This window comes from Balaenoptera acutorostrata, chromosome 21 (genome assembly GCF_949987535.1).
Source record: "Balaenoptera acutorostrata chromosome 21, mBalAcu1.1, whole genome shotgun sequence".
NCBI lineage: Eukaryota > Metazoa > Chordata > Mammalia > Artiodactyla > Balaenopteridae > Balaenoptera > Balaenoptera acutorostrata.
Window position 1 is genome coordinate 6014333 of NC_080084.1, and position 123587 is coordinate 6137919.

The window sequence follows — 123587 nt, forward strand, 5'->3', positions numbered from 1 at the left end:
CTGGGAATTGTTTTACCTGTCATTTTTTGGTGGTTCTTTCCCCAATTAGTTTGTTCTCAAACATGTGCAAATTAATACCCATCCCCAGACCCTGCAGATACCTGGGGTTCTATACATATATATGCACCCTCCCCCTTTCTGGTTCTCTGTCCTGCAAATGTTAGCTACCTTGTTCTCCCTCAGTTGTGATCTTTGTATCCTCAACTCAGCATATTGCTGGGCTCTGGGCTGAGGCCTGGACACTGTCTCAATGCAGTAAGCTGGGGCAAGTAGATGGTTCAACCTGTGTACTTCTCTTGTTTCAGTCATCACTGCCCTACACTGTCTATTGTCCAATGTCTAAAAACTGTTGTTTCATATAGCTTTTTTCAGGTTTTCTAGTCATTTAAGAGGGGAGGATAAATCCAGTCCCCATTACTCAACCACGGTTAGAGCAGAAGTTCTTACTTGGAGAGCTTTTTAAAACACAGTCAAATTCATCTCACTCTCAGAAACTCAGATGCAGTAGGTTTGGCCTGGAATCCTGGAATCTTCACTTATTAAAAAGTACTCAGGTGATTCTGATACACAGGAAGTGTTGGAAACTATATCTTGATACATCAGGCAAAGCCTTGTTCAGACATTCTTCTAATCAGAAGGAAGGACAGACCTTTTCATTTTTAAAACTTTTCCTGGTTCTGAGTATGGTGGGGGTACTTACAGCAGACCAATGATCCAGTGAAAACAATAAGTTAATTCAGTTTCTGATCTATTAAGGTGCTTAGTCCTCCTAAGGGCTCTGCAAAGGAGATAATATTATCTGGATAATATTATCCAGAGTCTCTATAGTTTTAATGTGTGGCATTCTATTAAAAATTACCAGGCAGGCCAAGAGCTAGTTTAAAAAAAAAAAAAAAAAGAGACCAAAAACCAACGGAAAGAAAATGTAATAGAAATAGACCCACAGAAGATCTAGATATTGTAATGATCAGAAAGAGATTTAAAATAGCTGGGACTGATGTTCAAGAAAGTATTGGCAAAAGTGGAGAAAAATAAAAAGATGGAAAATTTCTCCAAATGAATTAAATTTTATTTTTTAAAAATCACATGAACATCTTAGAACTTGAAAATACAATGATCAATATTAAGAACTCAATAAATAGATTTAAGATAAGATTTAAACTGTGCATACAAAATGTACAGACTCATGCACAAAGAGGCAGATGGTAAACAATGAAAAATTATGACATAGGTGTACATGAAATCTTAAAAGGAAAAGAGAGATAAGAAGAGATAGTGACCAAGATTTTTCTAAAACAGAGAAAAGATATCAAGCTACCAATTCAAGGGACTACATGAGTGGCACTCATCCCATGACCCAAGCGGGATGAGTACAAAGAAAACCATATTTAGACACATCACAGGAAAATGGTTGAAAACTAAACAAAAAACAAAAAAACTAAAAGAAACCAGAGGAAAAATCACATTACCTTCCAAAGGAGTAACAAAGGAATGATGGAAACCAGAGGACATCTTCAAAGTGCTGAAAAAAGCTTGCTAAACGAGACTGCTATACCCAGCAAAAATATGAAGGATAAAATGAAGTTTTGAGGCAAACAGAGATGGAGAGAAATTGTCTCCAGCAGACCTGCTCTGAACAGAGGAATTATTCAAACAGAGGGAAAATAATTCCAGTCATAAGCACATAAATGTACATTGGAACAAGAAGCAATATAAAGGGTAAATATGTAGGCGAATATGAGTATTGACTGTACGATGATTATAGAACCTTGTGTGGTTTAAAATATATGCACAATTAAAATCCATGACAACAATAAACACAAAAGGGGAAGGGCTAAGTGGAGGCACAATATTATTCTAAGCTCTTAGTATCTGGGGGAAAGTGGTAAAAGTAATCCTTTATATTAGAGTGTAATAAGTCAATCAGGAATGCGGTAATCTCTAAGACTTCTTTAGAAATGTATAATTAATAAACTGATAGAGGAGGTTAATGGTATACTTAAATATTTAAATTAACTCAAAAGGCAAGAAATAAGAGAATAAGGGATATAAAGTAAATGGGCAAAGGAAATGAATAATAAGATGGCAGGTATAAATCCAAATACAGCAGTAATTATATCAAATGTAAATGGACTAAAAACTCCTGTTGAAACGAGGATAGAGCAGCCTTCCAATTTTAGGCTTAGCTGGACTCTGCATAAACTGTAGTTTATAACAGACACTACTGAAAGGGCAGGGATTCCTAGAGCGAAATGTGGAAGGGGGAAGAACTTTTAGCTGCTAGCCCTGCAGGGTTGAATTCTGAGTAAGCTTGAACCAAAGAGAAGCTGTCCTCTCAGTCCTGTGGATTTTGTTTTTTAACATGCAAAAGATGAAGACCTTAATATGTCTTTGCTGCAAACCTTCCGTTTTGACAGCCTGAATGTGCCACTGAGTTATGCAAATGTAAAGCAAAGAGTCTCTGTAGAAGCTGGTTGAAAAGCTAAACTGTGCTTTGTTGTTGCAAATTGTTTTAAATTCTTGCTACTGTGTGCTTAAACTCCAGTTTGGTCTTTTCACAGGAATGCCTGTGGCTAGTTTCCTTCTAAATTAACCAAAAGCAAACACAACTCATCTCTGTATTATTTTTCTTCTGAAGACCACACACTAGTCTCACGTGAAGAACTCATTTTCTTTCTATTAATATGACTTTATCTGTCCTCTTTGGGAAATAAAAACATTGCTTTATTCTTCGAAAAGAGAATTTCCCCCACTTCTTCCCCCCAGATGTATTTTCATTACAAATATCTCTCATTTTACCTGAGACTGCATCTGTCTGATTCATCTAGGATGGAAAATATTCTAATAGATTATTTTCTATCCCCAAATTTCTCTCCTAATTTGGGGATGGGCTTGGCAGTAGGTGATGAAGGGTGATTCAGTAAATCTCACCACATCACATTGACGTTAGCAGTTGTCAGTGGTAGGATACTGAGTTGAAAATATAAGTTTTTATGTTATTATTGAATGGTCTAGACAGTCTACGGTATAGAACAATAAGGCTAAGGATTAGAGTGGAGAAAAGCTATAGAGACAGGAAAGTATAGGTTGAGGTATAAACAAGGCAGGGCTTGATTTGGGGGGTGGAAATTCAATCTCTTAGTAACTGAAATAATGTTCATTCACTAGCAGCATTTTTTGGAGTCTGTACTGCTTGCACAATTCTATGCCACTAGAGATGCAAAGAGGCATCCTAGAAGAGAATATACCTGGGAATGCATTCATAAAACGTAGATGAGGCCACACAACCGGTGCCACACGAAAAACAGGGCAAGTGGTCAAACTACAAAAGTTCAGAAAAGGAAGCAGACGTTAAGGTAGTGAGCGAGAGGGTGCACTTTAAAAGGTAAAGCTGAGATAAAACGAGGAGGTGTTGGGGAGAACAGTATAGCAGATAAAAAGGTCCAGGGGCAGGAAAACGCTTCCACACAAGATTATCAATTATTTAGTATGTCTTTTCATTTGTCATTTACTGCTCTTCCAGGGAATGCAGGGTAATAAAAAGTATGACTCAGTCTCTGCCTCAGGAGTTTAAACTGGAAGAGAGACCAGACAAAGAAACATCCATGCAGCCAGTAGAGGACAGGCAGGCCATGAAAAGTGCCAGTCCGCAGCTCGGCCATAAATTCGGACAAGAGCAGTGCTGCGTAGGGCACGGGTACAAGACAGACGTCGGCATTAGACAGATGGAGGCTCCAAACTCAGAAGTGTGCTACCAGACAGCTGTGTGACCTGTGCGATCTCACCACCGAGCCTTCGCTGGTCCCTACAAAGATGGCTCTGGCGAGGTCCAACAAGTCTCCCGGGGTAGGGAGGATGAGGTCATTGTGGTGAAAGGGCTCGACACGGCGTCCAACTTTCTACCCTTCCCCTTCTCCTCGCACCTACTGATTTTCCCGCAAAGGGGTGGATGTGTGGGGAGAAGACGCGCGCAGACAGGGAATGATGAAGCGAGGCGGCCTCCTCCCCGCCCTCCGCCCCAGCTTCCGACCCGGTTCCGGGGAGTCGCCGTGGGAGCGGGGCGCGGGCACCGCGGTGCGGAGGGAGGCTCGATGACGGTAAACACAGGCGCCATCAAAGTTCAGATCCTACCGGATTTCCGCGCCGCACCGATGCCTCCCCACCCCGGCGCGGCCCTCCGCTTCCCCAGCTGTGCAATGGGGACGCAGCAGCTCCTCCGGCCCCGGCTATCCGCCCGGCCCAACCGCGATAGAGGGGCGAGCAGGCGCCCCCGGCCGCCGGCCTCTTCCAGTCCTCCTCCCGCTTTGGCTTTGGCCTTTTGTACCGGCCCCACGTGATCCGCCCGGCCGGCTCTTCCCTCCTGCCCCGCCCCGCCCTCCGGCCTTTCCCGGCTCTCGGCCCAGCTCTTCCCGCTCCTCGGCCGTCCCCCTCCCGCGCTGCCCCTTCCTCCCCCTCCCGCTCGCCTCGCTCTTGGGCTGTTCCCGCGCCCTCCCCCAGGCAGCCGTTCCCTCGCGACGCTTCCCCTCCCCCCGCGGCTGTTCCGCCGCCTCGCCTCCCCTCCCCCCGGCCGTAGCTCACTGTCTCCAAGATGGCGGCCGTGTCAGTTTGGGGCATCTCCGCGGTCCGGCCTGGGGCCCCGCTTACCCGGCGCTCTTCCCCCCCGGTAAGTAGTCGAGGGGCCGCCCCCGGCCGCCCCGGCCGTCAAGCCCGAGGCCGAGCCGCTCCGGGACCCGCCCCGCTGCCTCGCGGGGCCGGTGGCCGCTGCAGGCCCCGGCGCGGCCTGCGCCGCCTCCCGCTGCTCTGCGCCAGGCCTCGGGCTGGGGCGCCGCGGCCGCCCCCTCGCGCCCGCCCGGCGCCCGGCTCCCGGCTCCCCCGCCCCGCGGCCCGCGCGCCGCCGCCGCCCCGGGCCGGGCCCGGCTGGGGAGCCGGGGAGCGGGCAGCCGGGAGGGGGCGGCGGCGGTGGCCCAGGCCGCGAAGCCGCGGGCGGGCCGTGCGGGCGGCCGTCTCTCCCTCGGGGCGCGCCCACCGGGCCGGCTCCTGCGCCCGCCGCCCGGCCCGCCCGGCCCCCGGCGCCCGCGCTCCCGGCGCTCGCGCTCGGCTCCTGCGGCCGCGCGGCGAGGGGTGACAGGCGGCCGTGTTGTGGTGCGGAGGGCGCACGTGCGGCGGCGTGTGCGCCGGGCTGTCAGCCCCGGCGCCGGGGGCGGCGGGCGCCTGTCAGCGCGGAGCCGCCAGGCCCGCCCGCGCCCCGCCGCACGGGACCGGCCTCCGGGCGGCCGCGGCTTCGGCGAAGCTGGGAGCGCAGATGTGCGGCTCTCAACTCTTTCACGTGATTTCATTGTTAACTTCGTCCTCGGGTTCCGTTCCCGTCCGGTGGGAGCCGCCGACTCCCCTTCGGCAAGCCGCGGGCTGGTGCCGTTGCAAGTTTCTGAAGTTTCTCGCCCTTTAAAAATAGAGCGCGAAGAGGCGTTCGCGGGGTGGGTGGGGGGATGGAGGCCGGAGAAGGACTGCCAGAGGCGAGCTGCACTTTCTCTCCGGCCGCCGGGGTACTTTCCCGGAGTTAAAGCTCAGGTCTGCAGGCGCTTCGCTTGCTGAAGACCTGGAGACCCGTGCGCAGCCCGGCCCGAGAGACCGCGGGTGACTGTCCTTCGTTCTCTCACCTGCGAGGTTAAGCAGCCAGGACGGGCCCAGCGTCTGCAACTCGGGCTGAAGCCTCTCATTTCATTCTAGCGTTAATGCCTCCGTAATGCACTCACTCCGAGTAATAATACCATGATTTCTGTCCTCTCGAGACTCTCACCACGGTGAAGCTGAGTTCTTCTCTCGGGGGGCTGCTTTTCAGTCAGCTAATTTAAAAAGTCTTGGCTCAGGTTTGCGTGTTTCCTTCAGCCTTTTCTTTCTTATCAGAGTTAGTAGTACTATCAGTTTCTTCGTATCTGTTAGTTTTCCTTTTGATTTTAGAGGCACTCGGAAGAACGATTACTGTGGGAGCCATTTTTCTAGCATGTTTATGTTGTAAGTGCTCCTCAGAGTACGAGGAGTTCTAAAAAACATTTAGGTAAAGGTAAATTTATTTTTGGAAGCAAAGAAGTTATTAGATTCGGAATTCATTATTTTGGTGATTTTCAAAAAGATTTGTATCTGCCAGATTCTTTTGTCTGAAAGAATACTGACTTTGATCCTGGAGAGGCAACGTATGTGTGTGTGTACATACATAGATGTGTGTGTGTATACGTATATGTTGGTGTCTTATTCATTAATGTTCATTTCAAGACAGCAATCTTGAATCTTTACAAGGTCGTCTTCTCTTTAGACTACAAACAGGCAATACATTTTTTCCCTGTGCTGTACATTTGATATGTAGTGTGTACATTTGAACCCAGTGATTCTGGGCCATTCATTTCTAGTTGCTCTGTCTGTAGATTGGTTATGAACATTTTGACAGTTGTTGGACTCTCTCCAGTATATTGAATGTTACTAGGAGAAGCTTATCAGCATGTGGTTCCTAAAATTTGAATGAAATTGGAGTTTTAAAAAATTCTTTGAACACTTTTCGCACTTGACTATTTTCATTGTTCATTTTGTTTCCACTTGGAATGTTGAAAGTAATATCGTACTTAAAATGTGAACTTGGTTTGTGGAAATTGTATTTGTTTCTTTTACTATATGCAATAGTTAAAAATTTCTCAATGGTTTTCTGTCCATCTTATTGTTTTCATCCAGTCTGAATGTCTGGAATTTTGAAAGATGAGAGTTTCACTCTTACTTTAATTGCAGGATCCTTTCTGCTAATCTAGATACTTGTTGAAGTGCTGAATAGTTTCTTGGAGAAAGATGTCAAGGAAGAGTTTCAATTCATAGGCTGGTGAGCAGAGATTGTGGAGGGCAGAATAGCCAGCACCTCTCTGGTTAGTTGTAGCCTAAGGGCATTCACAGTGCATCTCGTCTTGTTTCCTCATTGTATCCTAATTTTTTATCTTTTTTTCCTTTTCTTCATTATCCCCGTGGTTTACATACATGATCGTTTGGAATGTTGATAGAAACATGATCAAACTTCTACAGGTGCTCAGTGAACACTGTTTGAGTGCTTTAAAGACTAGGATGTTTCAGTTCCAGTGTATTTATAAAATGGGCCTTGATAGGAAACTGACCTTGTTTTAATTGTTTTCCAGGCATAAGATGCACATTTTTCTGCTGGGAATGAGATGTTCTTGAGTTCTTACAACTTTATGAACAGACCCATGTGTGGTGCTATTGAGAAGTTTGTTGAGAAGTTTGAAGATATTTCAGATAACAGGTTGTTTTGGTTTCTAAAGTAAAAGTGGGGAGGCACTCTGTTTTGTGAAAGGAGGAAGGACTCAGGCCAGAAAACTTGTATGCTATGGTTAACTGGTTCCCAGCCTCCGGGAATGTTGTTTTCCATGGTGTAAAACTTACTCAGCATCAGGATAAGGGATAACGACTCTATGGATATAAAGAATCCTTCACCATGGTAAAACTCGCAAACCCGCTGTATACGGAGTGGATTTTGGAGGCCATCAAAAAAGTGAAGAAGCAAAAACAGCGTCCTTCAGAAGAAAGGATATGCAATGCAGTGTCTTCATCCCATGGCTTGGATCGTAAAACTGTTTTAGAACAATTGGAGTTGAGTGTCAAAGATGGAACAATTTTGAAAGTCTCAAATAAAGGACTCAATTCCTATAAAGATCCTGATAATCCTGGGCGAATAGCACTTCCTAAACCTCGAAACCATGGAAAAGTGGATAATAAACAAAATGTAGACTGGAATAAACTGATCAAGCGGGCAGTCGAGGGCTTGGCAGAGTCCGGTGGCTCAACTTTGAAAAGCATTGAACGTTTTTTGAAAGGTCAGAAGGATGTGTCTGCATTGTTTGGAGGCGGTGCTGCCTCTGGCTTTCACCAGCAGTTACGATTGGCTATTAAACGCGCCGTTGGCCACGGCAGACTCCTTAAAGATGGACCTCTTTATCGGCTCAACACTAAGGCAACCAATGTGGATGGGAAAGAGAGTTGTGAGTCTCTTTCTTCTTTACCTCCAGTGTCACTCCTTCCACATGAAAAGGATAAGGTAAGAATGGCCTATGCATCAGTGTTCGCAGAGCTGATGATACAGCATGCTACAAAGCCACATTTCTAGGAAGTTCAATAGAAGTTATCGTTGGTGTTTGGGGCCTTTTGTGGAATAATCACCTCCTGTTTTTTATTGGTGAATTCTAGGTGTGAGAACTCAGTAGATGCTAATTGTTCTGATACTTTGACATATTTGATGCCTAAGATTCAGAGTGTAGAGTATTGCTTTGCCTAAAAGAACATATCTAGATTAGAATTAAAAAGTAGCACACAACTTTACACCTGTCACATAAAAGTTCTTATAATACTTTACTGCTGAAGTTGATGAGCAGCCAAATGCTGGAGACTCTAAGAACCTATCTTCTTTCTTTTTTCCGTTTTGTTGCCGATTACTAGACAGGAATGAGACTGATTATCCTGACCATAGTAGTGGCTAAGCAGATTTAGCAGTTCTTATTTCTGCTCTTTGTATTCTAACTTTTGGTCATGCATTATTTTTTGCATACGATGAAGTCCTCAACATTACTATGTACGACAGGTGTAACTGCATGCGTCAGGAATACAGTAGCCTGTGTTCCTAAAGTTCTGGGGAGTCCGGAGTCTTGATACACAAATGGTATACCTTACTGTGCTGTGTGTTTTATGCCATTATTTTGTACTGTTGAAAGTATGTCTTCTTAACAGTCAGTCTCGGCCCTTAAATAGATATTCGAGGATGAGGAGAGTTTTGTTAGTAGCTCCTTTGTACGTTGACCTGGTGTCTTAGCTGTGGATTTATTTCAGGTGTTCTGAATTGTGGTTCTGTGGGGAGTGGCTGTACTTTAATTTTTGCACACCTTAGTGTACACCAGTAACATCATCTTCATTTTGCTTAAGATCATGGAGGCTACTTCTAGGGTGATAAGATTCTAAAGTTAGCATTGAATGTATTTTAAAATATGTGAGATTTGATCTAAATTCATTGCAGTTAGTAACCCACCAGTAGATTTTTGTTTAAATAGCAACTGAAAATGAACAGGTCTTTGTTTTTTTGTTTTTTTTTTTTGGATGAAGGTTTTAGAGATCTATTTTAGGGTTCAATTTTCCCTGTGAACTTTGAAATGGAAGCATTATCTTACTGTTACTACCCTTAAAATGATTCTGATGGAGTCATGAATTAATAGGCAATCCCATTCATAACATGGTTCTGTACCATTGGAGCATTTATTAAGGGTGTAGTATTGAAAATTCAAGGTGGACAAGTAACTGAAATACTTCATTCTGCAGTTCAGTGCTGTAAGGACTCATCTGTAAGAATTGTTTTTTGATTACATGGCTGAAATGAAATATAACGATTCCAACAACTGTTATCAGGTGTCTACAGGTTTAGTGCATGGAAACAGGAAATAATTTGAAGTTTAGAATGAATTCAGTGTCATATCTGTGAATTGGGTATTATAAATTTTTGTTAGAACACCTGGGTGCTTGTGTTTATTATAATTTCCCTTGCTTGAATTAGATATTTTTAAAAATATTAGCCATACATAAAATGTCAGTAGTGCATATTTTTTAAAGGTAGTCAATATAGTACAGTGTAGGACTAAACTGAGTCTTGTCACCCTAGGATTTTACTTTTTTTTTTTTTTAATTTTATTTATTTATTTTTGGCTGCGTTGGCTCTTCGTTGCTGCACGCGGGCTTTCTCTCGTTGTGGCGAGCGGGGGCTACTCTTGGTTGAGGTGCGCGGGCTTCTCACTGCGGTGGCTTCTCTTGTTGAGGAGCACGGGCTCCAGGCATGCGGGCTTCAGTAGTTGTGGCTCACCGGCTCAGTAGTTGTGGCTCGCAGGCTCTAGAGCGCAGGCTCAGCAGTTGTGGCACACAGGCTTAGTTGCTCCGTGGCATGTGGCATCTTCCTGGACCAGGGCTCGAACCCGTGTCCGGGGAGGTCCCGCTAGGATTTTACTTTTGAAAGAGACTTTTAAGAACCATCTAATCCAGCAATCCTTATTTTGCAGCTGAGCCTGAGACCTTTGCATTAAAAAAATGTTTAATCCAGTAGAGATCTGCTGGTTTGCTCTGGTTAGAAACATCTCTTTGGTTTATATAACTTTAATATACAGTATTGTTAACCAAAGTAACTAAACTTGGAAAAATTGTGTTTCTTTGAGTAGACTTTTGTGTATTTGTACTGGTCTGATTGGGAAACAAACTTATGATAGTATCTATAAAATTAGAGTTGATGAGATGTTATATATATTTGAATCGAGTCTTATTTTCAGTGGTTAAGTTTCGTGCATGACTTTCCCCAAAGATATGAAAAGCTCACATTAAAAATCATAATACAGTAAACTCTAGGGCAAGGAATTATTCCTCCTATGAACAGATTATATTTGTTCCTTTTGTTGTATTTAATTACTTTCCTCTTTTTTAAAAAAAAACAACTGTCCGATCATTTCCCATTTGGAATTGATTGATTTGCTGTTATGAAAACCTAGATACTCTTAAAAAAATTATCCAGATTATATTTGACAGGGGTGGAGAAAAGAAAGTGTAGGCTACAGGTAGTTTCACTTTTAGGGCATTAATTAATTCAGCAAATAGTTACTGAGCACTTACTGTGGGCCAGGCGCTCTGCTTGGAGCTGCGGTGGCCTTACCTGCTCTGGAGTGCATGTGTACCTACTGGTCTGCTCAGCTGTGGGTGCGAGATGAAGTTCAGGGACTATGGAGTGGCCTGAGTACGTTCTTCTTTACTTTTTTCTGTACGGTTCTAACTTTTAATTTATTGTGATATAACCTTTGGAAGGAACTGTACGTTAACTTTTCAGCCACTGAGTGGTTTTTGTTTTGCTGTTTTTGGTGAGATAGCTGTACAGAAATATTTTTAAGAGTTTTTGTGAAGACACTTGAACTTAAGTGTGTTTTCACTTGATGGAGAATCTGGAGATACTGTGATTTAAAAGTTTTATCCATGTTATAAGGGAGATTTGCTGTACTAACTTTAGGTTGTCGTAGTTTATGGTGAGTTTATTTATTTAACTTAATGATGTATTTATACTATGTGCCAGACGTTACTTTACAGCCATGCGTATATTAACTCGTTTAATGCTCATACAACTCAATGAGATAGGTACTGTTGTTTTACAGATGGAGAAACTGAGGCATAAAAGAGGTTCAGTAACTTGTCTGAGTCACAAAGATATTAGGTGACAGAGCTAGGTTTTGGACTTGGGCATTCTGGCTCCAGAGTCTTTGTGACAGCGATACCTACTGCCTCTTGGGAGTTGTTGGGTATAACGCCTGTCACCGCATTCAAGTACACAATTGTAAATGTTCTTGGTGTTAACTTCAAGGCACATTCTCTGATTGTAAAAAGACATGTCCAGCCCCCCCCCACCCCGTTTCCATTTCACTGTCTGCATCCCTTTTTTCTCTTTGTCATAGAATGAATTCTAAAATTGACTTTGAACCAGCGCTAAGAACATTTCAGAAACCAGAGATTCTGAATAATCTAGTTTTGCATACCTGAGGTCCATAAATTTAAAAAACAGTTTGGTCTACATGACTTTTTTTTTTTCCTTAAAGATATTTTCTGTGTTTCATTTTCCTTTCAGATGTCACTGAAGTCTTCTGATTTGTAGTTTGGGATTGGTTGCATGGCTGTAATAGTGTGCTTTCATTTGGGACAAAATGTTGCTTTCCCTTGAATTATGAGATATAGGTGAGGGTGATAGTGTGTAACTAGCTTAAATAATAACTTCCTCCTTGCAAATTTCTCTTTTTTTGAAATACAGATATTACTGTAAGATAATTTGTTCATTTACTTCATTTATTCATTATTTATTCAGCAAGCATTTAGGCGTCTACCATGAACAGTGCATTTAGGGTTTAGGTCCTGTTGGGGATTAAGGCATAGAAATGTGAAATAACTTTTTTGCAACCTTTGTTTAGCTTATGAAATATAACTTTTAATTTTTTGCATTCACTATTTTTTTTTTTTTTTTGGTAACAATTAGGTATTGTGAATCTCTGAGAAAGAATGGGATGTTTTTTGTGTGAGGCTAATTATTATTTGAGATTCTAACGGTCATTTAAAAGAATTACTTTGGACACTGAGTCTTGGAAGGATCCATTTCCCTTTCAGGAGTAATTTTCACCTTCATTTCACATTTCTGGGTTCGTTTTACACACAGAATACTTTACTTGAATGTCTACAGCTTGTGTTCCATATTACTAGTACAGAAAACTATATGCTTACGGTAATCAGCCAAGTCAGGAAAGTGTTGTTAGTCTGTGGAGTATTGTGGAACAGACTATAGAATTATATTTTGCTGAAGCTTTCAACTTGGGAAGGGAAGAGAAGATATTGTTAACTAATGTTATTGTTTAGGTTATTACCCATTAGGTTATTAATGTTATTATTTAGGTGACTTGGAGCAGAAAGATCAAATGATAAGTACTAGTCTTCTAATACAGAAAGATCAAATGATAAATACTGGTCTTCTAATATAAGTTATATCACAATTCAGTAAACTTTTAGTACAGTCCAGATTATTTTGTGTTACTGGAACTTGGCATTTTAAATTCATAAAATAAAAGGGGCTTTGACAGGAACTTTGGTATTTGATGTAGAGATGCTGATTAGAATGGAAATACGTTTTCAGGTTACCAGAGTTAAGAATGATAGTTTTGATTTAGCTGTTTGGAAATGGCCTTTATTGTAAAATTGTTTCACATATTATGTGTTAGAACAGTGATATGATAAAATTATTTATAAATGTAAGCTTGGTAATGTCGTTTTCAGATATTTTGTTGCTATCATACTTTATAGTAATTGTCCATGCTATTAAATTCAGGGGTGTGTTGACTGCTTGGCAGAATGATTGTCTACTTAAAAAAAAAACACACGCACACCAAAAAACTGCAAAGCAAAGGTGCTACAAAAGAGTTGAGAAGGGATACGTTAGTAGTAAAAAGTGGGAAAAGTTCTCAATTTAAAAATCCTCATGAGAGCATGCAAGGAAGTGTATTTCGTGGTATAATTATTGGGAAACTCTTTAAGTTGCAAGTTTTAATTCTTACATCATTGGGGAGGGAATGGAGGATAATGCTAACTGTATCAGTCTTTAAGTGAAGAAGGATTATTTTAGGGAAAATTATCCTAACCATGTGTAGTTGACTTTATTTTTCAAGTAATGGCAAGGACACAGCGACATGAATATTGTAGATTTTGTAATTTCACCGAGTTTGCAACTGATTGATCTCAATAATTATATTTTCTTACATTATAATTAATTACATTAATTATAACTACAGTAGTTGTACATTTCTTACATCATTGTTTATACCATTTTTTGGTGACTCTTAAATGTCCTGGGTCCTGAGGAGAAGCTGGCTAGAAATAAAAATTGTTACTAACAAGTCATTGAGGTGGATTAAATATAAATGTCGTGAATATAAACTGACTTCGTCTCAGCAGACTTGTTCTATTTAAAAAAAACAAAACAGAAATTTAAAAATAACTCAGGCAGAGATATGTTTGTAATGCAATATTTATTTAAATACAATCAATTGTACAGATATTTTAAAAAATTTTATTTTTGGCTGTGTTGGGTTTTCATTGCTGCGTGCGGGCTCTAGTTGCAGCGAGCGGGGGCTACTCTTCGTTGTGGTGCGCGGGCTTCTCATTGCGGTGGCTTCTCTTGTTGCAGAGCACGGGCTCTAGGCACGCGGGCTCAGTAGTTGCGGTGTGCGGGCTTCACGCGGGCTTCAGTAGTTGTGGCGCATGGGCTTAGTTGCTCCGCGGCATGTGGGATCTTCCCGGACCAGGGCTCGAACCCATGTCCCCTGCATTGGCAGGCGGATTCTTAACCACTGCGCCACCAAGGAAGCCCCTGTACAGATACTTTTTTGGTCTTCTAGTTAGCCTTTGAACTGTGTGTGCTTTGGTAGTTTTCAGTCCATGACACACCCTGAAAGAAAACTTGAACTACTAAAGCAACCTTTGATTTAGCCATTGCTGATCAAACTTCTGTACCCAGCCAGTGCACACAACGTAAACATTTTTCTTACAGTTACAGTTGCTAACACTTTACTCTTTCTTGGGCTGACTTCTTGTAAATTGATGAAATAAAGGGAAGAAATTAACGAAGACATCAGATAGTACTACAAATTGCTTCTAACCTCTTTCTTTATCCTCTATCAGGAGGCCAAGGGAATGTAAGCAGTTGCTTGTAGAAATCTATTAATAGCTAACATTTGTTAAGGCCTAACAGTGTTTTGGGCACTGTTCTGAGTGCTTCAACATGTACTTTCTTTTTTTTTTTTTTAAAGTTTTACTTGATTTTATTTATTTATTTATTTATTTTTGGCTGTGTTGGGTCTTCGGTTCGTGCGAGGGCTTTCTCCAGTTGCGGCAAGCGGGGGCCACTCTTCATCGCGGTGCGGGGACCGCTCTTCATCGCGGTGCGCGGGCCTTTCTCTATCGCGGCCCCTCCCGTCGCGGGGCACAGGCTCCAGACGCGCAGGCTCAGCAATTGTGGCTCACGGGCCCAGCTGCTCCGTGGCATGTGGGATCTTCCCAGACCAGGGCTCGAACCCGTGTCCCCTGCATTAGCAGGCAGATTCTCAACCACTGCGCCACCAGGGAAGCCCAACATGTACTTTCTTATTGAAGTCTCAAAAGAACTTTACATGGTTAAGTTTTATAGGCATGATATATTTATATAATAGTTATTTAATAATACAAGTTTTCATTACAGCTTCTCATAAAATGCCAAATGGAAAATAAATATATGCAAAATACATTGTCTTTTTATTCTGCCGCCTATTTTTTATTCAGTTCATTCGGACACATGGGCCAGCACTTTTTTACATTGTACTTAACTGTTAATACTATGAAAGCAAATAGATAACAGGAACTGTGCGATGAATCTGGGGAAAAAAATATTGTATCATTCCAGGCCTCTTGAGGTTGTAAGAATCTCCTTCACAGAAATTTCTTCCCTTTCTATTTAGAATATTGGATAAAGTATATTTACACTGACATGTTTCTTAGATATGTGAGAGGACTGAATCTGGGTGCCAAGTTTGCTGGTTAAGCTAGAGTTAAAAAATTTTTTTCTAGTGAACGGGGAAATGTTTTTTAAAATTAAAATACTGAATACTTTTCATGCTCTGATTTGGAATTTTTTTAAAGAACCAAATAAATGTTACATACAGGGATTAATTAAGAGCCTCAGTCTGGTAAAGTTGTTTACCAGTTGGCTACTCAGGGGTGGAGTCAGTTCACAAAGAATCTGCAGCAGATGAATTAAGCCAGTAGCCACTTCACCCTTCTGCTTTTCCCAGCTGGAGTAGGATTAGGACTCATTCAGCTGCAGCTGGTTCCCAGGAAAATCTAGGCTGTTTCTTCTGGTTTTCTCCTTTTGACAGGAAAGTCAAAGTTCCCAACAGATGGCTTTCATCAGCACTGTACATAACTCTGTAAATTCAAGTCAAAAGAATTACTTTCAGCTTTATTAGGGAACAGGTGAAGAAACAGTTCGTAGTATGGCCCTATTTGGTTTAGGGTCGAAATTAAGCATAGAGATTATAGGAGTGTAGCATTTAGATTTGCAGAATGCCGTTCTGGGCCAAAATAGTTTTTAACTGCTAGCAGTTAAAGAAAAAGACCTGCTAAGAAAAAATAAGTCTGGCTGTAGTGTTGAGTAAGGTATATTTTTTGATTACAGTATGTTTTATATATTTATATTTTGTATGTTTTATGTTAATATTTTATATTAAATATACATTTTTAGTAAGGTATGTAATTTTTATTTTGGATTATGCTTACAAAGTGTAGATACATTCTTAGAAAAAATAAAGAGTAGACCCATCTGCATTTTGTAGAACTTGAAGCCAGTAGCAATCTTGGGTAAAAACGATTCTAATCTTATTTCACAAATAGAGAAACTGAGGGCCAGAGAGATTTGAGTGTCTTGCTTAATGCCCCACAGCAAGTTAATTGCGTCTGGGAGAAGTGGCCGAGCCCTCCTCGGTTCTGTGCTTTTTTCATTAGGCTGTAGTACTGTCTTACAGTTTTAGAGAGCAACGAGTATAAAATAACATTGTTAGAAATCTCTTCCTTAATGGAAACCATAGGATGAACCCTGGTGTAGAGAATTTTGGTGGTTTTTCTAAACCACAAATATGTAAATCTGCTTGTTTCGGTGTTTGAAGACTCTAGAAAGTCGAAAGTTTTTTTTTTTTTTTGGAAAAGACTGCTTTCTTATGACCCAAACTAGAGGAATTAGAAAGTTTTCTTCTGTTTTAGCTAAATATTAGGAGAACATGTTAAACTACCCTAATGCTGGGAGATAAAGTACTCCTTGAGTTTTGAAAAAAATGTCCACTTCTAGTTAAGTCTGATTTTCAGAAAGTCTACAACTCAGATGATGTCCACGTGATTTGGGTAATTGGTTTGAACTTAAAATGTTTAAGACGGAGATAGAAAGGTACAAGCCTTTCTATTAATTAATGAAGTAATTCTCATTAAAGGCATTAAATATGGGTGACCTAGGAGTGTACAGTCTATCATTCATTGTTATGTATACATAGTATCTTAGTTCTGGGTGATTTTGTAATACCAGTAAACAAACCTTACAGGGAAGGCAACAGACAACAGGTCATGTTTGTCTTTTTTGGTCTTTATGACTAACCGTTCATCTCTGCATTACTTTTAACTTTTACTTTGTTGTAAAACTTAGCAAATAGACTAGGAAGTGGCAAATAAAGGTTAAGATTGGGGACAGTTACTTATAAAATAATTGGATAGAGTAGTATGGCACTATTTGGTTTAGGGTTAAATTAAGCATAGAGATTATAGGAGTGTAGCATTTATATTTGCAGTAGGTAGTTTTAAGATTATTGTTAAAACTTGTTAAGGAGAAAGTGACTGCTGTAGACAGACAATCAGGCAGACTAAAAAATTTAAAACCTTTGTATATGTGAAAGAAGACAGCTGATTCCTTTACCTTTTGTGCAGAAGAGGTAGAGTCCATGTACGTGAGATTATTATCATGCTTTTACTGTAGGCTGCCTTTTCCTCCAGGGAGTTGTGAACTGTAGTTGACCTAGAGAGCTGTTGTTCAGTGTTGGTTTTCAGTTCTTTCTGCTTAGTAGAGTACAGGTTTGTCTTTTTTCTTAGTCATTGGCTACAGCGAAGCATTTAACTCCTGAGTTTTCTAGAACCTATAACAGAACTCTTGGAAGCATTATTACATTTTTGGGTGTGTGTTGAGTATGACGCTGTGCTTTAATAGTTTCCTAACTTTTCTATTCAGGACATCTTTAAATATCTGACGTAGGGTTTAGATCCTCTTTCACCATTTTCCTGCTTTAGTTATTTCATTTCTTTTCATGCCAGTCTGTTTTCCTTTAATTCTCTAACATAAAGCTAAAGTCCTGTTCTTTCTAAAGCAGTGGTTCTTGACACTAAATCCACTTTGGAATTACCTGAGGAGCCTTAAAAAATAACCACCAAGCTAATTAAATTAGACTCCAACAGTGGGGCCCAGATTTCAGTTTGTTTGTTTGTTGAAGTCTCCATGTGCATCTGATACGCAGCTAGGGTTGAGAACCACTGCTCTAGCGCTTCGAACCAACATGTCCTGTGGTGGGAACTGGCTGAGGGAGTCAGGGGACAGAATTGCCTAGTGATTGAAATTCAAATACAGGAAACAGCACATTTCACACCTACTCTCATGAACGCACTTTGAACCCAGGACAGGGTACCTCTGGAAACCTGAATTTTGTTCTACTCCGTGACCATAACTGCCTTAATTTTCCACTTTTCTCTTTTCACTCTTGCTGCACCTGCTCTTTTATCTCATCAAGGTTTCCCATAGGGTATGTAGTTCAAAGAAGGTTCCCTGTGTGATTCTGATGCCCCTCCCATCCCCCCATGAATGCTTTTCTTCTAATTGCTTGGCCTTAGGGTTTATCATTGCAGTTACTCACTTTACTCCTGCATCTAATTGGCAAACCCCAACCTTGAAATTAAGCCAACCATCCTCTCCCTGATCCTCTATGAGACTCGATCACTTTGAAGAAAATGGCACAAACCCACTGGTAGGGTGCCGCTTGCAAGTTTGTGACCTCTAATCTCAGCTCTGTCCTCTGCTTGGGGATGTATGTCTGTGTCTGTAGTCTGTTTTCTCTGCAGCAGTTCAATATTCCGTCCAACCCTTTTGCCTCTCTCATTTTCAGCAGATACTCCCATATCCTACTTCATAGAGAGAAGAGAATCTCTCTGACCATATGAGCTCATCCAGCTTTACCCTTCCCACACTACCCTAAATACATCTGTACTTATTTTTACCCCCTTTACTAGCGCTTCAGAGGACGTGAAAGAAGCGTCTAGAGGTAATATCTCTGTTTATGTGCAGGATCCTGTTCTTTCCTGCCTTAGGAACCTTGCTCCATTAAGCGTTCCAGTCTTTTCGCTCTTTGCCCCTTAGCATGGAGAAGTCTCTCCCATCCAGTCAGAAGAGAAGCAACACTGCTCCAGATGCTTCTCTCCATCTACACCCTCCTTCCCATCGTTTTGAAACTTATTGGAAAAAAGTCTGTAATTGTTCCAGATCTGTTGCAATCTGGCCTTTGGCCCTAACACTGTCTGAAACAGCTCTTGTGGACAGTTTTCAGTCTTTATCTTACCTGACCTCTCAGCAGCACTTAGCATTTGTTTACTATTCTCTCTTCCCTTGACCTCTGGGATAATTCTTTCCTAGGTCTTCCCCCACTCCTCCCATCTTTCTGGTGATTCATTTTTAGTTTACTGGCTTTTTATCTTTTGCCTGTAGCTTACATGTTGGATTCCCTAAGGTTCTGTTCTTTATCTACTTATTGTTTTAACCTTCCTGAGTTATCTCTAGATGTACCTTCTCTATACTGATGACTCTAAATTCATATCTTAAACCAAACCTCTCTTTTGAGCTCTGGACTTATATATCCCACTGTGTAGTGTAGTGTCTTATCTCAGTCACTTCAAATTCATCATGACCCAGTAGGAGTTTATCACCCTCCTTCAGCTTGCTCTTTTGATTTTTTACTGTGGTGAGAGGCATTGCCATTGACTCGGATTCCTAAAACAGGAACTTTTGTACCGTCTTCTACGCCTCATTTGCACCTCTTTTGGATTCAGTTCTAGTCCATCCCCAGTCTTTTCTCTTCTACTGCTTTAACATCTCTATTAATGAGCCTTTTCTCCATTCTAGCTGCTACTCTCTTGGTGCAGGTCCTCATCGTTTCTCTCCTGACTTAGTGTAGTAGCTTCCTTACTGGTTTTCCTTCCTCCAGTATCATCTCCTTCTAGTTAACATTATTGCCAAGAATGATCTTATCAAGAAGCAGTTAAGAACACAGGCTCAAGAACCAGACTATCCGGGTTTGCATCCCATGTTGGCACTACTAACCTTATGACCTTGGGTAATTTGCTTAATCTTTCTTTGCCACATTTCTTTCTATAGAATGGGGATAATACAGTACCTCTCTCATAATGAAGTTGTGAAGATTTAACGAGTTAATGTAATGTACATCAGTGTTGTCTAATAGAGCTTTGTACGATGATGGAATGTTTTATACCTGTACTCAAAGCAGTAGCCACTAGCCATATGTGGCTCTTGAGCTCATGAAGTATGGCTGGTTGACTGTAGAACTTAAATTAAAATTTTATTTAATTGTAACTTAAGTGAAATAGCCACATATGACTAGCAGCTACTGCACTGAGCTACACATAAGTCTAGTGCTCTGTAAATGTTACGTATTACCATCTTTCTAAAATAAACTCTGCTTAAGATCCTTCAGTGCCAAATTCTGTGGCATCATATATATGATTTTTAACCCCCTACTTTACCTCCCATGTTGCTCCAAATTGTCTACTGCTACTGCTTCATGTGCCCTCTGTGTTTCACTATACCAGTGGTTCTCAAAGTGTGGTCCTAGGACCAGAAGTAGCAGTATTGTCACTGTAAAACTTGTTTGAAGTGCATATTTTTGGGCCATATTCCATGCCTACTGAATCACAAACTGGGGGTGGGGTCCAGCAATTTGTATGTTAATAAGCCCCCCATTGATTCTGATGCGTGCTGAGGTTTGCACATTCCATACTACTTGGAGTTCCTCAGGTCCACCTTGTTTTCTCTTGCTCCTTTGTTTTCGTCTCATCTGGAATCCTTTCTTTCTTCTTTACCAGTTAGCTCTTATTTAACCTTGAAGACTTAGCCTAGGCATATCCTTTATTTCTTCCTTGTCACCCATCCTGCTTCCAGGCTGACTTAGAGAGCTCTCTTCAAGCCCCTGATATCCTGAACACCCCTCCTTCATAGCCCATTTTACACTGTATTGATAGTGAACTTAGAATCCGGTTTTTCATCTTTATACCCTATCTAGCGCAGTGTCTGGTGCTTTGCAAGTATTTATGGAACATCTTCCAGGTGCCAGCACAGTGATTAGGTCCTGAGTGAAGAAGATACAGTCCTGTAATTAACACACACAGTGATAAGTGCTCTGATGGGCTGAAACAGAGTGCTGTGGAAACCCAGAAGAGGGGGTGGGGAAAGTTAGGGAAGCCTTCTCAGAGGAAGTCACATGTGAGAGGTTAGAGAATGGGGAAGCAGATGGGTGGGGTGGGAAAGAGAGTGGTTCCTGCAGAAGGAACAGCATGTACAAAGACTTAGAAGCAAAACATTGTGGGCCCATAATAAATGTTTAATTGAATATGAATAAAAAAGTCACATGTCTAACTTCTAGGTTTTGGTTTTGAAGTCGCTACTCTCCCTAGTAAACTTTAGTTAGCGTTTTATGTTTCTGCATTTTATAAGCAGCTTTTGTATTTGACATCATGCTTTCTTTGAGCTGATGATTAAAGGTATGATAGGGTAACCTCCAAGCCAGCAGGATACATTTATCTTTTTTCTTTCTTCCTTCCTGGTTTTTTTTTTTTTTTTGCCTTTTTATGGTGGAAGAAATAATTTATCTGAAGAATTATCCTACAGGGTGAGTAACATATCAGTGGTAGCAGAGGTAAACAACATTCCTTTCACTGCATAAGAATAGGCCAAGATTTTAAGCAGGCAACTTCAGATTTAGGGCGTTGACAAAGCACATCATGAGGAAGGCTGAAAGGCAGCCAGCATGACAGACATCACTGGTCACTTCTGTAGCCCCGCTCTGTGTTGGCCCTTTTTGCCCTTGTTGCTGCCATCCTTGGCTTCTTGTTGCTCTCATTTACCCTCCATTGTAAGCGCATCAAGGCCTTGGTTAATGTGCTATGTAAGCTCCCTTTTTCATAGCTGTTGAATACCCACTTTATCTATGTACTTTTTTAGTAAAAACTCACCTTTTACTCTCTCTGAATGCTCTGCAGGTGGGTTGGCTCCATCATCTACTAACTTTGAAGAAAGTTAAAAATACACAGTTTTGTTTCTGATAACTTCAGCTACGCGGAGTACTCAACTTCAGCCAAGAAAGCTAGAGAAGGAAAAAGGGAAATAGTCTTTTTCCCCAAAACTTTATATGAGTGGTAATAACATACTCTGAAGTGTTTCACAGATTAAAAAGAATTTTGCTTTCATACATATTTTCTTTTGACATAGTACTTGTAGTAAGGTAGGCAGTCCAAGTGTTATGGTGGCCAGGTTTTGCTTATGCAGAATTGTATGGTTAGTTAAGGGAATAAGTAGAACTAGAACCAGGTCCCTTTCAAGCCCAGTACTCTTTCAGCCACATTAGGCTGCCTCTTGTTCATGAAAATGACAAGCATTAAAAAAAAGTGGGTGCTTCTTCAGCATTTATTACATACATCTGTTAAACCACTTATCAAGTCATACATGTTATTATAAATCCTGTATCCAGGTCTTGACAAATTGTAATATGCTCAGAAAATGTTTGTTGAATGGAAACTGTCAGGTTTAAACTGGAAAGGGGAATGATAGAAATTAGGTTGATTTTTAAATTTTTTAAAAATATTAAGTCTCCTAGTAAACTTAGAAGCTGAACCATTTATCCTCTCAAAATAATATAGATTGAAAGGAGAGAGAGAGTTCAGATGTTTTCTGCAAATGCTTGACACCTCAGCTGAAAAGTACCATCTGCCACTTCCTTTGGGGTAATATTTGTTCTCTGTTACCCCTGTAGTATTTTTAAAAGTGTAAGCAATGGTGTTTTCCCAATAGGTAATACATTCACGGGTACATAACATTTCAAACGTACGGAAGAGTATCCCACGAGAAGTGTTCTTCTGACTCTGGTTCCCTAGCCGACCGGTTCCCTTCCTAGGCAGCGGTCAGTGGCTTTTGTTTCTTTTTTACCTTCCAAGGAGATTCTGTGTGTATGTAAGCAGTCACTTTATATATACATTTTTTCCTCACAGTTGGCAGTGTATCTTAACATACTGTTGTGCACCCTCCTTTTTTCCCTCTCTGCTTAACGACATATCTTAAGTGTGCTCCGCATCAGCACGTAAAGTCTGGTGGTACTCCCTTACGTGGGTGTGCCGTAGTTTATAGAACCAGTCCCTTGCTGGTGGACATTGGTTTCCAGTTTTTCGTGACTACAGATAGCACTCAGTAACCTCCTTTGTGCATTATTTTACTTACAGATTCCTAGAAGTGGAATAATTGGGCAAAGAGTGTGTCTTGGTAATTTTGATATTTCTAAATTTCTCTCCATAGAGATTCACCCACAGTGTATCAGAGTAGTTGTTTCCCTACACCCTTGGCAACACAGTTTTATCAAACCTTTTGATCTTTGTCAGTCTGATAAATGAATAATCATTATCCATTTTTGACTCTATTCTTTCGCTTTCATTGGAGTTAGCTCTTCCAACCTAGTTACCAGAGACAACCTCTGATCTGTATTTGTACTGTTAGACTGTCTTAAGCCTGATTCCTTGAAAATGTACAATTTTTAGGGTCATCGTAAATTTTTTTTAACTGCTGCTTTGTTGCTTTAAGAAGTATCTAGGTCTGTTTGCTGGACCTCCCTTGTAAGCAGCAGCTTATACTGATAGGTTTCTGTCACGTAGAGTCAGCTCCCCCCACACCCCCAAGTAGAAATCTTAGCCTGTCGCTTTTCTACTGATGGCAAGGATGATTTAGTATGACCTTCTTTGTCAATCTTTTTAAGTGCTTGTATTTGAAAACTTATATAATTTTGAATAAATATTATATGCTTGATGTTACATTTAGGTCATAACAACATTTTAAGGAAGACTGTCTATTTTATAGAAGAAACAAGGCTCATAGAGGTCTAGTGATATGCGCAAGGTTGTATAGTTTTAGTATACGTGCCAGAATGTAGAGGCTAGTGGAGTGGTCAAAAGAAAAAAGCACTGTGAATTCAGAGTTGAGATAAACTGAAACTCTGGTAAATTGGTGCAGTGGTTTAAAGTATCCCTGAATTATTACAACATTATTTCTGATTAGTTTAGGGTTTACATTTAAGAGTACATTATCTTGACTTCATCAATTACTTGTTGTTTGATCTTTAAATTACTTTACCCTCCATGAGCTTCAGTTCCTTTTCTGTAGAAGAGAAGTAACCACCCAATGCATGCAGCAACTGCCTACTAAGGATTGTTTTAAGCCTGAGCAGGTCATGGCTCCAGAGATTTTTTTTTTGCCTTCACTTTCAAAAATAAACAGCAGGAAATAGTGCTGATTTTCCTCTCCTTTCTCCGGTAAAACACCAAACACAAAACCAAACAAATCAATTTGTTAACCCACAAAATCTTGCCATCATACTTTAAAGACTGAAGTTTTCATGAACACATGTCAATTTTAACAGGACATAGAAGCAGACATATAAATAGGTTAAAAAGCATTTTTCACATATCTGTAATCCATTTAAGTTAGGATGGATGTTCTCTGGTCATGTTCTTTTGGAATAGGCAAAATATTTGACAGTCCCTCATTTGGTCCTGTTTTTTAAGTAATAGTAGCTCTCTCTTCCCCGAGTAAAACCAACAACCCTCACCACCCCCTCCCCCCAGAGTACCCCCTTTGTTAAAGTTGTTAATATAAGTCTGTATTTTGTATCTTGAAGTTCAAGATTAGAGTAAGGATGAAGCCTTAGAGCTGTTGTTTCTCCCCATGCAAAGCAACCTGGCCCATATCGGAAATCAAACTAAGGACTTTAATATAATTAAGCACCATGTTTTATTTTTATAGCACTGCTTCTCAAATTTTCATCTGGGAATCTTGTTAAAATGCAGTTTTACATCTTTGCTGAAGCCTGAGATTTTGCATTTCTAACAAGCTCCCAACAATTCCGCTGCTGCACAGAACACACTTTGAGCAGCAAGTTTCTGTAGGACTGAATCTCTCCTTTACTTTTTAAAAAAAATTAATTAATTAATTAATTTTTGGCTGTGTTGGGTCTTCGTTGCTGCACGCAGGCTTTCTCTAGTTGCGGCGAGCGGGGGCTACTCTTCGTTGCGGCGCGCGGGCTTCTCATTGCGGTGGCTTCTCTTGTTGCGGAGCACAGGCTCTAGGCGTGTGGGCTTCAGTAGTTGTGGCACGCGGGCTCAGTAGTTGTGGCTCACGGGCCCTAGAGCGCAGGCTCAATAGTTGCGGCGCACGGGCTTAGTTGCTCTGTGGCATGTGGGATCTTCCCGGACCAGGGCTCGAACCTGTGTCCCCTGCATTGGCAGGCAGATTCTAAACCACTGCGCCACCAGGTAAACCCCTTTACTCTTGACTGATTATCTTAAATCATATGGTTATTTTCAGGTATTCATTTAGATTTCCACTGAATGTCTATGTCCCAGGCACTGTGCTAGGACTGGGATTATAATGGGGATGCTGGATAGGTACTCTGCTCTCAGTCAGGGGAAAGCCAAGGAAATCATAACAACCAAGTATATGAAATTGTGATAAGTCCAGGGAGGTCTGAAAATCTAAGTACAAAACTACTGTTTAAACAGGTTTATGAAGATAGTGAAGCTAGGTTGTCTGGTATATTGACATCTAAGTTCCCAGTAGGCATAAAGTGGAACTCTGATCAAAGTGTCAGTCTAAAACAGATGATGGCAAACTTTTTTGTAAAGGGCCAGATAGTACATATTTTAGGCTTTGTAGGCTCTATAGCCTCTGACCTAACTACTCAGCTCTCAGCAAAGTAGCCACGGGCAATACGTAAATGAACACATGTCTTCCCAAAAGACTTTACCTATGAAACAGATGGTGGGCTGGATTTGGTCTGAAGGCCATAGTTTGCCCACCCTGCTCTGGAACAGCGGTATATATTACACTCAGTTGTAAGATGTGTTGAAAATAATTTAAAATAAAGTAATGATTTATTTAAAAAATTGAGGTGGTTACCTCTATAATAACATTACTGATTTGTTTGCATTCAAATATGCTATCTTGGAACATGAGTTGTTCATATACCTAGGGATACCCCTGAGAATATATCATGCGTGTGATTGTCATTTGTCATGTGTATCATCGGGAAAAGAAGGGTAAAGAATTATAGTTAGTACTCCTAAAGACTAGAAGAAATACTTATTTCCTCCTTTTCTTATATGGGGAAAGAAGCTGTGACAGGTTAGAGGGGTTAGGGAATTTCAGTACAGCTATATAATGAAACCTTGCCGTAAGTTACTTTTTCTGGCCAGTATTGAAAAACATGTAATTTCTGGACCAGAAGAGGATGACATTCTTGGGCACTCAAATAAGTTATCATTTAGGGTGATGAATAGAATTTGGGCTCAGGAGTTTGCTTTCTGGTTTCACCACTTAACTAGTTGTGTCATCTTGGGCAAAGAATTTAACCTCTTTGCCCCTCAATTTCTTAATGGGATCATGATACAGAATACAGTTTTTGGAGATGATAAGAAACACTATTTGATAGCACTGGTAAACAGTAGGCCCTCAGTAGGTGTTGCTTCCCCTCCCTTCTGACCTGTCTGAGGAAAATTAAGAAAAAACGTTTCTGTCATATAAGAATGTTAAAATTTTCTTGGAGGTAAAAAAGTAAAAGAGCATGTTCAGAATAACATGCGAACAAGTGTAAGGCCTCTTAATAGAGAGGTAAGTGGGTAAGAAATTATCATTCAGTTGTGGAGCTAAAAGTCTTAGGAATTCTTTCACTTCAGATCCATATTTTTACAGATGAGAAGAGATTAAACGACTTCCCCTAAGTGTCTCTGTGTTATTTTTGTAAATAGGTAGGGAAGGACACTCGAACGTTCACCCATCAACTGCATGTTACTGGCTCTTGGTTAGGAATTTCTTTATGTTTAAGCTAAATTCATCTTGTTTCATTTTAAGCACCTAATAGCTTTCTTTGCTTATTTTGAAACCTTGGTAAGTGTTGACTCAAATAATTTTCTAACTTCAAGAGAGATGAAGAGTAACTATAGTCCTGACTATAAATTAAATAATCTTGATTTGTTTAATGTTGCCACTAGGAACAATTTTTAAATGACATTTTTGTAGCTCTTTTAACTTGGATTTTTTTGCAGACCTAAGAATTTATAATACTGTGAGTCTTTTTGAATTGCATTAGTAGAAGGGAAAGGAGATATTGAATACTGACAAGCCAAAAAAAAATTATACATATATATAAAATAATTGCTGTTTAGCAGCTTTAGTCATGCTCCTATATCTGTCTCCTGTTGCCTTAACTCAGTTCTTTTCTATCTTGGTTTATTGCAGTTGTCTTTCAGCTGGCTTTCCTTCACTTTTTCAGTAAATGATACCTGATGATAAATGCTGCGGATTGAGCAGCGAACCGAATGGATAAAAATCCCTGCCCTCATGGGCTTATATTATCTTGCAGACTCCAGTCTAGACTTTTGGAGCTCACATCTATACTGTCTGATTATTCTCTCTAAAATATCTTGTCTTCCCCTTGTTTAGAATCCTCAAGCCTGTTGGCTTTCTGTTAATGTCTGGATAAAATTCAGGCTCCTGAGCCTTTATGCAGCTTCATCTGTTGCCACACTCTTTTAACCTACTGTCTTTCGACATATTGCAGTTCCCTGTAGGCACCACATTCTCTAGCTAATAAGCCTCCTTGACCTACCCACTACCATTACTGATTTGATGAGATTCCTTTCTTCCTGTATGGCCATAGCAGACATATTCTCATGGTATGTTAGGCATGCTGATTTTTCTCCCCGTATTGTGATAGTCTGTTTAGCTGCCTCTGCTACTGGAATTAAAGGCAGAGTTGCTTTTTATTCTTTATTTTTCAGTGTCTGTCAAGGGGCCTGGCTCATAGTTTGAAATTTTTATTGAACAGTGAATGAAATGCCTGTGAAATGAAACCTCTACTATCTCAGCGCTATCAAGATGACTAAAGAGTGTTGGGGGTTCATTCAGTAAACCTTTGAATTTGTGGAGTGCTTACTATGTGTTAGATAATAGATAAGTAGATAACCTGCTCTCAGATGAGTCAATTATAAGGCTGACAACTTCCTTTTATAACAGGCTATCTTTTTTATTATTATGCACACACATACACACACACACACGTGCGTGCACACACATGTAAATAATAAATAGTCTCTACTATCAAGTATCCAAACAGTGTTGATGTTACCTTTTTAGTAAAGCAGTGTTTTAAACTATTGAATAGAGACTGATGAAAATTTGGGGATCCACACACCATTTTAGGGTCATATGAGGAAGGAATATGAGTCCTGGTTTGTCAGAAAACCTTCTGTGGACACCTTCTGGTAAGATTAAGAAAGTGTCAGCATCCAAACTTGGAGAATGGGTCAGTAGCTTGGAAGAAAATTCTGGAGACCACAGTGAAATAGTCTTTAAGAATTACTGTATCACTGACACCTGCATGGTTCAAAGAGTGATACTGTAAACAAACAAACAAACCACCAACAAAAAATGAGCACTGACAACTCTGAATAGAAGAGTGTTCCAAAAGAGATGAACTCTGAATTCAAAAAAAGGTTTAAGGATACTTAATTAATTTTGCTTTTACATTTTTCCTTCTTGATTGCACAAGATTAATAAAGATAAAAATATGTCTAAATAAGAGCACTTTCAATAAGTTTACATTAAAAATTTAATAAGAGTTTGGAAAAAACTGGGGAAATGGAAGTATAGAAGTATATAAAATGCCAATATTTTTTGCACCCCTCAGAGATCCAAAGTCATTTGCATAGTTTAGTAGCATACAAAATATATTTTAAACAACTGTGTTTGCTCATTAAATCATTGTATTTATTATCTTTAAAAATGTGAAGGCTTGTAAATGTTTTCTTCCTCCAAATAAGGATAAAGTTTTGACCTTAAATGACCTTTGTAGTAGAGCTGTCTACTTGCATATCTCATATTTCACCAATATCCCTCCTTTTTTAAATAGTAGATTAGTTATTTTCATTTTGCAGTTCTCTGTGACTCTTATTTTACACTTTGACTTTTGTGTTTTGTAACCATTAATCTCTCAATCTGTTGTTGTATATTTTTAGAGATGTTAAAAGTGTTTTGTATGCTCATGCTGGTGTTTTCAATTCAGGGATATGCATATGTAAATCTGCTGTTTTGAAAAGGATTGTAAATATACACACACAGTGTGTGTATATTTGTTATAAGGAAAAGGTTTAATTAATCTTTGACTGATGAGCCTTGATATTAATTTTTATTGCTCACTTTTAATACTAATTTTAAAACAATAAGCAGAAGAGAGTTGTGTTTCCCAAATTGCTTCCTTGGTATACCAGTTCCTGAATTCGTGTTCGGAGAACAGAGGAATCCCGGTCAACAGTAAGTTTAGGAACAGTGCATATTCATAGTTTACATAAGCATATTAAAAGCATTGTGGAATCTCCACCCCTACACCTTTTACACTATGCTTAACTAAACCTATTTGGATAAGGGGAGACAACTCCCTCCTTTCCCACCTCTTACTGCCCTTGAGACCTGTTTAGGAACCACGGCTATCATGCTTTTTCTGGGGCTCTAATATTCTTTCAGAACCTGGCCTTTTGATTGTTAATGGCAGTTGGAGTCTTTGCTCTTGCCTGCTTTTGCAGTAAAATATCTAGGGGAGTTACTTAAAGGGGGGAAAAGGAACCAGCCTTTTTCGGTTGGAAAAACCTGTGGCTAGGGCATCTGTGTATGTCCACAAGCAAACTTCTTTGCTGTCTTTTAGTTCTTATATGAACATCAGACTTGTTGGCTGTTTGGATTATTGGAGCAGGAATAAACTGACGTTCAACTCAGTTTTTCATGGCACTGGAAGGGACAAAAAGATGTTTAAAACAAAATTGTGATTAAATCAATGCCTTTTTCTTTTTTTAAAGAAAAACTTTCAAATGAAGAAAAATACCCTTGAACATAACTGTTTGGCTCAGGCTTTTTAATTACCTGTTTTTCTGTTGAGAAGATAGGATAATACATATTCCAGGAATTGAAATGTGTCTAGAAAACTTACAGGAAATTGTGAACTGGCATTGCAGGCTTTTTAGATTTACTAATCTGTAAGCGCCTTGAAGATAAAGTGTTCATCTTTATGTTGCTCACGGACAAATATTGTTTTATGCGCCACAGTAATTTGTGTCCTCATTTAAGGCAAGAAGGGCTTTGTGTTCAGTTATCAAGTGCCTCCTGTGTGTCTCGACATTGTTCATCACCTGGGATGGCCACTAAATGTGATTGTGATATCTGGAAAGTTGTTTGTGTAGTTGCCTCCTGATTCATCTGCCCTCCTTGCTTCCCAGCTCTGCTTTCCCCCAGCTCTGCTTTCCCCCAGCTCACAGGGGCTCAAGGGATCTGGCTGTAGATTGTAGTCCTGCTTACTGTAACACAGGCCTGTCAGCTTGAGTCAGGATTCTCTTCAGTACAGAAGGGACACAGGCATGGCCCTGACCTCAGTGGACAGATGATTTGTGGGTTTTGATGTCAGTGGTATATCAGGAGGTTTTGGTATGTCTTTGTGGATGACATTGGTGGAGCATCTCTAACTGTGACTTGACATTTTCTAGCCTACTCTATTCTCATTGCCTTAGTGTCTCCCCTCATGCAGTGGTTCAACCATTTGAAAGAGTCTCTTGAGGCTTCAGGCTGAGGAGTAGTTGAATAATTATGAACAGTGTTTCCTCAGCTAATTAAAGAGACCTGAACCTATAATCTAACCTAACCTAATGTAATCCTGAACCTGTAGCTAAAATTAATCATTGAATATACCAAAGTTTGTTATTCTGCTTCAGTTTCTGTCTCCCTTGTACGTGAAGTTGCTCATTCTAACTGAGTAACAGATCTCTGAATTTCTTTGTGTGTGTAGAGTTGGCCAAAAAGTTCGTTTGGTTTTAAGTAAAAATAAGACATTTTTCATTTTCACCAAGAACTTTATTGAAAAACGGATTCATTAACCGAACGAACTTTTTGGCCAACCCAATATATATGCATGCTAATCTGCTGTCCTCCCTGCCTCACTTAATCCTTTTTTTTCTTACTTTGCTTCTCTTTTGTCTTCCTACCTATCCTTGTCTTATTGCTGTGATTTCTGCCCCACCCCAAAATAAAAACAGAAACAAAAACTGATCATGCTATGGATTGAAGGGCTATTTGTTGATTTAATTTTATATATTAAAAAAAAACAGACCCTGGTAGCTTGAGACTTCTCTGTGTGTGTGTTTTAAGAAAGAGCATAGCCCCTATATCTTAAGCCAAATATGTGGCTGTTTTTGCTGGTATATTTGCCTTCAGTTGATTTTTCTATGAGATTTGGCCCTGGATAGCTATACCATGGGCACAGTGACTGTGAACGGCCTATAGTAGCTGATTACAGGGATTAAAAAGTTCTTACAGAAGTGCACTTGCTTTGTATTGTGTATGGGGCAGTTCGGTAGGAGTACTAACTATAGCAGAGAGACTGGTAGTGTGTCTGGCAGCTTTTTCTCACATGTCACCTGCAGTCCAGTAGCAAACCCTTCTGGCTCTGCCCTCAGCAGGGGTTGGTGATTTACGGCCCCAGCCAAATCTGGCCCCCACCTCTTTTTGTACAGCCTATGAGCTAAGAATGTTTTTAAAAACATTTTTAAATGGTTGAAAGGGTCCAAGGAAGAATAGTGTTTCATACGTGTGAAAAGTATATGTAATTCAAATTTCACGTCTTTATAAGAGTTTTATTAGAGCACAGCTACACTTGTTCGTGGCTTCTTCCACGCTTTACAACAGAGTTGAGTAGTTGCAGCTAATGTGGCCTGCAGAGGCTAAAATATTTACTTCCTGGCCCTTTACAGAAAGAGTCTGCCAAGCCCTGCTTTAGAGCAGGGGTCCCCATCCCCCTCCCACCGGGCCGCACAGCAGGAGGTGAGTGGCGGGCCAGCAAGAGAAGCTTCATCTGCCGCTCCCCTTCTTTCCCCATCACTGGCATTACTGCCTGAACCAACCCTCCAACCTCCCCCATGGTCCATGGAAAAATTGTCTTCCATGAAACTGGTCCCTGGTGCCAAAAGGTTGGGGACCGCTGCTCTAGAGTACACAGCAAGACCATCCACTTCTCACTTCCTCCTCTGCTACTATCTGGGTCAAACTTTTTTTTTTCTAAGATTTTTTTTTTTTGATGTGGACCATTTTTAAAGTCTATATTGAATTTTGTTACAGTATTGCTTATGTTTTATGCTTTGGTCTTTTGGCAGTGAGGCATGTGCGATCTCAGCTCCCCGACCAGGGATCAAACCTGCACACACACCCCTGCATTGGAAGGCGAAGTCCTAACCACTGGACTGCCAGGGAAGTCCCTGGGTCAAACTTTCTGACTAGACCATTGCTGTTGCTTCCTAATTATCTCCTTGCTTTTGTCCTTGTTCCCCTACATCTGCACGGCCAGAGGACTTTTTTTTTTTAAGTAAACCAGATTTTGTGACTGCTTTGCTTAAAACCATTTAATAGTTTACTATCTTGCTCAGAGTAAGTGTGAAAAGTGTGTGAAGTTTCTCTGATTGTAATGGAAAAGCAAACATAACAGTATGAAAACAGATGGACATGGCTGAGTTCCAATAAAACTTTATTTGCAGAAACAGGTGGTAAGTTAGATTTGTCCTGTGGGTTTTAGTGTTCTGACTTCTGCTCTAGATACTATGAAATCCTCCCAAACCCTTTCCTTCCACATAACACACACTTCCTGGTTTTACTTCCTGCTATTCTCCTCCCCTGCTGTCCACCAGCCACATGGACTTTCTTTTTGTCCCCAGGTACATCCCTGCCTAAGCACATTTTGCATTTGCTGATCCGTCTACTTGGAACTCTCCCCGCCCAGTCAGTATGTATTGTGTACCTGCTATGTACCAGGTATTGCCCTCAACTCTTGGGATTTATCTGTGAGCAAAACCTGAAATCTGTCACCTTATGTAGCTCACATTGGGGTGTGTGTGTGTGTGTGTAGACAATAAAAATAATAGCAAATATAAAAAGTAAAGGATACAGTTTGTCGTAAGACACATGCAATGGGAAAAAATAGACCGTGCTAAGAGAGGCCTTGTGGATAAAGTGATGTATGCAAAGATCTCTGGGAGTGGCAGTGCGGGGAGGGGGGAGTGGTCTCCAAAATAAATATTTGCGTGGCTTGTGTACCTCACCTTCTTCCCTGACTGCCCTATAGAAAATTGCAGTCTCTCCACCACACTGGGGATTCATTAGTGCCATTTTTGTGTTGTTTTTGTATATAGTACTTACTGCCATTTGACATACTCTGTATTTTATTTTTGTCTCCTCCTACTAGAATTAGAATGTAAGCTCCAAAAGAGCTTTCTTTTTGATTCCTGCTTTTTCCTTAGTGTCTGGCACATAGTGGGTGTTCAGTAAGTATTTCTGAAATGAATCAGTCTAGGTGAACTGTTAATCCCTAGACTTATTCTTTACCAGTGGTATTTATAGCATGCTTATCACTGCATGTATTTACTGCTTTTTAGTAAGAAATAGGTTATTGGGTGATAAATTTGGAAGCAAAGGAGGAAGTTCAGCACCACTAAGTACTCTTCAAGATGATTTTGTTTCTTTTCAGATCAAATGGCTACATATGTATAGTGGAAAGATAGCCATTTTAAAAAAGTGATGTTGGATGGTGATGGAAGGGAGGGAAAAAAAACAAGACTGTGCTTAGTGATACATCTAGATAGGCAGTGACCTGAATGTCCTACTTCTAAATAGGAATGCCCATAAGGAAGTCTACGTAAATGTTCCTCCCCTTGTCCATCATTCTTCTCTTTCCTAATTCAAAATAGCCTCAAAACAATTGATTTAGAGCAGGGATCAGCAAACTAGACCCAGCCTGTGGGCCAAATCCTGTCCAAGACCTATTTTTATATGGCCCTTCAGCCAATTTTATATTTTTAAGGGTTATTTAAAAAAGAGAGACTATACTCTGGATGACACAGACTTTGCCTGGCCTGCAAAACCTAAAAACACTTACCTTCTGATCTTCTACAGAAACAGTTTGCCAACCTTTGACTTACAGGTAGGCACCTTCTTGGTTGCTTCCAGGGTAGAAAGATACTTCTCTACTGTGGTCTTCATAAATAATAGAACTTTAGAATTGGAACATGTACTCCGTCTCACTTGTTTTAAAGGTTGTGTCGAGACCTAGAAAGCTACGTTAACTTTTTGGGGTAACACAGCTTTCTAGGTATGGATCCTGAGTCTCTAGCCCATTATTTTTTATGTACTTTTTTTCGTATCAGTAAGGAGTGGTATTCCCGCTTCTGTGATATCTTAGGCAAACTGTCTTCTTCTAATTTTTATCATCTGTAAAACTGAGAAATTGATACTATAGGCGTTCTGTAATAATTAAATGAAATAACGTTATAAGGTACTAGTGTATAGTTAAAAGTGCTCAACAGATCATGGCTATTATATTTTGTCACGTTGTAGTTAACAGATTTCTGGTGCCTAGAAGTCACACCCTCTCCCTCCCCCCACACATTTTTTACGGGATAGGGCCAAGGAGGGAAGGTGTTTCTGTCATCTAGAGCTTTAATTCACACCTCCTTTGTGTATTGAAAAGTAGTTAGAGATCTAACTGTTTCAGTAATATTGTATTTCATGAGTTTTGCGGGGCTTAATCAACTTTTAGAACACTGTTAAAAATGGGACATTTTGTTCCAAGTTGTAAACACTGATTTACAAACAGACTTTTTGAAGTTGAATTGCTGATTGAAGATTACTTTTCTAAAAAGTTTAGGCAGAAGGGATTTTGGGGGGAGCTGAAAGGAAAAGAATGAGGGAAGGGAGAGCAAGAAATAGAGCACCTGTGGGAATTGAGGACTATGGTTTTACAGGCCAGGCTTATTTCTAGTGTGTGGTGATAGAAATGCTGGGAGGCTGTAAAATGCTCAGAATGTCATTTATGCATGGATTAGTGCTGTTCCAGAGTTTACCTAGTCTGTGAGGGGTATATTATGAGATCAGAAGGCCATCACGTTGTTCACCTATCTCCTCTCCTACTATACCCTCTGCCTAGATGAAATAGGGTTAGTAAATTAATATCAAGGACAGTTTTGAAAGAAAGTCATAAAAGGACTAGCAACCTTGGTTAAGATAGGAGCAGGGAATCACATATTTGGTGTTTAAATGTTTATTGAATAAAAAAGTGATTTTACATGTGTGCCTGTGAACTTTCTTTTAAAGTAGTAAATGGCGGAGCTCTTGTAACTCCTTCCTTCCCTCCCTCCCTCCCTCCCTCCCTTTATGTACAGTGATGTATTATTTTTGGTGTATAGTTTTGACAAGTGCGTCGGGTTGTGTAACCACCACCACAATTAAGATACAGAAAAATTCCATCATCTTCTCCAAAAACCTTTCTCTGTGCTACCCTTTTGCAGTCAAACCCTGCTACCCTCTGACCAGACACACTACTGAGCTGCTATTCTCCGTATAGTTTTGTATTTTCCAGACTATCGTATAAATGAAATCATAGCCTTTTGAGTCTGGTTTCTTTCATTTAACATAAAGCATTTGCGACTCATCCGTGTTGTTGTGTATGTCAGTATTTTGTTCTTTTTTATTGCTGAGTAGCATTCCATTGTATGGATGTACTGTAGTTTTTCTTTTCCTTTACTGAGGGTTGTTTGGGTTGGTTTCAGTTTTTAGCAGTTATGAATAAGGCTGTTATAAACGTTCATATTCAGGTTTTTGTGTGGACATAGATGGCTTGGTTTCCTGTGGCTACTGTAACACATTGCCAAACTGGGTGCCTTAAAGACCATGGAAGTTTATTCCTGCACAGTCCTGGAGGCCAGAGTCTGAAATGGTATTTCAAGGCCAGAATCAAGGTGTTGGCAGGAACACACTCACTCTACAGGCTGTTCCAGCTCCTGGTGCTCCTGACATTCCTGGGCTTATGGCCGCATCGCTTCAGGCTCTGCCTCCATCTTCACATCAGCGTCCGCCCTCTGTGTGTCCAGTCTTCCTCTGTCCCTCTCTTATAAGGGTAAATATGATGGCTCACATGGTAATCCGGGATAATTTCCAATATCAAGATCCTAATTTAATCACATTTGCAGAGATCCTTTTCCAAATAAATGAACATTTACAGGTTCCTAGGGTTAAGACCTGATATCTTCCGGGACAGTCATTCAGCTTACTGTAGTAGGTTTTCATTTCACTTAGGTAAACACCTAGGAGGGGGACTGCGGGGTTGAATGGTAAAGGTATGTTTAACTTTATAACAAACTGCCAGGGTGTTTCCACAGTGGCACTACTGTTTCGCAATTTTTTTTTTTTTTTGTCTGCATTGGATCTTTGTTGCTGCGCACGGGCTTTCTCTAGTTGCGGCGAGCAGGGGCTACTCTTCGTTGCGGTGCGCGGGCTTCTCATTGCGGTGGCTTCTGTTGTGGAGCACGGGCTCGGAGCGCGAGCTTCAGTAGTTGCAGCGCACGGGCTCAGTTGCTCCGCGGCACGTGGGATCTTCCTGGACCAGGGATCGAACCCGTGTCCCTAGCACTGGCAGGCGGATTATTAACCACTGTGCCTCCAGGGGAGTCCCTGTTTCACATTTTTACCAGCAATGTTTGAGTTTCATTTGCTCTGCATTCTCACTAGCACTTGGTATTGTCATTTAAAAAACTTATTCTAATAGGTTTATCATTGTGATTTAATTTGCATTTCCATAGTGATTAGTCATGTTGAGCATCTTTTCATGTGCTTATTTATTTATTTATATCTTCTTTGGTGAAGTGTTCATATATTTTACCATTTTAAAGATTGGGTTATTTTCTCAGTTGCGTTTGTTCCTTTTTTAACAACTCTGTTCTCCCCAAGTTAGTCCTGGGTCCCAGGGAATTAGGAAGCTGTTGGTGCTTTTGTAATCCTTGATGTTTCTTACATTTCCTTGCTTCAAACTTTCCTTTTTGAGTTTCTAAAGCTAAATAAATTAGATTTGAGTCCTTTTCTAGCTCCTAATAGATTTACTATGTAAAAGAAATGAAGCTAAATTACCATGTGGTGGGTGTGTTAGTCAGGTCTGGGGTTGTAAAGAGAGTGATTTATTAGTGCATATGAACAAACTGCAAGGAAAGATAGAGATGGAGCTGGCTTTAGGGACCACTGGTCCAAGGACTCGATGATTGTGAATTCTCTCTTCCCTACTCTGCTTCTCTCTTTGAATTGGTTACATTGTCCCCTATCTCAGACAGGTTTTCTCTCACTGGTCGCAGTTCTCTTAGGACTCAGATCCTTCCACCTTAGTGACCCTAGAGGGAAAAAAAGATCTTCTTTGCAGACTTTGTTCAGAAAACCCCTGGGGTTTTCAGCATGAAGGCACATGCAGATCAGTAAAGCAGTCACTCTGACCTACTTGAACATCTTAACTCAAATTTAATGGGAATAAAATAAACTCTTGTTTTCTTCTGTCTCTTTTTTCCCCCATAGTTTTCTTTCTATCAGTAAATCTACCCCTTATCAAAGCCAGAGAATAAGGAGTCCTCCTTGATTTCCTGTAAGGAATAGCCCTCTTCTTCCATATGCAGACCATCTCCCTTGCTTGCTGCTCTGTAACCACACTGCTATTTCCCCAGTTTCTCCATGTGCCAAGCTCTTCTCTTCTTGAGACCTTTGCACATGTTGTTTGTTCCTTCTGCATGCAGTGACTTACCCCTCTAGGGGTATAGCTTCTTCTCTACCATTAGACCTCTGGTTAAGTGTCACCACCTCAGAGAGCTTCTCTTTCTAAGGAGTGTAGCTCCTTCTTCATTCCCATCTCTTTCCAAACTCCTTATTTATTTGCTTCATAGTACTACTTATAACAGCTGAGAGTCATTTGATCCATCTCTTTGCTTGGATTTTGTCTTTTTACCACTAGACTCTAAATTGCTTGAATTTAGGGACTATCTTGTTTACCTTTGTATCACCAATTCTAGTGTGGTGAGGAGCATATGGTAGGATGTAAAGGTTTTTGAATGAATGAACCAGAATGCCTTTTTACAGTTGGCCCAACCTGGGTTTAGTGCCCGTTTAGGGTGGGGGTTGGTGGGTAGACAGAAACACAGTAGCCACCACATAGGCTCCACGTTAACCTATGATGAGATGCCACACTTCTTTTAGTTTTTTTTAGAAAAATAGTAGTGGTTAATTCTGGTATTAGTCATTGTATTTACTAGTATTATTATTTGAATAGAAATAATCTCTAAGAGTTATCTGCAGGCAGTGGTCTAAACTAAGTTTAAAATCTTGATTTAAAACAATAGCCAGTAGAGTCTGATTAGCACTTTTTTTCTGGTACTTAGTGTGGTGTGGCCATGTTATGGGCCAACGAGATGTTTTAAAGCATCAGTAATGACATTCACCTTCATGTTGCTCCATTGTGCTTACCCTAGGAGGCTTCTGTTGAGCTGCTTGTATTGTCCCTTTCTGTCACTTTCCTTTTGACTGTCCATTTATTTGCTGCTCTCTTAACCAGTGCTGGGAAGTTCAAGACAGAGAAGGTTCTGGTCAAGAATGTTTGGACATGCACTAGAGCACAAAAAGATTATAACCTGTCTGGGAATGACTGTTGAGTTAGTGAGGGTTAAGGTGATTATACAGTTTGTCATTCAAACGAGGTGGTTTCTGAGCTGAAAGGGAGTGCTGGGAAAACAGGTGTAAACCTGGACTGTCTCGCAAATCCCAGTGATGGGGAGGTGATAATCAGTTGTTGCAGGATAGGGTGCTCTGAGCCTGAGAGCTTTGAATGGGAAAGCAGCTTGCCTAAAAGTGTGTTAGAGGAACCCAGGCAGAGCTCTGGGCTTTCTTGAATCTTTTTGAGGACTGAATGTAAACAGCGAGCCAAGGGTTCTGTCCCATTTAGTAGATGTAATTGCCTTATGGATAAGGTTGAAATCCTAGAATCTGAACCAAATTCTCTTTTTGTTTCCCATAGGAAACTAGTATTGTGTTTTGCTGTAATACTGACTCAGAGAATACATGGGTTGTCTGATCTGCAAGCGTCTGGCCCACTGTCAGTAGAAGATTACTGCGTGTCTTTTGCACTAGTGTGTGAAGGATTTTCCCTTCACAGCGTCTTGCCAGTTTGTCCTATTGATAGTTGTAGTGCACATTTGAGAGTAGGTTGGAAAGATGGGCTTTAAGAGTAGTTTTTAAGTCTTATTTATATGAAGCAAACTTGAACTCTTAAATTAGAGGGAGGGCAGAATTTTATAGCCAAGTATGTACCATAGAATTTTGTCTTCGCTTGTTAGATTCCAATCTGGGATTGTTAATAGGAGCATGGTAATTGAGATTAATAGCTATGACAGTATGTAGCATGATGGATTCTATAAAGGTAAACTTATCACTCAAGAATTGGGTTTATCGTCTTAAATTAGGTAAAGGTGTGCTTTTTCTTTAATAAGATTTTTGTGCTTTTGACAAAGGATGCTAATATCAAATGTTTTGTGGGAAAACAGAAAAAAACATTAAAAGTTTTGTGAGGAACGTAAAATACATACACACACACAGTTGACTTAGGGCCACCTCATATGTAACTTTTTCAATGAAGACACTTTTGTTATGCTTTTTCTTATAGCTTTTTAAAAAAAAAACTCCCTTGTTAAGTTATATGTACCTAGATAGAGTAAATAGTACTGTATATGGTTTTTCAGTGAGAATCACAGTTACTATGAAGTTTCTTGAGATAACAGCATTAAAAATAGTATTTAAAATTTTATTCCTATATAAAGTAGTGGCAATGCCTTTTTATGTTTAATTCAGAGTACTTAATGGTTTCCATTTTATTTCATTTAATCAAGTCAGACAGAGCTAGTTACTGTTATCTCCATTTTATGGGGGATGAAAGAGAACCAGTATAGGTAGCTAGCTATATTTTCAGCAGCCGACTAAACTAAACCGTCAGAGCATTATATTAAAGGTGAAGGATGACACATGATGTGAAGCACTTGGTATTAAAAAGTGGTCTTGCGCAGGGTGCTGTGCATGTAGTCATACAATGGTGAGTTTGTCAAAAATTGTTTTTCAGGGTAAAACATTGCTGTGTAGACATTGCTGTATTCACTTTTTATAATTGCTTTATGCATCAACTTCAAAACTTTATCAGTTTTAAAATGTGATTTCCCTCTATATGGATTTTCTAGAATGGCACCCATACAGATGCCATTAGCCACATGTGGCTATTTCAATTTAAATTAATTAAAGTTAAAAAAATTCATGTAGCCACATTTCAGGTACCTACTAGCCCACACGTGGCTAGTGGTTGCCATATTGGATAGCACAGATCTAGAACATTTTCATCGTCACAGCAAGTTCAGTTAAGAACAGTATTAAAGAAAGTATCATGGGAGGACAGGGTTTGCTTTTGTTTATTAAGCTTTAGGGTTTTTTGGAGTTAAAAATGTGAACTTTGAATTATTTATCCTAATGAGATGAGCTTTGTGATTTACTATCTGTGGATCAAGCTTGTCATGTTCACACTCGCCCTAATCTTTTTTTAGTCTCTCTGGCTCTGTATAAATTAGTCATACTAGGCTGAGGGTATTTTGGGCTAAGTAATAAAAAATTTACAAATGTGTTTTATGTTGTGAATGTTTAGTATCTTTTAAGCCTTAACGCTTAATATCTTTTTCCTTATCAATAGAGGTAATGAGAGAATGGCTACATGGAATTTGAATTAATTGATTGGGGTTATGAAGTTAACAGTTTGAATCCCGATGAACCTCCTGGTCCCAGCAGAACTCTTTGCTCTATTTTGAAATTATCTCAGCCTCAGCTTTCCTTCAGCCTCTAAAACCCTTACTTAACGTCAGGACTCTCAGCTCAGTGCCTCGCTGAACCGTCTCACACTTGTGTCACTCCTCTGGACCACTCGCTGTCTTACATTATTTGCTAATTCATTTATGATTACCCAATACGATTACCCTTAACTAGATTATGAGCTCCTTGAAAGTAGGAAACCCTATTTTGTATTTAACCTGTAATTTTAGAAATTAAGAACTGAAAGAGGCTTTAGAGATAATCGTGTCAAATATTTTCATTTTACAAATGAAGAACATGACAGGCTAAGTTGCCCATTATTGGAGAACTAGGACTAGAGAACTTGGATAGCGTCCTGTCAAGCTGTCTCCTTAATTAGCTGATTTTAAAATTTAAACTGAAGCAAGTCCTAAGCACAACTGTTGGTTGAATCTATTTTGTGTATAAACTATGTCAGTGTACAACAGAGTTATTTATAACTACTGATTTCAACACACGATATTTCCTGTTTGTTTCTTATGACACATTCTTAGGGGCAGATTGTATTCTATTTTTGGAGATACAGCATTTGATCTTGAAAAGGCATTTTTGGTTTTAGACTGAAATAGATTGGTTTCTCAGGTTAAATAAATACTCAGGGTTTTTATTTTCATATTGCGTTTGGTAGTAGTGACTCATGTAATATGTCATGGGGTTGGAGTATCCATTTATTGAAACTAATAGTGTTGAGTTTCTATGAGCTATGAATTCTGATCTCTACTTTCATATTCCAGTTCCAGTTTCAGTTTCAATATTATTGTGCACACACACATGCATGCCGGCACATACACACACTCACAGGAATACTACGAACAGCAAACAAACTTCCCTACATATAGACAAGACTTTCTAGGGTATCTGAACTGTTCCTTGAAATTCATTTTTATTCTCTGTAGTCATTGGCAAAGTGTGCATTAGGTATTTATAAGGTAATTGTTATTAGACAGGATACTATTGCTTCTCAGAAGTATTACTGGTTTATTTCTGTGGTAGCATATGCTTGTAGTGGGCATGGACCAGACCAGCTGAGGCTTTTTTGCGGACTGCGTTGTTTCCCCACAGGGTCAGGATACTTCCCCTCCTCCTTCCTTCTTCCAAGAACTGACATCAGTTTCAGAAAGGAGTCATTGCTTGTGAATCAAGACTTTAAGTATAGGCTTTCTTCTTTCCACAGGCAGCTCTGTCCTCTGCAGTTGCTCTTGGGTGGAGTGCGCGTGTGTGTGCGTGCGCGCGTGCGTGTGCACGGTGTGTTTGCTTGCAGCATTTGGATCTGTGCAGTGGCGGCACACTGGCTTTCTACACATCCTTTGTAGAGTGACAGCATGTGTGGAGGGGCTGGCAGCCTGTGAAACAGTTTTTTTTGTCTTCCTCCTCCTCTCAACCTCACTCCCTCCCTAGATCTGGTGACATTACAGAGATAAATATGCTGGCTAGGAAAACAGCGGAAGGAATTGACTGTCTGCCAAAAATGTGCAGCATGAAGCCAAGCTGGCTGCTCAGGCTTGCTTCCCTGATCTCTTATTGTGTGTGCAGTCTGTGAGCCCAGGGCTTTCCTTGTGGAGCATTACGTCACTGTGTTCTCCACCCTCAGGACACTGCCTTTTCTTTTGACAAGCTACTGTCCTCAGGCTTCAAACTTGTTAAACACTTAAGGCTTTATTTACACTGTTATGGAGGTAATATTGAAGATGAAATATATTAGTGTCTGAAAGAGTTTATTTTTTTTAACATCTTTATTGGAGTATAATTGCTTTACAATTGTGTGTTAGTTTCTGCTGTATAACAAAGTGAATCAGCGATATGTATACATATATCCCCATATCCCCTCCCTCTTGTGTCTCCCTTCCACCCTCCCTATCCCACCCCTCTAGGTGGTCACAAAGCACTGAGCTGATCTCCCTGTGCTATGCGGCTGCTTCCCACTAGCTATCTATTTTACATTTGGTAGTGTACATATGTCCATACCACTCTCTCACTTCGTCCCAACTTACCCTTCCCCCTCCCCGTGTCCTTAAGTCCATTCTCTACGTCTGCGTCTTTATTCCTGTTCTGCTCCTAGGTTCTTCAGAACCTTTTTTTTTTTTTTTTAGATTCCATATATATGTGTTAGCATATGGTATTTGTTTTTCTGTTTCTGACTAACTTCACTCTGTATGACAGACTCTAGGTCCATCCACCTCACTACAAATAACTCAATTTCGTTTCTTTTTATGGCTGAGGAATATTCCATTGTATATATGTGCCACATCTTCTTTATCCATTCATCCGATGATGGACACTTAGGTTGCTTCCATGTCCTGGCTATTGTAAATAGAGCTGCAGTGAACATTGTGGTACATGACTCTTCTTGAATTATGGTTGAAAGAGAGATTTTAATTCGATGTAATATCCACTTGGGCATGTGTGGGCATGCGCTCATGTGTTCTGGACAACCTTAGGGTGGTGTAGAGAAGTAAGGTCCTGGTAACTACTTACCATTATTACATCGCTTTAAAAAATCTATTCTTCAGGAAGAGGGATATCGTCTCAAATGACTTCGAAGACAGTTTAGAGACGTACTGATTTTTAACTGTTGATCTTCATTGCAGATAGACATTTCTAGGACAAGTGATTTCATTTACTCACTGTGTTGAATTAAAGAAGATAATATGAGATCTGGAAGTTTGGGGTTCTTATTTTCAAGACTGCTAATGAAATTGAGAATCTAGACTGTGTAAAATGTGTCAGTGATTTTAGAGAAAAAAATTAGCTTTTTGTTCTTTTCCATAGTTTGGTGAGACTGTTTAAATCCATGTCTAAAGAAAATGGTTTTAGCTATTAATTAAAGATTTATATAGTCCTTTAAAAAAATAAGATGAGGTTCTACTTTTTATCGTTTTAGGAAAGCATTATTTTAAATAGGTTCATTTGGGTGCCTTTAACCATAGTATTTTCATTGTATTTGTTCCTTATCATGTGTTACCCTGTATTGTAATGTATTTTTAATGTGTATGTTCTGTTTTTACAACTAGATTGTGAGACCCAGAAGCAGGGAACTAGTTTTGTTACACCTTGTTTCTCCAGCATTGAATTTGGTGTTCTTATGCATAATAGATGGTATGGACAATAGTATGTAGAGGTAACATTGAAGATGAGAATTGCGTGAGGTGATTTTACTAGCTGACTGTCTAAGTCAGCTAAGGCTTCCGTTGCAGAATACCGTAGACTGGGTGGCTTAAAAAATAGAAATTTCTTTTCTCACAGTTCTGGAGGCTGAAGTCTGAGATCAAGGTGCCAGCAGGGTTGGTTTCTCCTGAGGCCTCTCTCCCTGGCTTGCAGATGACCACCTTCTTGCTGTGTCTCACATGGCCTTTCCTCTGGGCACACCCCCCTGGTGTCTCTTCCTGCTCTTACAACACACCAGACCTCTAGGATTAGGGACCCACTCTTGTAACCTCACTTAACTTTACCTCCTTAAGAGTCCTATCTCCAGATACAGGTGTCCCATTGAGGGTTAGAGTTTAACATACGAATCCTGGAGGGATACAGTTCAGTCCAGAACACTGGCCTGAAGATAGATATGCCAAGTTATTAAGGTTTGAGATAACATGCTTTGCTGTACACCTGTAACTAACACATCATTGTTAGTCAACTATACTCCAATATAAAATAAAAACTAAAAAAAAAAGGTATGAGATAACATACCAGTCAAGATGTAGTCAGGAAAACAGAAACCTTGAGAGAATGCAGGATAGGGCATTGATAAAGCAGATGTTGGAGAGCTGAAAAGCACAGTGGGAACACTGAAGATGGTAACTTCCATAAGCAGCTACCACTCCTAGGGCTGGGACAACAGAAGGAGGAGATTTGGATTATTAGAACCTAGAAGTGTGGAGGAGGGGCCCCATGGAGCTGGGGTTCAGACCTATGAGGAGGGCCCACTGCCTGGTTGCTTTTAAAAGCTTGGAGAGGGCTTCCCTGGAGGCGCAGTGGTTAAGAATCCGCCTGCCAATGCAGGAGACACGGGTTCGAGCCCTGGTCCGGGAAGATCCGCCATGCCTCGGAGCAGCTAAGCCTGTGCTCCACAACTACTGAGCCTGTGCTCTAGAGCCCACGAGCCACAACTACTAAAGCCTGCGCACCTAGTCCCCTGCAACAAGAGAAGCCACCACAATGAGAAGCCCACGCACCACAACAAAGAGTAGCCCCCGCTTGCCCCAACTAGAGAAAGCCCGCGCAGAGCAACGAAGACCCAACACAGCCAAAAATAAATAAATACAATAAATTTATAAAAAATAAAAGCTTGGAGAGGTGCCCCACAGAGTTGGGGTGTGGACCTCCCAAGAGGATGGAGGATACATTGTCCTGCTGCTGATGAGGCTGATTCTGAGAGAGCTGGAAGAAGCTGAAGACGGCAGATGACTGTTGCTGCTGGGAAAGGACCAGTGCTAGGATGGCATTGGCAGGAACAGGAGACAGACCAGAAGGAGCAAGCCCACTCTTTTATCTTTACCTTCTGGTCTCCCTCTAGCACCCCGACTGGTGGAGCCTAATGGGAAGGCAGCTGAGCAAGGAGAAACGAAGTGTGCATTCTGAGCCCAGCATCACAAAGCAGCCTAAGGGCGAGATTGGAATTGAGAGACAACAGCTTTCTAGCTGGCACAGGTACTACTGGTGGGAGTCAGCCTCTCTCAGATTCAGTTGGCAGCGTGTATCAGAAATCTTAGAAACGTGCACCCCTTTGACCCAGCAATTCCAGTTCAAGAAATATATCCTAGGGAAGTAATCCCAAAAGTGAGCAAAGATGTATGTACAAGGATGTTTGATTACAGTATTGGATATAATAAAATATTAGAAGCATTAAATGTTCATCTATATGGGATTGGTTAAATTATCTTAAAACAGGTAATGAATGTTATATAGCATTAAAAAGATGATGTTGATTTAGATTTATTGTGGGAATAAATTTAACAAAAAGCAGATTATACGTCATATGTAATATGAGCCTATTTATGTCTTTTGTTTAAAAAAAAAAAAACTGTATCTATAGGGAAAGCTGAGAACAATGTACATGAAAAGAGGCAGCACAGTGCCAGGTTGAAGAGTGTGGGCCCTGAAGCCAGTATGCCTGGGGTTTGTATAATATCTGGGCTCTGCCCCTTTTTATGACCGAGGATACGTTAATCTTTCTAGGGATCTGTTTTCTCATCTGGAAAATGGTGATAATAGTACCTACCCCATAGGGTGGTTGTTAGGTCTAAAAGTGTTAATACCTGTAAAGTATATATGACAGTGTTTCGGATGCTCAGCAAATGGTAGGTATTGTAGGGGAGGAAGAGAAAGACTAGGGAGAATTTAACTGTCTTTTCTCTCTTTCTTATCTAATTTTTTAAATGAGAATATAATGATTTTATTATTAGGGTAAACAACAAAGTTTTCTATTAAAACTAAAAACGAGGAAGCTGACAAAGATATAATAAGTATTCTTGCTTACTTCTGGAAGTCCTAGAACTCCAGGGTGCTTTGTAGGTAGAAGAGCATTTCCCACTGCAGCCTCGATGCTGAGGCTGGTCTCCTAACAGCCTCCTTCCTCCTGTGGGGCAGGTTTACTCAGATACCCAGGGACAAGCTTCTGACTGGGCTCCTTGAGTGGGCCCTCTTCCCTCTGCCCTGCTCTGTGAAGAACCAAACTGAAGTTCCCTCAATTTTTTTTTTTTTAATTACTGAAAAATCGCTCACTTGTTTTTCATGTGGAGTGCAAGTTTCAGCATTTTTATTGTAGCATGGAAACAGTCTTAGAACTGAGTGTTATACAGTTCTTCAAAGTCCTTTTACCGGCCACCTCTTTATCCACATTACAACCTTCCTCCGCATTTCTTGACCCTCTCTCAATACCCTCTCTTGGTTTCTTAGGCAGACAGTTTGCCTTCCTTGTTTACCAAGACCCTAATGTGCTGTGCTGAAACAGAAGGGCTCTTCACCGTTTTAGTTACATTTAGGAACCTGCCGTGGCTTCTACGTTTTTGCTTTCCTTACCACCCCCCCTTAATCATTCCCTGAGAGTAGGAAAAAGGGGTAAAAGATTGATTTCTTTTCTTTTTTTTTTTAATCTTAGTTATTTTTGGCCACACCAGGTGGTTTGCGGGATCTTAGTTCCCCGACCAGGGATTGAACGCAGGCCCACGGCAGTGAAAGCGCCGTGTCTTAACCAGTGTACTGCCAGGGAATTCCCAAAGATTGATTTCTTATTGCTGCGAATAATGCTCCTCTTTGAAGAAGGCAGGAGAGGATGACTGGTCAGCTTTAGTTTTAAGTATGTAAGTTTAAATCCTGCCACACCATATTATTAGTGAGTGGTATCACTGTTTACCAATAATGGAAACTCAACCTTTCCCATCTGTAAGGTATTTCTTTCTTTTAAAAAATTATTTTATCTTTAGGTTGTTTACTTGAGTGACTGAGTTGAAGCTGTTGACTAGAGTTAATACTCTAATTACTAGATTCAGACTATCTACCTGACTGAATAACTTTAATTACTTTACTAGTCATGTATAGCCTTTGACAATGTTTTTTATCTTTGGTAAAATTAGTATATAATGTTTTTTGAAGATCCCTTCCAATTCTAAACACCGTGATTCTGGTAGTAGCAGAACACTACCTGTTCTGTCAGGTATGTGTCAGTTATTATTTTTGGTAGGACTTGAGGAAATGATGCTTTTTGCCAGTTTGTTTAAGTGCTACTTGTTTTAAACCTTAGTTTGGCCAGAATAAATGCCTATAATTGCAGTCTCTTAAAAATGTAAGGGAACACAAAAGTCTTGTTGAACATCTTGCTTCGTGTAAACCATCGCTTTTGTATATTTTTAGCATAGAAAATATTCTTTTGCTAATACTCTTATACTCAGGTACCACTAAAGTTTTTTTTTTTTTTAAGTGGTAAATGTGTGTGTGCAGAATGACTTAAAAACTTAATGCAGTCTTGCAAATAAATACCATATATAGAAAATCTATAAGTCCATGGAAAATTTTAATCACCATGCCTTTTTGGGGGTGTCAAAACAAAACAAATATTTGCCCTGACTTAAAAAGTGGTGGTCATTTAACAAAGGTAAACTTTGAAGGATAGATACAGTTTTGAAAAGGAATATAAGAAGTCAGAGTTTTTAGGTGCTTCTTATGTTTGAGTTACACACCCAATAACTTTATCTCATTTAATCTTCGTGATAACTTGAAAGGTAGGTATGTTGTACCGTTTTACACCAAAATGTTAAGTAACTTGGCCAAAGTGATGCCGTAGTAGGAGCCCAGTCTGTCCCTAAGCTCTACTGAGTTGATTCTTAGAGGCAGAGATACAAAGGACTTTGAGGGACGGGGTAAAATAACCTGGAGAAAGAGCATTAAGTATGATCTTTGAAGACAAGTGAGTAATTGGAAGTAGAGGAAGATAGTGTGAGGAAGGTAGTTTGGTGTATGGTGGAGGGAATGGAATACCAGCCAGCAGGAGTTGGTATGTGGGGATGTGTTGTGTAAGTTTTGAGCCAGGCAAGTAACTGGATTAAAAAAAAGTATTTTAGGGGGATTAATCTGGTAGTAGTGTGCAGAAAGAAAGAGTAGAGAGAGTCAGTCCGTGTAGAAGATTGTATATGGTGATATGACTGTGAATTAGGGGAGAGCCATAGGTATAGAAAAGAAACTGAAATAAGAAGGAAAGGCCCACAAAGGAAAGGAGAGGCAGTAATAACTTAGCAGTATCATATTTGGATGAATGAGGAAATTGGTACATAGTGATGTATCTGACAAACTGAAAGTGGAGCTTTCAAATAACTGATGAATATGTGAAAGAAAGACAACTCTTTACAGTTTCTTAGCATAGAATTTAAATCCAGCAAATATGCATATTATCATTTTTGATGTCACCTCTGATTAACAAGTAGAAAATTGTTATAGTATCTTGACAGATGATTGCTTTCTCATCTAAGTGTACAGTAATCTGTATACATAGTAAAAGTGTAAATTGAAATTGATCGTTACTGATCTAATTATATCATTAACGTATTTTCTTTCACCAATGATCTTGTTACTGTATCTAATTGTAGAAGATATTGAATGAACTCATCATAATAAAAGAACTCAATTTAGTACCGCTATTAAAGCTTTGTAATGGCTAATGGGTTATGTTGGAACTGATTAAAATTATGCAAGGTTACCTTATTGTAGACTGTAAATAATAGAAAATGGACTCTCTTCCAGGCCATTCATGTTGTTTTATTATTATATATCTTTTACAACTGTATGCTTTTGAGGAAAAGATTATCCTAAAAGAATGTTTAATAAGCAGCCACAGAGTACTTAATAGCGTATGTGGTGCTGAAGAATTTAAAGAGATTAAATCCTACCCAAGTTGTGTCTCCCCTGAAGGTTATTGATTCTTGGAGGAAGGGCTTTGAGGAAGTAGCTAATAAACCTATTTGGAGCTAAGCATGATTTTGTTGTATTTTAATTTCAGCAAGTGCTTAGTACATACTGTGTACAGGCACTTAACGAGATGAATTGAGAGGTCTAGGGGTGATTTCTGCTTACCTAGGGTTGTCTTTCTGGAAAAGATGAAAGCAGATTGGATTCAAAGCTGTTGGAAAGGATTTGGAAGGAGCATGAGTTCACCCAAGGCCGTTGGTAGTGAAGGAATGAAGAACTGGGTGAAACCGAGAGGAGGACTTGCCTGACTGGAAGAGGGACAGTGTATGTTAGAATGCCCAGCTTTTTCAACAGAGTATAAACGCCTTCCAAGAACGCATTCGTTTCCTAAAGTGAACTGTTATGGGCCAGTTTGCTTCCCTTCTAATATTGGAAAAAACGAATCGTGCAAACATCCTCTCAAAAGGCTTGCTTTTGAATTTTTGTGTGTGTGTAAGTGGTTAATGTGAAAAGTGAAACCAATTTAATTGGTTTCTAATTATTTTGTGTGGATTTTGTTTTGTATTTACTGACATTTATAAGTGCTTTAAAAATGTGAGTCCTGATTCTTTTTTTGTCTTCTCACATTTTTATGTTACATGACAATGCTTACCAAACAGTAGTATTTACCAGACTTCTTATGCTTTGGATAGTATTTTGAAAAGGTAGCAATATTTGCTTTCCGTGTGCTCTCAGTCACTGAGCAACATTTTGGTTTCCTTCACTATACCATACCTAAGAATAGTTCAGTTGTCGTCTTTTCTAAGCTAAGACTTACCTCCTCTTTATCCTTTGGGTACTTATTATATATAATAGAGCCATTCTTTTATCTTTATTATATGTAACAGTACTTCAGCAGTTGATATTATCAACTAATAAATGATATCTCTGCTGAAAATTATTTAAATTTCAAGTTGTGTGAAATAAATATCCATTGAAGAAAGTTAATTTGCAGTTAAATTTACTTTACTTGATTATAATTGTAGTAGAAGAAACAAGATAAACAAATAGATCTGAACCACTAGAAGAATTCAAAGAGGTAGGTGAGGCCTGTAGTTTGAGGAAAAGTTAAATGTAAGGAAGAGAAGTTCAGTGGGTAGATTTGAGAGGAGCTTATGGTGGTTCAGAAACTGGCTGGGTCACACAGTGGTCAGAAAGAGGTTTCAGCTTGAGACTGGTGCTTGATTGATAGACTTTTATTCTTAGACTTGTTTTGCAAGAAAATTGTTAAGGCATAAGGGTGAGCTATTTTTATGTAATTGGATTAAAAGGTAACCAGCTTCGGTGTAGGTACAGTGAGAATAAAATGCCTAATGGTTAAATTTAATAACCATAATTTGTTATTAGTAATTAAAAATGTTTTCATTTTGGGGAGAGTTAAAACTATATTTCTAAGTCTGAATTACTGCACTCAAAGTTAACATAATAAGGGGTTCCACAGGAGAACAGTTAAAAGATACAGGTTTTCAAGATAAGGACAAATTATAGTAGTTGCTTCTCACCTTTATCAATTTTGACCTTATTACTTCAATCATCTGACTTGTGAGAATATGAAAAATCATAGCACTTAATTTTTTTGTTCATTTTTTTATTGTAAAATTTACATAAAATTTATTTTAAACATTTTTTAGTGTACAATTCAGTGACATTGAGTATATTAACAGTGTTTTATTTTTAAAAATATTTGTTTATTTATTTATTTATGGCTGCACTGGGTCTGTGTTGCTGCGCATGGGCTTTCTTTAGTTGCAGCGAGCAGGGGCTGCTCTTTGTTGCGGCGCGTGGGCTTCTCATTGCGGTGGCTTCTCTTGTTGTGGAGCACGGGCTTTAGGCGCGTGGGCTTCAGTAGTTGTGGCATGCGGGCTCAGTAGTTGTGGTGCACGGGCTTAGTTGCTCTGCGGCATGCGGGATCTTCCCGGACCAGGGATTGAACCCGTGTCCCCTGCATTGGCAGGTGGATTCTTAACCACTGCGCCACCAGGGAATTCCCTTCACAGTGTTTTAAAGCCATCACCACTATCCATTTCCAGAACTTTTTCATCGTCTTAAGTCTGTACTCATTAAACAGTGACTCCCCATTCTCCCCTTCTTCCCAGCTTCTGGTAACCTCTATTCTACTTTCTGTCTGTATGAATTTAGCCACTCTAGGTACCCCATATAAGTAGAATCATACAATATTATTCCTTTTTGTGGTTTGCCACTTGATTTTTTAAAAAATGAGTTGCAATAATTATAGTTGAACATAAAGTTTTTTATATAATTTTTTATAGTGCTTTGTAGATATTTCGTATTTAAGTCTAAGAACGATATGACCATTATTATTGCTTAGTGCATGTTTGAGTATTATAGGGAGTCTTATATGAATTACGTACTTCTTTCATACTCTTAACATTGGCTCTGCTAACTCGTCTCAGTCATTTCTAGTGGTCATAAAACGAGAATTTGTAGCTTTTAAGAAGTCACAAATCTTCATTGCCTGAGAGCCTGTGACAGGATCTCTTAGAGGTTTCTGAAGTCATAAGTCTAAGCGCAGGTTTTTTTTCCTTGAAAACTCTGGTGGTCACAATTCCAGAATTTATCATTCAGGTCAGTCTAGAAAGAAATAATTGCAACAAAACAGATTCTTGATTATCCTTTATGTCAGTGTTTAAGAACAGAGACAACATAAAGGTGGATTTGAGGTCCTCAGGAGATATTAGAAAACGAAGACAGTGACAGGTATATAGTGGATTAAAAAATTAACATCAAGTCTGGGAAAAATTAAAATTGGACTTTAATAAAGATGGGAATATCTCAGATGATGTATCTCAGTATTTAGAAAATGTCGTTATATTTAAGATTGTCTAAATGATTGTGTTCAAAATTTATTTTCTTTCATGGCGTAACCTCATGTAATAGAGATCATTGGGCAAAATTTTTGCTGTCCTTTTTTTAATCAAAGTTATTTCCAAAAACTCAAGTCAGAATGCTACTCAACCATGTGTCTACTAATGGGAGCATCTACTGTGTATTTGCCTCAGTGCTGCCATCCGGTGATTATTGTGGAGATCTCAACGTGGTGCTTAAGGCAGCCTAGGGCAACCCATGACACAGGGTACAATTTAAGTGCCTCCTGCCACAAATCTCCCCCTACTTTTGAGAAATTGAATGGCAGTAGGTTGCTGTGACAGAAATCTTAACTTAGTTATTGAGGCCGTGAAATCACTTGGTGAGATTACTTGGAAACAGTAGAGCATTTTTATATTATTAAAATTATTATTGAGCTGTGTATAGCTTTATCAGGCTCATAACCAACTCATTGTTCTTTCTAAGATACTGTTTTTCTTATTATTACCAGTTTTTCAAGGTACTTTGATTAATGTATTGAACAACACTTCTCAAATGCATATTACATACTAGGCGCTGTTCTTAGTACTAGGAATACAGTCCTCAACAAACAGAAATCAGAGCCTTCATGGAGTTTACATTTAGTGGGGGACAAATGATAAGATACACATACACACACAATATTTTAATTAGTGAAAAGGGTTAAGGAGAAAATATAAAGCAAGGCAGGGATTATGAATTATTGTAGCTGGTGAGTTGCTTTGAAGTGTTGGAGGACACAGAAAGCCTTACTGAGAAGGTGACTTTTGCGTAGAGATCGGAAGGATCTAGGGAAGAGCTTTCCAGATAGAAGGAAAGCAAATGCAAAGGCCTGGAACAATTGACTTGTAAAGAAAGAGCAAGCAAGGAGGCTGGAGTAGAAAGTGAGAGGGAGAGAGCAATAGGAGATTAGGTCAGAGAGGCCACTGTGGGCTTGTGTGTGGGGGGGTACAGGTCACGTGGGGCCTTTAAGCTGGAAGTGCTTGGGCTGGATGGAGAGTTTGGGGCACCAAGCGACTGCTCTGATTTACCTTCTAAGAGGCTCACTCTGTGTTTAACGGTGTGTAAAGTCATTTGCTACAATTTTTTTTCTTGTTTTATTAGCTGTAGGAGTAAGTTTACTTTATATAGATATGAGAACAATCAGAAATAAGGACTACGTTTGGACAGTTCTGGGAACAGTGATTATATTGCATATCGTGTATCTCTATACATATTTTAAAAAACTTTACTCGTGGATTATCAATTGTTCTTATTTTATCTTTGTGATACAGGATAATTGAAATCAGCTGGTAGAGTTTTACTTGGAAAATGTTACAAATATCACTACCCCAGTACATTTCAGGTTCAAATCTTACAGTGAACACAATGTAGTGTTAGCTTTTCTCACTGATTTTCATGCTCAGTGATATTTTGGGAATGAGAATGATCTGGAGTTGTAATTTTTTTTTTTTTTTTTTTATTTTATAGCTACTTTATTTATTTCTTTTTATTTTTGGCTCTGTTGGGTCTTCGGTTCGTGCGAGGGCTTTCTCTAGTTACGGCAAGTGGGGGCCACTCTTCATCGCGGTGCAGGGACCGCTCTTCATCGCGGTGCGCGGGCCTCTCACTATCGCGGCCCCTCCTGTTGCGGGGCACAGGCTCCAGACGCGCAGGCTCAGTAGTTGTGGCTCACGGGCCCAGCTGCTCCGTGGCATGTGGGATCTTCCCAGACCAGGGCTCGAACCCGTGTCCCCTGCATTAGCAGGCAGACTCTCAACCACTGCGCCACCAGGGAAGCCCGGAGTTGTAATTTTTTACACACGTCACGATATGGTTAGGCATATGCTAAAACAAATCACAAAGTTAACTGATTAGCAGTTCTATTTGATCAACACAGAAAACCTCAGATTTATTTTGTAACCTAGATGATTTATTTAAACCACTTTTTTGCTTCTAGTTCATCAGCTAAAATGACTCATCCTCAAAGTACTGTTACTCTTTCCCAAATTGCACTTAAAAAAATGCCCTGAAAATAATTTTTTTAAAAACACCTGAAATTATCAATTAGTTAAAATATCACGATCACTGTTGGTAATAGTATTTCTTTATGGATTCAATTTTGTTTTGGTAGCTAAAATATTTATTATTTTTATGCTTGGTCCTGTGACGTCAAAGAATAAACATCTTCAGTGTACAGTGTTTAGTTCAAGGAAATTATGGCTGTACTGCCATGTGTTACTGAAAAGTATCTGTCTGTATAAAATTTGAGTCTGTTTGGACCAGTGTCTTTAATTGACTTAACAAATTGCTTTCCAGCCTGTCTTATTTTCACACTGTAAATACCAATACTGTTTAAACTTTTTATTGCTGATAATAATCAAATTGTTTTGTGTAGGGAGTAGGCAAGGTCTAAGACTGTGGTCGTTTGATAAGTACCAGAATAACTGAGTTACACTGCCTGCACAGCTCCAAGTTAACCATGCAGCCAGTATGTCTAAATCACTGCCCACCCCTTTCCTCCAACTTTAATGAAAGACTTGCATGAACTCAGTTATTTTGTTTGAGGCAGACAAAATCTAGTAATATGGAGCAGTGATCATATATGAAAAATATTAACGGCAGTAATATTACAGGGAACATACAGGAACATATGGGGATAGTTTCGGTAAAGATTTCTTAGGTATGATTTTAAATAACATTTCTGCCATTAAGAACTTTATTGTCTGGTTCTAGATGACAAAGATATATGCTTGAAGACACAGATTACTGCATAGTTTTACTTTTTTAAGACTACATTTCCTATACTGAAGAATAACAATTTGTTTTTCAGACTTCCTCTTTTCTTCATCCTTGCATGTTTGCTTCCTTAAGTATGATCTAATCTATCCCTCAGAAGTAGCAGCAGATTAACTTAATATCTGTTAATTACGGTAACTAAATTTGAATTATGATACTATTCCTGCTCTGCCCTGTAGCTTCTTATTGTAACATAGGTTTCTCCAGCTCCAAGACTGCAGGTTATACAGGATTCTTTATCTGAACCCAGCTTTGTTTCTTTTTTAGCCAGACTGCTGAAATGATACACTGCACTTTATGTGAAAGTGGAACCACTAGTCTACCAGTAGCAGATCCTTACATTGGACTGTGTCCATATCTTCCTAGTGGAGCTACTTTTCCATACTCTTATCCCTATTTTAAAAAGAGGGTGGGTGGGGAGAGACCCAAGAAGACAAGTTGATACACAGTCCTTGATCTTTACCACTTCTCAGATGATTGTTGTTCTCTTATTGAACAAGTTCTGACATGAAGTTCTTCCCACCATGAGCTCTGATTGTGTGTGTGTGCAGGCGGGTGGCGGGGAGAGCTGTCATTTACCAATATTCTTTTCTCTAAAACTTAAAAAAGTTTTTGCAAAACTTTCCTATCTTGGGCACAGTCATCATTTTTGCTGAGTTGAACACATGTAAATGATTCTTCTAAGATCATGCTTTCCCAGCTTTTTGACTTCTTTCATTGTCTTCAATTTTACTTTCTTCTGCTTTCAACTGGAATGTAAAACTCTTTGAAAGTGGGAGCTTTGTCTTTCTCACCGTTGTACCCTCAATTGTCTAGAATAGTGTTTACTAAATGTTAAAGAATTCATGCACATTTGCTATTTGGGGTTTTCTTTATTAGCAAGAACTTCATACGTAGGAAATCAGAAACTCTAACACTCCTCTGCTAACCACGATCTTTAGTCTTTCTACTTTTCTGTTTCTTTTACTTTCTACTGGACCTTTATTTCCATTTGATCAGGATTCCTATGGGTCCTTAACTCAGACTTTCAGTTTGTCAAGCCCTGTTCTGCTTGTGATGTCCAGCCTTAACTTTGTGGCCCACTATTGTAGAAATATTTGCATTTGCATTCTGGGGAATTCCCACCCTTTAGCTTATCTAGTCAATCTACAGTTCTCTGATTTTGTGAGTCCAAGGCTTCCCAGGTGTTAAGGAAAGTTGTACAGCTGTCTTGATTGGAAATACTACAAATTGATTCTCTCCTATCTTAGCTTTGTGGTTAGGGCTGATTGACAGTTTTATTTTCTATCACAAAGTGATTCCCTATCACTTTCCACGCAGATTTTCAGACTTTTCTGCTCTCTGTAAATGCCCAAACCCATACCTATCTACTTCTCTTTAAGCAAAAACATAGCCTTCTATTTTAGTGAAAATATAGAGGCCACTTTGCAGGGATTCCATCAGCTTTTCTCTTCTGTATTTCAAATTTATTCTATGTTAATACATACTTTGCTGATTCTGTCTTGCCTGAGGAATGTGTGTCCATTTCCATTTTGATAGGAGGTTTTTCTGTTGTTGTTGTTACCTCTGTTCTTAAACCCAGCCAGTCTCACCTCTCAGTTTTCTCTGTCAGTTATCACTTTCTCATGGTCTGTCTAGCCAATCCCTGTCCCACTTGTAGCAGGTGATTTTATTTCCTATTTTCCAGAAATAATGAGGCTGTTGGAAGTGAGCATCCTCGACTTTTCCCTGTTCCCACCATCCCACCTACAAGCAGTATGCATCTACACCATTCTGTCTGTGAAGGCCAGTCCCTTTACCTATGCTTACAAATCCATTCTCTTTTCTAAGCCAGTATTTTCCAGTAGAACTTTGTGTAATGATGAAATAGTTCTATATTTTTGCTGTCCAAAACTGTAGTCAGTAGCCACATGTGACTCCTGGGCAATTTAAATGTAGCTAGTATGACTGAGGGATTAAATTAGTTTTATTTTAAATTTAAATAGGCACATATTGTAGTGCCTGCCATATTGAACAGTGTAGCTCTAATCCTTACTACATAATATGTTCCTGTTATTTCTTGTTTCTTGAATCTCTTTGACCATGTGTGTCTTCTCTTCCACATTTAAATAGGTTTAGTCTTTCTCATTTGAAATAACTAGAACACATCAAAACCCTTTGTCATTTCCTTTTAGCTGTCTCCTGTCTACTCTCTGTCCCTGCATGGCAGCTTGTTGGTTCCTGTGACTTCAGTTCTTATCCTGTCACTGAAAAGGGCTCTGTCTTAGTGAGGTCTCCAGCTATTTCTCAGTTGTAGAATCCAGTAGTTACTTTATCTTCCCAACATTGATTTTTGATTACTCTCTGCTTCTTGAAATTCTTGTGTCATCACTTCTCTTGGTTCTGTTTTGTCTTGGTCCTTTCTGGCCTGCTTTTCCTCTGATGCTTCTAAATGTTGCTGCTCTTCTATCCCGACTTTGTCTCACTTCTCCACTCCCCTCCCTTTACTCTCTACCCCTTCCACCCACTCCACTTACCTCCACCCTCTCACTGGGCATTGTCAGTTATCACTTGCATGCTCATGTTTTTTAAATCTATCTCTAGCCTCTTTTCTAAGTTCCAAACTTCACTGTCTAAATCACCATCGGTATTTCTTTCAGAATATTCCAGAGTATATTGAGTACCACAGCCAATACACTCAATAGATGTTCATAATTAAATTTAACTTTCTAATTAAAATATATATTCAGAAAAGTACACAGATTGTAAGTGTATGCCTTAATTCCTAATTAAGATCCATGAAACCATCATCCAGGTCAAGAAAAGTAACATTATTTATACCTCAGAAGTCCCTCTCCAATTCATTACCTCTTTCTTTCTCCCTAAAGGTAATCACTATCCTGACTTATAATAATATAGAGCTATTTTTGAACTTTATATAAATAAAATGATATATTATGTATTCTTCTGGGTCTATTCTTTGGCTGTTGTTTGTGATATGTTGTTGACTGTAACTTGTTTATTTTCATTACTGTTTAATGTTCTACTGTATGGATATAGCATAATTTATTTGTGTAACCATTCATTGATAGTTATTTGGGTAGTTTTTATTTGAGTAGATTTTGGTGTTATGAATAATGCTGCTCTGCTCATTTTTTGTGTATGCTTTATTATATATTGTGTGTATGTACTTCGTTTGGGTATATAGCCAGGAGTGGAAGTGCAGGATCATATGGTATGCTGTGTTTATTTTTAGTAGTTTTCAGAGTGGTTTTGTCAATTTATATTCCTATCAGCAGTGTAAGAGAGTTTCTTTTGTTCCACTTTCTTACCAATACTTACTATTGCCAGTCTTCATAATTTTAGCCTTCCTTGAAGATCTGCTTCCTTGATGGCTAGTGAGGTTGAGCATCTTTTCTTATGTTTATTGGCCACTTGTATATTACATATGTATTTTCTGTTGTAAAGTACCTGTTGAAGTCTTCTGTCTGTCTTTTCCTTATTGACATGTAAGAGTTCTTTGTATATACAGTACTGGATATGAACATTTGTTGGTTAAATGTGAGTTAATATCTTCCATTCTGTGGCTTGCCTCTTTACTTCTTTAATGGTGTCTTTCTAGTCTTGCGTCCTTCTTACTGTGTTCCCTACCCCAAATCAATTAGCCAGCAGTTCCTGCCAGTTACACCTTTAAATACCTCTTTTGTCTCTTCTCCAGTCCTTTCATCAGTGCCTTAATGCAGGCCCTTGTTACTCAGGGCCTGGATCATAGATCATATCCCTTCCCGTCCATTTCCAACCACGTACAGAGTGACTTTTCTAAACTTCAAATCTTACTCATATCATTCCTCTGTTAAAATCTTCTTGTGGTACTTAGAGGCTACAGCATAAAGCTTAAGCCTCTTGACCTTGCTTCTGCCTTCTTTAGAGGTTACTTCAAGTTTCTACTCTTGGATGAAGTCTTTCCCGACTTTATTCCTTGGTTCCTTTTCATATTTCTTTTTAAAGAAAGGATGTGGTTGTCTTTACCACAGGCACAGTTGTTAAGACAGCTTCCTACTGTTCATCTCTCATTTTATCTCTTGGCTGAGCAGTACTGTTAGTTTGCTTGTGTTGGACATTTTTACGTTGATGTACCATCCAACTCTCTGATTAGTCTATTTCCTTTTCAGGCTTTTTCCTCTGCCAGTCCCTTAAATATTGATGTTCTGACCTTGGCTTTCTTCTTGCCACCTGCTCTCCATGGGAGAACTCATCAACTCTGATGGCCTTACTGCCATTTTGTATGTGCAGTCAGCCCTCAAGGTATCTGCAGGGTCCGGGTTCCACATTCAGCTGACTGAGATCCACGGTTGGTTGAATTCAAGGATGTGGAACCTGCGGATATGGAGGGCTGACTGTCTATGACTTCCAGATTTTTATTTCCAGACCACCTTTTCTCTTGAACTCCAGATCCATGGGCATTGCCCCTTTGATGGTTCTTAGGCATTTTAAGCTCATTAAGTCCCAAACTAAGCTCATACCTCCCAACTCCCAAATCCAATTCTGTATGATTCTGTATTTTCTTTGAACATCCCCTTCAGGTATGCCTGCCTGTCAGATACCTCTGTGAAGCCTTTCCCTGATACCACTTTTCCCTACTTGATCACTTCTTCCTTTGTTTCCCTATCATGGTACCTGCAAACATCTGTTCTCCCCTGTAGACTAAAAGCATCTTGAGGGGTTTGTATCGCTGTCCTGCACAATGCTTAGCATAAGTAGTTGAGAGGTGACTGAGAGTACCTCCAACTAAACACACCTGAAATCAGATTCATCATCCCTTTGCTTTCCTCCTGGTTTTCTTCTTTAAAATGACTCACCTTTCACAGTTAATGACATCACCATCTTTTCAGTTAAGTTAGTCATGTTTAATTCCTTTTCTGTCACTTCCACAACTAGCTGGTTTCTGAGTCCATAGCTATGTTTTCCTATTCCATTCCCTTAGCTTTGGTTCAGGTTCTTACCTTGTCTTCACCAGACTATTGCAATCCCTGTTTAAATGTTCTACCTATCTTTAGGTTTTCCCCAGTTTGTCTTTGTTATTGCTACTGGAATTATTTTTGTCAAATACAGTTGATCGTCTCTTGGTTCAGTAACCTGTTCGTCTTTTCTTGAGGATAAAGTCCAACTTCTTTATAAGACATTCAGTGGCAGTCTTAAAGAACTGGTCTAGTCTTCCTCCCTCCGCTTATCACGGAAGCCATATCCTTTAAGCACTAGCCTTGGCAGACTGCAAACCGAAGTTCACCTTGTTTATACTACCTGTATTGCCTTTCTCTCCATCCAGTGCTGTGGAGGAACCTAGAGACCTAGCTTTAAACCTGCTTTTAACAATTAGTATCTGTTGTCCTTGGACAAGCTTCTCAAGATACCATAACACACACGTATTAAGTACTGGCACTTAGTATGTGTTACCTTCCTCGTTCAACCCTTCTCTTCCAAACCACAGTTGGAATTTATCCTTCCCATTTGTACAGAGCTCTTACTGTTACCTTTCATTATGCTTATTAAACATCTTATTTTTCTCCTACATCACATGCCTTTTAAGGGCTGATACTATGATTTCTTGTGCTTAATTCAGTTGAATTTTTCATTCTTAGGTAATGGATTTGCTTTGCCTAATCCACACTGTATCATTTAGTTTCTAAGTGACCAACATGATTGGGATATGATTTTTTGGACCAAACTTGTCACTACGGGGACCGTTTGTAAAGGCCCAGCCAAAGCAGCTTGGTAAAAACTCACCTACTTTGTTGGAAATTTAGGAGGGGGATACATTTGTCCCAAAGTCATATGTAACTCTCGAAGGAATTTACAACTGTAATTGTAATGTCTTTATATTTATACTAAAAAAAAGCCCCAGTACCTGAGTGAATTGTGTTTTTCTTTACAGCCAGTTGCTGAACCAATCCCCATCTGTAGTTTCTGTCTTGGTACAAAAGACCAAAACCGAGAAAAGAAGCCAGAGGAACTCATCTCCTGTGCAGACTGCGGCAACAGTGGTATGTAGCCCTTGTGTCCTTGTGACAGGTGCCCTCAGGCGAGAGGATGTTTGACTGGAGTTTGTACCCTTGGTCCTTAAGAAAGGAACATTTTAATTTGATTCTGGTTTTAGGTACCTGAGATGAGCTTCTAGATGAGGGAGGGATTTAAATGTATAGTTGAAATGTTTTATTCAGTTAAGTTAAATCAGGCCTCAGCTGTTATTGTTGTTTTTATAAAAAGCTTTCCATAGACTTATTTTTTTCTGTTGGTCTTTATATTTCACTGTCAAACATCTGTTCGAATCACAGCAATCAGTTAGAAGTTATTGCTGGTTTCTTTAATAATCACTACTTACCTTTCTTGATTTATGCCTCAGGCTTCATGAATAGAACCAGGATGATAACAGATTTGTTTTTCTTGATAGAAACTTACATATGTCACATTGGGAAATAGAGCGTTGACACTGCAATTTAGTGAGCTGTGTGAAACTCTGGGCTCTAAAAAAGGTTTTGCAAAGAGTCTCCTAATTTGTCAATTCCAGAGATAGTCTTGGTCTGCATTTTAAGAACGTACTCGGCTTTGCAGTATCTTTAATCACTGGCTTAATAGTCAGTGTTTTATACCAGTGACAAATAGGATTTAGTCCCGAAAGCAGAAAACACACTACATACTTCAAGGGGAGAGGAATTTAATACTAGAATCAGGTTTTTGTGAGATCGTTGGAAGGGCTGAAGAGGCACGCTCTGGACTGGGCCTCAAGGACTGATTCCTGGGACGTTGCAGGACTGGCCCACCAGGGAGCCACTGCGTCTGCCTCCATCTGGAAGAGGTGGAAGTGGGAAGTACTGCAGAACCGTTGAGTTCTGTAGCTGGTGCTGAAATGCTGAATTTGGCCGTTGTCACAACTGCTTCTGGATAGCCATGAAGGTGGAGAGTTATGAAACTGGCGTTTTCATAACTTTTCATTAGAAAACAGTATCAGGAAGAAGATGGTCTTTGCTTCATTACTACCTTTCAGAAATCACCCAAACACATCCCATTGGTAGAATTTAATTCGTATCTAGAGCCTAACTGCAAGAGAGTCTGGGAAGTATAGTCTTCAGCTTTTCGGTTTTTATGTATAGAAGGCATTAGAAGGAGGTGGGAAGAGATCGAGTAGTGGTGACCATATTCAGCATAATACCACAAACCAAAATGAATTCTGGGTGGGTTTCACAGTTAAATATAAACCATAAAATCCTAAAAGGTTAGACAAAAATATAGTGACATGTCATACAATACAGTGATTTCCAAACTATTTTAGTAATGGAACCCTTAAGAAATCTTATGAGAACTCAAATATATAAAACAGGTAAAAATGAATCTGGTTTAGGTGAGGTAGGAATGAAATGGGAGCAGGGAGAGGGTTGTGTTATAGCCCTGCCTTCTGAGAAGCATGATATTTGAGGTGGTCTCTGAGTTTCTGTAAGATAGGGACGAGCGTACTTTGAAAATCTTACTGTAGAGGGGACTTTTAAAGAACTAGTAAGATAAATAACTATTAGTTACCCTTGCTATAGAAATAAATTACTACAGAACTTAGCAGCTAAAAGCAACAACAAACATTGTTTATTTCATGTTGTTTCTTTGGGTCAGGAATTAGGGAGTGGCTTATCTGGGTGGTTTTGATTTGGGATCTTTCATGAGGTTGCAATTAAGATTGCAGGTCCTGTGCTTGTGTCATCTGAAGGCTTTCATGGTGACTCATTTACCTGGCTGGCAAGTTAATGCTGCCTGTTGACAGGAAGCCTCAGCTCTTTGCCCTGTGGACCTTCCCATAGGGCTGCATGAGTGTCCACAGGTGGCGGCTGATTCCCCCAAGCAGGTATCTGAGAGAAAGAGGAAGGTGGAATTGGCAGCATCTCTTATACTTACCTTAGAAGTCACGCTGTCATTTCAGCAGTATCCTGTTTGGTGTGGGAGAGAACTACACAAGGGCGTGAACTGGTGTTGTTACCAGGAGGGCTGCTTGGAGCTTGGCTATCAGAATAACCAAGGAAGAAAGTATGGACATGGTCAAGTATACGAAATTTGGTACTTTTCAAATTGAGAACTAAAATACCCCAAATTTTAAAAAGCAAGAATTGTTTGAGAAAAATAATTGCATTAAATATGGCAAGGGGCCAAAAGCTCTAAAGTATAGAGCGTGTGCTTACATTTCTAAACGTGAAGTCTGGGGGCAGAGCCTATGAATAGGCAGTTCACACGAGAGAAAGTTAAGAGTTGAGCGTGTGCTTTCATTTCTAAACGTGAAGTCTGGGGGCAGAGCCTATGAATAGGCAGTTCACACGAGAGAAAGTTAAGAGTTGAGCGTGTGAAAAACGTTCTACCCAAATAATAATAGGAGCGCACACCAAAGCAGCAGCGAAGTGTTATTTTATAGCTTTTATAGAGCTCGAAAGATAAGAGAGCCCAAACTGGAGCTGATAAAATTGCAGTAAAATATTTGTGCTTTGCTGGTGGCACTGGGTATTATATCATAGGATTTGAAGCATGTTTTGGCAGTGCAAGTCTACCTCTCAAGCTATAACAATGTTTATTTCATCTCACTCACCAACTCCTCTTTCAGGAATTTATTCTCAGGAATTAACTTAAAAGAAGGAAAGAATCTATCATCATGAAATAATTCACTTTAGTGATCTAATAACTGTTACGGGTAATTGTCTAAATATTTGCAACAGAGAAATGGTCAGGTAGGTTATAGTGTGTCAAGTCAGTGGAATATAATCAGTTTAAGGAATGTAAATATAAAGTTTGCTTGAATAAAATAATGGAGAAAAGCAAAACAAAGCCGTATATATTCTATAATTAAAACCATGCAAGGGCTTTAGTTACTTTTCAAAGGAAGAGTAGGACACGAAAGTGGCTGTTCTAGGATGATGAGATTATGGGTGAGGCTTTTACACCTCTTCCATTTTCCTTGGATGTTAGTGATGTTTTGATGATAAATTTCTTATCATCTCTTAAAAGAGAAAATTATTTAGGGATAGAAGAGAGAGGAGAGAAGATAATTTAACCAACCCTTTCTCTCACTGAAGAAAAATAAACATAACGAATTTTTAGAGGAAAGGGATAAATCTTTTCAGAGTTGAGAGCAAATTGGCTACCCTAAGTTTTTGAGAATCAAACTGATACTGACTTTTGGGAGAGGAAACATTTTTTTGTGTTACTATTAATTTTGATCACAGTAGAAATATTGCTTAGGTTTTAGTTTTAGCTTGAGTGCCTTAAATCATGAGCACATAACTCACTTTTAAATGGTGGGATTTTTAAAATATATTTTTTAGTTATAAAAGTAACACATGTTATTGTTTTAAAAATGAGAGCACAGAAGGGTATAAAGTAAAATGTAAAATCCTTTTCCTGCAAAATATTTATAGCTCTATATCCTAGGATGTTACAGTTGTAAACAGTTTTTGTGTTATTCTTCCAGAAGTGGCCCAGGCATGTTTTGTATTCGTATGCGTGGGAGCATGTGTACACACATAGTGCTTTAATTAATGCAGGCTTAATAAAAGTTTGGAGTTTGTCAAGTTTTTTATAATCAAATTGGGGAGGGTGATGTATTTAGCACGCATAAACCTGAATTGAGTGCCCAGTCCTGATGAGGCGTGTGTGGCAAGCTTCCAGGGGCTTCTTGTTTTCCTTGATGTTTTGATTTAAGAAAATTGCCTTTTTCTACCTCATTCCTTTAATACAGTTACAAAATGATTCTTGATTGTTTCGTTTGCGAACTTTCCCCTTATTAGGTCATCCATCGTGTTTAAAGTTTTCCCCCGAGCTAACGGTTAGAGTGAAGGCCTTACGGTGGCAGTGCATCGAGTGTAAAACGTGCAGCTCCTGTCGCGATCAAGGCAAAAATGCAGTGAGTATCTTCGTCTTCCAACGTGAATGTTTCATTTAGAAGTAGAATGTACAACTGGCATTTTCCTCGAAGCATGGTTGGTTATTTTCAGTCACTTGGTCCAGCAGAATTTAGAACAGTAGCTCCTTCAAGTTACACATCATTAGTGTAGAATACTTGCTCATTGACACTTGGATGATTTCTAGGTAGTTTCTGAAGCACCTTAATTGTATGTTTGCAGAGAGACTAGCTACGTTAAAGAAATACTCGTGAAATTTGTTTGAGTAATATGGAGGTATTCGTTTAGGGATGGTCAGTTATATTAATTACAGTCATCCGTTTCTCTTCTTTTATTAAAACAGACTAAAGTTAGCTTGTATCTGGCTACTGGATAAACTTAAAAGTAATGAAACTTTAGTTTTTATTAAAGATGGATGAAGCAAAACTTTTTGCTAACTCAGGCTGTCCGTTTACTCAACTAATAAAAATTAAGGGAACTTTTATTATTATGGTAACTCATCTTCTTTATGGAAAGGAGCTTCCTAGGTTTCATGAAGTCGTGATCCTGACATGTTTCACAAGGTTGAACCAAACTGTTCTTTCTCTCCTTTAGGATAACATGCTCTTTTGTGATTCCTGTGACCGAGGTTTTCACATGGAGTGTTGTGATCCGCCACTCACCCGGATGCCAAAAGGTAAGAAATACTTTCTGAAATCAGTCTGGCAATATAAAGGGGCAGGTTAGTGAAAGCGCTTTTTAATCTGCTTTGTTAAGATGAGAGAATAATTTGCATCTTCCTATTTGGTGTTGTGTAAGTAGAAAGAGAGCGAGCAGTCACCCTAAAGGTGGGGATAGTCTTTCTGTTTAGGCATCCTAACATTCTTATGTGGTGTGGATTTATTATTAGTTTCCTCTGTTTTCATTATTTAAGTATCCATGGAGGGTGAAGGTGTTCATTTATAATTTTTTGCCAACTCTCTATAGCTAGAGGGCAAAATACTTGCCTTATGTAATAGTTTGAAATATCTGTTTCTTGAAAGGAAGAAGTGAAGTTGTATTAGGTCATGTTGATTATATCACAGCTCATCACTTTTGAGGGGCCTAAAGCTATCAGGGCCTCTGATTTATCGAAAACCTTAAAAATTTTATAACATTTTGCAAACAAACAGGTGCCCAAATCAGAAGAATACAGCTTAATAATGTTATTCTATTCTTTTGACTCCTGTTCCTTGAAAGGTATTTAGTTGGGATACAGTTGCCTGTTGGTTGGATTTTCATCTTATCATATGCTTATAAGTTTCTTAAAAAAAAAAATCATTAGTCTTCTCTGCTTTGTCTTACCATAAATTCCATTTTCAACTCGGATTTTGTGATTTATAGGTTTCTTAAGTAAAATGCTTATGGGATACTTGATGTGTCTGTTTGAAGAAATTTTTCCTGTTGATGGAAAGGGACTCAACCTTAGTTATAGCCAAGTTATTCCACTTTAGGATTTTACTTGAGTTCCTCTGTGCCACTATTGATTGTCACCTTTTGAAGAGCCTACATTTATATGTATTGGAAGAATAAGTATCCCCCATTTCCTACCTCTTCCATTTACTTGAAATGTGGACAAAAGGCCTTCTGAGAATCCTTCAAGATAGTAAAGATTTTCTTAGGACTTCATTCCTGTGTATTTAATGCCTACAAAGGAAGTTTTTGGAAGCTTAAAGCAGGCAATATTTTATTTGAAATAATTTCAGATTTACAGAAACGTAGTACAAATAGTACAGAGAGTTCTCATTGTACCCTTTACTCAGCTTCCCCTAAAGTTAACATCTTACAGTTAATGAAACCAGGAAACTAACATTGATCTGATGTGATTAATCTACAGACCTTATTTGAATTTCTGGTCCTGAGAATCCAATCCAGGATGTCACATTACATTTAGTTGTCATATTTCCTTACTCTCTTCCAGTCAGTTCCTCAGATTTTGTCTTTCCTGACCTTGACAGTTTTGAAGAATACTGGCCAAGTATTTTGTAGAAAGTCCTTCATTTTGGGTTTGTCTCTTGCTTTATCGTGATTAGACTGAGGCTATGCAGTTTGACAAGAATACTAGAGAAGTGATGTTGTGCCCTCTTAGTGTATCATAACAGGGGTATATTATACTGGTCTTATTAATATTGGTGTTAACTTGGACCACTTGATTATAGTGGAGAAACTTGACAGACACCTTAAAGTTACTCTTTTTCTGCTTTGTATCTCCTTTAGCATCAGTCATTGATTCGTGCATGCACCACTTTTTACTGTGGTGTTTGTCTACATAGTGATGATTTTTCTATTTCCATCATTTCTTCTACATTTACTAACTGTAATTCTGCTATAAGAAAGAGTGATCCCCAGCTGTGAGATGATCTGAGGTGATGCCTGTTTGGCAAACTTTGGTTTTTGCTGTCAGAGCTCCCATCCTGGCTTCTGAAGCCGATATGGTTGCCCTGGGGTGGGCACCCCCTGGCTCCCACGGGCTCCCAGGTTTGACTCTATCCATTTGGAGTGGTTTGGGGACCCCAAAGCCTTTGCTTCTGTTGGTTTGTCCCTGACAACAGACAAAGCCTTGTGCTGCCCTCAGTTTTCCCCCTTTATTTCTTTTGAAGAACCAATTTTTCACGGTACTTGTCCTGATTGTTTTCAGAGTGTTCAAATCTGTATTTTTGTATGTAGGGGGAAATAATTTTCTCAACACTAATCGTTAATAAATACTGTATTAAATTGTCATGAAGGAGTTCTTGTTTAATAAATGGACATGTAAAAACAACAAAAAAAACACACCAAAAAAAAAAAAAAGAAAGAGTGATCCCTTTCTCCCACTTATTTATTTATTCAGCTCTTCAAATCATTATGGACTCATGGATATTTATTTTATGCTATGGCTTATAGTCCATTGCTGTGATTATTCCTTTTTTTCTGGATTGACCCAGATCTGGCTGTTGGGAGTTCCTTCACGTTGGGTTCTGGGTCCTTCTCACACGCCTTCATCATCTGTTGGGCGCTTCTTTCTCTGGGTCCTTCTCACACGCCTTCATCATCTGTTGGGCGCTTCTTTCTCTGGGTCCTTCTCACACGCCTTCATCATCTGTTGGGCGCTTCTTTCTTTCCTGGCACCACAGGCTGTTCCAGGTTATCTTGTATTTTCCCAGCTCCAGTCCTGGACTCAGCCATTCCTCTATGGGAACCTGGCTTCTTTTCTTGCAGAACAGTAATTAGAAGCCCGTATGTGGGTTCTGGGTATAAAGTGAGGATCAGTGGACTTCAGCCATGTGTGGCCTTCAGGATATTTGTGAGTCTCTTCCAGTTGTTTGTAGAATTTTGTGTGTGTATGTTTTCATGTTTATTTTTCTGGGGGGCTTTTATCAGATTTTCAAATGAGAGTCCTTGACCTGAAACAGGTTAAGAACTCCTGGCTTAGAGTATCTGAACTCTTTCAGTGTGTTTATGTCCATTGTGCTTTTATGTGGAATTTTCTTTCTTTATAGGCATGTGGATATGTCAGATATGTCGACCTAGGAAAAAAGGACGAAAACTTCTACAGAAAAAGGCGGCACAGATAAAACGGCGCTATGCTAATCCAATAGGACGCCCAAAAAACAGGTTAAAGAAACAAAACACGGTGTAAGTTGTACTTGTGGCAAGGTGAGGGGAGAAGAGCATAGGGTCTTCTCTGTAGCACAGGGTTCACTTGTTTGCTCTGCGAAAAGACACGCAGTTGTCATAGCTGCCACTTTTATGTAATAATAATGGCTAACTCTTACTGAGCCCTTAATAAAGTGCCAAGGCACTCACTGTTCTAAGTGCTTGACTTGTGTTAAATCATTTAATTCTCCCACCAGCCCAGTGAAGTAGGTACTGTTGGTACTCTCCTTTTTCAAAGGAGGAAACTACAGTCTAGAACGATTAACTTGCATAGTTTATAGTAAGTGTTCAACTGAGATGAAAACCCCAATAGGCTGGCCCCAAGGTCTGGCTCTAAACCGTTACCTTAGATTGCTTCTTTTACCTAAAAAACAAGGAAGAAAAAATGACATTATTGAAGCATTTCACAGATTCTTCTCTTGATGTAATCTCAGTAGTTTATTTCTGTTATATGTACAGATTGCTGGATAGCTTCTCCTGTTGAGGTCATAGCTAAGTTCCATTTCTGTGTCCTGAAGTAAAATAACGTGAATTTTCATCTGTTAACAGAAATCAGGGATATAATTATCTCTTGTGGACTAGAAAACTGGGCTAGGTCTGGAGGAGGTGGGGCAAGATTAAGTAGCTAATTTTCTCTTTTCTTTGGAGTATCTCTACAGTAATTCACCTTTGATGATATGTAAACTATCTTTAGGCCTGTCAGCCTCTCACAAAATTTACCCACCCTTTGTACACTTAAGACGAAGGTGGTATAGCTGAAATGAGTGGGCATTAGCGGCTTGAAATACATAGAACCAGTATTGTAGTTCATATTTTAAATCTTAAATCAAGCTTTAACTTTCCTGTAAAAAGATCTTTTGATTCCTGACTTGCAGAGACATAACATCCTTATGTTTAGAGGTAAGAGTATAACTCTGAGTTGGTGCAGAGATCCTTGGACTTCGTACCTGGAAAGGTCTTAGTTTTTCTCTGGTACAACTTTCATTGTATAGATGAAGACACTGTTGTTTAAAGAGAATGTAATTTGTCCAAGATATGCAGCTAGTAAGTGGCAGAATTATGACTCAGATATGCCCTCTGACTCCTGGCCTAGGATTCTTTTCACTATAAAATGAATAGTCTTCCCAGAAATAGATGTTTCTAATAACATTACTTTTTAGTCATATAATATTTACAGTTTATGGAATATTCTTAACGATACAGATTTTTAAAATATAGTTGTAGGTTATTTACTGTGTGTTATATATTAAATAGAAACCATATAAAGATTTCTTTTTAATAGTTTCCCTTTTCCCTGTTTGATTCTTTAGGTCAAAAGGTCCCTTCAGCAAAGTTCGAACAGGCCCTGGAAGGGGTCGGAAGCGTAAAATCACTCTCTCCAGCCAGTCAGCATCGTCATCAGAAGACGGATATCTAGAGCAAATAGATGGCTTGGACTTCTGCAGAGATGGCAGCGTCCCCTTGAAGTTCAATAAGAAAACCAAAGGGCTCATCGATGGCCTTACCAAATTCTTTACCCCTTCCCCTGACGGGCGGAAACCTCGAGGGGAAGTGGTGGACTACTCTGAGCAATATAGAGTCAGGAAAAAGGGCAACAGAAAATCAAGCACTTCAGATTGGCCCACAGGTGAAAGTTTGTTCACTTAGAAACAAAAAGTATTCCAAAGTGTGTTATTTGGAATAACAATAGTTATCTGGAGTAGATTTATATTTGATTATTAAGAATTGGTCTTGGACTATAAGAATGTGCTGAAGATATGTATGTAGGTGATGCTCAAGTGATAACTATGGCAGGAACTTAGAGGCTAGAGGTGAAGTTGGAGAATGGACAGGTAGGAGTTTTAGAGAAAAGAAGATGCTTTTTGGGTAGAACCACAAAGAATCTGTCTACAGAAATTTAGTGTATAACCTTGACTCAAGGATAACTTTATGTAATATTTCATAAATTACAAAATAAATTATGTGATGAACATCAAGATGCTTACTTTATTCCTGGAAGGGTATTGCAGAGTATAGGTAAATATTGGGTTGGCCCAGAAGTTCATTTGGGTTTTTCCAAGCCTGAATGAAGTTTTGGGCCAACCCAATAAAATGCTGTTGATCTGAGCATAAGTGAAAGACCAAACTATATGCAAATATGATGAGGTCATTGATTTTTCTACTTCAGATCTTGGCAAATACAGTTGTAATTTTTCATGGATTATACATAAAAAGAAAGAGAAAGAGAACCACAGCTTCAGACCATTTGCTTATGTGTCAGGCTCAGGTCCCTAGTTTTCAAAGTAGAAAACATCTGTGGAGAAGAGTTAAAAGTATAGCAGATAATTCAAGTCAGAGGAGAACATTTTGATGAGCTGTCCAGATAATTAGAGCTGGTCTCATCGCTGTTGAGTTGCAAGAGCCTAACCGTGTGAAGAAAGTTAGAAAGGGCTCTGAGGAAAGCAGAAGAACAAGAATGGGCTCTTGGATCACAGGGCTGAGTCTGTAGTGTCTCATGTGCTGCAAGGACTTCCTTAACTTTTATTTCCTTCCCCACAGTGTCCCATTGGTGATTGTATTCACCGCTTCATCATTCCTGCTTATATCAATGATTGATTGGTCCACTGCAGGAGAGAAAAGTCCTCATCCTTGTCAGGTCCCCCCTTTTATGCTGTATTGATTGGCTTTTCACCTGAGTGGCAATCAACTAACTACAGTTTAAGCATTTAAGTACTTTTCATGTCTTTATCAGCCATGTAGACTGTAGATAAGCTCCACTCTGAGTACATTTATCTAAGAAAATACGCAAGCCATTTAGGTTGGATTTAGGAAGGAATCTCTTAAAGCAGATCGTGATAAAAGGCATTTTTGAATTAACCATTTCACTGGCGGTGGATTATTAGAAGAATCTACTGGAAAGTGTTAGAAATTATTAGAGCAAATGTATAAAGTATATGGAGAACCAATATTGAGCTTTAGGCATTGGTATGAGCTTTTGCTTTAATTGGCTCTGTCATTTTCTTTATGAATTGTAGAGTTTAAGAAGCAATCTGCACCATCTGATACAATGCTGCGGAATACTGTGCTAGATCTGTGCCTGCATCCGTCTGTGTCATGCACTAGGGGGCATTAAAGGCACAGAATATCTTCAGATTATATATGTATTTTTCAGTTTAGGAATATTGTCAAGAGTGAGTCCTTGTCCTTCCTCTTACACTAAATGAGTAACTGTATGTGCAATTGATTTTTAAAAGAGAACTGTCTGTCACTAATGGGTTTTTTTCAGCCATACTCATACAGAGAGGAAGTGAGACCAAATCAGTGTCATCTTCAAATGCAGAGGATAGTGATCTACTTAATCCCCCAATGCTCCTTTCACTCATTTCTTTACCCATTTGAGGAAGGTGCATCATTTAGTGTATGCTTATAATAATTTGTCATACTTACCCAGAGGATTACCATCTGTGATACTCAGGCTTTGGAGTTTGTGCTTTAAAAGGGTACCCAGAATGTGAGGGGAGTTGGTAGTACTTGGCATCAGTTAAAGTAGCTATTTGAAATACATCTTTTTGTTGAGATAAGAATGTATTGGCCTTATGAAGATTGCAGAATCATTGAGAATTTTAAAAGGAGCAAAATTTCCTTGTTTTGCTCTGAAGTGATGAAAATTATATCTTGCTATAACATAAACTTCTTCCATACTACCAAAGAATGAAGAAGCAATATTTGCATGTTGACATGTTAAACTCATATTAAAAGTTTTATATTCATGTTATTTCAAAATAGACTTCATACTTCTTAGACCTTTTTCCTGTTCTACTTTTATATGTATGTATGTATATACTGAAGTATCTCTTTTAATGAAGTTTAAATTTAGTTATTTAGTTAATATTTTTAAGCAGCTTTAAGTCAATTCAGGGTTTTCATTATAAGGCAGATATAATATGTACATATTGTTTATTGACTAGTATCTTTCTGGGAGTCAATTTAATGTTATCCTCTTCTCTTTTATATAAATAATATTAAGACTTTTGAAATTTGTTCTAGTTCATGTGCTAAACTGAAGGTAGCATTAATAACGTGAGCCCTTTCTTAACGTGCAGACAATCAGGATGGCTGGGACGGCAAACAAGAAAGTGAGGAACGGCTTTTCGGGAGCCAGGAAATCATGACTGAGAAAGATATGGAATTATTTCGTGATATCCAAGAACAAGCACTGCAGGTAAAGTTGAATATTCAGATGGGACAAGCAGTTTGTTCATGGATGAGAAACAGAGGATTAATTATTTTGTGGGTAAAGCAGTAATAGCAATTTATTTATCCATCTGATCTGCGAATAGGTGTGGTTTGTGCGTGTGCATAGTTTGCTGGTTAAGGTGTTCTTTTCAAACCCATGATAACTGCTTTGGTTTTGCAGATAAACACATTGCTTTGACTACCAGTATCAAATGAGCTTGGTTTATTTATCAATATTTTCTGTCTTATGTATGAAGAAGAGTTTAGGATTTTACCAACAAACAAAAACCAAGCCTCTCTCAAGTGATAAAACACATACTCATTAATTCAGGAAATATTTATTAAATGCTTCTGCCTTAATCCTTTGTTAACACGTAGCAAGATAATAAATGTACAGACACAGAACCTACTTATGTGCCAGATGCTAGAGATGCCAAGGTAAATAAAATAACAGGATTCATTCTCTAGCCAGGAGAGACTTGTAAATAGATAATTTCCTTAATGTGAAAGTTTAATTATAGAATACATGGAATTTGGGGAGTATGGGAGGCAAGTATGTACTTCTGTCTGGGGAGGTCAGAGAAGGATTCATTGAGGGGAAATACTACTTGAGGTGGTCTTAAGAATGTATAAGAGTTTATCAGGATGACAAGGAATGGGGTCCCATATAATTAGAAGGAACAGAAGTGCAAAGATTGGAAAATGGGGGAAAATGTGAAAAACGTAGGGTGTAGATAATGGCAGGCGAACAGATTGGAAGAGTGCAGGGGTAAATCATAAAGGCTCTTTTGGATTGTGTTTATCTTTTGTTTTTTCCTTCTTTGCCACCAACTCAGTGTGTAAGCCAAGTTGAGTTCTGTCTCTTTTCTTGAAATTAAGAATTTATAAGGCTGATGCTGGGGATTCCTGTTGCGTAGGTGAAACTCTTTGGATTAAGAGACCCATTAGTGAATAGATTGTTATGTAGAGTATTTTTGAAAAATAAAGACAACAGTATAAATATTCAGCAAACATTTACTCGGCATTTCACCGTCTTATGATTTAACCAGGTATTGGCTTTGAGTCAGGTAGATCTGAGGTCAAACCTTGGTCTTTCATTTACTAACGTCTACTTCAGACAAGTTGCTTAACCTCTGAAGGCATATTCTTTTCCGGACAATAAGTAAAAAAAAAAAAAAAGTGTTATAGGTACTGTAGTAGAAAGTTACGTGATGTTCAGTGGGAATTCAAAGGAGTTCTTCACTTTTTAAGGACCATTTTTTTTTCCTGAATAAGTTGCAGACATATGCTAATGCTTTTTATTCCTGCTAATTTGTGTGTATTTCCTAAAAACAAGGACGTTCTTATACGTGACCACAGTACAGTCATCGCATCAGGAATTTAACACCAGTGAAGCATGGTACCTAATCTGGAGATTTTAATCAAATTTCACCAGCTGTACCACTGATGTTCTTTATAGCAAAAGGAAAAAAAAGCCTTGTCCTGGTCCACTGTCCAGTCTAGGATCATCGTTTACTTGTTGTGTCTCCTTAGTCTCCTTTAACCTGGAACACTTTCTCAGTCTTTATCTTTCACGCCCTCGACATTTTTGACATGTGCAGGTCATTTATTTTGTAGAATGTCTACAGAGGTGACGTGTCCTCGTCAGCGTGTCATACCAGGAGGCACGTAGTAGGTGTTCGTCTTGTTACAAGTGATGTTAACTTGATCACTTGGTTACAATGGTATCGTGCCTCGTTTCTTCTCTGAAATCATTTGCCCTCTGTAATTATTGATACGTATCTTGTGGGAATACACTTTATGTAAATATCCTATTTCTTATCAAATTTTACCTGCTAGACTTTGCTGGTTGCTTTAGATGGAATTAGATGATTTTCTAATTCCATCATTTATTTTATGTTTATTAATTGGCGTACTGCTGTAAGGAAGAGCCTTTCCTTCTTCCTGTCAGTCTGTCTATCCATCCATCCATCCATCCCTCCCTCTATCCATATGTCTGTCTATCTGTGACTTGTAGATTCTTATTTTATGAGTTATCTTATCATTTGTTGCTATTGATATTTATTTTGATGGTCAGATTGTTCCAGATTTGGGCAGGGGGAACTTCAAGCCGGCCCCTGCATCATTCCGACGTGTCTCTCATTTCCTGCCCCCCACAGATTGAGAACATGTATTGTGATTTTAATCTCTACCTCACCCTTAACTTTGGTTTTTTTGTGTGTGTTACTTTCTCCAATTTATTCTATTCATTTGGTGATTTTTAAAATTGAGGTATAATTGACATATAACATTGTATTAATTTCAGGTGTACAACAAAATGATTCAATATTTGTATAGTCCATATTCATATTTACTTTTGGCCACAGCAGTATATCCTACGCTCTTGTTGTTCTAGCTGTAGATTCAGCCATTTCTCTAAGAATCCCTGGTTCCTTTTATTGGAGAATAGGAGTCAGTGGTAGTTCTGTTCTTTTACTTGCTCAGGCCCAAAGAGGTGTCATCCTTGATTTTTTTTCTGTCTCATGCTCTGTACGTATTCAGTTCATCAGCAAATCCTGTTGGTTCTACCTTCACAATATATCCAGAATATGACTACTACTTTTCCCTTCCACCTCTGTCTTAGCCTAAGCTGCCATCACCTCTTGCTTGGGCTGTTGTAATGTCTCCAGACTCATCTGCTTGCTTCCACTCCTGTTCCTCACCCCAATCTTTAGTCTATATTCTTTATACAGGGCCCGGAGTAAATGTTTTGAAACATACCACTCCTCTGCTCAGAAGCCCTCCAGTGTCTTTCAGTCTTGCTTAGAATGTTTAAAAAGGCCCACCGTGACCTCTTGCCTGCCCCCCTCTTCCACGTTGTCCTCCCACTCTTGTCCTTCTTTGCTCTGCTCCAGCCACAGGCCTCCTTCTCTTCCTCAGACACACCAGGCACCCTTCTGCCTTGGAGCCTTTGCACTTACTGCTCCCCGTCTGGATTGCCCTTCCTCTGGCCCAGACGTCTAGTTGGCTCACTCTGTTTAGGTCTCTGCTCCTGTCACCCATGAGAGAGGCCCTTCCTAAATCCCAAACTGAAATAGCATACATTTATCCCCACTGTATCACTCTGTGTCCCCCTACCTCCTTGCTTGTCCTATATAGTTCTTATCACTTCCTGAATGTAAATATTTATTTCTAGAATGTAAGTGCCTTGAGAACAGGCACTTTCTTTTTGGTCACTGCTCTTTATACCAAGTACCTGGAATATAGTAAAGGCTCAGTAAATATTTGTTTAATGAATGAATGTTTAAATGAAATTTTCTGCTGGGAGGAATGGGCCAGGAGTTGGAATAATAAGAGTGTGAAGAGAAAGATTACTAGGGAGAGTTAAAAGGGGTGCTGAGCCTTGCTGAGACCCAGTGGAGACAATATAAATTTGTATTGACAATAATCTGGCTAATTGTGTGTTTCTTCCAGCATTTTATTAAACTTGTGATTGTCCATGTATGTATCTGGCACCAAAGAAATAACTAGATATTTGAATTCTAATCTGTGCTAATTTTCATTGGCAGTGCACTGAAATTCTGATGATGGTGGTATTTCTGCATGAGGTTCATTCATTTGGAATTCATGTGCCCGGCATGGAACTAGAGCTATAGGCTGAACAAAAAGTCATAGCTTCTGCCTTCATGAAACTTTGCCTCATGAGTGAGACAGATAGTAAACAATCATACAAATAAATCTGTTATTACAAACTGATAAGTAATAGGAAGAAAATAAGAATGCAATGAGAAGTTATAGTAGACACTTCCTGGTCCAGGTGTCTGGGATTCCTCTTTTAGGGTGGTGATAATTTACACAGGGACCTAAAGATTGAGTGGAAAGTCAGCAAGGCACAGAACTACTAAGAAGAATGTTCCAGACATAGGGGCTGCCTGTGTAAACGTCTTGAGGCATAAAGAAGCTTGGTAAATTTGAGAAACTGAAAGAAGGCCAGTATAACTAGAGTACAGTGAATAAAAGTCACAAAAGATGAAGCTGAAGAGATAAGCTAAGGACATAAGTTAGGATTGGGGTTTTTATTGTAATTGTAGTGGGAAACCATTGAATGATTTTTTTAGAATATTCTTTTCCATTATGGTTTATTATAAGATATTGAATATAGTTTCCTGTGCTATACAGTAGGTCCTTGTTGTTTATCTCTTTTGTATATAGTAGTGTGTATCTGTTATCCCAAACTCCTAATTTATCCCTCCCTGTCCCTTTCCCCTTTGGTAACCATTAGTTCGTTTTCTATGTTTGTGAGTCTATTTCTGTTTTTTAAATAAGTTTCATTTGTATCATTTTTTTTAGATTCTACATATAAGTGATGTCATATGATATTCGTCTTTCTTTGACTTACTTCACTTAGTATGATAATCTCTAGGTCCATCCATGTTGCTACAAATGGCATTATTTCATTCTTTTTTATGGCTGAGTAGTATTCCATTGTATATATCTACCACATCTTCTTTAATCATTGAATGGTTTTAGCAAGGAAATAGAAAGATCAGATTTGCATTAATTTTTTTTTTTTTTTTTTTGGCCACTCTATGAGGAATGGATTGGAATTAGGCAAGAGTCAAAGCCGGGAAACCAATTTAGAGGCTTTTTCAGTGATCCAGATGGAAGAAGATGGTGACTTAGACTAGAGAGGTGGCAGTGGAAATGGGAGAAAAGTGGATGGATTTAGAGTGCATTTCAGAGACAGAGTCAGCAGAACTTGGTGGTAGATTCAATGTGCAGTGTAAAGGAGCGGGAGGTTGTCAAGGACAGCTCCCAGGCTCTCTGACCTAATGAAACAGAGAAAGTGGGTTGAAGCCAGTGGGGAGAGTCACTATTGATTAGATTAGATGCTTTTAAATAATAAAAGCATTCATAAACATAACATACAAAGTCATTTTTGAGAGCCTAGATATTCTTTAGTAGAAACTGCTTCAACCTTTGTTCCACAAATTTTGCAGGAAGATTTTATTACAGGGTCTTATGCAGTCTTCATAAGAGATAAATTATAAAGGAGTTAATACAGGAATCCATCCAACCAAAAACCCATCATTTATTAAGTACCTACTTTGTTCTAGAAACTATGCTAGGTGCAGGCGCTATGAATGAGACATTGTTTTTATTTTCATAGAGCTTTTACCGTTTAGTAGGAAACGTACTCACAAAAGCAAATCCAATAGTGATGGCTCATAGTGATGATCTTGAACAATTAAATTTTGTGTGATACATTATCTAATTAAGTTGAGCATTATTGAAATGTTTAGCAAGTGCCCCCCCCAAAAAGAGTCACCTATTAATTGGTTTTGTTTTGTTTTTGTTTTTTTTTGTTTTTTGTTTTTTAATTTCAGGAGAAGGATATAGTTTGCCTGGTACTATGTTCCATCATTATTAGCTAGTCAGTGAACACTTCATGAAAAAGAGCCACCTCTAAAAAGAAAAACAGAAGCATAAGAAATTAGTAGTATAGGCTTTTGTTTGGAATTATATTTCAACAGTGATCTTGTGAGCTTGGAAGAAATGGTTTTTCTTAAAAGATGCATCACCAGAAAGAAGCATTTGTATTCAACTCATTACACTGAAGAGCATAACAGCCTCCTCGAAATATATAGAATGATTTTTACATAAAATATCACCAAATAGCACATTATATTTTGATAGTAATTTTAGTGCTTTCTAATTTTGAAGGATTTGATTGTTTTTTTTTTTTGTGGTTCTAGAAAGTTAACAGCATTTTTGAAATCTGTGTGGGCTACTAAAATAATTTTCTTCTTTGCATAAAGAATTGAACAGTTAATTAGAAATGGAATAAACTAGGTTCAACAACTCTCTTCACCCTATGAGGTAAGGATTGTTATCCCTATTTAATTTAATTAAGTAATTAATTTTTTTCCTAGAAAAATGTTTATCTTAGAATTAACAAAACATGCGTGTAAAAGCATTAACGTTATATGCCCAATGTCGCAACTACCTAAACAGTCATTCTCAGGCCAGGATGTACTTCAAAACCATCTTAACCTGCCTAGGCTCTGTTCAGGTATTCAGAAACTCCAGGGACTGGGGAGAAGCCGCCCAGGCACAGTATTTAGGAAACACTTTCCAGATGATCTTGTAATTGGGAACTGCTCTAAGATATATGAGCCTGTTAGCTACAACTAGAATAGGAAAGTCAAGGTGCGAAGGCGGTTCTATAACTTTAAGCAGTTAGTTCTCATCCACATTAATTGTCTGAGATTTTTAAAGTGGTGACAGGTACATAGGTAACCGATGTATAGAGATTGTTTGGCGAATCTTCATCTTCGTTACGTTTTCTGGACAACTGCACACAGATACGTTATGGGACATTCCTTATTCCTTTGGCCCAGCAGCTTTGTTGAGCCTGGTGTCAACCCGCACATCTGGAGTTCCCATCTCCTTCATGGCAAATTTCCGGATTTCTTTGAGTGCCCGAAGGGCATGCTTCTTGAAACCCACTCCATTTTACACAAGGAAACCGAGACTTTTAGTTGAGTGACTTTCCTGAAGTTATGTAACTAGTAATGGTAGAGGTGGATTAGAGCTGGAGCCTGTGTGACTTCCATTTTTGTGCCCCTGATCACAGTAACATCCTGCATTACCCTGTGAAAGATGTTACACAGGCATCAAAATCATAAAGCCTATACTGAATGCAAGTAGGAAAAGGTAAGATAAACAGCAAACAGTGGCACAGAGTACCAATTGATGTAATTTGTTGCTGTATTAAATGATATGGACTGTTCCATATGTTCACAGTATATACTAGGATTAGTAAGAGTTGGTATGATCTGAGATGGTCACAGAAGAAGCAGGATTTAGGTAAATGAAGAGAATGAGGGCTTACCAGGTAGAGTAAACAACATTAACTTCAGCTTTGAGGAATACAGTGTATATATTGTATTAATACAAGAGACATTGTGATTATTGGTCCATCAGGTCAACAAATATTTGAGGGCCTACTATGTGCAGGTCATACTGTGGCGATGATGTAGAAACACAATAGCTGCCTGTGAAGGTGTTATAACACGGGCAGTCCTTGCTTTGCATGGCGCTGTGCTGATGGGGACACATGCATATCAGAATTGTGTTCGTGCTTCATGCACTCTGTAGCGACTGAAATTGGATCTCAGTTTTGATATGCATAAATTTCAGTTAACATGGTAGCATGCAAAGCAAGGACTGCCTGTAGTTTAGTCTGAGAGGTAAAACTGCATGGAACATTGTTGGGTAATGGTAAAAAATATATTGAATTACTGGTATAGGGCTGGATTTTAGAGGGCTTTGAAAGCTAGTAAGAGGATGTTAGTTTTAGCGTGCTGGGGTTTTAACGTATCTCCATGACTGCTTTTTTGTTGCTGGAGTGGACTCCTTGGTACTGCTGAAATTAGGGATGGGAGCAGAGGGCTGTTTTAGTGTCTTAAGGCATTTACCCATTATGAGTCACATATTAAAGGCTGTTTAGATGTATTTTGAGTTCATTCATTTGATGATTTAGCAAAATTTTATTGAGTATTTATTAAGATAGTGGTTAAGAGCCTAGGTATTAGAGACAGCCTGCACAAGTTCAAATCCTGTCTCTGCTGAGTGACCTTGGTCAACCAAGTTACTTAATAGGTTTCTTGAAAGGATTAAATGAATTGATATTTGCAAAGCGCTTAGTGTGTCATTCATGTCATTCGGGGCATTGGCCTTAGGTAGGAGCCTAGACCATTCAGCCATAGCCTTAAGGAAGGGCAGGGTGTATGGCCACAAGGGTAGACATACAGACGTGCCTTGGAAAGCTGCGGAAGCTCTCTTTTGATTGCTTCTTAGAAAGCAAAGGCATTGCTTGATTGTGAAGATGGGGTACAAGGTATTGGAGGCTTGAGGAGAGACAGGAGAAAGTAATGAAATAATCTAGAAGAACAGGAGAGTGAATGGAGTAGGGAAGCATCAAGGGCCCATTGAGGTTAGTGGGTATGAATTATAAATTGAGACTAGTGAGCATGGTTCTGTGTTTTTCTCTAATAGTGTTCAGATATGAGGGTAATAACTTGGATTGTGTTAGAATATTGAATTTAACCAGAGTTGGGGTTTCGGTGAATCAGGAGAAAAGCAAGGAAGTTAAGGATGTATATAAAGATGAGGTAGTAGAAGACCTTGGAATCTAAGCTGGATAAGGAGAAAAGGAAAGTCTAAGTCCCCATTTCTCCCTCCCCCAGCCCCTGGCAACCACCATTCTACTTTCTGTCTACGAATTTAACTACTCTAGGCAGACCTCACATGAGTGCAATTGTAAAATATTTGTCCTTTTGTGTTGGCCTTATTTTACTTAGCATAATGTCTTCAAGGTTCATCCATGTTGTAATATGTGTCAGAATTTTCTTCCCTCTTAAAGGCTAAATAGTATTCCATTGTGTGTTTGTACCACATCTTTTTTATCCCTTTATCCGTCAGTGGACACTTGTGTTGCTTCCGCCTTTCAACTTATGAATAATGCTGCTATGAACATGGTGTACAAATAATTGTTTGAGTCCTGGCTTTCATTTCTTTTGGCTGTATTTCCAGAAGTGCAGTTGCTGGTTCATATGATAATTCTGTGTTTAATTTTTTGAGGAACTGCCATACTGTTTTTTTCCGCAGTGGCTGTACCATTTTACGTTCCCACCAGCAATGCTCAAGGGTTCCAATTTCTCCAGATGCTCGCCAACACTTGTTATTTTCTGGTGTTTTGTTTTGTTTTTTATAGTAGCAATCCTAATGGGTGTGAAGTGGTATCTCATTGTGGTTTACCTTTGCATTTCCCTGATGATTAGTGATGTTGAACATCTTTTCATGTACATATTGGCCATCTGTATGTATATCTTCTTTAGAGAATGCAAAAAAATTATAACTCATTTTATAGTAAGATCTTAGTTACCCTAATTCAATTGTTGGCAAAACATGATCTGAACTGAGTTTAGACTATATATATTCTTTACTTACCCCATTTAATGTGACTATTCATATGCTTTGCTAAAGAAATATTAATGTATCTGATTATGGAGCATTGTCCCAAATCCTACTGAGGCTGTTGATTTAAGATACATATAGGTACTGTAGTACTTCTCTAACATGAGAAAAATTCAGTGTTCCAAAGTACATTCTATTCCAAGGGTTTTGGATAAGAGACTGTGGACATGTAGTAGCTTCATTTCTTCGGAAAACTAAGTTCCAGTTCAAAGAAACTTACACACAAACTTTTGGAATTCAGAAATTAATTAGTTGAGGACTGCCCATACTTTCTATCTCACCTTGTACCCGGTTGGTTCTTTTCTGTCTTTGTGCTTCACTCTTGATATTCCTGTCCTGGGGTTCTTTACCTCTTAAATTCTCTGATCCTTGCTTCTCTCCCCTCCCCCCATCTATAAAGCAGGCATGTTGTTTCCTACTTTGAGGAATGGATCGTGGGGAATAAATGAGATGACAGTGCGAGGCGCAGAGACTGCACAGTAGGTGCTGCACACATGCTGAGTCTCTTTACTCCTTAAGGTCATGCTCTCTCCACTTGGCAGCATGTGAACTCATTCTTATGTATCTCTTTCATCAGGTAACTTTTAATCCCTAAGGAACAGAATTATTTTTTATCATAGTTTTTATGGGAAAATGTTCAAATACCAGAAAGACATGTCCTCTCCCCACAGTTCACATTCTCATGCTGATACTAAGGGTACAGTCCTACCCTCCACTCCCACCCCAAAATGTCATTTCCCACAGGGAATGGAAAAGGAAGTTCTGGCAGAGGGAGGGATCAGGGCTGTATCTACATCAGTTGTAATTTTCGTTCTGCACCAGATCTAGACTTGGGGGTCTCTGTGTGCAAGAGTGGTCTCTATATTGGAAAATATATATTAGTCATTTGACAGAAGTGGAGTTTTTGCAGAAGAATACAGTCTTTTCTCATAAATTGCTGGTAATAAAAGTTTTATTTTCTAGAATAGGCATATTTAAAGTTACCTTTTGATTTAGCCCAAGGTTTACTAGTGCATTTAGTGCCCCCCTTACTTTCTTAGATTAAAAAGTCCATTCTGGCCCAGAATATATGTTATGTTTTAAAGATTTTGTCGTATTCAAATGAGAAGGAGGGCACAGAGTGGCAGAACCTGAGTTAAAAGTTTAAAAAAATGTTGTGCCCTTGATTATATTAGATACCTGCTACTTTGAAAGCTGCATGTTTAATGAAATTTTGACTGAAATTTAAAAATAAAATGACTTAGTAAAGATAACCTTGTAATTCAGATTTGACAGTTTGAATTTGGCAAGGACTAGGTTAATGAGTGGTGTAGATGCAGCTGTTACTTCCTCACTGCACAGAGCCTTTGTTAATTTCCAGACCTTGGTAAAGGGAAACACACTGGCTCAGAGGCGTCTTTCCCAAGGGAGCTGGAGGTGGTGGAACCCTGTGGCTGTTTGCATCTCACGGTGCAGGAAGGCGAGGGCTGCGAAGGCAGAGAAGGTCTGCTCTGAGTCTGGTTTTACATAGACCCTCCTCGTGGCGGCGATGTGCCGACAGTTGTCCTGGGCCTGGGTGTCCACTTCTGCGTTGGGCGTCCACCTGGAGGAGCGCCAGGCAGCGGAGGGAGAGCTCTCACACAACAGGCGGTGCTACAGCAGGGGCATGGTCTCACCTTCCGTGCTTCCTCTTTGATCCTTGACTCAGGAAGTTAAATTTGGTTTCTGATATTGGTTATTCTGTTATTTTCTGTACTACTATTCTTGTTGTTTTGAGCTGTGAAGATAGGCTAAAAGATACTACTTTACGAATTAGAATACATGATTCTGGAATGTAGTTTAAAGAACGGTGTGTTTAAACTCTTTTGCAGAGTTCTATTTTGGTTTTCAGAAATGAAAAAAATCTTATTTTAACCCTGTCTTGTGTTTTTCTTTTTGATTTTTGCCTTTGGAAGAGCCTCAGTACTCCTTGGTGTCATAACACAGTTTATCCAACTAATAGATGTTTGTCTTTTGTTTTGAGGTGTCTGAGGAAGAGGTGAGGTTTCACCTGGCTTGTGTTCCAGCATGAAACCTGAGACAAGTCCCTTGGCCTTTTATAAAAGGGACTGGTTAGAAAGACCAGAGAGAGCTCTCAGATGAGTTGTGGTGCAAAGCCTTCTTCCTCAAATGAATTTATACGAAAAGTGAATAAAAACCTCTGTTTTTTTTAGTTTTGTTAGAAGGGGTGTTTGTGTGTGTGTGTGTGTGTGTGTTTGTCACGAGCTCCATCAAGAGACTTTAGTAATCTCGCAGTGGTTTTTAAAGCATGAAGTTGAACGATAATTTTGGTTGCTCGTTTGAAGAGTTATTAATACTCGTGTTTGATTAGGCTAAATTCTAGCTCCTTTTAAAAAAAAAAGTCAGTTAATGTTTATAGAATATCCATAATAAATATATATGCATATATATTATATGTTATATGCATAACACACACGGGGGCATACCTTGTTTTATTGCACTTCACTTTATTGTGCTTCACAGACAGTTAGGTTTTTACAGATTGAAGGCTGTGGCAGCTCTGAGTTGAGCAAGTGTATCAGCACCACTTTTCCAGCAGCATTTGTTCACTTTGTGCCTCTGTCACATTTTGGTAATTTTTGCAATATTTCAGACTTTTTCGTTATTATTATATTTGTTCTCGTGATCTGTTACGGTGACTTGCTGAAGGCTCAGGTAATGGCTAGCGTTTTTTAGCAGTAAAGTATTTTTAAATTAAGGTATGTCCACTGTTTTTTTTAGACATAATGCTATTGCAAACTTAATAGACTAGAGTGTAGTGTAAGTACTTTTATATGCACTGGGAGACCAAAAAATTCGTGTGACTTGCGATATTCACTTTGTTGCTGTGGTCTGGAGCCGAATCCACAGTATCTCCGAGGTATGCCTATATACATGTATACATATATGAATCTGGCTATATTGGGTGCAGGGCAAATCAAATTCCCCTTGGATTTAAGGTGTTAAAACCTGATCCTTGTAGTCATTAGCAGTGGTTTATATTTGAACTGCTGCTGTGGAAGTCCTAAACGCTTTACAAGTTATTCTTTTTTTTAAGATAGTGTAGTTCAGGTTATTGCAGGGATGGGGGTATAGAAATTATTTTAATTATAAACAGAAGATAGATAAAAAGGGATAAAAGTATGTGTTTAACAGAGTATTACTTTCTTTGGTTAAACCTATGAAAGCCACTAAGAAGGGAATTTTAGGGGCAGTGTAAAATGAAGACTCTTACTTGTTTTGTCATATTCCTTAATATCTATTTTCACAAACTGGAGGATGATTCCTTTCTGTTATGTGCTCACGTGTTTAGTAGGTCATTGCTGTTGCTGTCAGTTGGGACACTATACATGTGATCTCGGCCAGTGGGCAGCAAGCACTCCTCCCCACCCCTGACTTTATATCCCCAAGTGCTGGCAGGGTCTCTTTAACAACTAAGTGATTAAGGAGTGAGTTTAGTTGAGGATATTCACAGTATTATTAAATGTGGAAACTGCAATGTCACCAGCTGCATTTGGTTCTAAGAGATTTATTAGCATTTTTATTCTTCATTTGGATGCTCTATTTAAAGAATAGTACAGCTTATTTCAAAACTTATTAGCTTGTTCCTGGCTTTTAAAATTTTCCTGTGGAATCCTGAGAAGGCGACACTTAGATTCAGATGGGTTTTTTTTTGTTTTGTTGGTTTTGTCATCTGTCTGAGCGTATTTAATTTAGCTAACTCACGTAATTAATGTATTTTCTCACCGCACAGAAAGTTGGAGTGACCGGTCCCCCTGATCCGCAAGTCCGCTGTCCCTCTGTTATTGAGTTTGGGAAGTATGAAATCCACACCTGGTACTCTTCTCCATATCCTCAAGAATACTCAAGGTATGTTTTAAGAAACCATTTACCTTCCGTTCTTAGATTCATAGAACTTCAGCACTAGAAGGGATCTTGGAGACATTGTAGTGCAGTTCATGTTTTTACATTTGAAAAAACTGGTTGGTTTTAAATGTCCATAATAGCAGCATACTTTGGCAGCCACTTAATCTCAGTTGGCTTTAGATTTTCTTTGCTGTATTCTGTCCAAAAGCTATTACTTAAGATTGGAAACCTGACACATTGTCAGAATGAAAGGGGAACATTTCTTGTTTATGAGAAATTTGCCTTCATACCTCACACTAAGAATTTTTTTAAAAGGGAGATTCTTATTTTTAACTATAAATAAAGTTTCACTGAGTAGCCTTTTATTTAAATTTTTATAATTTAACAAACTTAGTAAATGATTTGTTTTCCCAGGAATAATTGGACAAATATTACATATAAATGGCTTGGGTTTCTAGATATAAAAACTGGTCAGGGGCTTCCCTGGTGGTGCAGTGGTTGAGAATCTGCCTGCTAATGCAGGGGACACGGGTTCGAGCCCTGGTCTGGGAAGATCCCACATGCCACGGAGCAGCTGGGCCCGTGAGCCACAACTACTGAGCCTGCGCGTCTGGAGCCTGTGCCCCGCAACGGGAGGGGCCGCGATAGTGAAAGGCCCGCGCACCGCGATGAAGAGCGGTCCCCGCACCGCGATGAAGAGTGGCCCCCACTTGCCGCAACTAGAGAAAGCCCTCGCACGAACCGAAGACCCAACACAGCCAAAAATAAATAAATAAATAAATAAAGTAGCTATAAAATTAAAAAAAAAAAAAAAGATCACTAATAATCTCTAAAAAAAAAAAAAAAAAAAAAAAAACTGGTCAGTCACCAGCTTTTTGGGATAAGGCAGCATGCCAGATTTGTTTCATGACTCAACTCTGACATTTATAAGCTACATAACCTTAAGTTACCCAGCTACTTGGTACGTCAGTTTCCTCATCTGTAAAATAGAGATAACAGTAGTTCTTACTTCATGAGGTTTATTATGAACATTAAATGAATTGAAATATGTAAGTCACTTCAAAATGGTGAGTGCCCAGTAATGTCAGTTATTATTACTTTTTTCTTTTAGGGTTGAAATTAAAATAGTTAAAATAAGATTTGGTCAAAAAATTAAATACTGGCCTACCATTTGAAGTACAGCAGTCATATTAATTCTTTCTTTAATCCATAAGCTGCATATGCCTCAGTTTCTCATTTAGCAGAGTGTTGTTAGGAATAATAAATTACGGTGCTCTGTGGGTTAAACACGTATTCAAAGTACTCATTATATAACTTCTTACCTATCTAGTGACATGGTTTGTCTAAAATGTTAGCCAAAATAATTATACTGACAGTGATTTATTTAGTGCTTTATAGTATACACAGTGCTTTAATATGGGTTATTTCTAAGAAGCTGGGAATAGGCCAGTATAATTGTTAAAAAACTAGAACTCAGTATCTTTTTAAACTTTTTCTTTCCATGTAACTTAATAACTTGCTTGTCTGGTTTCCAAGTCTAACAGAAATAGAAAAATAAGAATGAGAATGTTCTTACAGACCTAGACCTCAGTGACCAAAAGAAAAAGAGAGAGAGAGAGAGAGACAAAGCAAAACTCAAGGAAACTAACATAAAGCTCATGAAACACAGCAAACTGAGACCCATTTACTGTCGGGTCAGTTAGCCCCAAACTCTGTGGTAGATCTTTAAGGCAGCATTCTGTTTATTTCATGGAAGAACAACAATCTGAGTTTGTTAAAAAGATTAAATTATATTTATATATTATTTTATGTGTATATGTTAAAAGAGGGAAGGAAATTCCTCAACTACCTACAGAACACAGGTATTCAGTGCAATTTCCTCCTCAGGAGTTCTGGATAGCCAGGATATTGTGTGATCAAGAACAACAAAGTTGAGGAATTAATTCCTTCATTAAAATAAATTATTTTAATAAATTATTATTTAAAGTAATAGTAATTTAAAATAAATTTAAAATAAATTATTGCCTTTTTTAAGTGAGCTGTCCAAATCACAAGAGTGCTCCACTTAGAAAAGAAAGCTTGTTCAACACATGTGTCACCTGTTCCAGGGATTGTAGTGCAGAGATTGGAACCACAGGCACCTTCTTTCTTCCTCTCAAGGGGAGGAGAAGAACTCCATTTACTCAGGAATGGAGATAGAGAGAAGATGAGAATGGACCCAACCATGAGGCTGTTGATTTTAAGATATTAAGCCTCATTAAAAATGTGCTTTTTGTTCTGATGAGGTTGTCACTAGAACGTGACTTCTTAATCAGCTTTGAGGGGATTAGTTATCAGTGAAAGAATGAACAGACATTGCCAGCAGAAAAATAAATAACCAGAAAAGTATAATAGGAATTGTAATAGAAAGCAGCAATAGGGTAAGAACTGTAAAATTCATCAACTTTCTTAAGTAGAATTTTAGACATTTTCTATTCATTTCCTTATCCACCATCGTGGAGGGTTCCCTGAATTTTCCATCAGAAAATATTCTGTAGTTTAATAAGCTCTTTAGTATTGATAATTATGATTTTTTTCTATCTATTCATAATTTTAAGTACATTGTTAGAAAACCACATATATCTATTTAAAATGAGTTTAGGCTTGTTTCACTTCTGAGTTCTTTTAAACTTGAGTTGACTATAATGTCTAGAGATCTTATGTTTTCCAAATAATAAACCTGTATTTTTACTTTGTTAACGACTATTATTCTCTGCTAAATTACTTCAAATTATTTTCTTGTTGTTAAAGGTTTTAAACACTTTTTAAAAAATTCCAAATCCTAAAGCATGCAAAATAGGACAATTGGAGCAAAAACAAAAACGATCACAGGAGGAAAAATCTTTTGGGAAGTGGGATTATGCATTGTCTCCTATAATATTCAGATATTTGTGTGTGTAGTGTATGTTAAGTAATCTTGCATCCATGACTTAAAAAAGAAACAAAACAAAATGAAACAACAACAGTGAAGCAATAATGCTGCTTCATTTGGAGCAGTATGATTAAGTCTCAGATGTTGAAAAATAGAAACCAGAGTCTTAACCCTAGGTTTCTCCAACAGGGCCATGTGATGCACACACATGGAAGACAGGTCCATAGAGGGTCCTGCTCTGCCTTTAAAAACATGACATTGATGGGCTAGAGGCAAGAGGAACTGTGATCATGGGATAGCCTCTACTCCTGAGCTGCTTAGTGCCTAGCTTCTTAATGACCTCTTTGCTGCAAGAGCATATTAAGATCCTAAGAAGGCAGATTCCCATATTATTGAGTAGCTTAGGAACCTTGCTCTACCTTTTTATCCTGTTCCTGACTTGATTTGATGCGTAGATTATGACAGCCCCGGTTACTAAAGAACAGCCTCCTTGAAGTCCTTGAATGACGATTAAATGATGACATAAAATGGATGAAAGAATAAAAATATTCATATTACTAAGTATAAATAATAGCAGCTATAGTTACCATTCACTGAGCTTGCTACTGGACTGAACATCTCTGGAATAATTCTGTGAGGTGGATATTGCTTTCTTCGTTTTACAGCCTAGGACCCAGCAAACATATTCAAGACCGTACAGTTTATAAGCAGCAGAACCAGGATTTAATCCCACTTTTCTCTTACCATATAGCCATAACCTTTAACCTCTGTGCTTCACTACTCCATACAGCATTGATATCTAGATTGATCTTAGATGGCTTGTACCATAGTCTTTGACTTAAGTAGTATTTGATGTAATTTTTATTGTATTAAAATTTTACTACAAGTTGACCTATTATAAAAGTCACACAAACTGCTACTATCTTGGGCAATGTTCAAAAGCCAAGAAGGTATTGTAGGAATTTCTAGGAAGAATATTTGCATCATCCTAGAAGTAAGGGAACCAATAAGCTGCAGCCCAGTCCTGACTTCATAGACTGTGGTGTCCATGTAATGGGTGACTTTAAAATAAATGTCAAGTATGGGGGCTATACCGCATGATGCAGCTAATCACAGTGACCATACACCTACTTGATAGTCAAGGCCGAGGTGCTCTCAGGAAGAAGATGACAGAAAGCAGCACCCAGCAGTATTCTTTAGGGCAGGGAGTATTCATAATCTCAATAACTGCATTTCATTTCACGTGATCTAATGTTTTTCCTATATGATAATATCTTTTCATTGAGAGAACTGCAGCCATTTGTACTATTACTAGAAGACATGTTTTGTTTTTTCCTGGAGTTTTATTGGATGATTCCCTTTAGACTAACAGTGTCATCCCAGTAGACTTGGTTTTAATAAAGTAAGAGGCTTTTAAAATACAAAGGAGCATAAGAGACTATGACAAACAACTGTATGCCAATCAAATGGACAACCTAGAAAAAATGGAAAAATTCCTAGAAATTTACAATCTCCCAAGGCTGAAGCAGGAAGAAATAGAAGATATGAACAGACCAATTCTCAGTAAAGAAATTGAATCAGTAATAAAACAACTTCCAATAAACAAAACCCCAAGACCAGATGGCTTTATAGATGAATTCTACCAAACATTTAGTGAAGAGGTAACACCTGTCCTTCTCAAACTATTCCAAAAAACTGCAGAGGAAAGAATGCTTCTGAACTCATTCTATGAGGCCAGCATCACCCTGATACCAAAACCAGATAAAAATACCACAAGGAAAGAAAATTACAGGCCAGTATCACTGATGAACATAGATACAAAAATCCTCAACAAAATACTAGCAAACCAAATACAACAATACATTAAAATGATCATAAACAATGATCGTAAGCAATAATCAAGTGAGATATATCCCAGGGATTCAGAGGTTTTTCAGTATCTGCAAATCAGTCGGTGTGATATATACCACATTAGCAAATTGAAGGAGAAAAATGATATAATCATCTCAGTAGATGCAGAAAAAGCTTTTGACAAAATTCAACATCCATTTATGGTAAAAACTCTCCAGAAAGTGGGCATAGAGGGAACATACCTCAACATAATAAAGGCCATATATGATAAGCCCACAGCTAATTTCATACTCATTTATGGAAAGCCAAAAGCATTTCCTGTCAGATCAGGAACAAGACAAGGATGCCCACTCACCATTTTATTCAACACAGTGTTGGAAGTCCAAGCTACAGCAATCAGACAAGAAAAAGAAATAAAAGGAATCCCGATTGGAAGGGAATAATTAAAACTGTCACTGTTTGTAGATAACATGCTACTATACATAGAAAATCCTAAAGATGCCGCAAAAAACTTCTAGAGCTCATCAATGAATTTGGTAAAGTTTCAGGATACAAAATTAATATACAGAAATCTGTTGCATTTCTGTACACTAACAGTGAACTATCAGAGAGAGAAATTAAGGAAACAATCCCATTTACAGTTGCATCAAAAAGAATAAAATACCTAGGAATAAACCTACCTAAGGAGGTAAAAGACATGTACTCAGAAAACTATTAAGACATTGATGAAAGAAATTGAAGATGACACAAACAAATGGAAAGATATACTGTGTTCATGGATTAGAAGAATTATTATTGTTAAAAATGACCATATTACGCAAGGCAATCTACCGATTCAGTGCAGTCCCTATCAAATTACTAATGGCATTTTTCATAGAACTAGAACAAAAATTTTAAAATTTGTGTAGAAAACACAAAAGATCCTGAATAGCTAAAACAATCTTGAGAAAGTAAAACAGAGCTGGAGGCATCATGCTCCCTGACTTCAGACTATACTACAAATCTACAGTAATGAAAACAGTATGGTACTGGCACAAAAACAGACACACAGATCAATGGAACAGGATAGAAAGCCCAGAAATAAACCCACGCACTTATGGTCAATTAATCTATGACAAAGAAAGCAAGAATGTACAATGGGGAAAAGACAGTCTCTTCAGTAAATGATGGTGGGATGACTGGACAGCTACATGCAACAGAATGAAACTAGACAATTTTCTTAAACCATGCATAAAAATAAACTCAAAATGGTTTAAAGACCTAAAGATAAGACCTGAAACCATAAAACTTCTAGAAGAAAATATAGGTGGAACACTCTTTGACATAAATCACAGCAGTTTTTTTGAGGATCTGTCTCCTAAAGCAAAGGAAGCAAAAGCAAAAATAAACAAATGGAACCTAATTAAACTTAAAAGCTTTTGCCCAGCAAAGGAAACCACTGACGAAATGAAAAGACAACCTACTGAATGGGAGAAAATACTTGCAAATGATATGACCAATAAGAGGTTAATATCCAAAATATATAAACAGCTCATACAACTCAACATCAAACAAACAAACAAAAAAACCTCAAAACCAAGCTGATTAAAAAATGGGCAGAAGACCTGAATAGATCTTTTTCCAAAGAAGACATGCAGATGGCCAACAGGCATGTGAAAAGATGCTCAACATTGTTAATCATTAGAGAAATGCAAATTAAAACCACAATGAGATATTACCTCATGCCTGTCAGAATGGCTGTCATCAAAAAATCTACAAATAACAAATGTTGGCGAGGATGTGGAGAATAGAGAACCATTGTACACTGTTGGTGGGAATTTAAAGTTATGCAGTTACTGTGCAGAACAGTATGGAGGTTCCTCAGAAAACTAAAAATAGAACTACCATATGATCCAACAATTCCACTTCTGGGTATATATTCAAAGAAAACAAAAACATTAAAGTGAAAAGATATATGCACCTCAATGTTCATAGCAACATTGTTTACAATAGTGAAGACACAGAAGCAACCTAAGTGTCCATCAACAAATGAATGGATAAAGAAGATGTTATGTATATATAACATATTCTTTATGTGTGTGTGTGTGTATATATATATGTACATATGACAAAGGAATACCACTCAGCCATAAAAAAGAATGAAATAATGCCATTTGTAGCAACATGGATGGACTTGGAGGGTATTATGCTTAGTAAATAAGTCAGACCAAAAAAATACTATATGATATCACTTATATGTGGGATCTAAAAAATAAAACAAACTAGTGGATGTAACAAAAAAGAAATAGACACACAGACACAGGGAACAAACTAGTGGTTACCAGTGGGGAGAGGGAAGGGGGAGGGGCAAGACAGTGGTGCAGATGAAGAGGTGCAAACTACTATGTATAAAATAAATAAGCTAAAATGACATATTGTACAGCACAGGGAACATAGCCAATATTTTAATAATAACTATAAATGGAGTATAACTTTTAAAAATTGTGAATAACTATGTTGTACACCTGGGACTTATTGTACATCAGCCATACCTCAATAAAAAAAAAGAAAGAAAAATAAGTAGGAGGCTTTAAAAATGTTTTCAGCAGGAAGTGATCTAGAATAAACTAGATCATATTATGCTTGCTTCTATTTTATTAGTTTTCACATAATAAGGCCCAGTGAAGTTTTTAAAAAAATAATCAGTAAAATGCCATACATCTTGCTATTCCAAGTAAACACCTTGAAGTTGGCATTTGTCATTACTGTAACCTGGAAAAGTCACTGGTTCTTTCTCTCTTCCCTCCCTCTCCCTCCTCTCCCCCCCTTCCCTTCCCCCTCCCCCTCTCTTCTCTTCCCTCCCTCCATCTCTCTGTCCCTTACTTTCTTTCTTATTTCAAAAAGCTCAGAATTTTGTTTAGGTTTTTCAGATTCACATTTGTAGGAAATATTTATTTGTATTATTTAGCTGTCACACTGAACCTATACTCAAGGATTCTTCTATATCTTCATGTTGCAACAAGTTAAAATTGGTCATTGAGAATTTATTTTTTAAAGTGTAGTTGATTTACAATATTGTATTAGTTTCAGGTATACAGCAAAGTGATTCTGTTATATATATTTATATATATTATAAATAATTTGATATATATTAGATTATTTTCCATTATATCAGTAGGTTATTACAAGATAATGAATATAGTTCCCTGTGCTACACAGTAGATTCTTGTTGCTTATCTATTTTATATATAGTTTATATCTGTTAATCCCATACTCCTAATTTATCCCTTCCGCCCTCCCTTTCCCCTTCGGTAACCATAAGTTTGTTTTCTGTGTTTGTGAATCTGTTTCTGTTTTGTATGTAGATTCGTTTGTATTTGTTTTTAGACTCCACATATAAATGATACCATAAAATATTTGTCTTTCCCTGTCTGACTTCACTTAGTATGATATTCTCTAGGTCCATGCATGTTGCTGCAGATGACAATAGTTCGTTCTTCATGGCTGAGTAATATTCCATTGTATGTATATGGGTGTGTATGTATATGTACCACATCCTCTGTTGATGTGCACTTGGGTTGCTTCCATGTCTGGGCTATTGTAAATAGTGCTGCTGTGAACATTGAGGTTCATGTATCTTTTCAGAGAGTTTTTGTCTTTTCTAGATATAACTCATTGAGAATTTAGAACAGGTAAAGAATAGGTAAGTAGTAGAGTAGTTGCAGGGAGGAGGATGCCATTAAGTACATTTATAGGGAGAACCTCATTCCTCCACCTTCCTTTGAAGAAGAAATTGTTCAAAATCCAAGATATTCAGGAAGACAAGGCTGGCAGTTGTGGGTCATCTTTGAGACTCAGTACATTTAGTGCCCACATAACATGATGAAGTATACAACTGGGGCCATTTCATTTTGAGGTTTTTTTAGTTCTGGTGGTAAAGAAGGAAAAAGCTATTTATCCTGCTGTCGTTCCTTCTCTGAGTAGTTTGAGGCAACATGCAAAGGAAATAAGCAGAGTGGCCTAGGAAGCCTTTCTTTTCTATGCTCTTGGCTCCTGCTTCTTTTATTTATAATGTCAGTCATTATTTGTTTCACTCAGTACTTTATTTTGGAATGGCTTTTTTTTGTACTAATGATATAATTTTGGGTTGTTTGAGTTTGACTAACATTAGATATTACTTTTGTGTTACATATTGTAGACATTTAGAAATACTGTATACCACAGCAGTTCCATGGAAGCTTTTAGTGTGCTGAATGGCAGTTTTAAAACTAAGATGTGGGATTGTAGAGAAGGAATTAATACACATTGTGAATCCCCAAGGGAGAAGAAGAAATTAATCACATGCCTTTTCCCACTTTACTTGAGCATGAAACACTTAAGTGTATACAGAACTAGTGTTCCATAATACACCTGGGAAAGGCTTTAGTTGAATGTTAGATGTTTTCAGATAAATATGCTTCAAAAGCTGCTTCTAAAGTAGAACTTGAAAAAATAGTTATGGTCTTCACACGTGAACAAAGCAAACATTTTTGTACATTAATCTACTTTTTCTTTAATTCCAGATTAATCTTTTTAAAGCATAGCTATCTAAATTGATGGCAACTAAATTAATGAGGTTTTTTTTTTTTAATTTCCTTCAGCCTCGGTACTTATTTATATGAGGGAAGATACAGTATTTTATTTGGATTATATTCTTTGTCATCATATCATCCAGTATTTTCACATATGCAGTTTTCATTGTAGGGTCAGATCTTAGCTTACCAAGGCGTGCTTACCGGTTTTGGACACAGTTCAGGATGCACGGAAGCCTCTGTGCTGAGGATACATGGGGTGTATATTTTATAATAGAGAGCCATGGGGGGTCTTCTCAGTTCAGACTGAAATACATATAAAAGCCACTGGTTTTTAGTTTTAGGTTATGTTCCTTCTGTTACTTTATGAACTGATCTCATCACTTTGTTGCCTAGCTCCTCATAAAAGGGACGTTATAAGGAAGAAATCCTGTTAAACTACGGCTAATATAGCAATAATAATAGCTAACAGTCTTGCTAATAGCAATAGCAAGACTAATAGCTAATAGTCTTGCTATTAGCAGTACGGCTAATAGCAAGACTGTTGAATAAATATAAATGATATGACTATAACGGAGAATATGTGAATGAATAAATTGAAATTTTATTTCACCTTGAAAAATAGACTTTTGAGTTGCAGGATTTAATGTGATATTTAACTAGAGAGAAAGCCAGAATTTCACCGGTGGAAAGAAGGAGGTAGTGTAGTATGTCCTAACTTGAAAAAAACATATTATAATTTTATACTTAAAAAGATATACAAAATCTGCTTTTATAATACCTACTATATGTCCATCTTACTCAGCACTCTGTACCTAGTGTACCTAGCACAGGGGCCTGATAGTCAGTATTCAATAAATGTTCATTTTCTGAAATTAATGAGTGAATGATCAAATAAAGGAAGAAAGAATATAGAGCGTAACAAAATCTTCTTCACTTATTGGTGTGTTCTCAAGGTAGACTTTACTTTTTACTTACTGGAGATTATCAAGGAGTAGAGAAGGTGAGATTTTCATGTCTATCCCGTGGGTAACTTAAAAAGACTGCAAAGTAGTAGTCTAATAGGAAGAGCACTGAATTGGGTGAATTGATTCTCACCCCTGCCTTCTTGCCGTTAATTAGTTGGATCCTGTTATTCAACTTAGTTTTATCTTTAGTTTTTGTTTTTCCTCTTTTTCATTTGATTAATGGGGATAACGATACATTCTTTACCTTTTTACCTGGGTAGTAATGAGAATCAAAAAAGAATAGTGATGAAAGTTTAAAGTCTTATAAAATATAAAGCCCTCTTATTTGTGTAATTATTTTTTACAGGCTGCCTAAGTTGTATCTCTGTGAATTCTGTCTAAAATATATGAAAAGTAGAACTATTCTACAGCAGCACATGAAGAAATGTGGTTGGTTCCATCCTCCTGCTAATGAGATTTATAGAAAGAATAACATTTCTGTCTTTGAGGTAAAGTAGAAGATGTTTAGTAGTTGTCTTCCTACCCATTTCAAATACAGTGCCACCTGTACTTTATCTAATTGCACAACTTGATTTTTTTTTGGAAATGTTATTTTACTGTTGTTCATTCACTATTGAGTCAGTAATTCAGCTGTGTGAGGGAGAAGCAGAATTAGGCCAATCTAAGTGGTACGAAGTTCACAAGCTTGATCTCTGAATAAACTATTCTGTATTTCATTGAATCAAAGACATCAGTTGTAATATATCTTATTTTATGTACCACTGAGAAGGTAAAGGTACTGCTAATTATGATATATAAGACTCCATTTGATTATTAAATGCCAACAGATTTTTACTTATGTTTAGATGTGATAAGATTGTGTCTTAGAATCTATGAAATATGGCACTTAAATAAAAAGATTTCTACTGCTCTATTTAAAGGAATATTGTGTAGAGGTATGTGTAATAGCTGTATATTGAATAAATCTTAATATATTTCCTGACTGCATCATGGTTGTATGACTTACGCTACATCTGTGATTCTGTGTTGTTAGTAGTGGTTTTTAATTTCTTGATCTCAGTTCTGTGGTTTAATTGCCAAGTATTAATTGCGTACCTTCCATGTGCTCAGTTCTGTTAATTACTATGATGATAGAATTTCAGATTGCCAGGAACTATTCCATCCCTCACTTTCTTCATCTTCCCAAAGGCTTTATTTTAGGTGAGGAGTAGAGGAGCTCTTGACCTCGTGGGGAGGGAAAGGATGTGGTGTACAATAAATTACGTAAATTGCTAAAGAAATTGTAGTCTTGAAACGTCAGTGTCTTTGGGTCTGATGTAGGCGATCGTTGGCATTTGCATAGAAGAGCTGGCTCCAGCAATGCCAAGAATTACAGGGGTACTGGGAGCATACAGCCCAGTCCTCCTGATCTTGGCCAGCCAGCATCCAGGAAATACCTCACTTGCCAGGTTGCTGCCTAGGGAACCTGCTTGGTGCTTCTGACAATAGATGATAATCCCTTGAGTAGCTTTATTTGGGGGAAATCTCATCATGGCAGTCAGATTACATTGCTTCTAGCTGCTGGCACAGATTAAACTATAGTTTTACCTTGTTTTACTTACATGTATTTTAGAAGAGGTTGCATTTAGATCTTTTGTTGAATTAAATACTTTAAAAAATACATCAGATCAGCTTGCCATCTGAAGGATTCCTGTAGTCAATCTTGTTATAAAAGCAAAAAGTGCTATTTTTAAAACTGGCCATCACCTCCTTGTCTAGACTTTTCATGCTTTGTGGAAGTGCAGTGTTTTATGTATTTAGTTGTCTTAAAATAGCAGGCACTGTACTCTGCCGTTTCAAGGGACAGCTTCCAGGTCCATTTTGTTCTGATAGCTGCCAGCTCCTCTTAGGCTGGACTGTGGGTACTCACAGGTGCTTGTTTCTGATGTGTGTTATTCTAGAACTAAAGAGACACCCTGTTGACCATTTTGTCTATTTTTTTCCTCTAGGTTGATGGGAATGTGAGTACCATTTATTGTCAGAACCTGTGTCTCTTGGCAAAATTGTTTCTTGACCACAAAACGCTCTATTACGACGTGGAGCCATTTCTTTTTTATGTACTAACCCAGAATGATGTCAAGGGCTGCCACCTTGTTGGCTATTTTTCTAAAGTAAGTATATCAGCTTAAAATTTTTTTTGAATTTGTATGGAAATCTGAAACAATCTTTGCTGCTTCTCACTAGGAGACACTACAGGATGCAGCAGCACCTCTGGGTGCCATCTAGCTTTCTGGAAAGGGAAACAGAAGGAACATTGAGAAACTTACCTGGTACCAGCAGGTGCCTAGTGATGTTCAACAGACTGTACTCTGCTGGGAACCTAAACTGCTGCTTACCCAGAGGGAAAGCTTTACTATGACTTATACTCCCATGGTGATGATAGACAGAACTCGTGAAATAAACAGAGTCATTACCTCTCTGAGTTCTTTCTCATTTTAAATCTCTTCCTAATTTGCATTTTAGGCATAGAAGTAAGAATTTCTAGGAAGCCATTTTTATTAAAGGGTATTTTCTCTCCTTCAATTTTTCATTCTCTTGGGGAGAAAAAAAAGTTTCTTTTGTAGTCAAATAATGTAAAAGATATACTTTCGTTTAAGCAAGCCCATGGTAAAATCTAAGTGTATAAAGATAGTTAAGTGAAAAGTCCTAGTTCTGTTATTAGGCTGCTTCAATAGTTAAATATAATTTAAAATATATTGCTTGATTTATAAAAGTGTATTTATACCCACCCTATGTAGCACCAAAAAGGGAAATAAAAGAAACTTTGGTGATGAATCGTCCCACGTCTGGGGTGCCGCACTGACACACCACTTGTAGCTTTGCAGATCTGTTGGGACTCGGATTCCTCTGCTCATCTCAGGCATTGACATACTGTTTTTGAGTTGCGGATGGTGTTGGGTGGCGTCATTTCATTTTATATTTTTATTCTTCTGGTATGGTTGCTTTGTGGGTAATGGCAGTGACTTAACCTTGTCCTCTCTCCTCCCAGAGGGGTGTTTTTTTCTTGATGTGCATTGCTATTCCCAAAGAACCAGGGCTGTGGTTTTGACTATTAGTCTTTGTTTCTTAAAAATTAGCATCAGTGTTTAGTCTTACCAGCCAAAAACTTGGCTTTTGTTTTCTCCACCAGGAAAAGCACTGCCAACAGAAGTACAACGTTTCCTGTATAATGATTCTTCCCCAGTACCAACGCAAGGGCTATGGCAGGTTTCTCATCGATTTCAGTAAGGATTATAGTAACATAATTGCTCATTGTCTCTTCCTGTGGACTCTGTGTGTGTGTGTGTATTTTTAAAGATTTGCAGATGACTTATTGTTTGCTTGTATCTTTTGTCATACTGCTGAGTGGAACATTAAAGCCTAAGGCCATGAACATGTTTTTCTTTTGGTTGCATGTGAATATTTCAAAAATAGCTAATATTGGATATGAGCTTCTGTGTGATCTATAGCAAATAGTTTTAATTTGCAACTATTAATTTACAACAGAACTTAGTTCTATTTTATGCAGTTAATTCTATCTCACGACAATATTAAAAACACTGTAGAACTACTTAAATTAGTACTAATAAAGAAGTGCAGCACCTGCCCTATTTTTATTACCTAGTTATCTGAGAAAATGTGTGTGTGCATCGTTTTTTTAGTTACAGGCTCTACCTAGTGGTTAAAAATATGCTATGCACCTTTAAAAATTTTAGAAGTGAATGATACAATAAAAAATTTAATTTGAGTTAAAATTGAAAGCTAACAGTTCTAAAAAAAGGTTATTGTGGAACTTGCAATTTGTTGTTGTTTTTTGATAAATTTATTTATTTTTGGCTGTGTTGGGTCTTTGTTGCTGCGTGCAGGCTTTCTCCTAGTTGCAGTGAGCGGGGGCTACTCTTTGTTGCGGTGTGCGGGCTTCTCATTGCGGTGGCCTCTCTTGTTGCGGAGCATGGGCTCTAGGCGCGTGGGCTTCACTAGTTGTGGCAGGCGGGCTCCGTAGTTGTGGCTCACGGGCTCTAGAGCACAGGCTCAGTAGTTGTGGCGCACGGGCTTAGTTGCTCCGTGGCATGTGGGATCTTCCCGGACCAGGGCTCGAACCTGTGTCCCCTGCATTGGCAGGTGGATTCTTAAAATTTATTTATTTAGTTTATTTATTTTTGGCTGCGTTGGGTCTTTGTTGCTGTATGCAGACTTTCTCCAGTTGCGGCGAGCGGGGGCCACTCGTCGTTGCAGTGCGCGGGCTTCTCATTGTGGTGGCCCCTCCTGTTGCGGAGCACGGGCTCTAGTGCTCACGAGCTTCAGTAGTCGTGCCACACGGGCTCAGTAGTTGTGGCTCACGGGCCCAGTTGCTCCGCGGCATGTGGGATCTTCCCGGACCAGGGCTCAAACCCGTGTCCCCTGCATTGGCAGGTGGATTCTTAACCACTGCGCCACCAGGGAAGCCCCCGGCAGGTGGATTCTTAACCACTGTGCCACCACGGAAGCCCTGCATGCATTTTGTTTTATAAATTGATAATCTTGCTTAGAAAGTAAATGTATGTTTGAGGTAAATTTTATATTGATTATAAAATAGTGGTATTTGAGGGCATATTTTTCCTCAGATAATTGCTAAAAATAATATTTAAAGGAATACATTCAGAAGTAATGGTTAAACTAAGGATTTTGATACAGGCAGTTCTTCTAAATATCAGATGATTATATCACTAGTATTAATCCTCATGCAGACCAATGAAGCTTATTCTACTTGGCCTTAGACTGTACTCCTGACTATATTTTATTGGAAATATGTGCCATTGGTTATTTTTTACATTTTCCTGGTGGTTTTTTTTTCCGACTAATAGTAGAGGGTAAAACTCAGATTATTTCCTTTAATATCAGTATGTTGTTTTGAAATAGGACTCATCATTGGACATGTATGCCATTAAGTAGCAAAGTTAGGGGAAAATATTTTACTATGCATTTATTAGTCATTTTTTTGAGATATACAAATAATTGTATGATTACAGTATTTGTTTTTATTTTAAAACATTATTTTAATGTAATGTATTTTCCCACATTACCATTCTTAGACTGATTTCCCTTAGAATTTATGCCTTTCTTTTCCTGTTCTTGAGACCCAACGCACTGGACAAGAGGACAAAGTAATACCACCACACACAGTGACACTCACACACTGACATTCTTGCTCACCAGGAATTAGGGTGATAGGTAATTGTGAGGAGAGCTTTGGTTGAAGTGAGAAATCGTCATCTAAATCACTCACAGAAGAACTGCAGTCTTCAGAGATAGGGTTTTGTAAAAACTAAAGGCATTCTTTTGTATTGTGCAATTCGTGTAGGTCTGTTGCCATCTAGCGGTCGAAATAAAACATGCAAGGGTGGTTTCCCCTCCTTGTATATTGAATAAAAAGCATTCTTGCCTATTAATGTGAAGTCCTGATTTTTAACAGTTCGAATATTCTAACGGTGTGATTTATATTAACTATAGACAAAGTAATACTAACTTAATGTTCGGTGTATACAAATTATGTAATCTTCCTGCAAATTTGTTTTCAAGTGATTTTGTAATTTTGTTCTTTTCCTTGAAGGAATTTACCTTTGAAATGATAGCCTATGATACTTGGATTGATTGTGGAAGAGGGGCTTGTTATTTTTGTAAACTGCCCTCTTTTAGGCTCTCTGACATATTTGTGATTTGGGGGTTTCTTTAGGTTATTTGTTATCAAAGCGTGAAGGCCAAGCAGGGTCTCCAGAGAAACCGTTATCCGATCTAGGTCGTCTTTCCTACATGGCTTATTGGAAAAGTGTAATATTGGAGTGCCTTTATCACCAAAACGACAAGCAAATCAGCATTAAGAAGTTAAGTAAGTTGACTGGAATCTGCCCTCAAGACATTACTTCCACACTCCACCACCTGCGAATGCTGGACTTCCGGAGTGACCAGTGAGTATCACATCCCTTTGTATAACCTTTGAAAGATAATTAGGTAGAAGGTTTTGGATTGGACAGCCAAATTATCAGTTAAAGGACATAAACTAATATAAATGGTGTACTTGCTGATACTGAGACATCATTTTCCTTTCTATATTTTATACTATTGACCATATTTTTTTTTTAACTTTTTTTCTGGTCTTCCTTCTAACTTTTGGACCTAAGCTACTGAATCTTTTATTTTATTTATCGGGAGCTCCTTCACAATACAAGAAGTAACAACTGGAGAAGTAGTGTCAAATAAAATACACCCTTGATTAATTTCCATACAAATGGGACAAAAGAAATACAGGTCAAAGGAAAGACAGCTTACCCTTTTCTAGTGTGGTTGAGAAAAGGTCACAAAGAAAGGAGGCATTTGGGCTAGAAAGATGGAGAGTAAAAGATAGAGGACAGGAGGGTCGCAGAAGTTTCAGAGGTGGGAAGCGTGAGATGGGAAGTGGCTGAAACAACCTCATCCCTTGCTCTAGTTGCGTGTGAAGTCTTTGTCCAGTTCATATTCTGAGCCATCTCAGTGGTGGTGTCTTCCCAGGCAGGCTTTTTGTGAAGCATTTATCTCCAGGGCTTTCTGAGGGTGTAGCTCCATATTCATTGTGTGGTACTCCTTGTGCATCGTTGATTGCTATAAACTTTTCTCTGGTTTCAGATTTGTGATTATCCGCCGGGAAAAACTTATCCAAGATCACATGGCAAAGCTTCAGCTGAATCTGCGGCCTGTGGATGTAGATCCAGAGTGTTTGCGCTGGACTCCTGTCATAGTCTCCAATTCCGTCGTCTCGGAGGAGGAGGAGGAGGAGGAAGAGGAGGAGGAGGAGGAGGAGGAGGAGGAGGAGGAGGAGGAAGGAGAACAGGAAGAGCCTCAGAGCCAGGAAAGAGAATCAGAGCCGAGTGTAAGGGCACGAATGGTCCCTGTTGTTGATGATAGAAGAGCATAGTTTGGTTTTCATGAGTGTTTGTGATGTACCTATAATGGTATCTTAAACGAACACCATGAATTCACATTAGAATTTCTGAGTTTATTTCAGTGATAGAAATTTCAGGAAGACTGGGTTTTGTTTACTTCTTTCTATATTTTTAAGCCTTGTATCATTAGGAAACCTTCAAATTTGTTACAGTATGTTACTTATGAGTAAATATTTCTTTGATCAGAGTGCCAATAAGCAGCTAAATTTGAAGCTGTATAGAAATTGAGGAATCTGAATTGAATCTAAATCTGACCATTGTTTAAAATAAAATGAAGATACATTTTCCTTAAAACATTAAGGAAATAAACAGATGCATGTTTTCTAATAGAGCACCAAATAGTTCAGTGTCTCTAGCCATTAAAGGGTTAATGAGGGACTGTACTACATCATTTTCAATATTTTTCTTCATGTGATGTGTTCTTTTTTTTAAAGCAGTGCTTTCACCCTTTAAAAATCTATGTCCTCCTTTGATAAACATAAAGTTTCATGCCCGTTTATAGTGTAATTTTCAAAATAAAATGAAATATTCAGAACAAAATAAGTCAAAATAATTACAGAAATTTTCTTTCATTTTTTGAGCATCCTCTTTCTCTTGCCCATGCCCCAGAGTCTGTCTCCTCTGTTTATAAATTTCTGTTTCTAAGAAATTTCATAAACTATCTCATTTAACATTTACTAGATTATAAGAATAATAATATTCACTTTGTTTATGGAATATGGTATTGTATAGCAGTTAAGAGCACTGGCTCTTGGGTCAGACTGTCTGGGTTTGTATCCCAGCTTCTTCATTTGCCATTGCATGACCCGGGGCAAGTTACTTACATTTTTTGTGCCTCAGTTACCTCATTTGTAAAATGGGGATATAATAATAATAATATTTCATGTAATTGGTGTGAATTATACCCATATAGCATTTAAAACAGTGCCTAACACATAAGAGATATTTATGTTAGCCATTAAATAATTAATAACTTTCTCTTTAAAGCTCTGTTTTCTTTTTTTATCTCAGTATTTAAAAGGTCAGAATAGGAGATACAACTAAATAAGACTGAAAATTAACCAGCATGGTTTTATTCTCTAAAATCAGGTGGGGAAGTCTGCATCTCATGAGAACAAAGAACAAGATTCTTATTCTTTAGTAGAAAGTGAAAAGAAACCAGAAGTTACGGCGCCAGCCAGTTCTACGCGTTTGAACAAACAGGTCCTTCCCCGTGACAGTCTTCCTGCCAATAATCAGCCATCTCGGAGAGGCCGCTGGAGGAGGAAGAACAGAAAAGCCCAGGAGCGCTTTGCTGATGAGGATTCGAAACTGCTTTTGGAAGAGACATCAGCTCCTCCGGAGCAGTATGGAGACCGTGAGGAAAAATCAGAAACCTGCCAAGAACAGTACATGGGAAGCCAGGAGCAGTCGGCAGCCTCGCAGGAGCAGCCGAGCCAGGACGGGAAGCCAGACGGTCCCAAAAGAAGACCGAGTGAGGTGCTTGAGCTCTGGCGAGGACCGCTCAAGAAAAGTCCCGAGCCTCTGAAGTGTGGGCTGCCAGAAAGCCACGACAGGCTGCCCCGTCGCTACAGTGAAGGTCGCTACAGCGATGGGGACAGGACCCTCCTGCGGGGCTGCAGCGAGAGCAGTGAGGAGGAGGGGGAGCCCGAGAGCCCGCGGTCCAGCTCGCCCCCAGTCCTCACCAAGCCCACGCTGAAGCGGAAGGTGGGGCCTTCTCTGTGCTGTCCTGGAGTTAATCCACAGTGTGTTAGCCTTTCAGCTTCAAGCCTCAGTATGTTGTAGCATATGATGTTCCCAGGGAACATTTGAAATGTGCACATGACTTCTTTGGTTCATGGGAGTTCACTTACAAGTCATAAACTTATTTAAGGGCTGACAAACTGTTTTCAGCTTGCTGGTTTGATTTCAAAGTATGACTTTTCAGGGATTTAAAAAAAACATACAGGGACTTCCCTGGTGGTCCAGTGGTTAAGACGCTGCACTTCCACCGCAGGGGGCACGGGTTTGATCCATGGTTGGGGAACTAAGATCCCGCATGCCACGTAGTGTGGCCAAACACAAACAAACACAACGTACAGATTAGAAATGTTTCTATTAGAAAAGGAGAGGAAACCACTACACAGTTCGATGGAAAGTGGGCGTAACGGTGCCCTGTGTTGCGATGCTCAGAGTGAAGCCATTCTTCTCACCCCAGGTGGTACTGTCTCCCCTGTCCTCTGTCCTCCCTTCTCGCTCTCCTCTCCACCCCTCCAGTGTTTTGACTTAACTTTGTTTTAAAAGTATTTTCTAAACTATATTTCATCATCTTGCAAAGGTTGAACGATAGCCAGATTGTTAGTAAACGCTGTATGATGATGACAATGAATTCTGTTAATCTGTATACCAGAAATCTCCCAGGCTGTGGAGTGAACTTTAAACATTGCTGCAGACCAGCCAGACTGAAGTGTGTCAGCTCTCTGGATGAGCCATTCTGTGCTAGTGAGGTGACAGCTTTCATCCAGAGCAATAAAATCATTCTTTTCCTTAGCAGAACCTTAAAAAAAAAAAGATAGGGCTGTTTATTAAAGAATGAGCTTTCCATTTTAGAACAGTTTTAGATTTACAAATTTATTGCAAAGAAAGTACAAAGAGTTCCTATATTCCCCACACCCAGTTTCCCCTATTATTAACCTTTTACCTTGGTATGGTACATTTGTCACAAATAGTGAACCAGTACTGATGCATTTTTAGCTAGAGTCCAAACTTCATTCAGCTTTCCTCTGTTTTCCCTAATGTCTTCTCCTGCCCCAGCACACCACCTTACGTTTAGTTGTCATGTCTCTTTAGGCCCCCTTGTTGGTGACAGTTTCTCAGACTACTTGTTTTTGAAGGCCTTGCCAGGTTTGAGGAGTACTGGCTAGATTTTGTAGAATGCCCCTTATGATAGTAAAATGGGGTGATGTGTTTTGGGGAAGAAGGCCCCAGAGGTAAAGTGCCATTCTCATCACGTCATTTAAGGGCATCTGCCGTGAGTCTGTACCGATTACGAAATACAAGGGTATTTGCTGTCAGTGTGACTTCTCACTGTTCACGTTCACGTTAACCCCAGTCGTCTGGCTCCAGGTATCAGGTTTGTCAGGTTTCTCTACTGTAAAGTTACTCCTTTTTTCAAACTCTTTTCAAACTATATTCTTTGGAAGGAAGTTACTGCCTACAGCCCGCACTTAAGATACAGGGAGTTATGCTCTACTCCCTAAGAGCAGAATATCGTGTTAATTATTTGGAATTCTGCTTGGGAGATTAATCCATTTTTCCCCGTCTATTTCTTTTTTTTTTTTTCCACACACACACACTGTATTTTATTTTTACAAGAGATAGATAGACTGACACCAAGCATTGTACATGGATGACCACAACAAAAGCAACAATGATTGCAATTACCAAACATGAAACACACTTATACTATGTCATAATATTGACATTCAGTCCAGTAATCCTCCACTGTAACAGCTCCTTTACTTTGCAGTGAAAATTGATTTGTATATTCTTTTCCTCTGAGTCCTTGTGGGATTTTTTTTTTTAATTCAGACAGAAAGTCACAAAAATTATACTCATCCTCATCAGTTCACTCAGTCCCATGTAATTAATTTCTTTTTTTTCATCTTGATCTTTTGTTAGCACTTTTATGAGTTCATCAGTTTTTCATTAGAGTTCTGAAAATGCTTATTCATTCAGTTCAGCAGTACAGTCAGTTACCAGAAACCTGTACTTATCAGAGTCTTTTCCATGAATTTCTTGAAGATGAAACTCTTTTATAGGAACATATTTGCAAAATCATCAGAGTACACCCAGAACTGTCTGTAAATGACAAAAGACTTAAAAATGACCATGGTTAAAGATTTGATGAAAGTTCATAATAATGCAGTTGACAAGAAAATTAGTTATTTCTGAGATATACATTTTAAAGTAATAACTAGGATTATTACTTATAACATTATACCAGAACATATAAGATTTTTAGACGTTTCCTGTAATGTCTGAAACATTTATATTAACATATTTCCATACATATTTCCATACAAATACAAATATAAGATTTTTAGAAATTTCATGTAATGTCTGAAACATTTATATTAACATATTTCCATACATATTTCCATACAAATACAAATATAAGATTTTTAGAAATTTCATGTAATGTCTGAAACATTTATATTAACATATTTCCATACATATTTCCATACAAATACAAATATAAGATTTTTAGAAATTTCATGTAATGTCTGAAACATTTATATTAACATATTTCCATATATATTTCCATACAAATACAAATATAAGATTTTTAGAAATTTCATGTAATGTCTGAAACATTTATATTAACATATTTCCATACATATTTCCATACAAATACAAATATAAGATTTTTAGAAATTTCATGTAATGTCTGAAACATTTATATTAACATATTTCCATACAAATAACCCAATGAAAGTTTAGTATTAGTTGTTTTGTTTGTTTTTTTATACTGCAGGTTCTTATTAGGCATCAGTTTTATACACATCAGTGTATACATGTCAATCCCAATCGCCCAATTCAGCACATCACCATCCCCACCTCATCGCAGTTTTCCCCCCTTGGTGTCCATATGTCCATTCTCTACATCTGTGTCTCAACTTCTGCCCTGCAAACTGGCTCATCTGTACCATTTTTCTACGTTCCACATACATGCATTAACATACGATATTTGTTTTTCTCTTTCTGACTTACTTCACTCTGTATGACAGTCTCTAGATCCATCCACTTCTCAACAAATGACTCAATTTCGTTCCTTTTTATGGCTGAATAATATTCCATCGTATATATGTACCACAACTTCTTTATCCATTCGTCTGTTGATGGGCATTTAGGTTGCTTCCATGACCTGGCTATTGTAAATAGTGCTGCAATGAACATTTGGGTGCACGTGTCTTTTTGAATTACGGTTTTCTCTGGGTATATGCCCAGTAGTGGGATTGCTGGGTCATATGGTAATTCTATTTTTAGTTTTTTAAGGAACCTCCATATTGTTCTCCATAGTGGCTGTATCAATTTACATTCCCACCAACAGTGCAAGAGGGTTCCCTTTTCTCCACACCCTCTCCAGCATTTGTTGTTTGTAGATTTTCTGATGATGCCCATTCTAACAGGAGTGAGGTGATACCTCATTGTAGTTTTGATTTGCATTTCTCTAATAATTAGTGATGTTGAGCATCTTTTCATGTGCTTCGTGGCCGTCTGTATGTCTTCTTTGGAGAAATGTCTATTTAGGTCTTCTGCCCATTTTTGGATTGGGGTGTTTGTTTCTTTGATATTGAGCTGAATGAGCTGTTTATATATTTTGGAGATTAATCCTTTGTCCGTTGATTCATTTGCAAATATTTTCTCCCATTCTGAGGGTTGTCTTTTCGTCTTGTTTATGGTTTCCTTTGCTGTGCAAAAGCTCTGAAGTTTCATTAGGTCCCACTTGTTTATTTTTGTTTTTATTTCCATTACTCTAGGAGGTGGATCGAAAAAGATCTTGCTGTGATTTATGTCAAAGAGTGTTCTTCCTATGTTTTCCTCTAAGAGTTTTATAGTGGCCAGTCTTATATTTAGGTCTCTAATCCATTTTGAGTTTATTTTTGTGTATGGTGTTAGGGAGTATTCTAATTTCATTCTTTTACATGTGGCTGTCCAGTTTTCCCAGCACCACTTATTGAAGAGACTGTCTTTTCTCCATTGTATATCTTTGCCTCCTTTGTCATAGATTAGTTGACCATAGGTGCGTGGGTTAATCTCTGGGCTTTCTATCTTGTTCCATTGATCTATGTTTCTGTTTTTGTGCCAGTACCATATTGTCTTGATTACTGTAGCTTTGTAGTATAGTCTGAAGTCAGGGAGTCTGATTCCTCCAGCTCCATTTTTTTGCCTCAAGACTGCTTTGGCTATTCGGGGTCTTTTGTGTCTCCATACAAATTTTAAGATGATTTGTTCTAGCTCCGTAAAAAATGCCATTGGTAATTTGATAGGGATTGCATTGAATCTGTAGATTGCTTTGGGTAGTATACTCATTTTCACAATGTTGATTCTTCCAATCCAAGAACATGGTATATCTCTCCATCTGTTGGTATCATCTTTAATTTCTTTCATCAGTGTCTTATAGTTTTCTGCATACAGGTCTTTTGTCTCCCTAGGTAGGTTTATTCCTAGGTATTTTATTCTTTTTGTTGCAATGGTAAATGGGAGTGTTTCCATAATTTCTCTTTCAGATTTTTCATCATTAGTGTATAGGAATGCAAGAGATTTCTGTGCATTAATTTTGTAACCTGCAACTTTACCATATTCATTAATTAGCTCTAGCAGTTTTCTGGTGGCAGTTTTAGGATTCTCTATGTATAGTATCATGTCATCCGCAAACAGTGACAGTTTTACTTCTTCTTTTCCAATTTGTATTCCTTTTATTTCTTTTTCTTCTCTGATTGCCGTGGCTAGGACTTCCAGAACTATGTTGAATAATAGTGGTGAGAGTGGACATCCTTGTCTCGTTCCTGATCTTAGAGGAAATGCTTTCAGTTTTTCACCATTGAGAATGATGTTTGCTGTGGGTTTGTCATATATGGCCTTTATTATGTTGAGGTAGGTTCCCTCTATGCCCACTTTCTGGAGAGTTTTTATCATAAATGGGTGTTGAATTTTGTCAAAAGCTTTTTCTGCATCTATTGAGATGATCATATGGTTTTTATTCTTCAATTTGTTAATATGGTGTATCACATTGATTGATTTGCGTATGTTGAAGAATCCTTGCATCCCTGGGATAAATCCCACTTGATCGTGGTGTATGATCCTTTTAATGTGTTGTTGGATTCTGTTTGCTAGTATTTTGTTGAGGATTTTTGCATCTATATTCATCAGTGATATTGGTCTGTAATTTTCTTTTTTTGTAGTGTCTTTGTCTGGTTTTGGTATCAGGGTGATGGTGGCCTCATAGAATGAGTTTGGGAGAGTTCCTTCCTCTGCAATTTTTTGGAAGAGTTTGAGAAGGATGGGTGTTAGCTCTTCTCTAAATGTTTGATAGAATTCACCTGTGAAGCCATCTGGTCCTGGACATTTGTTTGTTGGAAGATTTTTAATCACAGTTTCAATTTCATTACTTGTGATTGGTCTGTTGATATTTTCTGTTTCTTCCTGATTCAGTCTTGGAAGGTTATACCTTTCTAAGAATTTGTCCATTTCTTCCAGGTTGTCCATTTTATTGGCATACAGTTGCTTGTAGTAGTCTCTTAGGATGTTTTGTATTTCTGCGGTGTCTGTTGTAACTTCTCCTTTTTCATTTCTGATTTTATTGATTTGAGTCCTCTCCCTCTTTTTCTTGATGAGTCTGGCTAATGGCTTATCAATTTTGTTTATCTTCTCAAAGAACCAACTTTTAGTTTTATTGATCTTTGCTATTGTTTTCTTTGTTTCTATTTCATTTATTTCTGCTCTGATCTTTATGATTTCTTTCCTTCTGCTAACTTTGGGTTTTGTTTGTTCTTCTTTCTCTAGTTTCTTTAGGTGTAAAGTTAGATTGTTTACTTGAGATTTTTCTTGTTTCTTTAGGTAGGCTTGTATAGCTATAAACTTCCCTCTTAGAACCGCTTTTGCTGCATCCCATAGGTTTTGGGTCGTCGTGTTTTCATTGTCATTTGTCTCTAGGTATTTTTTTATTTCCTGTTTGATTTCTTCAGTGATCTCTTGGTTATTTAGTAACGTATTGTTTAGCCTCCATGTGTTTGTCTTTTTTACGTTTTTTTCCCTGTAATTCATTTCTAATCTCATAGCGTTGTGGTCAGAAAAGATGCTTGATATGATTTCAATTTTCTTAAATTTACTGAGGCTTGATTTGTGACCCAAGATGTGATCTATCCTGGAGAATGTTCCGTGTGCACTTGAGAAGAACGTGTAATCTGCCGTTTTTGGATGGAATGTCCTATATATATCAATTAAATCTATCTGGTCTATTGTGTCATTTAAAGCTTCTGTTTCCTTATTTATTTTCATTTTGGATGATCTGTCCATTGGTGTAAGTGAGGTGTTAAAGTCCCCCACTATTATTGTGTTACTGTCGATTTCCTCTTTTATAGCTGTTAGCAGTTGCCTTATGTATTGAGGTGCTCCTATGTTGGGTGCATATATATTTATAATTGTTATATCTTCTTCTTGGATTGATCCCTGGATCATTATGTAGTGTCCTTCCTTGTCTCTTGTAACATTCTTTATTTTAAAGTCTATTTTATCTGATATGAGTATAGCTACTCCAGCTTTCTTTTGATTTCCATTTGCATGGAATATCTTTTTCCATCCCCTCACTTTCAGTCTGTATGTGTCCCTAGGTCTGAAGTGGGTCTCTTGTAGACAGCATATATATGGGTCTTGTTTTTGTATCCATTCAGCCAGTCTATGTCTTTTGGTTGGGGCATTTAATCCATTCACGTTTAAGGTAATTATCGATATGTATGTTCCTATGACCATTTTCTTAATTGTTTTGGGTTTGTTTTTGTAGGTCCTTTTCTTCTCTTGTGTTTCCCACTTAGAGAAGTTCCTTTAGCATTTGTTGTAGAGCTGGTTTGGTGGTGCTGAATTCTCTTAGCTTTTGCTTGTCTGTAAAGCTTTTGATTTCTCCATCAAATCTAAATGAGATCCTTGCTGGGTAGAGTAATCTTGGTTGTAGGTTCTTCCCTTTCATCACTTTAAGTATTTCATGCCACTCCCTTCTGGCTTGCAGAGTTTCTGCTGAGAAATCAGCTGTTAACCTTATGGGGGTTCCCTTGTATGTTATTTGTCGTTTTTCCCTTGCTGCTTTCAATAATTTTTCTTTGTCTTTAATTTTTGCCACTTTGATTACTATGTGTCTCGGCGTGTTTCTCCTTGGGTTTATTCTGTATGGGACTCTCTGCGCTTCCTGGACTTGGGTGGCTATTTCCTTTCCCATGTTAGGGAAGTTTTCGATTATAATCTCTTCAAATATTTTCTCTGGTCCTTTCTCTCTCTCTTCTCCTTCTGGGACCCCTATAATGCGAATGTTGTTGCGTTTAATGTTGTCCCAGAGGTCTCTTAGGCTGTCTTCATTTCTTTTTATTCTTTTTTCTTTAGTCTGTTCCGCAGCAGTGAATTCCACCATTCTGTCTTCCAGGTCACTTATCCGTTCTTCTGCCTCAGTTATTCTGCTATTGATTCCTTCTAGTGTAGTTTTCATTTCAGTTATTGTATTGGTCATCTCTGTTTGTTTGTTCTTTAATTCTTCTAGGTCTTTGTTAATCATTTCTTGCATCTTCTCAATCTTTGCCTCCATTCTTATTCCGAGGTCCTGGATCATCTTCACTATCATTATTCTGAATTCTTTTTCTGGAAGGTTGCCTATCTCCACTTCATTTAGTTGTTTTTCTGGGGTTTTTTCTTGTTCCTTCATCTGGTACATAGCCCTCTGCCTTTTCATCTTCTCTGTCTTTCTGTAACTGTGGTTTTTGGTCCACAGGCTGCAGGATTGTAGTTTTTCTTGCTTCTGTTGTCTGCCCTCTGGTGGTTGAGGCTATCTAAGAGGCTTGATGGGAGGCTCTGGTGGTGGGTAGAGATGACTGTTGCTGTGGCGGTCAGAGCTCAGTAAAACCTTAATCCACTTGACTGTTGATGGGTGGGGCTGGGTTCCCTCCCTGTTGCTGTGGCGATCAGAGCCCAGTAAAACCTTAATCCACTTGACTGTTGATGGGTGGGGCTGGGTTCCCTCCCTGTTGGTTGTTTTGCCTGAGGCAACCCAACACTGGAGCCTACCCGTGCTCTTTGGTGGGGTTAATGGCAGACTCTGGGAGGGCTCACGCCAAGGAGAACTTCCCAGGACCTCTGCTGCCAGTGTCCTTATCCCCACGGTGAAACAGAGCCACCACTCGCCTCTGCAGGAGACCCCCCAACACCAGCAGGTACGTCTGGTTCAGTCTCCCCCAGGGTCACTGCTCCTTCCCCTGGGTCCCGATGCACACATTACTTTGTGTGTGCCCTCCAAGAGTGGGGTCTCTGTTTCCCCCAGTCCTGTCACAGTCCTGCAATCAATTCCCACTAGACTTCAAAGTCTGATTCTCTAGGAATTCTTCCTCCCTTTGCCGGACCCCCAGGTTGGGAAGCCTGACGTGGGACTCAGAACCTTCACTCCAGTGGGTGGACTTCTGTGGTATAAGTGCTCGCCAGTCTGTGAGTCACCCACCCAGCAGTTATGGGATTTGATTTTACTCTGATTGCGCCCCTCCTACCGTCTCACTGTGGCTTCTCCTCTGTCCTTGGACGTGGGGTGTCCTCCTTGGTGAAGTCCAGGGTCTTTCTGTCAATGATTGTCCAGCAGCCAGTTGTGATTCTGGTGCTCTCGCAAGAGGGAGTGAGAGCACGTCCTTCTACTCCGCCATCTTGGTTAATCTCCCCCCGTCTATTTCTTGATTCAAGCATTTATTTATATCAGTATGGACTCATAGATATTTACTTTATACTTCGAGTTATAATCCAGTTCTACCACCTTATTAATTTGTTGCTCAGATTGTTCCAGCCTTGGCCATGAGGAACTCTTTCAGTTTTGCTCCTGTGTCTCTTCAACATACATACCCTCAACATTGTGAAGTTTTTTTGGTTTGTTTTGAGCACTTCCTTACATTCTGGTTCTACAAAATGTTCCAGGTTCATCTTGTATATTTCATGCCCCAGTCCTAGGATCAGCCATTTCTCCTCGGAGCAAGTCCATGTTTTGTTTTGTTTTGTTTTGTTTTAATTTATTTGTTTATTTATTTTTGAATGTGTTGGGTCTTCGTTTCTGTGCGAGGGCTTTCTCTAGTTGCGGCGAGCGGGGGCTGCTCTTCATCGCGGTGCGCGGGCCTCTCACTTTCGTGCGGCCTCTCTTGTTGCAGAGCACAGGCTCCAGACGCGCAGGCTCAGTAATTGTGGCTCACGGGCCTAGTTGCTCCGCGGCATGTGGGATCTTCCCAGACCAGGGTTCGAACCCGTGTCCCCTGCATTGGCAGGCAGATTCTCAACCGCTGAGCCACCAGGGAAGCCCGCAAGTCCATGTTTAACCTAGTTTGAAAATTGTGTTCTCAACTAGAAAACTAGTAAATTTGAAGTGGAGAAAAAATGATTAACCTGCTGTTCGTTACGTGATCATGAAGAATATATCTTTGCCATCCTAGGCTTACATTGCCTTTTTATAAAATAAAAGTGTGCTATTTCCCTGTGTAAAAAGAGAATATTATAACAGGCAGTGAGATCATGTACAGGATGCTTTTGAAATTTTTGAAGAGATTCACTTGACTAGGAGTCAGAAACTGTTTTACAGCCATTTCTGTACTGACTGGATATGACCTTAAAGCAAGTCCTGTAACTTCTCTGGCCTCTCTAGAACGAGGGGATTGAATTAGATCCATTTTGGTGATACAGTATTATTTTGTGACGTCTTTCATGTGATTCAAGGTGTTAGATCAACCCTAGTACAAAATTGTGCCTAATGTACCAGGTCCCAATAACAGTTATTTTACTTCTGAATGCTCACGGACACCAAGGAGACCTGTACCAATTCCCAGGCTCCACTGTACCTCTTTGTGGATAGCCTATGAAAAGGGTGTACAGCCTTCCTCATGGTTCTGCTGACCTGCACAGTGGAGCTGTGAGACGAGGAGTGTTTTATTTCTCTTTTTCTTTTGAGGAAAAGAGAAGTTAAGGGACTAGCCACTGTGTCATTCCTGAAATAGGCAGCTTCCCTAGGGTGCTAAATTTAACTGAACTGTTAGTAAGGGAATGATAATATCTACTCTCTAGGTGTGCCTGTCTATTCTTTTACAAAGTTGTATTCAGTGATACTTTGTATCTGTGACACTTTATGTATGTATAGTATCTTACTATAGTATTTTTTTTTCTTTTACTATAGTATTTTGAAATAATATTCAAGATGTCTTTTGGCAAACGGCCTACTCATTTTGTATGTGCTAATTCTAGCAGGTTTAAAAACTATTAATCATGTTACTAATGGAAATGATAGCATTCATTGCTGTAAATAAAATGCTCCTTTCTCTTTTAAATAGAAACCAATTCTTCACCGAAGAAGGCGAGTCCGAAAACGCAAACACCACAATAGCAGTGTGGTCACAGAAACCATTTCTGAGACCACAGAGGTCTTAGACGAGCCTTTTGAAGACTCTGACTCCGAGAGGCCGATGCCCAGATTAGAACCCACGTTTGAGATTGACCAGGAGGAAGAGGAAGAGGATGAGAACGAGCTCTTCTCTCAAGGGTACTTCCGTCACTTGTCCTCACAGGACATTCTCAGGTGTCGACCCGCTTCTAAGAGGAAGTCTAAAGATGGAGACGAAGATGAAGATTCAGACGATGCTGACGGTATGTTTCGCAGAGCTGTTGCTTACTGTGGTTTTCTTGTTGTGAAAGATACAGCAGTGATAGTGGCAGACCTCCAACAGAGAGGGCTGAAAGGCAGACACGGCCCACTGGGCAAGTGCAGAATGACTTGCAGCCTCTGAAGAGTTGTACCAAGTGTACTCATGCTCGTTTTCTCACTTAGTTTTCTGTCCTTTTATAAAAGTGCTTTTTCGTAGTTCCCCCTTCGACTCAAGACCTACTTTTGCCTCTGCAGAAAATATCTTGCTGTTAGGAAATTGTTCTTTTTGCCTACTCCTTTCTCGGCCATTATCTGAATCTTTAGTCATTGGGTAGATTAGACTTAGCATCAGGAAGATATTTAATTAATAACCCTTTACTGGAATGTGCAATCTATAGACCTGGCCTGTTTTGCTAATTGTGTATGCTGAGTGCTTAAAATAGGCACTCAGTAAATATTGTTAAATGACTAAGTGCTTAGACGTGGTTCTCAAATAAGGTCAGATTCATGTAAATTGGACTTGCTTCAGATCTGTTCCCGAATCATATCTCTAATATGTCTTACTCAACAAGTAGTAAATTTCTAATAAAAATGGTAACAGTACCTCAAAATAAGTTAAATTTTATGGCATAACTAAAAATCCACTGATTAGACTTGTTGTCATTTCCTTTGTAGAGATGAAAAAAATGGGCGTATATATGACTTGGGTCCCAAACTAGTTGTTCACGTCTAGCCTAAAGTTTCTGCCCGTGTGTAGTGCTGCTTCTGTCTGCAGGGCTTGCCTTGCTGGGGTCAGATTGAGCTGCTTTGCTTTGCTGGGCGAATTTGAAGGAATCTTGTTGTCCACACTTGGTACATAAATCTATAGCTTTTATGTACTAACCAGTTGGGCTTTTATTCTCCTTTTAAAAATAAATTCACTCAATTTCAAATCTAGTAGACAACTTGCATTTTCTTCAGTCTCGTATTTTTGTATAATAAATACTTTTAATATGGTAATAAGATGACTAAGTTTTTTGCTTTATCGTGCATGATTTTCCAGAATTTTATTATGTTATATTTTGAGATGTATAACTAGGAAGCTAAAAATTTATTTTGTAAAATGTGGCACTTTAGTAAAATTCTATCTTGGATCATCATAGATTAAAATAGTATCCTATAAGTTCCTGTTGGCCAAATTTTTCTCTAATGTAGACATTTCCTTTGTTTATTTTCAGGTTGTTACTGCTAACTGTACCTTTTCAGTCCCACCAGTGCCCCTCCCCCTCAATCCTATTGAAAAATAGGATTTGCTGGTCTTCTCTTTAAAAATTAATGGGAAATGTGGATGTACTTAATACCACACCAAACTGTACACCTAAAAATGTTAAAATGGTAAATTTTATGCTGTGCCTATTTATAGTTTTTAGAAATAGAAAAAATCATTGGGGAGAAAATAATGTTAATAATCAAATTTATTTCTAATAAACCATTGTCATTGGTACATTAACTTTTGCTTCAGGTCAGTATTTGTCCGGGACTACATGCCTTGCAGCTCTTCCTATACAAACACAACATTGGCTGGGAACTGTTGGTGTAGGGTTGCTCAAACATGGCCTGGAGTAATTGGCTCGATATTACCTGAAGTAATGATTTTGTAGAAACTAAGAAAACCAGAGCAATAATATAAATTGCAAACAGGAGTCGGGGGAAAGAAGGGGAAATGAGCTGATGTGTAATTTACACAATAAAGACAGCTTGTCTAAAGTAGCTGTAGGAACTACTTCGTATTTGCATCCTTATAAAGCTTATTTCCATTTTAAAGATGGTGAAACTGAATACTAAGAGTAACTCTCCAAAGCTATGTGGTTGGTGATGATAAACTTGAACCTAGTGGGTGGACCAGGGTCCTCTCGTTGCTCCGCCAGTTCACTGTGTGACTTCAGAGGATAGCATGAAATGGGTGTCTCCTTTAGATTCTTAACTGGAAAATGAAGACAGTCAGGAGTTCAGGATGATTATTAAAATCATTTCTGTTGTACGTGTGGTCTCAGAAAGAGGCACTAAAAAATACAAGATCCTGTAATCTGTTTTTATTTTTTATCCCTCCTGTGCAGACACTCCTATCCTAAAGCCAGTATCTCTTTTGAGAAAATGTGATGTGAAGGATTCTCCACTTGAGCCAGATACGTCCACGCCCATGAAAAAGAAGAAGGGATGGCCCAAGGGCAAGAGCCGCAAACCAGTCCACTGGAAGAAAAGACCTGGTCGCAAGCCGGGACTTAAGCTGAATCGGGAGCTGGTGGCTGTTTCTACTCGAGAATGCGTTGTTGAGCCCGTTGTCCCCCTTCCTGAGCCTGGACGTGAACCCCAAGTTCAAGAGAACCAGGAAGCTGTTGAATCACGAGAAGACTTGCCTTTAAGGGAGGAAAGGAAGGAAGGGGAGGAGCTGCCCCTGGAAGCGGAGGAGGGGGAGGAGGGAGAGGAGGAAGAGGACACCACCAGCAGTGACGTCAGGGCGGCCTCTCCGGCGGACAGTTGCAGCCCCGAGACCGGAGCCAAGGAGCCCGAGGTGGGCGAGGAGGGGGAGGAGGAGGAGGAGCCCCGCGTCCCTGCGGGGCAGCAGCCGTCGGAGGAGGGGCCACAGGAGCTGGCACAGCGTGCCCGCGAGGAGGAGGAGGAGGAGGAGGAGGACGCTGCTGCGGAGGCCCACCAGAGCGAAGACCATGACGCGGACGACGAGGACGACGGCCACCTGGAGCCCACAGAGAAGAAGGGGCCGGAGGAGCAGCCGGCTGGGGGCGACAGCAAGGAGGAGCACGGTGGCCAGGAGTCTTTTTTAGATCCTGATGTGCACAGCAGTCGGGAGCACGCAAAGGACAAGGAGGAGACAGAGCCAGATTCTGAAGAGGAGCAGACTTCCCACGACGCGTCCGTGGTCTCGGAGCACATGCCGGGCTCTGAGGACGACCACGAGGAGGACTCCCACTCTAAAGAAGAGCTGCTGCAGCTGAAAGAGGAGGCGGAGATCCCTCACAGTGACCTGGATCTGGAGACCGTGCAGGCCGTGCAGTCTCTGACTCAGGAGGAGAGCAGCGAGCACGAGGGCGCCTACCAGGACTGCGAGGAAACCCTGGCGGCCTGCCAGACCCTGCAGAGCTACACCCAGGCCGACGAGGACCCGCAGCTGCCCCTGGTGGAGGACTGCCACGCCTCGGAGCACAACAGCCCGCTGTCTTCTGTCCAGTCCCACCCCAGCCAGTCGGTGCGCTCGGTCGGCAGTCCCAGCGTGCCTGCCCTCGAAGGGGGCTACACCCAGATCAGCCCGGAGCAAGGATCCCTGTCCGCGCCGTCTATGCAGAACATGGAGACCAGCCCCATGATGGATGTGCCTTCCGTATCGGACCACTCCCAGCAGGTGGTGGACAGCGGCTTCAGCGACCTGGGCAGCATCGAGAGCACCACGGAGAACTACGAGAACCCCAGCAGTTACGACTCCACGATGGGCGGCAGCATCTGCGGGAACAGCTCCTCCCAGAGCAGCTGCTCCTACGGCGGCCTGTCGTCCTCCAGCAGCCTCACCCAGAGCAGCTGCGTGGTCACCCAGCAGATGGCCGGCGTGGGCGGCAGCTGCGGCCTGATGCCGCAGAGCAGCGTCCCGCCCGCCGCCGCCGCTGCCCCCTGCAGCATCAAGTCCCCTCAGAGCTGCGCCGTGGAGCGGCCTCCCAGCACCCAGCAGCCGCCGCCGCCCCAGCCGCCCCCGCAAGCGCCGCCCGCCCCGCCGCCGGCCCCGCCACCGCCGCCGCCGCCGCCGGCCCCGCAGCCACCGCCGCCGCCCCCGCAGCCCCAGCCCCCGGCCCCGCCCCCGCAGCAGCAGCAGCCCCCGCTGTCCCAGTGCAGCATGAACAGCAGTTTCACCCCGGCGCCCATGATCATGGAGATCCCAGAATCTGGAACCACAGGGAACATCAGCATCTACGAGCGGATCCCCGGGGACTTCGGGGCCGGCAGCTACTCCCAGCCGTCAGCCACCTTCAGTCTAGCCAAGTTGCAGCAGCTGACCAACACCATTATGGACCCTCATGCCATGCCTTATAGCCATTCTCCTGCTGTGACTTCCTATGCAACCAGTGTTTCTCTGTCCAACACGGGACTGGCTCAGCTGGCTCCGTCGCACCCCTTGGCTGGGACCCCTCAAGCACAAGCCACCATGACGCCGCCCCCGAACTTGGCCTCCACTACCATGACCCTCACGTCCCCTCTGCTGCAGTGCAACATGTCTGCCACCAACATTGGCATCCCCCACACGCAGAGGCTGCAAGGGCAGACGCCAGGCAAGGGGCACATCGCCATCCGCTCCCGGTCCGCGCCCTTGCCCTCCGCGGCAGCTCAGCAGCAGCAGCTGTATGGCCGCAGCCCGCCTGCGGTCGCCATGCAGGCTGGCCCTCGTGCGTTGGCTGTTCAGCGTGGCATGAACATGGGGGTTAATTTGATGCCAACCCCCGCCTATAATGTCAATTCCATGAATATGAACACCTTGAACGCCATGAACAGCTATCGGATGACGCAGCCCATGATGAACAGCAGTTACCATAGTAACCCTGCCTACATGAACCAGACAGCACAGTATCCTATGCAGATGCAGATGGGGATGATGGGGAGCCAGGCCTATACCCAGCAGCCTATGCAGCCAAACCCTCATGGAAACATGATGTACACGGGCCCCTCCCACCACAGCTACATGAACGCTGCTGGCGTGCCCAAGCAGTCACTCAACGGACCTTACATGAGAAGATGAGCAAGACGAACTTGCAGTTAAAAACTTAAATATATATAAATAAAGGAACCTTTTATACTGACAAACCAGAGAAAAATGGACCTTTTTTCCAGTTAAAATATTGCTGTAGATTTAGAGGAATTTTTCTTTGGTTTATTTTATTTTTTAGAAAGCCTGGTCTTTCTTCTCTTTTTTGGGGGGTTCATTTTGTTCTGGGTTTTGGTTTTCTTCACAATCTTGAACATTTTACAATAGAACTCATCTAAAAATGGATTTGGGGACGGGGAAACATGCACAAAAATCTTTTCATAATTAAAAAGAGCCTTACTTTCTTTACACACCACATGGACAGACTTTGTGTAAGAGTGAATTATCTTTATTTTATTTTAAGATGTATGTTTCCCCTCAGTGTTTGCAGCTCCCAATGTTGTCATTTTTAAATGTTATATATACATCTCGAGGGTTAGCCAGACCCTTTCCTCCACACCCAGCCTTTCATTCCCTACTTCATTCCAGCAGGAGGCACTTATGGGAGACTCGGACGGGGACATGGAGAACAACCCAAGCTCCTTAAACTTATTATTATTGTTAATATTATTATTATTATTAATAAAGTGAGGCAGGAAAATGCTTCTCCTCTTAAAATCCCCTCCACTCCCTACACACACACATGCACGCACACACACACACCTCTTGAAACCTTTCCCCAAGAATGTTTCTTTATAGATGAACTTCATTGAAATGTTTGTTTTTCTTAAATCAAGTGTAATATAATTTTTTTTTAAACTACTCCCACTCAGCACTCAGAGACACAAAAATACTGTAAGTCTCAGTTAACAGCGGAGTCTCAGAGGGAAGCTGTTTGCAATCCTAATCCAGCCTTGGAGGAATAGATGGTCAGTTAACAATCAAAAAGAGGCAATTAACCTCCTGTTTTTTACCACCTGGTGAATCAGCCATACGCACATATTCCACGCAGCCTCTTGTTTTTGGTATGTACTTTGAGATGCCAAGGGTCTTGATTCTTGAGCCTTTGACTCTGATTAAACTCAAACAGTCCCCAGTGATTAGCCTCTTATATTCTCATGTAAAGTGTTGGTGGATGACTGTGCATGTCAGCGATTTGAGAAATAGCTGACTAACCTTTGACACTGTTTACTTTGTGTTGGAAGAGATGACGCAGAATGTGTGTCGTGAGGGAGATCGTGGTGTGAGTTTTATAGCTACTTCAGTGATACATACCTCTAGTTTTCCTTTGTCTTTTGAGATCCTGAGTTCCTCCCCTGTGAATCAGAGTGCGCCAGCCCCTCTCCTGTGAGTGGCTGAAGAGAAGAGGGATTAAACCAACCACCAGCATAGTAGGGCAAATCTGGACAGCAGGGTTTTAGCAGGCTCCTGTGTTGCTCCCAGCTTCATTCTCTTTTCTCTTGTGCAGCCAGTTCGCCCATTCTCTTCTTGTTACTTGCTCCAGGGATAGGTAAAAAAAATATATATATATATATATATGTGTGTGTATATATATATATACACATATATACGTTCCATCATTAGAAGATGGACACTATTATACCACTTGGTATGTGCAGTCAAATATCCAAAAGGGGGAAGTACTGCTTAAAGAAATACCTGTAAGCATTAAATTCTCTCCTTTATTTGTACATTTTATATAGATAAATTTTTGAAGTACGAATTAGGCATTAAATTTTTTCAAATGCACAGGTTTGTTGGGTTTTTTTATACACTTTAATTGACTTTCTCAATTAAACGTGTTAGGTAGAAAAAGGCAGAATTCCACATCTTACCGCTGTCGATTCTGAGCATGTGCAAGGCCGTGTAGGACCCAGTTTCTCTGTATATACTGTTGCAGCTCCCAGTCGTCTGTGTAGAACGTGCACTGTGCTGCCCTCTGCCTACTCTTCGGCGCTGTCATTGCTTCCTGGTTGGGGTGGGGGCGGGGTGGGTCGGGAGGGAGGGAGGTGTATTGGGAGGAGGGTGGGTCAAGGCAGAAGGAGAAGCTGTTGAAATGAGGGCCGTGAATTCAGTTTCTGTTGGTTTGCGGTTGTGTTTGGTTTTGTTTCTTTAAAAAAAAAAAAAAAATTTCAATCAGGCAGCTCCCTTTTCCACAAGCCTTTTTGTGACTTTAGAACTATTGTAGAGAAAATGTTTTTTTCTATATTATAAAAGAAATTATCCAACACAGTAATATTGGTACCTGTCATTTTTTCACTTCTGTTTAAAAAAATGTATTTTTAGCAAGATAACTTGGGTAATCTTCTAAAAAAAGAAATTTAAAAACTCACTGTTAGTGACTTTGATGCCTTTTAAAATAAGAGCTTTTTCATTTCATTCCATCTTTAAAATTTTTTATCTTTGTTGTAGAATATTAAAAACTATTTTAAGAAAGATAAAAATTCTCTTTAAAGAGATCTCTAGAGTGTGTGAATAGAGCTCCAGATGCCTCTAAAAGCCGCATGTACAAATGAAGCTAAGTCTATTCCTGTCTGTTTATATTTGCTTTTCCTGTTTTGTAACCTCTTTGTACTTTGTTCATGGTGACTCGTAAGCTAAGGGGAAGGGGTGCCTAGATGCCTTTGTACTTCTCCATGTCACGCGCTCCTGGGCCAGCTGGTCTCCTTCCTCTCCTGTATGTAATATCACTTTTTTTTCCCCTTTCTAGCAAGTACTTTCAAAAGAACTCTGTACATTTTAACATAAAAAAAAATAAATTATGTTGAGCCATTTTGGATGTCTGTCTTGCATGTGGAATTTTTCTCCCAAGTGTTTCAAATTCTCTGATTCTTTTTCTACACACAGAGACTTAGAAATATAAGCCTTTTCATGTTCCTCTTTATGTAGCAAGTATAAGTTTATGACCTTTGCTTTGAAATTTCAGTTTTCACTCATATAATGTGTTTCAGTGCCAAGAATATAGATGGTTTTCCCTTTTCCGAAGAAAATGGTCTTATAACCTCACTTTGGATTTTTTAGGGAAACCCATTTGAAAACCTTCTAAAGGGTTTGTAGTTCATCCAACCAAAAAAAGGAAATACAGTTGCAGTAACAAGTAGCTCTCACTTGGAACAAAGCAGTGTTTTTTCTCATTTCAGTTGACCTGATTATGTAATCTAGGAAGATTTGCCAGAAATCCGGGCCCTAAATACTGATGATCTTTTCTGATGTGTTCTGAGTTAATGCGCTCGCCTCTCATCATTAAGAATTTTGGATATAAGGCAGATTCCAGAATTAGATTTAGCTTTGGGAAGCTAACAGCTTCCTGGGATAGAGGGGTGAGGTAGACACAGGTTTTCATGCCCTCCTGACTTGATCTGCTGTTCCTTGCCGCTGAGTTAGGAATTTAGGAAGTGGTGTGAACAGTGTCCGTAGCAGACGTTTGTTCTAAACTTCGTGCCATTGAAGTTTTAGGCCATAGAGTGATGTCATCTCCAGAAAATAAATGGCTTGTCTCCCTTGATGGCTTGCTTCATAGTCACAGTTTGAGCCTAAGACTGCCACTGCTCTATGCAGTTACTAGTGAATTGTCCCAAAGACATACTGCCTTTGCTACTGCAAACTACCTGCTTTAAGTGAGTTCAGCATAACAACAATTCTGATTTTTCTACAAGGAGATAATGTGACCAAAGAATATACTATAGATTTCATTGGAGTTCTAACAACCCTCACGATGTATTACGTGTAAACTGTAACTTGAGGAATGCCATGTGTAGCCAACGGTCTCCTTTACCATCTACCATCCGGCCTTTTCACTCTCAGAAGGTATGTGTTGGGGGAAACGGCAGCACATTTGACTAACGTGTGTACTGCTGAGAGCCTTGGTCTACCGTTTTTCGAACCTACTGCCATGCCTTCAGTTACTAGGGTTCCAGGAATCATTTTCCTATTCGGCCTCTCTGAGCATCCCAGGTGGTGCTGACTTCCTCTGTAGTGTGGCGAGAGCCGTGTGTATTCCCTGAGCACCAAGGGTCAGGTTGACAGCTCTAGCTCCTTATGTGAGAATTACTGTGTTAGGTTCTCCCTGGGGCACCCTGCGCAGTGTGTGGTTTTCGCCCTTCCTCTCGTCTTTTCGTAATGTACAAGATAATGGGTCAGTGATGATGATGGAA

The 123587-nt window shown here is 39.3% G+C and overlaps 1 protein-coding gene across 1 annotated transcript; it reads left to right on the plus strand.

Moving 5' to 3' along the window:
- Window positions 1-4562: 4562 nt before the first annotated feature.
- On the plus strand, window positions 4563-121409 carry KAT6A (lysine acetyltransferase 6A). Its single transcript, XM_057537209.1, has 17 exons — window positions 4563-4663; window positions 7170-8086; window positions 60285-60393; window positions 64165-64280; window positions 64873-64954; window positions 67776-67911; window positions 69243-69559; window positions 72015-72133; window positions 84941-85056; window positions 95680-95821; window positions 97322-97483; window positions 98503-98596; window positions 101065-101296; window positions 101991-102234; window positions 103397-104014; window positions 114400-114712; window positions 116807-121409. The coding sequence occupies exons 2-17, from the start codon at window positions 7487-7489 to the stop codon at window positions 119485-119487; spliced, it is 6081 nt and encodes a 2026-aa protein (XP_057393192.1). The 5' UTR covers window positions 4563-4663; window positions 7170-7486; the 3' UTR covers window positions 119488-121409.
- The last annotated feature ends 2178 nt before the right edge of the window (window positions 121410-123587 follow it).

Excerpts from the sequence above, each read along its gene's own strand:
- KAT6A (XM_057537209.1), top strand. The coding sequence starts at position 7,487 with ATGGTAAAACTCGCAAACCCGCTGTATACGGAGTGGATTTTGGAGGCC. Across the intron at positions 95,822-97,321 it reads ATAACATTTCTGTCTTTGAG|GTTGATGGGAATGTGAGTAC; the intron begins GTAAAGTAGAAG and ends TTTTTCCTCTAG. Across the intron at positions 114,713-116,806 it reads AGATTCAGACGATGCTGACG|ACACTCCTATCCTAAAGCCA; the intron begins GTATGTTTCGCA and ends CCTCCTGTGCAG.